This window comes from Astatotilapia calliptera, chromosome 12, assembly GCF_900246225.1.
Source record: "Astatotilapia calliptera chromosome 12, fAstCal1.2, whole genome shotgun sequence".
NCBI classification, from domain to species: Eukaryota; Metazoa; Chordata; class Actinopteri; order Cichliformes; family Cichlidae; genus Astatotilapia; species Astatotilapia calliptera.
The window spans coordinates 9908609-10044035 of NC_039313.1; the positions used below are offsets into that span (position 1 = coordinate 9908609).

At 39.8% G+C, this 135427-nt stretch overlaps 2 protein-coding genes across 5 annotated transcripts in view; one reads left to right on the forward strand and one right to left on the reverse strand.

The window, feature by feature from the left end:
- Window positions 1–11088, reverse strand: part of snx18a (sorting nexin 18a) — a 12266-nt gene extending 1178 nt beyond the window's left edge. Inside the window, exon 1 of the mRNA XM_026188007.1 lies at window positions 9178–11088. Within this exon, the coding sequence (XP_026043792.1) occupies window positions 9178–10687 (1510 nt within the window). The 5' untranslated portion in view covers window positions 10688–11088. The remainder of the gene's footprint in view (window positions 1–9177) is intronic.
- Window positions 11089–16554: 5466 nt separating this feature from the next.
- On the forward strand, window positions 16555–119842 carry LOC113033855 (ADP-ribosylation factor-like protein 15). 4 transcript variants are annotated; one of them, XM_026188009.1, is made up of 7 exons: window positions 16555–16964; window positions 22873–22941; window positions 57278–57422; window positions 58830–58889; window positions 73851–74059; window positions 117996–118095; window positions 119336–119842. In XM_026188009.1, the coding sequence occupies exons 1-7, from the start codon at window positions 16953–16955 to the stop codon at window positions 119368–119370; spliced, it is 630 nt and encodes a 209-aa protein (XP_026043794.1). In that variant the 5' UTR covers window positions 16555–16952; the 3' UTR covers window positions 119371–119842. The 4 variants fall into 4 exon arrangements, with proteins under 4 accessions (XP_026043794.1, XP_026043793.1, XP_026043796.1 ...); XM_026188008.1 differs by having other exon boundaries at window positions 117996–119842; XM_026188011.1 differs by lacking the exon at window positions 22873–22941 and having other exon boundaries at window positions 117996–119842.
- The last annotated feature ends 15585 nt before the right edge of the window (window positions 119843–135427 follow it).

Genomic DNA, 135427 nt, shown 5'->3' on the forward strand with positions numbered 1-135427 from the left:
GTGTCTAAATCACCTCAAAACCCACCGACTTCAACATGAGGAAACCAGAACTGCAAAATGCAAATTTCTGGCCACTATATATCCCACTTTGAATATTTACAGCCTGGAACAAGGAAGTAGTTTCAGTATTTATAGCAAATGTTCACCTTTGTGACATCAGCACTTGGGGTAATATTTTTTAAATAAATGTATTCAAGGTTAGGGGTGTGTCTGTTTTGAGTCACTGTGTGCCACATCTGGGCACATTTAACCACAGGACTGGGAACTCCTGCAGCGCGATCCCTAGAAGTACCCAAGAAGGAAGTCCAGTGGTTCCCCTATGACTGTTACCTCAGTGAAAAATCACAGTTAAAGCACGTGACAGGACCATATGAATGACTTCATGTACAATACAAGTGCAGACCAGAGGTGGAGTTGGGATGATTGTGCTTGGTGACTGTGCCTACAGAGTGTACACTTAAAAAAAAAAAAAAAAAACACTCAAAGGAGTTGGTTATTCAGTTTCTCTGGTAGGCCCGTTTTATTTCAATCCTGTTGTTTGCTACCCATAGTTAGTGTCCCTTTTAATAGTCACAATAGAAAGGATGAATCACTGGGTGATGTCATGGTAGCGTCTATGGGTTTTCCACCAAGTTCCAAGTTGCTGTTGTCACTACCTGATATTGGCCACACCTGTAGCCTGGCTCTCTGTTGCTATATTTGGGCAGTTATTTATTCTTCAGCAATGGAAAAACAATAATTGGTAGTTGATGTAATATGCTGCTCAGTGAGCAAATATGTTGCTAGAAATAAAATGTAGAGAGATCATGTATTTAAAACTTCACAGCACGGAGGTCTGTTAAGTTAACTGGTGATAATGGTGGTCTATGTTAGCCCTGTGACAGGAGGGTTACCTATCCAGGGTCCACCCCATCTGAATCGGATGAGAAGATAGATGGAATAAAAGAAATTCAATTTCAGTGTTAACCTTCATTTTTCCTACCATTCTGAACTAATAAGAGTTCAACCGCTGTACAAATTGTTTATTTACACAAAACTCCAGAAAGTCCCAGATTTTTGTTAGCATACACTGCACATATAAGTTTTCCAGTCAAGTTAAAAAAAAACAAAAAAACCCATGCAGACACAACCAGACAAAACAAAACCACAAGTTTCTTTTTTTTCTAACTCTTTTTTTTTTTTTAGCACAAGCCCCCCTAAAAAAACAAAACAAAACATGACCTATCTTATTTGGTCAAGCTTAACCTTTAACTTATCAAACTGACCAAAAATAGTGGGAACACTTATGAGCAAGACAGGCTCTCTGTATCTATATTTAGGAGCACAACTCTAAAAATATCTATTAAGTCATTTCAAAGCCTCGAACCATTTAAGGGATTTTTCTGGCAGTTTCTCTCAACTACCAGGGCTATTTAGGAGTGCACTCATTTTAATAACTGTTTGACATCAACTGTTGGATGTTTGCAGTGCATTCGTGTAAAGCGTGAAAAACTAAGATTGCACCTTTACTAAACTCCTAACGAAAACCCACTGCAACAAATCCACAGAATCATACTCATACTGAAAGTTGCACAAATGCCTGCTCGAGTTTGTCGCACATGCACAAAGAGCTACTTTCTATCATCGCTGTGGTGGGGTCTTGTGGCATTAGAGCACCAGAAATGATGGTTTACAGCCCTGCATTTCTGCATTTCATGCTTAACTGACACTTCCTTTACAAGAAAGTACTACCTTTTCAGTGCCACAAAACAAGCCTTCAGTCAAAAGAGACAAAACATAAGAAATTAGCCTCCGGCTTTCCAGACAGATGGTTCAATGAGAGCGGAAAGCAGAGTCACAACAACAGGAGCTCGTGGCTGATGACTTATCAAACTGCTGACCAGCTGAAAGGAATGAATGTCGTGAGAAATTGATGTTAAGCTGCACGGCGCGAGAAAGTGGTGGGAAATGATGTTCTCTCTGAACTCCCTACTTAAATATGGTCACATATCACAGCTGGTAGCAAACAGGAAAGCCACAGACCATGGACCCACTGGTGAGGATGCGGACATGAAAGTTATGTGTGCGTACATCATTTTTTGATTCCTGGTTCTTAGAATTTGGCCCCAATGTTTCAGTTAGACTTTTAAACAGCATGAAATCAGCTTTACAGCTGAAGTATGCTGTCAAAAATCCCTGAATGTGGTTCAGGTCTCTGATTGTGAAGACTTGCTCGTTCCCTGTGTTTTCTATGGATTGTTGAGTGGACAAAATATGATGCTGTGTTTGGAATTTTTGTTCGGGCATTTGATGGACCAAACACTTAAGAAAATTATTCACAAAGTAACTTAGCCCTGAATAGTTTGAAGTAATAATGTGCTCTAAACATGTGTTTCACTGGTCCTTGCTGAAACACTGGTTTGCCCCATGCTTTAAAACGTGGGAAACCAGTGTAAGACGTACTATATGTGGAAGTTACTGAGTGTTGACACTGAAGAGATGTAGCAAGAGCGGTGAAATAGCGTGAACAGCATGGCCAATTATAATCCTGGCTTCAGAGCAGAGTCTGGAGGTGTGATTTGTGGCCTTAAGGCATGCAAAACGTCCTGTGTTGTTGTGTCATGGGAATTTTTTTTGTCATTATATGAGCTGAGTCACCAGCACTCAGCAAGAACTCAGAGGCAGCCTACTTGTTTCCTGAAATGTGACACCACAAAGGACACACTGACCTAAGTCACTACCTTTTGTGTTTCCATTAAGTTTCTTTTCTTAGACTCGAGTTGTAAGACCAAAGACCAAACTTGATCACACTGAGAAAAAAAATGCTGAAAATCCTCCCTCAAAAAAGACAACGCGTTGCCCTTCCCCCCACCAAAATCTGCTCAGTTTGCCTTCTGGCTATAGTTCCTTCAGCTGAAGTTTAACCCAGATCTTTGACATTAGTGTGATGTACAGCGGACTGAATATGACAGAAAGAGAGGTGAAAGGGTATGAGAAAAAAGAAAAAAAACAGATCAAGTTAACCACAGATGTTGAAAGTATGAATGCTTGTTTCCACCACTGAAAAAAATGTTTGCAATCTATAGGTCAAAATTCCAGGTCGTGATCTCAATTTTGAAACATTTTAAATAAGTAAACTGAACATTTGACTGATGGACGGCATGATAGCGGAAACATGGTGTTTACCTGCACCTTAAAGGTCTCCGGCTTCCTTTGTTTTAAAGCCCACTAATGGATTAAGACAGAATAACTGTTACCATGGAGACTTTGAAAAAGACAAGAGTTTGATCACAGAGATATGGTGTCAATAGAGTGTAATATGGAAAGCTACATGATTTTCACAGCTGCAAGTAAGTTTTGCAGACCTGTTGCACAAACAGAGCTGCTGATCACAGAGAGAAGCTTTTTTTCAGGTGTGGAAGATGCAACATTGCAAACTTCATAGGTCTTACAATAACGTTGGTACGCTGGGAAAATTTGGGCTTGATAAACTTTGACCCAATCATGCAACAAGTCTATAAATGTGACTGTATGCAGTTCAGGCTAATACTGTGTTAAAAATGATATGAAAATGTTAAGCAGGTCCAACTTAATGGGGATCTATGCTTCAGTGCAAAACCCCTCTGAAACCCTACCCTGTAAACTCTGCCACCTACTTAGAAATGTCAGGTCAGGTTGGGTGGATGCAGCCGGATGTAGGAGGGGGAAAAAAACCTGGAATTTCATTTCCTTCTCTGACTGGCATCCCATATAAAACACTGGGACATGACCATTAGGCAATCTGCATTTAATGTATCAGCACAAGCATAAATGCTGGCGGCGACGTGGGCCACTTCCTTAGGTTACATCGTAGGCTTTACAAAGCTTCCCCGCAGAAATAAAAATCAGGTCTTAGTGTGATTGCTGCACGACTCAGACAGAAAAGTCAGCAGGTTCTCAATCAGACATGAGGCTGGCATGCTGAAATGCCATCAGATTAATGGAAAGCCATGCATGTCTCAAGGAGTCTTGAGCAGTCTTCATGTGACTCATTATTATTGCTCTTAATCTGTCTTTTTATTGCCAGCACTCATACACTGGCTACTTATTTAAGTGCTATAAGTTACACCGGGTAAAATGAGTCAATCATTAAAAACCTGAGAATTTCTTTCAACGCATCAACATTTTTATGAAGCTTATTTGCTTCTTATAGTTGAATCTCAACCTTTCCTCTTTAACTTTTTCTTCAAAGCACTCGACCTGAGCTGTCTCTCTGATATACTCATATCTAATCCTGTCTATTCTGATCACGCCCAATGAAAACTTGGCCACCTCCAGCTCGGCCTCCTGTCCTGTTTATCAGTGCTACCACCTCCAAACTATACACCACAGTAGCTCTCACTACCATTTCCCTCTTGCTGCAACCCTTCTGTCATGCATCACCCCTAATACTCGTCTCCACCCACTCCACCCTGCACGCACACTCTTCTTCATTTGTCTTGTGCTCGGTCTGCTGCTCTGGTTGACCCCAATTTGTGGTTGTACATATAGTGTATTTATTGGAACAAAAATAGTGAGCAGGATGATCTTTCTTTAGTTATTTCTTCAACACTCGATTTAGTTCTAAACTCTAATATTCAAATTGTATGTGATGTCTTAGTTCTCATTAGTTTTTATTACTTCCTTCTCCTTATGGCTTCTTTACCTTCCAGTTTTAAAATCTACTCATTATATTTGAGCTGAAGCTTATTTTATATTTGCTAGATATATAAATACAAATAGATGCACAAACCCAACATCACAGATAGTGATGAACGAGGTTAGTCCTGATATTCGCTTGTGTAGAAGTCCTCCCCGCATGGAGGTGGCACCCAGCCCTCCTGGGCTCATTGCAGGAAGCCGTTTCAGGTCTTATATAATCACCAGTTACACAACACCAAGCTACAGCGAGCCTGTGACCTGCACAACCAGCTGCAATGCCCATCTCATCACTCTGTCACCCACTTGCACATCAGAGGACATTTAAATAGGCTTTAACAATATATCAGAACAGACCCGCAGAGTTTGCACAGGAGTGCACGCTGAAAGGCTGACTCAGCAGGAAAGCCTGACATCCTTGTAAATCTATGCTTTCCTTTGCACGCCTGCCATTGTTTTATAACACCATGTGGTGATAAAAACTGATGAGAGCAGAGAAAATACTGATCTTAAGGATGTGCTGAACTGGTAAAATTAAGGAGGGAATAAAATGCATAAATAAAAAAATGTGAATAAGGATAAGGAGGCAAAAGAAAATGTATTAAGGGTTCAGCTTGACTTCTAGGTTCTCCCTTACTGAATTTGTGCTCTGCAAACAGTCTGTGGGATTTAATATAGATAGATAGCATACACCAGTAAACTTCCTCTTTACATCGAAATACAACGATGTGTTATCTATAGTACTACTCCTCCTTCATAAACATGATCAAAACTTTGTGACTGAGCATTTTTACTGACTTATTACTGACTATATCACTGTGACTACACAGCTCAGAGCATAAAGTTGTGCTCTTTTGTGTTTTCCTTAAAGAAGCACCAATTACAAGATCACTTTTTTTCACACCAAGCTTTATCTGAACAGAAACTTTCAGCAGCAGAAGCATCTTCTGTTTAAATTTGGCTAATGCAGAAGGTCAGCACACAAGAAAAAAAAAAGATGTGCTTTCACTTCTACATACTGGTGGCAGCTGAACCAAATTTAGACTGAAACATATGCAGTCAAAAGTTGGGTTTTTTTCTTTGTTAATATTAATATTCATGTTTCCTCTATTTTGATGTTATTTAAACTGATCAAAAACATTTGAATTGTTCTGTCTTTGCTTAAAAAAACAGCTGCAGATTCTTTGATAATCAACACAAATTGTACTCACTGCTAATCCTGCATGGTAAGACCCTAAACAATAAACTTTCTAACAATAAACTTTCTGACAATAAACATTTTCTTCTCTCAAGAGGTTCAAGTTATTAGAAACAACACAATACTTAGGGTGTCAATATTAGATTATAGTAAAGCTAAACAACTTTGGAAAGCAAAGCCATATATGATGTCAATAGTGTGAGCTAGCATTATAGCTGCCAGGCTGCACTCTAACAGCTAATCTGGTCCCTGCAGAGGTGGAGATCAATAGGGTGGTGGTCAATGTCCCTCTGTGGGAAAGCTCACATTTCACAAGTCACTTGCATCCAAACCTGTCTGGAGTCTCTGGCCACAGTGAGACAGGAACAGGAGGCTAAAAATGGAATGCAGGTATTGATAAAGTCTGACAAGCAGCTGCTTTGGTATGCTTCATTTCGAGATAGAAACCATCATATCAGTGCAAGACTACCTCTGGAGATAAGCTTCCAAAAAGGGAGTCAAGACACTGTGATTTGTCTCTCTGTGTGCGATTTAAAGTTTACATGTCATTATTTCCCTAAGCTGTTATCATGTGGATGCTCATAAATATGTCTAAAATTTCAAATAATGGGGTTAGCGTATGTTCAAATAATCCCTGTGTGGCATAAGCTCAGGCTTCACCGTGTTCTAGACACTCTATTTCAGAGTTCACTTCAGCCTCTTATATGCTATAACTTTGCCTTTCTCCATGGCTGGCTGATGGACCAATAACACTGCAGACTGTTTGCACCATATACTTTGTATACTGCCTCCATCTGACAGCAGAGCTCTCTGCAGGTAGACAGGCCATCCCCACACTGCCAACAGACTGAACATGCTGAACCATAAATTCTGCTTAATACGGATATACCAGGCATAAAACGTCTGCAAGCACAGAGGTGTTTTAACCTTCTGTTTACAAAATCCAGCCAATCAGAAGAGAGCGGGCTTTAAAGGAAGTAGAAAGGAGATCAAATGCGTTGCTTCAGACAGAGGACGAAGAGAAGGGGCTGGACAAAAGAATTATTTTGAACATGTGAAGCTACTCTAGTGGAGTCTACACAGAAAAATGCAAACAGGAAATGAACATGATATAGATCCTCTTTTAACTTTTTGTCTTTCAATCCCAGCCAATTTCACTTGTGCACCACTTCTCCAGAAACGTGCAGTTTGGCTTCAGACAACAAAGGATGTGGTCAGTCCTCTTTTCAGGTGTGGAGAGAGGCTAACGGGAAAGAAGAAGCACACTTCCTCTACATGTGGTGACGATGGTTGTAAACAGAGCAATAGATAGAAATGAAAAATTATTAAAGAGTATTACTAATGAGTATGTATGTGGCTGGTGTACCTTTATGTTCCCAGCCCCACAGCTGTGTCTTCAAACAGTGATATGACAGTGAAACCTAAGCCCCCAGTTTTTATACCATATATATGTGTGTGTATAGATAGATAGATTTTTAATTTTTTAATTTTAGTGCTTTGCTGCAGCAGTAGCAGTTGCCATGTGATGGAAAATTATAAAAGATACTAAAGTGAGTAGACATAAATATACACTGGAGGCTGAATATAATGATACCTGCGTGAATACTTTTGCAGTAGATATTTGCATTTAATGCTCCTCAGGCAGTCTGAGTGACAGGCTTCAATTCAGGTGTCATAAACAAGCACACGTTTGGAAATACTGGCTGTACAGTAAGCACGTCAACTGTTCTTCTATGTAGGATTATAAATGTTTACAGCCTCTAACAGGTATGATAAACTGGAACAGACTTGTAATTTTGTTTGAAATTGATTATTGGCTTAAAGAATGATTACAAGGAAATGAAAGCTCATGTGGAAGAAAAACCCAAAAAAACTGGCTGAACTGGACTCAGAATAAAGGAACAAGATGAGATCAAAGCAATTTTAGATTCAATATGCTCTTCCTTTAATCTCCTGCATATCGCGGGTTTTCCTTCAGCTTTATTTTTCGTCTACCGCTGTGTGTTTGTACTACTCCTTGATCTTTTCTCAACATTGTGCCTGCAGCAAGGTCTTCCAAATATCTTATCTGTGGAATTGGGCTGGGCTTATCACACCAGACTGTGTGAATGGCTGTCGCCTTATTTGGAGCTGTATGTGGCCTACGTGGTGATCTTGATTTGAAGTGACTGGGATGTTTGTAACCCACTGCAGCCACTACAAAGTCTGTCCTGTTTCCTCACTCTCTGTCATCGACTGTGGAGTGAAAGGGCCCAGTGGTTTGGGGGCACAGGCAGTGGCACTGGCAAAATGCCATTTTTAGCATCTTTTGTAAAATTGTATGTCTTATCAATGAAGCACAAGTAAGATGTTTTTAGTGGGATTGTGGAGAAAAATGAGAAGGATTAGCCTGTGAGAGCACACTAGCCCGTGTCCTCTGTCATGTCCCACATTGCACTGTTTGAGGCAGGACTTTCAGTTTGTATCTACAAAGGCGGAAAGCAGTCTGTCAGGTATGACCTACAGACCAAAGGTGTGGTTTGCTTTTTGTTTTTCTCTTGCATTAACTGTACCGCATATATGGCAGCGATTGTGAGAGCAGTTCCACAGTTTCTTTTGTATAACAGTGTATCCTCTCATGAGTGACATTTTGCCACACAATGAACAATTGCTGGGCCAGGGTACTGTAGGAGGATGGCCTAGATTAGTCTAACAATTTACTTAATCTGTGCAAAGACTGACGAGGCTTCACCGTGGAAGGACATTCTCTCCGTCCACTAACACGTGATGCTTCACCAGCAATGGAAACTCAAACATAGGCCGAAGGGTTCCACCCAATCAACAGGTGGGACAAACAGAGGCAGCAGCATGTAAGCCAATTTCCAAATGCAAACAACGGCTATTTGTTTTGCAAAGTGCAATAGCCTGTGTAGTAACCTGACTGCAGTTTAACAACAGCAAATATGCCTCAGACAAAATGACCCTGTTTATCTTGTCACAGCAAGAAAAGATGCTTATTTCTCTACTTTGAAACCTCAGAAAAACTTGTGGTTGAAACTGAAGTCTTAATGATCCCACAGCTGCCATATTGCTTTACTTTAAGTGTATATGTGGGTCACTGGGATTATGAAACATTTTAAGCACATTCTTCTGAATTTGAATTGTGTGTATTTGATAATTTTCTGCCTTTGTAGTTCAGTTTGGTCTTTATGCTTACTGCGTAAAATTCATTTGTAATCATCATAAATTCCCCACTGACGTCTCAAGGATCCAAAGACGTAAAGCAAAATAGCTGAGGCTCCTCAGAGGGCACAAATCTAGTAAATGTGTATGACTGTGGTTACCTTTCTGAACATGGATGATGTCTGGGTAGTTTGCCAGATGTCCTTGGTAAAGAGCTAACAAATCCATGATTGGGTCGAGATCCTTGTTGGGCTGCTCGGCGAAATATTCTCCGATGGTTTCAAATGTGTCCCCAGTGAAGGAGATCGCCTGGTTGAGTCCTGCAGAATACATCTGCTGGTCGATTTCGAAGGCTTGACTGAGGACCTTAAATGACATCCCTACTTTTTGATACTCCTTCTTGAAGCCACTGATCTGCTTTCGGGCAAACTCACTGACGGTGGCATTGAGCTGCAAGGTGCTGTCGTCCATTCTTTTAGTAAAAGTCTTGAATCCATCTATTTTGCTCTCCACCTCCTGGAAGTCTAACGGAACCGGCGGGGGGCTGATGGTGAGGAAAAAGTTGGCTCCGACCATCTCGTCCTTCTCTGCCTTCCTCTTCCCCTGCTTCCAAGCCTTCTCGTCTGCGCTGTTGCACGTGAGGAAGTGCTGGAAAACATCACACCTGGCCAGGACAGGATGACTGGTCATGTGGTTCATCCACCATATGAGGCCTTTCCTCCTCTTGGAGATAAAATCCTCTTCAAACCGCCCCGTGGCCTGCTTCTCTGGAATGTGTGGCACCGAGATTACGGGAAACTTCTCCACTAGCCGAGCATACAGCCAGTCAAAGTGCTTATACCTCCTGTTCACCGGGTTCTGTGTGTGGGTGGGTGTCAGTTTATAGGAAATGTAGCTTTTCATGCCCTTGAACTTGGTCTGTTTAGTGGGGTCATCAATCGCACAGTTGAATGGGTAAGGGTTCTCTTGCCACTCTGGACCATAATTACCCATCACCACGCAGATTTTATCCCCATCCTTCACAAAGCCGGACGCCTCTCCGAGCACAAACGCCTCTCCCCCTGACTTCACAAAGGTCGAAAACCTGTTCAGGTTCCTGCTCACTGTAGCAGAGCTCTTGGCTTGCTGAGCATTACCTCGTGGCACTGATGATGTTGTCACTCTGTAAGTGGACGGTCCATTGCCTTCATAGTCATGGTACCGTCCCCCTACAGTACCTGGCTCATCTGCCACAGTAGAGCTGTCATCCCAGTCATCATCCCAGTCATCATCGCTGCCTTGGCTGGGCTGCTGGTAGCCGTGCTGCTGCTGCTGTAGCGGCTGTGAGAAAGCGGGGAAACCAGGAGGAGACGGTTTAGAAAAGTTCTCAACTTTAGGTTTATAAGAGCCGTCAAAACCTCCGGATGGGATGTTGGCGTATCTAAAGTCCGGGTTAGCGTCCCCAGATGTGTTGCAGCTGTTGTTGTTGACAGTGGTGCAGGCGGCATCGTTCCGCAGGATCTCCACGTACGAAGCGGGGAACAGTCCCCTTTCCCCTTTGCTGTTCACCCCTTCGAACCAGCCCTCGATGTCCTTTTCGCTGTACACAGTCAGGATCTCATTCTCCTTCACCGACACCTCTCCGGGGTTTTCAGAGTTGAAGTCGTACAGCGCTCTGGCTCTGAGCGCCATGATTCACCACAGCTGGAAGGAGAGCAGGACAGCGGGCTCACTTACGGCTGGCTGGCCGGGACAGAGGAAGGCACAGCGGGCAGCCGGGCTAGCTCGGTCAGTCCAACAGTAACTACTCTCAAAACTCCGAGCACAAACTTCTACAACAGCGTCTTCAAGCAGATCCTCTCAGCGCGGTCCTCCGTGTTGGGGAGAAAAAGCACTGGGGTGTTTGTAATCCTGCAGCGTGCAAACCTGGATTAGTGGGTTTTTTTTCTTTCCTCTCTACAACAACACTAATCTGAGCTCCAGCAGTCACCCTCCGATCCCTCTCGTACGCTTCTGTCTTCACAAGCTGCGCAGCAACCGCACGTCAACCAGGCTGAATAATCGAGGGTGGAGCAACAGCACGCCGCGATCCGCCCAGACGACACAAATCAACCTGCCGTGAGCGCTGCGAGTTTCTCTAGACTCGATGACTGATTGATTCCAATCGGAAACAAACCGTTGCGCCTGCGGGGAGCAACGGCAGAGACATAACAGCTGATAAGATGAAGCCTCAGCACATGATTTAAGGCTTAAAGTATTCGCTGAGGTCACAGTCAGGAGTTTTACATATTGTGTTAGTGAATAAGAGGCGTTCCATACGGTTATAACGCTCTAAATGCAGTCTACAAATTCCAGAAAAGTAATGACTATTATAGGCATCAAATCCCAGAGCTTCACTGCATAATTACTTCAAATTAAGATTATACATAATTATTAATGATTTTTTTTAAAGAGGCCTGACTGTTGATGATGTTGACTCTAGTTAATAATTAACAGTGCAGCGCAAGGGCAAGAAGAAGAAAGGGGTCATTCTCCTGCATCAATTTACATTTCATGAGTACTTTGATCCATTTCTGTATATGAAAATACAGCAGGAGTCTTAGTTCTGCATGTTTTTATGGCATACAGCTTAAGCTTAAGCTGTATCTTATTGTCAGTGATTATAAATACAAAGTGTTCCCAGCAAAACTATAAGTTTTACTTATTTCTCAAAATATTAAGGAATTAACTTCACTGTCCTTAATCGTAGCTATAATCGAGAACAAACCAAGGAGTCATTGAATTTTCCAATTCTTAAAATTTTACAGTCTTATCAAAGGAAATGGCAAATATTTGCACACAACAAGACCCGCTAGTCTGAGATAAGACCGCAAATGATGTTCGGATATCAGGAGTCAGGCTCGGATTTCGGTGGTTTCTCAGTCAAAAGTAATGCCAGCAAAATACTGATATCATCCTGACTTTGTTCGCATTCTAAACACTCATACTTTCAGTTAAAGGCTCAATGGGGAAATTACTTCTGTGTATTTTAAGTCAGTTTAATGTCCAACTTATAAGTTAATAAACTACAAAAAATACAATAAGTCTTTGGATAATTTAACCGAGACATAAATGGTAAAATTTCCTCTATTTTCTCCACTGATAACCTTGCATGCCTCAACATAGCCACCTATAAAGGACAAAGACAATAAAGTGTGGGAGAGACGGGATTCCATTATTCTGATGATTAATAACGCGATTATCGAACTTATATTCCTAGTATCAGAAAATTGTTACATGCGGTCGCTCCACTTTCCATCCCAAGTACTGTTTATCGATTCAAAATTGAATAAAAGCTGAAAAGCTTTGTTTAAATGGTGTTACATATAGCAGGTAAGCATTTCCTTGGGAAAGAGGTCCATAAATTCACTTTGCCTGGTAGACACTGCCCCCATGTGGCACATTTTTGTTTTGTCTCTCAGTGAAAGTGTGTGAATTCTTTACATTACCCAAAGTGCTATTGGTACAAATAATATAAATGAAAACGATTAAACATCGGGGGGTTCTTAATAATAAGTAGCAAAGATAAGGGGATGTTTTTTAAAGTGTGCATCTGTGTCACAACTCAATTCACTCAATATGAAATGAAAATAATACTATTTTAGTGAATGGCCTTATAATAAAACAAATGACTTTTTTTTTAGTTCAAAGTACGGTAAGTTAATCATACGTGCGGGTTTATGTGGGACTACACAGCATTTTTATCCCTTGTTCTCCTGTCCCACATTTTGACTCGTCTCATATTTGGACTGACTCTGCAGGACACTTTTCTGAAGTCTGACTTCTACCCAACGCGTGTGAAGAAAGCAGGGACAGCCTTTTTAAATTACATTCAAGTGAAGGATAGCATATCTGATGTTATATCCATCAAAACAGTCACCCAATCCACAAGCTTTGCAGATGCTGATGAATGTAATGGCATTTACCAGAAAGAAAATAAAATGCCAGCATTTACTTTTTCAGCTTTTCACTGAAAACACAACATCCAGATGAAACGAATCAGCGTTTGGTTCATCTGGCACAGAGTTTTCTTCTCTTTTTCTAGAACGTTTTCAAAATTTTGAGAAAAGAGATGGATGGATACGAAAATATGGTGTTAAGTGACAGTACGCGTCTGTCATAAGCAGTGTTGAGTAAGTTACTTTAAAATAGTAACTTAGTTACATTACTAGTTACTTCTCTCAAAAGTAACTCAGTTACTTCAAGTTACTCGTTACTTTCAAAGTAACTAGTTACTAGGGAAAGTAACTTTGGTTTTACTCAGAATTCTCTTGTTAATGTGTTTCTTCCATAACTTTGCCAGTCTTCTAGCTTGCTCACTTGCCACAAGTGCACTGTGCCACCTACCAATAGAAAGGAAAAGATAATGTGCATATTTCCACGAGAGAAATCCCACGCCTGGACCGTTGACCGCTGCCATGATTCTAGCCTACGTCACAGCGTCATGTGCGCCTTTTACATCCAACACAAAAACTGCAGTCGTGATGCTTTTGATTGTACTCAGAACTCGGAAATTCTGCCTTCTGAACAGGAAGATGTAGGTAACACCAGACTGCAGATGAGCTGCTTACAGAGCTGGACTGGGACAAAAAAATCGTCCCGGGCATTTTGACTAGAGACTGGCCGCCATTATAGCAAAAATCATAAAGCCTTTGAATGAAAACAAACACTGCTGTGACAGTGATGTTCACTGTTTTGATGCTATATATGTATCAATCTATCAATCGTTTGTTGTAAGATTCAGATAATTATTTTTTAAAAGCGAGACATTTTAAATGAGAATAAGAAAGAAAAGTATTTCTTTGTGCCCCCCTTTCCCTGTTAGTGCCCTACATGCCCCCCTGGCCACACTTTGCTAGACCCGCCCCTGCACAGTTACCAGCTGTCAGCTACTTAGAAAAGGATCCTGGTGTTATTTATCTCTCAGAAACAATTCATAACTTCAACTCATCCATGTCACCTAAAGGGTAAACCTGTTTCTCCATCACCTGTTCAGCTCTGATGATTCAGTAAGGACATCTCCTGGTTTCATCTTCATGTTTCCCTCTCACCAGATAACCAAACCATATCATGACCAGCAGCTTTACAGCTGTGGCTCCAGCAAACATCAGCTGATACTAGAAATTAATATTAAATAAATTCTAACAACAGCTGATCAAGCTTAAACGTGCTGCTGTTGTTTAGCGCGACATCCGCTGGTTTCCTCTTTCTGCGCAAAGTGAGCGATAAATAAACAAGAGAGCCGATCAGCTGATCATTGATCAGTTTTCATGATTGAAGTAAAAACGGGAGAAGGAGGGGGAGAGAATGAGAGAAGAAGAGGCAGCTGTGCAGCGTAAACACAGAATAACTCCAGCTTTGTGCCTTTTTCATTGTAGCTGAATTACGGGACAAACTGTTCCTTTTCACCTCAATAAGAAACGCGTAATATTTTCTCTGAATACCAGACGGGACGGTTGGCAACTCTAATAACTTATGAACAAAATAAAGTTTAACATCATTAACTTCATAGCACCACCCAGCTGTATAGAAACTCCGTCATGCTAGCTAGCACGCAGTACGGAAAAAGTCAGAATAACGAAAATAAACTAAACTTGGTTCATATCTGACCCAGAGAGACTGCAGGTCATAACTTCTTACCTGAAGTTCAGTTCACACTTGGACCGGCGGCCGCCTCGGGTCTCTTTTCCTTCTGCATCCCCTTTCCTTCATCCACCTGCTGCCCTCCACCACTTGCTAATGTTACTGAATCTGTGGAAGCTCTGCGACAGCCACCACACGAAGTAACGACCCTATCTAAATCCCAGTAACGACTAACGCGTTCCTGATTTTGGCATAATAACTAGTTACCGTGCTCGTTACCACAATAATAACGTAGTTACTGTAACGCGTTATTTAATAACGCGTTAGTCCCAACACTGGTCATAAGTGGCTAAATATCCCTAATATTGACACATAAGCCTCACAAAAGGTATGAAAATCTGATAACCTGCAAAGTTTGTTGTCTTTTTATTTTAAAATGAGAATTCAAAACTCGGACTTGTCCCATATTGTCTTTCACAAGCAGTGCTTGTTCCACATTTAGATTTTTGATCACTCTGAGCTCAGGTAGTAGAGTAAGTCTGTTTGTGATTCTGGGTTTCTCTCCTGGATGTGGATATGGATAGGTGTCCTTGAAAGTCCTGATGGGCTTTACTTCTGGTGCTGTGTTATCTCAACCACTATATACCTACAGGCCACCAGGGGTCTCTCCACTGACATTTGAGTGAGCCAAATTCCAGAAAAAAAGAACATTACTAGACACGTAGCCTATACGTTTACACGTTTGAAATTCTCTGTAGATGAGATCAAAAGCAATGTTATCCTTTGGACTCTTCTTACCACTTTTCCACAATTTACAGACTTGTCCACGGGACATCCATTTCACCTTACTTTACTGACTTCAGGGAGGTTTCCTTAATAGCACATCACATTAAATATTGAAGGAGGATGTGGTCTCCAGAGATATAAATAACTTCAGTATTCAGCTTCCATCACATAAGCAGACTTTTTACATTGATATAACATAACTGCATTGCGTGAGCTCTAATCGTGCTTTGCTCTAATCTAGAGCAAAACACGATTAGAGCTTCATTAGAGCTTCAAATTAGCGGGATAAAAGTAGTAAGAACTATCTAGACTCTAGATAGTTCTTACTACTTTTATCCCGCTAATTTGAAGTTTTGCCCACGGATAGTTTTCTTTGCAGTCTTTTTGGGGAAGGTGATGAGATGAAACCATATTTGCATAGGGTGCCATAGTAGTAGCTAGCAATATTCTGAGGCTTCTTGATCAAAGTTTTTTTTTTTTTGTCACCCTTTGCGTGAAAGCTGTTATGCACCTGCATATGCATTCTTTCTTGTTCTTCTTCGGATTAATAGCCACGTTTAGGAACCAGTCTTTCACTCTCATGTATGCTTATCATGTGATCTCTTCTCGTTCATTATGCATAGTGTGCTATATTATGCCAGAGTTTGTTTTAGTCTGCTCGAAAGCTCGATAACATTGTAGAAAACTGCAGCTGAAGCTGAAAGATGTGTTAGATCTGCGTGAACACCAGTAATCTGGTGGAATGTAAATAAGTACAGGATGTTTTTTTTTCCAGTTGACATGACATTAATATTCCATGCTCGATGCTGCCAGAACTGTCCGCTTCCTTTGAAAAGGACATGTGAGCCAAATGTTTAATGTTACATAATGATTTAATAATCTATATCTCTCTGTATATTCCATAATCCTTACTTTGGCGTGTGGCTGTAACGCAGATTATGTGAGAAAATCTATTCATCTTCAGTGTCAGGGGAGTATTTACTATTAAATCATATGATTCAGAGTGAAAACATAAACAGAAATCATCTCTGAAATCTACTTAAAAGTAAATAATAATAAAGAAACAAAAAGGCAAATTTAGCGACATTCAGCCTCACAGTGAAAATAGACAACCCATGTGTTTGGTCATGTGACCGCGATGCGTGCGCAAAACGACGTGCGTGACGTAGCGTGGAAGGCTTCGTAACAGTTTCCTCAACCAAACACTCAACTGATATTGTGTGATAAAAACTGGAAGTCTGCCGGTGGAAGAAGGAGCTGTTTGTTGAGAAATACACTCACCAACCCGGCGACCCTCGTCTTCTGAAACAACCGGAGACTCTGCTGCACTGAAAGTTGGTTCAGTGGCGAAGAAGGCGGCTGCATTCTGCCTGTAAACCCTCCGAAAAGGGCTGGTTTTTATTTTGCTTTGACTGTCGAAAGGCGGGGGATACGAAGCGACGTACGGTGAAAATCCGTAACATTTTCGACTCACTGAAGAAAACAGAAAACAAAAAACGGAATTGCTACAGAGCCAGTTCGTGCTGCTGTGACTGGTCAGCGATAGTACATGGATTATCTGGTAAGTACGTGAAATGAAATGCCGTGGGGTTCCTTGTGCCAATAAGAGACCGCTTTGAACGTTTGTTTTCCTGGCAGTTGGGCTCCCAGTGAAGCTGTTGGTGTCACGCAGGTGTGTGACCTTTTAACAGCCAGGTGTTTGTTACTATTAACTAATTTTGTGTTTAACTATAGGCGTGGTGACATGTGTTGTTTTATGCTAATGTCAGGTTTCTGTTGTAGCCTCTAGGTTTTGCCTGGTAGCTGTTTCTAGCTGTTCGACACAAGTCTAGGCATCTAGGTACACTCTTCAGGTGTTTCTAATGTGCCACGAAGCTGCCATGCTTCACACAACTCGCTGCTGCTGGGGATAAAGCTGCACTATGTTGGATTTGGAGTCAAACTGTCACTCGAAGTGACAGTTTGTCACTGGGTTGAGAAATTAGTTCCCCTGCATACTTTTAATATCTGTGATTAAAAACAAAAAGAAGAGATTTATTTCAATCCGGACTAGTGCACCAGCTTTAAACCGTGAGATTATGTTTTTTGGGTCTTTGCCCACATTGTAGGAATGGGATGGGTGCTGGTGAAACAGTGCAACAATGGAGAGGAAGCTGTAACTGAAGGCTTTCCCTGGGAATTTATGAAGCCGGAGGAAAAAGTGTACACAAACAATGTGCTGTCATCTCACATGGGGGACATGACAGTGTGAAATGCAAAGGAACTTGCCCACCCAGTGTTATCAGCTTGTTTATAGTGGGCCTCCCAAGATGTGACCGAAGAGGAACTTCGAACTTTGGCTTCGCTGGGACATTTCTTGAGCAAAGATGACAAAGTCTTATCCAGCAGCTGCCACCACAACAGCTGTACTGTTAATGTCTACCTTGCTTGTGGCTTCTGTGACACACTTTTAGTTTACTTGGGTTATACTGTAAACTCTGTTAGATGGTAATGGAAAGTTCTTGGTATCAAAGGGTGAAGGTACAGTTGTCAAAAATAGCAACTGTGTGTCATGAAATTAATGTAATCTGACTTTCCTTAGCCTCCTTTGTTTTTCTGATGTAAGGTTTTTTTTCTGCAAATAAGCATTTTTAAGTGCTGTTTAATGTACTAAAGCTTAAAATACACTTTTTTTTTTAAAATCAAATGTGCAGACTCCTCTGAAGTCAGGTAACACAGACTCCTTGCCTCAGCTATATGAGGACCAGTCATCCTTGTATGTGTAGTAATCCCCTCAAAATGACCATTTTGAGCCAACAAAAACCCAGCAGGTGCTTCACAGACATGACAGCATTTACAACGATTTCAAATCATTTTGTAACAACTGCACAAAAAACAGGCTGCCATATATTCTCCTCATCATAAAGCACAAAGTAAAATTACCCCTATGTACATATTGACAGGAATGTAAACACTTTCCAGCTTACGTGCTTGAAGGATTTAAGATTTGGCGTGACAAATAGTTTTGTGCAGAAAGCACAGCTGTAACTGTGGGCTGTTGGAGCTGAGTGCTTGGCTGTCCTCTGAGGTCAGGCACTCAATAGGCGCAGGGCCTCCTTTCCTGCTGTGCAACACTGGAAACCTGGCTCAAGCCTAGGCCAGAACTGCGTCTCTTTCGCTTTCCTATATTAATTTGAATGTGTTGCTAAACTTTTAATAAGTTATTCTAGTCTTGCTTCCTGTTCAGGCTTTTTGGTAAGGTTTTGCATCAGGTTTCGTGCAGAGCGGTAGCACAAATAGGAATGGAAGCTGACAGTTACTGCACATTGCTGGGAAATAACTGTGGTTTGAGCTTTGACAGTAGTTGAGATGTGGTGTATTCAGTTGGGAGCTGGAGCATGTTGAAGAGGCTGTACTTCTGCGAGGTCAGCATTGTGTTTTTAAAAAAAGGCCATACTGACCTGCTGCATCCATGTAGGAATTTGGTGCTAGTTGTTGCCATGACGCAGTCTTACCATGGTACATTTGTAGTGTTTGGCAATGTCTTTGGTTTGATTGTACAGCATATGTCTTTAATTACTTTAAAATTGAGAATTTCATGGACAAGTTGGAGTTTATTTTGGATTTTCTCTAATCCACACATGTTTAAAAAGTAAACATGCACTCTCAAATAAATACGTATCCCCACTAATATTTGGTTAAATGTCCCTTAGCAAGTTGTACCTTAACCAGAGGCTTTTGGAGCCATTAACAAGCTTGTGGCATAATTGTGGCACAATTCTAGATGTATATTTAATCACTTTTCTTGGCACATTCGATAGAGTTCATTTAAATCTAGGAACCCCCCCCCCCCCCCCCCCCAAAAAAAAAAATAAAAAAAAAATAAAAGTGCATAATAAAAATCCTAACATTACCGTGACATTCATTCCCACGATGAGTGTGTGGAAAGTTTTGACCACAGCTGTCTGTGAAAACACAAACATGGCAGTACTGTTAGTTGGTTCATTTCTATAGCTCACACAAGAACATATAGGGTTATTTATAATGGTATTCTAGCAGACATGACCTTTTTAAATAGAAATTTGCTTATTAGACTGTAAGGCTTTATGTATTATTCATATAAGAAATATTTTATCCCAAAAGTTGGGAAATTGTTGTGTTACATCAGCCAGCACATTAAATACAACTTTTAACAACAAAGCTCAAATAAAGTATATTGGCTCAAAAAAATTAAATGTATAATAAGGCAAAGTAGCTCAAAAAAGGGTTTAATGAAGAAAACTCTTAATATAACGAACTAGGGAATAATGGAGAAAAATCAAAATATGTGGTGTGAGGTAAGAATTATTTTTCTGTTTTTGTCCTTGTGACAGCGGTCTGAGTGCTCATTCGTCTCATTTATGGGTGTGGTGAGATTTACAGCTTACACATTTTCCCTCAGTCTTACACAATATTTGCCTTTTGTGATGACGTATTTACTTCCTGTACACGAATGAATAAACCCTCATGGACTGACCTTCTGGTGAAAACCTTGCTGTGTACTTTACAAAGACAGATCTGTAATGTTGTAATAAATATCGACGTTGTTTAATGTCAAACAACCAGCACTTAAAAAAAAAAAATTTAAGTTATGCAAAGACTCTGTGACAGTGACTGCCAGACATTCATCCAATATTTTATCCTTTCATATATGTAATGTTGTTAATGTTATGTTGTTGAGCTGATATGATTTTGACACAATTGGATTTAAAAAAAAAAAAAAAAAAAAAAAAAAAATCTGTAAATTAATTGTGATGGTTGTTGTTAAACAGTTGTTGCTTACCATCCTTATCAAATGGAAAGCCTTGATGCTTGAGTCATACAGTCCTGATCCAAAGTAACAACGTGCCAAGTAGAGCTTCAATGTGAAACAAGAAGAAATGGGAGTGAGAAAAATATATATATATTTTTTTTAAGCATGCAGTTTATCGAAAGCAATGCTTGAACCGAAACAGGCTGTTTTATAGCCTTCAAACGTTTAAGACCACATGCCTTTAAAAGGCCAAATTTGTGCAAAAATGTGGATTCATTGTCATTTTCTGTCAGGTAGTCACACTGTCATGACTTTCTGATGGCAAAGGCAAAGAAAGTTCCCTTTTTGAACATAGTTGGGCTATTAAACTGCATAAGCGCCTGTGCGCCGTCGCTGCTGAGGTGGGATGCAGTAAGACAGTCATTTTTAATTTTAATTTTTTAATTTTTTAATTTTTATTTTTTTAAATGATCCTGAAGGTTATGGAACAAAAAAAAGTCAAGTGGAAGACACCCAAAAAATTTTACCAGCACAGAGCCAGAGGATGCAATTGGCTATCCGTCAAGACATTGGACGTTCCTCGACCCAAATTAAGGCCGGTACTGGTGCCAATTGCAGCCCCATAACCATCAGACGGCATCTGAGACTGAAGGGCTTCAAAAACAAAAACGTCTTCAAAGGCCTCGTCTCCTCGAACACCACAGAACTGACCGTTTGGCCTTTACAAGAGAGCACCAAACATGCGACATTGAAAGGTGGAAGAAAGTTTTATTCTCTGATGAAAACATTTTTATCTTGATGGTCCTGATGGTTTCCAATGCACGACAAGCAGATCCCACCTGAGATGTTTTCTACGCGCCACATTGGAAGAGGCGCCATAACGGTGGGGTGCTTTTTCTTTCAGTGAAACAATGGAGCTTCAGGAGGTGCAGGGACATCAAACCGAACGGCTGCTGGCTATGTCCAGATATTGCAGAGAGCATCCCTAATGACTGAGGGCCCTCGTCTGTGTGGTAACGACTGAGTCTTTCACCAGGACAAGGCTACAGTACATAATGCCCACAGGACAAGGGACTTCTTCCAGGAGAATAACATCACTCTTTAGGACCATCCTGCATATTCCCCTGATCTAAATCCAATTGAGAACCTTTGGGAGGGAAGGGAAGTTTACAAAAATGGACAACAGTTCCAGACAGTAGATGCCTTTTCTGCGGCAGTTTTCACCACATGGAGAAATGTTTCCACTCACCTCATGGAAATGTTTGCATCAAGCATGCCGCAACAAATTTTTGAAGTGATCAACAATAACAGTGGAGCTACTCATTACTGAGTTCATGTTTGGAACTTCGATTTCTGTTTTGGGGGGGTTTACGGGTTTTTTGGAGGTGTGGTCTTAAACTTTTGATCGGCTGTAAAACAGCCTGTTTCAGTTTAAGCGTTGTTTTCAATAAACCACATGCTCAAAAAATGTTTTGTCTCACTCCTGTTTCTTCTTGTTGCATGTTGAAGCTCTACTTGGAACCTTGTTTTAAAATTTGTTTGTTTGTTTGTTTCTTTTTTTTTTCTTTTCTTTTTTTCCCAAGTGGTCTTACACTTTTGATCGGGACTGTATTTGGTTCTTACCATAATTAGAAGGTAACACAAAGTAAAACTTAAGGCCTTAGTAGTAGTATTTGCAGTTTGTAAAACTAAACTACTTGTGAGATGGGCACAGTGGCATGGGAAAGTTTCTATGAATACATAACCTATAAAAGATGACTTCATGGAATAACCTTTGTCTTTTACGATCTCAAAATAAAAAATGTTAAGGTTTGGTCGCCCTACACTTGAACTGGCAAGTGTCATACAGCTTGAAAAGAGTTTTTGTAAATCAGCTAAGAAGCTCTCTGTTTGGGCAAAAATCCATTAAAAACAATCTTCATGGAAAAGACTTCAAGTTATGTGAAACCTTCCCGCTATCTTAGATGCACTCCTCTTTAGAGGCCTGTCTATATACTTCTGATAATATTTAGGTCAGGGGACTGTGGGGGGCCATGACAAAACTTTAAGCCACTTGTGATGCGTTTAAGATCATTATCCCGCTTTATAAAACATACTGTTGTGATGTTTGCTTCCATAGTTAGCTGGTATTTAACCGAATACATTCTTCCAACTACCAGTAAAACATTGTCTGTACTACTAGCTGCAACACAAGCTTAAACTATAATCGATTGTAAGCTCACTCTTAAAAGTTGAAGTGTTCTTATTTCAGCCACTAAATTCTGTTTTAATTTCATCAGTGCACAGGAATTACTTCCTGTATGCATCAGTCTTGTGTAAATGTTAATTTCCACCCTTTAATGTTTAATTTTGCAGTGAGATGCCTTCTACTTAAGGGGTATACACAACATTATATATAATATAAAGTCATGTATAATATTGTATTTATAAAGCTTTGAAATGTTCATGCATTTGCCTTTCCTTGTGTAAATTCATTTCTTAATGTCTCACAGTTTATTAAGAGTTACCCACAGGGTACTTTTTCCATTCATTTTTCATTCAAAAATTCTGTGAGAATTTTTTTTCTTCTTGCTTTTTACCTTTTGGAGATCACTTCATCTTATGCTTAGAAATTTTGAGCAAACGTTTGCATTTTACTGTTAATACACTAAAGGATTTACTGAAGGACTAAACACCTGTATCCATGTTTTGTTCGCAGTCCGACCCACTGCCATTATCTTTCCCTGACAAGTTACTATTTGACATGCATAGCCACAACTGCAACCTGGTGAGTGAGCCAGTCAGTAGGGAAATGGTGTGTGTGTGCATGTGACATGGACATTAACTTTTATTTTTCTTGTATTAAAGGTCTAGGGAGTAATGGATATGACAGAAACAACCACATTATACTGCTAACACAACTGGCTCTTTGCAAGCATGTGCACAAACAGCATGCTAACGCAAAGCTAGTGAAGAACGCGAGTAATGATAACTGAGTGGATGCCATCCCTAGCCTAGCAGTCAGAATCTAAACTTCCACAGGCTTGTAGCATTGTAGCCTCCGTTTCTAACTGTGTGTGTCAGTTTTGCTTTGTGTCGTTGGCTTTTCAAACAAACGCTAAAATAAAAATCGATTGTACGTCCTTCAAAGGATAGGGACTTCTGTCGGTGTGTCTGACTGAAGCATAAGGTTTATATTCTGAGATGGTCATAAACAAGACAGTAATGTTTAACTGTGTAACTGATTACTTTCTCTGGGGAGTAATGAAGTAAAATGCTGCATTACTTTTAGGAAAGTTAATGTATAATATGTTAATTTTTGGTCTGGAATAAAATATCGATACGATATATATGATATTTCCTGTCACATGTTGGGTAGGTAGAAGGGAGAGCAGGTCATCTGTTAATTGGAAGGTTGGTGGTTTGATCCCTGGCTGCTTCAGTTCAGGCCAAGATACCAACCCTAAGTTGCTTTCCAATGCATCAGTTGGTATATAAATGTGTTTAAATGTTAGATAGAAAGCACTTCTCCAGAGAAAAAGTGCTTGTATGAATGGGTGTGAATGAGGCATGTTATATAAAGTGCTGTATAAGTATCAGCCCATTTAGATGTTTTTGTAAACTTTTCCAGAGTTATAATGACTCCTCCAAGTCACTGAGGTTAACTAACCTGCAGTGAAGAACACGAAACTCACAAATGCAGGCTTAAGGGAAAGCTATACTTCCTGTTCATTGTATTGTGATACCATGGATCACATGAGATGTCTTCTGATGATTGCTATCGTTACACTGAAAGCATTTTGGTACATGATCCCACTAGCTTACAGGAATTAAAAGCTCAAATGATGCCTTGGGTGTTTTGGAGATTTCACCAGGGTACAACAGGCAACATTTTTGAATAAAACATTTAAAATAGCCATGCTTTTGTTGACGCAGTCAGCATTAGGATCACACCTTTATGAAAATATATTGAAGCTTGCATGTGTTTTGGCTCAGAAGAGCTCCTTTCCAAGGGCACACAGCAGGTGCTGGCAGATTGACATCTCACAGCAGAAGCACAGAGGAAAGAGAGCTGATGGGAAGTTGTTGGCAGAATGAATATATCTTGTTGGCATATGGGACACAAGGCTGATGTTTTGTCCCCTGTCTGACCGTGTTACACACCTCACTGGCGCTGGCAAAGATCTGTGCCAAGTTTTTTTCTTTTCTTCTCCAGAGGCAAACAAAAAATGACCTATTGTATCCAGATAAGAAAACTCAAAATGTTTCAGTAGGGTATATGCTTCTTTTATTGTTTGGTCGATATTAGGCTAATCATTTACTTGAGCCAACAAGTTTGAGTCAGGTTTCACTTGGAGGGTTTAAGTTTGATTACGGTGTTCACTGATTGTAAACCTGCATGTTTTTTGTCCTTCCCATCTGCTGTTTAGCTCATTGTGTTATGGAGAGGACCACTGATCAGTATCTTGGAATGGATCAAGATCAGTGTTGCTGTTAAGATAATGGATCATAATCCAATACTGGCACTTTGACTTCCTTTTTTATCTTGACTTCCACTGATATGTTGTCTTGAGTTCCACTTCCTTTACTCTGTCTCAGTCCATAAATGATATCATAGCGTTGGGTACGACGAAACATTTCTTTACTGGGGAAAATACGCTCCTGGATTAAGGAAATGCAAATGAGTTTGTTGTTTGATTTATACTCATTTTACTTGAAAAATAAAAAAATGGCTTGGTCTATCAAACCATTAAATACAGCTTTATTACCAAGATTTCGATTGTACAGTTCATCTTACTGACCTACAATCATTGGATAAAGTGCTTTACAATGGGCCATCATAGACTGTCATATAACTAATCCCAATACAGAAGGTGGTGTCTGCTATAAAAATTGTGACATGAATATGATTTGAATATACTGTATTCAATAGGATTTTGATTTATTTATTTAGCACTTTTTGAAACACTTTACAAAAAATCCGATTTCTGATCTAAAGTTGCACCGTTGCTTTGGTTTTTAAATTAATGAAGAAAAAGGACATTGTAATTTGAGAACAACTAGATGAAAAGTTGTTTTGTTGACTTTGGGATTGTTTGTAGGCTTAAAAAAAATTCCATGACAAAATCAGCCAGCCACTACTTGACCCTCTAAAATTGATTATTTTTGTACAATAACTTCATGTTATGAAGCCATGCAAAATTTTGCCTTGAAAGTAAGATATTTTTTTTTAGTTTGTTTGAATGGCAGGACCTTGAAGTACAGATGTGGGTCATTCTTAAATTTGACAGCATCTTTTATTTTTTCCAGAATTTGTGAACCCTCCTAACCTCGTAGCCGTGTTACATTTTCAGGGCTGAAAAACATTTCTTTCTTTTGAAAGAAATCCAATCTAAGCAGTTTTACTCCAAATACCACAGTCTAATGCCAGAATCTTTCCCTCAGCAGAATTATTTATCTATAATCCCTTTTACACGTCAAAATGAAAGGATATATCATCGTTTTTCTTGAAAAACTGCACCAGTTTATCGTTGTGAAATGGTGAAAAAAACACTGTTGCTCACTCTGCTGTTTCACAATATGAACTTTGCATGATTTGATAGGTATGCTAAAATGATTGTGCTAAGAATCAGATGATTTTTGAGAAGGTCAGGTGGAAACAGTTTTCAGATTTTGTTGACTTTAAATGGAATGACCCAGAAATTCTCAGATTATATAAATCAGTGTTTGTGCCCAAGACGCACTAAAGAGCATGGCAAAAATTTCTATTCATAACTGCAGAAAAAACATTATATGGAATAATTGGAATTACAGTTTTGATTGTCACTTTTAAGTGTAACACTTGCAATTTTATACTTGGCAATAAGTTCCCCAGACATGACTTTTCTTCACTCCTATATCAGATACTTTCACTCAATTCAATAAGTGTTCCTGCCTCCTCCTGGTGAAATTATTCATCATGTAGCGTATTGAATTAATATTGAGCATTTTATATTTTAACTACAAATTTGTGTCAGTTGATAGTGGCAGCAGCTAGAACTAGACTGCCGAGCTGACCAAAGCAAGCAATTTGAAGATGACTCACAGTTAACAGACTTCCAACAAAACGTTCCTCAACAATGATTGAAATCCCCACGACCGCTGCAGACTCAAGTGGTCGATCCTTTTATCCTCCTCCATGCATGGAAAGCAATATATTCTCTTCTCCATAAAGCTGTGCGTACAGTATGGCCATAGTGTGTGGGTGTGTAATGGTGACTAATCCAATTTGCAGTCTTATTCTGGATCCCTAGTTGTCAGAGAGTCCTTAATCTCTGTGGAGAGAGAGATCCTCACAAACTAATCTTAAGCTTGTGTCAGTCTGCTGATCCTTGTGGTAATAGTTTTTTTTCTTTTCTTTCTATGAATGAATGTAGGGAGTAAACACTGGACAACCGTCAGTCTTGCTCATCTGCAGTCTTTCAAAACTCAATCTCAAGTGTTAAAAAAAAGAATTGAACTGTGGCTTTGGGCTGCTGAACGTGACACGGTGAAGAACGGGACTCATGGTGTTGACCTGGCACCGCTCAGCTATCCCTGATCCTCCTCCACCCATTCACTTACTCCAGAGGCTTGGGTTGTTTGTTGCCGCGGGTTACACTTGTTGTTGAACGCAATGTCGGAGCACATGCAGCTGTCCCTTGCCTTGTGCAGGATTGGGCTTTACACGGTAAGAAGATGCAAACATGCTGGTATTTGTTTGCTGGAGAACAGGAGGGATGCGGTCTGTGTGTTTATGTGTTAGATTGAACATACTACTACTAGTTTTAGTATGCTTTTAATCTTTCCTTGCAGTGCTTTACAGTTGGTTGATCACTGAATATAGAGTGCGCTCTAATGTGTATGTTGGCATAATATTAAGCTGGAAAAGGTGGATACAAGCAAAAAGACAGATTATTGTCTCTTTTTCTACCTGAGCTCCTAGCAACTGGCTTCAGGCAGTCTTAAGTGCATCATAGTTTTAAACGAATCCATCCATATTATTCAAATAGTGATAACTGTCAAATTTGTTTTTGAGTTTCTACTGCCATGTGACTTGTAAGAGAGATATTGGTTAACATAAATAGACAAATAGACGTATTTTTAGAAGCACTGCAGTATTTGGTACATGTTTTGAAATAGTTGTATTTTAACAGCAGCTGATGACTCACATTGCATTTTGTCTGCTCCTCTGTTACTCTCTCACCAGCTGGTAAAGCCTTTTCAATGAACATAAACAGAAAGGCTGATTCTGAAATAAGTGTTTAACAGTAAGCGTTTGTTTGATTAAAACGTCGTGCCTCATCGTTGACTCATCGTTTCAGCCATTCTTGAATCAAATGAGTGGGAATAAGTAGATGGGTATTAGGTGTATTGGAATTAAACTAATAGACCTTGTAAATTAAAATGTAGCAACTGTTGCTGATAATACTTTTTTATTGCTGTTTGACTGGCTTTTAATGTTTTCTTCTGTCAGTTTGCTTAATTCTTGAGGCACCATCAACATCCAAACAACAATAACAATGCTGCTGGGCTCTTAGATCTCTAGTTATATTAAGTGGTGCAAATTGTCCGTTGTACTCTTAGTTATTCCTGTAACACAGATTATGAAAAGTTTTTATTATATTATTGACTGAGTGGGTTGGGACTAACAAAGGGAAATCTGTAGCAAAATGAAGTAAACTGCTGTTTTGTTTTGTTTTGTTTTTTTCCCACACAGATTCAGCTACATGTAAATTAAATATTTCAATAAATAATGCCACTTGCAATATATTTTATTTGCGAAGTAATTGGAGGAATGTAATCAGCTGCCTCCTCAATAAAGCTGTTCTCATATAAAGCGTTTATCTCGTCACAAATCACTTTGCAGCTGATTGTTAGATAAGCTGTACTTATCTCAAAATTTGAGCATTTACTGGGTCGCAGCAATCAAAACATTAAATATAACCCATAACAAAATAGCCTAAATATAGTAGCTCAGTAAAAATGATGCAATATGAAATGAAGAAATCGCTCAGTTAGGTTAAAAAAAATGGCCAATAACAAAGAGGAGTTACATAAAAAAACAAAAATTCTGAAATAGTGTAAATTAGTTGAATAAAGTTCTTAATAAATAAAAGACTATCTGGATGGGTGGATGAATAAACCACTAGGAAAATAAATACAGGTATTGTAGTGTGACAAGAAAAGATTTCTTGGATCTAACCAAGATCATGAACCACCCTGCACACGACCCCCACAGCCACCATGCTTCAGTCCTTGTTCTGCTCTGGAGAACTGAGCATAGCAGCTCCAAAGCCAGAATTCAACAGACGTAGCTTTCAGGTCAGAAAAACAAAGCCATTTCGGAAGCGCTTCAAACCTGCATTCTGTGACAAATCCACTAGGTGGCAAAAGCTAAGTCCTGTCAAAGTCTTTGGGGAAATTGTGTCCATTTCTGTCTTTTGGGTCATTCTGAGTCTATTTTGTAAATCTGTCATATTGTGCTTTAAAAAGGATGATTATCAGTGGTATGGTCATTGGCTAATGATTAGTGATTGATAAGCTGTGAGCAGTCAGACCTGCCCTTTCTTGTCATATCTACTTTTTAGAAACCAAGAGGGAGATAATGAAAACGCTGATCTCAAGGCTTCAAAGTGCAACTTAAGAAACCAGTGATTGATGTCTCAATAGCTACGCCCTCGTCTTATACTGTCTGTGAGCGGCACATGAACTCGTCCAAGTAAAATCGAGCTGTGAGAAAGGTTGAACTGAGGTTAAACTATTGTTCTGGGTCGCAGGGTTTATGTGTTGGGTTGTATCTCCTTGGGAAAGTTAGTCCGATGATCCCCTTCCTCTGTCAACACCGCTGTCCTGCTTTGTACCTGAACTTGAACCTGCTGTTGCTGTCAGCAGGGCGATTATGTTGAACCAAAATGTTTTAGTTAGGCCAACAAAAAAGCGAAGAAGCTGACTCCAAATCACAAAATGTGGGAAGATAACAAATTAGAGCAGCTGCACTTTAATAAGAAATGTACTCATTGTATTTCATTAACCAACAGTTGTTTTTTTTTCTTATTGATCTTGATGGAAAATCAGGAGTACGAACACATCTCACACAAAAAAGGAAAAAACACATTTATGTAGTAGGCTTAGCAATTCTACAGACAGTAAGTTGGTTCGTGCCATCATGGATACTTGGAGCATATTGTTTGGCAAAATTTGTTAATATAGCCCCATCTGCCTTGGTCTATGGGGGCTGTGTGGTGGGACAGGAAAAACTGACTCCTTGGACTGTGTATGTGTGTGTGTGTGTCTGTGTGTTGATAAAGGAATAATAAAGCATGTAGAATTATTTTGATTAGGGAAACAGTTGTTCTGTTTTCTCCTTTTTTTTTTTTCTTTTTTTTTTTTTTTTTTTTTTGCATCCACAGCTGATAAGCTGATAAGAGATGGCTGATGTGAAATGCTACTAATAGAGTTGACAGTGCATTATGTTATTGTAATCATAAATGCTCCTCAACAAGTATTACATCTACCCAATGTCCTCATAGCTTCTGCTGTCTCTCACTAAACACGAGAGGTAAAAAGAGAGGGAGAGAAGCCCACAGTCATCATCTGATCTTTTCAGTCTTGTCAAAGAGGTCGTTGGCATGGCAGGCATGAAATACCTCCAAACTGCTGACCCTTTGCTGTTCTCTTCCTCCATGCTTTGCTAGGTCTCCCACTGGCATCTTGTGCACAACTGCTGATGTGTGAGCAGTTAAAAGAGAATAACAGAGAATTTCACAGAATCAGCATGTTGTCACTGATACCGGATTCATCTATTTGAGAACAGGTTTAGACCGATATCACCCAGCTATCAGCTCACGCCTTCCTTATCTCGAGTTACCTGTTTCTTTTGAATTGGACACATTTTCACTGAAACCTCTGTGCTGAGTCACTCTATGTCCATCTGCTTATTCAGTCAAACTTTTCCAATACAAACCATGTATCTATTCTGTTTTTATTACAGCAGTGCAGGTAGATGTTGGTTAGGTTCTCTGTAGCAGCAGGTGCCCTGGGATATTAGTATGTGGCCACGTGCTATGGGTACCATAGCTACTGCTCTTTGGACCCTTAACCATTAAGGGTCTAAGTGATCGCATTAGTCACTTCGTGGCTAACTCATTATGTTTTTAATGGAGTGGAAAAGTGTTTCTCATACATGCTGCTTCTAATTTTCAGACTCAGGTCACACTATTTAGATCAAGATGCTCAAGACTGCTTTGAGCTTAATTTGGAAAGAAAGGCTAGAGAGTGTGCACAAGATAATGGCAGCTTTACACCCAAGGTGGCCCATATAAGAAACCTGAAGCAGCATACTAATTCTTTCACATTAATGCAGGACTCACTGAACCAAAGTCAGAAAATAAGTCTTTTTATTGGATAGTAGTGAAAACTGTTTAAGGTGCTGTGTAAGAGATGTCTTTGTAAGACGCAGTAGATACGTTCAGTTGTTCAGAATCAAAGTAAATAACCTTATAAAGGCAGATAAATATCAGAAAAACATCACTATTTAAAGAGGGGTTTCTCTTAAACTTTACTGATTTGTGCAGCTGTCACCACACTGGTAACACATGCATCGTTTTTGTCCCGGTAAAGATGAAATATTTTTTTGAGTATTTTTTTCCCCATAAACCAAAAGTACTTTTCTTATGGTAATATCATTTAAGTTATCTGCTTTGTGTTTTTATGCACAGCAGCACATTGGCTCAGTAAACAGCACATGCACATCATAGAAAGAAGGTTTTAGGTTTAAACCCTCCTGGGATCTTTTCTGTATTAGGGCTGCCACAAACGATTATTTTGATAGTCGACTAGTCACCGATTATTTTTGCGATTAGTAGACTAATCGGATCGTGCATCCATTGGACGTAAAACGTACAGCTTATTGCACCAGCATGCGTCTGCTCTTATATAACTATCATTAGCTTACAGCTTTAAGTGTGTAAGGTATGTGCTAACTAAAAATAAAGACAAGATGATAGTTTGTTAAATTTTAATGAAATTTGTAGATTGTTTCGGTGAAGTTTAATAAACTCCTTGCTATCTAAAATATAACAGGACACCGGAGTATATTCTCGAGCATCTCATACTTCTGATAATCAGTTGTCTTCTTGATGTTTATTCAGCTGTGTAAAAACTATAACTTTAATCTCAGCCAAACCGATTTACTCAGGAACAAATAAAATACAAAAAAAAAAAAAAAGCCAAACAATAGCATTTTGAAGTTCTCTAAGTGACTTATATATATTTAACCTGAGTAGTGAAAGACTGCAGTGGGTTTGAAAACGATTTGCAGGGAGTCCGGTGTTCTCACGGGCTCCAGTGAGCCTTGCCCCGGGCTAGCTATCGAGCTAGTGGGTAACAGACGTCTCTGAAAATATGTGGTGTCTTGATAAACTGAGCAGATATTTGAGGTTTCCATAGCTACATTCTCGCCTGAAAATATGTTAAACGTTTATTTTGTGACCCAGAAAGAATAATAAGAGTAATATTAAAACTAACTAGCTGCCGCCATTGTTGTAAACTGAGCTGGGCTGTGCTATGAATTCTGGGACACAGCTTCTTCTTCTTCGGGGTTTAACGGCAGCTGGCATCCTTGTACATGCAGTGCTGCCATCTTCTGTTTCAGTCCATTATTACACTCTTAAATCCTACTACTTATTCCTGCGTCTTTTGTGATCTTACAAAGCTTCAAACGACAACGTCGACTATTAAATCAGTCGTCGACGATTTTGATAGTCGATGTAATCGTGACTAGTCGACTAATCGTGGCAGCCCTATTCTGTATGGCGTTTCTATTTTTCTTATATTTGCTTGGGTGCTCTGGTTTGCTTGACACAGTCAAGTCAAGTCAAAAGGCATCCACATTAGGCTGGCATTCCTAAATTGGCTGAAAGTGAGGATGTGAGTTAGATTTATCATCATTAAAAATGATTGAAAATCTTGTTGTGTGTTGTTTTGTTTTGTTTTGTTTTAATTCTTCCTTTTCCTACCTCTGTACTAAGCCAAACAATAACATTTTTAATTTATCTAAGTGACTCATATATATTTAACCTGAGTCGCAAAAGACGGCGGTGGGTTTGAAAACAATTTGCCGGGAGTCCGGTGTTCTCACGGCGCTAGTGAGCCTTGCCCCCGGCTAGCTATCGAGCTAGTGGGTAACAGACGTCTCCGAAAACGTCGGAGCGCTTTTGAAAATATGTGGTGTCCTGATAAACTGAGCAGATATTTGAGGTTTACACAGCTACATTCTCGCCTGAAAATATGTTAAACGTTTATTTTGTGACCCAGAAAGAATAATAAGAGTAATATTAAAACTAACTAGCTACCGCCATTGTTGGAAACTAAGCTGGGCCGCGCTATGAATTCTGGGACACAGCTGCTTCTTCTTCTTCGGGGTTTAACGGCAGCTGGCATCCTTGTACATGCTGTGCTGCCATCTTCTGTTTCAGTCCGTTATTACACTCTTAAATCCTGCTATTATTCCTGCGTCTTTTGCGAGTACTTAGATGTACTTTCTTTTGCATCCTTTGTCTTCTGGCTTTTTGTTGGTTCAGTGCTGACAGGTTGATCTGGCAAGGGTAAACAGCATTATTTCTTTTTTTCCACAAGGCTATATTAATGTAAATGAAGTAAGTGAATTGACACACAATGAATAAACCTAAGCAGAGTTGGCGCTTTTCTATGTAACATTTATTCTCCAAATTTATTTTGAAGAGCAGATTTTAGGGAAAAGTCATCATGTTTTCTGGAAGACATATTTTAAGCTCTCTTATCTTGAGATATCTTACTTTTGGATGCAATCAACTTGTGCAGCAGTTAACATAATTTCATAACATATATTTTCACGTTTTGTTTTTTGAATTTATTTGAATTGTGTCAGAGTGAATGAGAAACTTTTAAAAGTTGCTTTGACCTTTTTAGAATTCATTGCAATAAGTTTCAGGATTAACAAAACAAAACAATTTCTTGAAATGTGTATTGTGTCATATGCCAGACAGATTTATTTTACCATAAATAAACCTTTCTTAACACAGGGTGTTCGCAGTGTAAATTTCCATACTGCTTCCGTCCTTTTAAAAAGGCAGGATGGGAGCAGCTATTGCCCCAGACTGGGCCATGAATACACTTTAAAATAACCACAGTACCTACTGGTCACTCCCCAATGATCAAGTACCATTTCCTAAAAACGGTCTGCCAGTCCTTATTAGTTTGTTTTGTTTTTGTCAAGGACGTTTTGGGCAGGAATTTGGCTGCACATGTTTGAGAAACAACAAAGAAAAACTTCCTGTATGAGATGTATTGGCTGACAGAGCAGGGCGATGCCGCATTCGGCCTTTGTGTACCATGTGCATCAGGAACTAGAAGAATTTTTTTTCAGGCTCACATTCCTTTTGAAGCTGGGGTGGTTCAGGAATGTTTTGAATATTGTTTGTTTTTTAAACATAATTTAAAAAGAGTAAAAAGAAATAGCAGTTCCACAAAAGTAAAATTATAGCCCTCCACCTCACTGGCAACACCCTAAAATGGACAAGTGAAAGAAAATGGGTGGATGTAATATCAGTTCACACAATTGGATAAAAAGTGCTCGTCATAAAGTCTGATAACATGCAGCTAAAGTATGTTTATTTGAATTACTAAATTATTTATTCTCATGTATCTGTTTTTCTTCACCACATAAATCTGTTCTGTTGGCCTATATTTGCAGAAGCCTCCCTTACATCGCCCTTGAATCTGAAAACACTCCCCGTGGGCTTTTTGTTAAGGGACGCCTTAAAGCGTCTTTCTGTTACACAATAGTCTTTGTCCACCTCACATGACAAGGACCCATCTTTAGCCCCAGCTCAGACCCTAAAGCACATATTGTAATATGCTTATCCGCAAGACACGATTGGGTTGCAAATTCCTAATCCAAGCCAGAAGGGCGCTTTCTCTTCTATCATTTTTTTTTTATCTAGTATGCATCATTGTTACTCCAAGTGAATTCAAGAATCTCTACATGCAGACTGTAAATTCAACAGGACATATTTTTCTTAATCCTTCCACAGCTGGAGTAATTTGTGTTTTGTCTAGTGTAGTGGAACTATTTAGTTTAGCTACAGGGTGTTGTTGGTAGTGATGTATTTGTCTAAGTTTTGCATTGCTTTATTTATTTTGTTTTGTTTCCTTCCCCCCCCCCCCCCCCTTTTCCCCCAAGTCAATCATACTGACTGATGATGTTGATGATCATGATGATGAAGGTGTTATGGCATTTTTAGTCACTCAATGCATTACTAGGTCAATACATTGAGTTTTTTACCTTTAATTTGCAACAGGTCTGCATGTGTCATTCATAGTTCAGCTCGTGATTGACAAAGATGTGCCATCTCAAGCTGGATGTAAATCTAGCCCACTCCTTTCCATCAGTTGGATTAAGCGTCCCATAGTTGTATCCCTGCCACCCACTTCTGGTGCTTCCATTTATAGCTGTGTTGTTTTCCAAATGCTTTGTAGATTTTTCAATACAACTGATTTATTTAGAAGACATTAACTTAGACTTTTGCTCAGTCTTTTTTACAGAGACTTCAGGTACATTCACAATGCGAGAAGAAGTTTCACCGTGATTATCAGCATCACAGTCTGTGGAATCTCTGAGGGATTCCTTATAATGAAAATTGCGCTCCATTTACTATTTCTGACGACTCTTTTATTGCAGCAGCAGCTTAAACAGGACATCTCTCCTTGAGCAATGAAATCAGTTACTGCTATACCACAAAAGTGAAATTAGGTCATCGTTTTGCCAACCCCACAGTTGTTGCTGAGGGGCTTCTGTATTGTTCGCTATCAAGTCTGTGAAATGAAGATATTAGACAACACTTGTAACAAACAAATGTTGTGTCCACTGAAGCCTTATCGGCCTCAGATGTAATCCTCTTTTATATGAGTGATGAAAGCGGCACAATCCCATAAAAAGGGGTTTCCTGTTCCAATTTTTTTTTTTCTTTGAGGACAGATATTTCTGTCCTCATGTGGAGGAAGTGTCAAGTGATTTTGGTAGCTGTGTCTTTTTTTCTTTTTCTTTTTTCTTTGTCTATGTGGGCATACACATATGCAAAAACCCACATTTGATCATTTGTAAAGACAGAAAGCTTCCCTCTATAGGTAAAAATCTTAAAAATAAACTCTGGACTGACAGCTGAAATATTCACACAGTGATCCGGAGGGACAGCCTGCTCCTTGGCCACATCTTAGGACATTCATGCTGACTAAGGCCAAAATAAATCTGTAGCACGGTTTTCAAAACTGGTAACAGACCAAATTTGGAGATATTGAGATGTTTTTCTGTTTTGATGTAATTTCAAAAGAATTAATGAAAGGAAAAAACATGCTTTATTTCTTCAAACATTGCAGTACAAAACTGTTTACCCATTTTAAGTGGAAAAAATGGAACTAAATACATGTACAGTGTTTGGGATGGGTCTTTAGGTCATTCAAATGTAATGCTAGTGGAACCCATGTGACCACAACATATGTCAGCTGATCTCAAATCATCCTATGGTTTTGTGCTGGTGAAACAATGCTGTAGATCCAGGATCCATTCTTTGGTCACACGGGTATCTGACTTGTACAAGATCAGTGCACTTTTTCACCAAGCTTTATGCTTTCCACCAGTGATGTGAAAAAGAGGTAAAGGACTCTTGTCTGGACATGCTGTTTGCTTGAGTTGAAGAAAGGGTAATGGCGCCCTCTATTGCTATTGAGCAGACATTGCTGTGGTTGACAAAGACTATCCAGGGATCTGCTTTTGGACAGACCCTCTCTCTCTTAGACATTCTTTAAAACGCACTGCATATGCTCAGGACACTTTACTAAAGTTAAGTTGGGTTATAGCTTGACTTGCACGTCTCTCTGAACTCACAATACAAATAATTTATTGGTCTTTGTTTTTGCACTACCACATGATAAAAGGACAACCTTTGTAGTAACTACTTCGCTGTTACAAAAAGAGTAATCTATTGACCTTTTTACTCAGTGTTGGCACATGTGATAGTTATCACTTTTATGTTGTTTTTGTTGTTGTGTTTTATTGTAAGAAGATGGCAGTTAACAGTTCAGTGGTCAAACCCACATTGTTGCTTTTCCGGAGACTAATGTTCCAAAGCTGTTTCACATAGCGAGGTGGTTTGCAAAGTTAACACTGCATTTTATAGTGAGGTATTGAAACAGAATAGTACAGCTTAATGAAGACTAACTGCAACAACATGAAAACCTCAGAAGATAATGACTTAAAAACAAGTCTATAAAAGTCTGCCTTTGAGTGATTAAAAGGAATGCTCTGCTGTTTTCTGTAGGAAACTCTCAAAGACAGCGGAGACAGAGACATTCTAACTCACTTAATTTTTCAGGTCTCATTGCAAAAGTACTCTGTTTGTGTCGATTCATGCATTTTGTCACTTTTGTTCATGACAGCTAGCATGGTTTATGTTGACTAATGTATTTTAATAGGAAGCCTATTTTGTGTCCTCTTTCCTGTTGGGCGAGTTTCCTGTTGGAGTGTTTAACAGGGATGTATCCCCCTGGCAACCAAGAAATTAGATCCATAAAAGAAGTGGCTACTGTTGTTAACCTAAATCACCAGCCTCTGCAGCCTCCAGCTGTGAATGTTGTTGCCCTTTAAAAGTGAAGCACAAATACCCATTTGTGTATGTGGGCATAAATCATAGTAAGGGTTGAATATTTGTGTCCATGAATATGACAAATTGGGGAACTGGAGATTCTGATGATGTCACTGTACTGCTATGAGATACAGTTTGAAGGTGATTACTAAACACTGAACTATAAGACTGAAAATTAGCTTGAAACTTCATTAACTGTGAACCAGAGCTAACAAAAAAAAGTTTGAAGACTTTTTACCCAATCCTGATAGACTTCCGCAACCTGGTGTATGAAGCATAAAACCGGCATGTTTAACAAGTTGCATTGCTTGAAGAGTCATTTTCAAAGCTTCTTCATGGAAATCATGTCAAATGCTGCTTTGGAGCCATAATGTCTAATTGTGCTTGCAGTCATTTATTAAGTTGGTGTAACATGACTCCCTGCTTGGTCCGTGTAACTGCCTAATAAATGCCATAAATATGAGCCCACTGTGAGGACTCTCGTCATGATATTTTAGTTTTTTAGGTTGAACATTTTTCCTTAAATGTGAGTAGAGGAAATCAGTATTGTTTTTATGAGACTTCCCAAATATCTTTAAGAAGACTGGATCTGCTCTTCACAGAAATCTTCAGGAATATAGTTTTGCACAACACATTTACTGTCCAAATCATTTTCACCTATCAAAAGATGATTTCTTGTGGGAAAATTGTGAAATATCCCAACAGAAGACACAAGTCGACCCATGAATAGCAGCATCTCAGCGTATATTTCAACCTTGTTTTTGGAAGCTGCTGCTGCTTTGTCATCCAGAATAGGATTCAATAGGAATGCATTAATGTATTAATAATAGAAATCACAGGACATGCTTATATTTGAAAAACTACTTATCTTGCTTGACAAACAAATTATTTACTTTAAGCCAACAAACCTACAAATAAAATAAACATACAGTCAGAATTAAAAATATATTTAGAGAATTGTGTTCCTGTTGACCTGAAATACAATTTAAATGTTCTTTGCCTTATATCTGTTGAAATCTGAAAGTAAGTAAAGTTTATTAATATAGTGTCTTTGACAGACACCCAAGAGAGAGTCGGCCATTGCTTTTGAAATTGCACGTTTTGATGGGTTTGTAAAAAAAGAAAAAAAAAATGACACGTTGTTGTTGTTTTTGTTTTTTTAATATATTATTTAAACACAAAAAATCTGTTAAATTCATTTGAGACTCAAGATTCAATTCATAAAAATTTACTGCTGTGTCCTCTGGGTGGAGCCATGCAGTCACTCTTGTATTAGCTCAATTGCAGATTTACTACTATTGAGTTTGTTATGGTAATTTCCCCTGATACTATTATTTCTGAATATGAAATACACTACATCCTACTTTATCATTAAATAGACACATAAGCATGAGCTTCTGAGTAGCTCATTTGCTATTACCTGAATTTATACTAATAATAATAATATGGAAAGCAAAGGACAGGTTATTAAAGTAGTATTTAAAGGGGGACCTGGGGTTATTAAACTTATTCTTTTGATTAATATTTTAAAGAAAACACTTGACTTTGATTTCCTTGAAGAGAAAATTGGTTTTAAGAGGATACATGGAAAACCTCTGGGCTGCGGAGGGCAAACTGACAGGGTCACTTTTTTGAGGTGTTTGTGGCAAGATGTAACAGCATGCGAAACCACACCAAAGACGTGTGCTATTCAAGAAGTTTCATCTATTACACACACTGTCTTTTGTTCTTATTTATTTATTTATTGTGTGCAATCGTTTTCACTCATTTAAAGCAGAAGTGAAAAGTTCCAAAAACACGTTTTCATGACCTGTTGGATGTATTTGCCAAGACTCTACTCAAACCATTACCCATGCTTTGTGTGTGTGGGTGTGCATGGGTGGGTAGACGGTTTTTTTGTCTTGTTAATGTTTTCCTTTCCTGTTAATGTGTTCCTTTCCATCTTAAGCCCCTTTCACACTGGACTTAAAGCCCACTAACACTCAATAACATCTGGCTTTTGTCTTCGAGGAAAGGGTACACTTGTCTTTCATTCTCTGGTTAAATGACTCCGCTGTAGTTGCGTGTATGTATCAGCTGCCGCTCTGATCGGAGGTGATGGAAATTTCCTCTTTCCTAGTGTGATGCTGTGGCGCATTTTAAGTTTCACCTCCATCTGTAGTTTCTCAGACTCCTGTGTCTTTTTCGTGACAATGTCATATGTTCTGTCTGCATTTGAAAAGACTGAAGTGAAAGAAGTGTGTTTACATTTGTTTATGGGGCATTTTTGACAAGCAAGATAAAGAAAAGTATTAAAATCTGCTTCCTTGCACTCGGTTTTCTGAAGACTTTACAAAAGTGAGCACTTGAAGAGTTAGATGACCTGACCTGGAAAATGATTTAATAATCTCTTCAAGATTATTTAGCATCTACAGTCTGAAATCTATTCCCATACTGTTCAAAATTAGAAACACCTTGAATTCCTCCCATCTTTCCTGTGGCAGGTTAACATAAGGTGATTTCTTTCAAGTCGGACCCTTTAGATCTTTGCAGTATTTTCTGACATGCTGATGTTTTCCCTGTCCTTTGTCATACACATTCATCCAAAATTGGTAGGTTGGATGTTCTCTCTTCTGGGGGCCAGTCTCAGGAAGGGCTTAGGCTACCTTTGAATCAGGTTGCACTGTGCACTGTCATACGCAGGCCTGTGATGGATCGTGGCACAGTTGGCCTCTGACTGTTCTTTCCTGCCTTTGACTAAGTAAACGTTTCCCTCTGTGCACAGTCATTTATGAAAGCTTCTTTGCGCAATACTTCCATACGCACAACATCTGTCCATCAGCCTTGGCTCTTAGTGTGTGTGTGTGTGTGTGTGTGTGTGTGTGTGTGTGTGTGTGTGTGTGTGTGTGTGTGTGTGTGTGTGTGTGTGTGTGTGTGTGTGTGTGTGTGTGTGTGTGTGTGTGTCTTTTCCTTCTTCCGGTAAAGTCTGATTTTATTAGTAATGCTGAAACATTCTTGATCAAAGCAAGATGTTGCACAGTCTTTTAACTGGCTTTGCTTTTATGAAATTATTTATTAGCCATTTACCAGGGGCAATTCTTCAATGATTGCTCACAATTTAGTTGCAAGGAAAAAGATTCTCGTTTGTCTGATTAACCCAATTACTAGACTTATCAGTAATAGCAGAGAAAATCTTTGAGCCTAAATATGATGACTGCTTATCCAGGTGACCCCAGACTTGACGTTGCACTCTAAGCGTGCAGAGGACTGGATGAACAGAAAGTAACTCAAGCATATAGAGCGTCCTGATTTTGTTTAATCACTATGTGTACTGTGTGTCAGCAAAGTAACTTTTTTTTTTTTTTTTTTTTTTTTTTTGTAACTTGTGTGGCATTGACAATTTTTAGTCATCCAGTAGGTGTCAGGATAATGCAGAGCAAATATAAGCTGAAAACAAGACTTGGTGAAGAAGTTCACATACAGTTAACCCTCCATTTACCGAGCTACTAATATATTTAACAGTGTCACAAAAGTGTTGATGCGTGAAACTGTTTATTTGTGTGAGCAATAATGTTAGCTTCATGCACCAAGTTTTTACTCTGTACTTGGAGATGATGAGAACGGGCTTGTATGACGTTGTTTTCTGTTTTGTTTTTTGTTTTGTTTTTTGGGAGGGTTTTGGGTTTTTTTTGCCCCCTTTGAAGTAGGACAGACATGTGGAGTCTATTGGCTTAAGTCAAATGCTCCCTGTGTGGGATTTAGTTATACAGTTTGTATAGTGGTAGCCCACACACACACGCGCACACACGTGCGCGCACACATGCATGTGCACGCAGAGGCACATTTCCCTCAGCTCAGCCCTTAGCTTTTTCTATCTTAATGTTTCTTCATGCTGTTACACCTGTAGAAAGTATCAGCGGCACATGTTTAGGGGTGTTGATGATTTTGTACTCTAGCACTTTGGATTTGAAATTAAATGGTGACTGTATAGTAAGTAAAATGTTGACGATCAGCCTTATTTTAAAGCGGATTAAGGTTTGTCCTTGTGCCATATTAGCTGGTTTTGATATAACCCCCTTGTATTAGGGGATCTAAAATCACTGGGCAAATGAAACATAAAGCCATTATATTAAATGTTTTGTTGCCCTGGTCATGAACCTCTAGGCCTGTTGTGCAGCCTTCTTTATTTATTTATTTATTTTTCTTGTTGAAAGAGCTCTTTATTTTCAGTTTCTCCAGCAAGTGAAAAACATAATCGGTTCATCTGAGGTCAGGCACCTAACTGGACTAATCAAACATGCTTCAGTTTGCTCGTTAAAAACGAATAATGGGGGGGTTACTGGGAACAAAACAAGGCTGTAACATAATAGCTTAGTTTCCAGATCACTGTCCTGAAGCACTGTCTTTAAAGTTGGACAAATCCATTATAATTTGCTATTTTATTTTAAATCGATTGTGCTATATTCCACCAAAATGATCACAGCATGAATGCATACCACTCAGTTAGGTGGCAATGAATTGCACAGACCCTTCCTGTCTCCTGGCCCATGCTCGGTCCTTTTGGCTCACCTTTTGGATTCACTGTATGACATCTTTACATTGGACCAAGCACGTGTTTAGCAACAATTTTGGAACTGGCTGTGTAAGCAAGCCACTGGATGAGCCAAATGACAACCAGTAATGCAATCATCATTGCTCAACCTGGCGTTGAAATATCTACCGTGATTCAGGAATAGACTGCTGTGGGGTTATGGGGTTCTTGCAAGATATTCTTTCCTGTAGCCACAAAAATATGACACCTGTATCACATGGTGAAAGAACAGAGACTTGCTCCCAGAGCTTCACTTGGTGGATTTGGACCAGTGTGGCTTACAGTCTGTTTTTGATTTACTATTACATAATCACTCTGAGACTGCTGTTTTTGAGAAGTTTTCTTTGCTAGGGAAAAAAGCAAAGGCAAACAAAATAACAAACAAGAGACTGGTTCCAAAAGGAACTGTGGTGTTTGAACAGTTTTCAGTTCACAACGGAGGCCGTTTCATCTAGCCACCCTTTTAAACCCCCCAAAGACCATATCTCTCCACAATTAGTGGGAGGTGAACGGGTTTAGATGGAGGCTTCAGGGGGAGCTGGTTACAATTGGCGCCCATAACAATCCCCCTACAATGAAGTGGAGCCACTCAAATGGCTGATAAACAATGTACATGAAGCAAACAGCAGGCAGTGATGGATCCATTTGTGAGGGAGATGGACACAAACTAGCAGTGATGGGATGACAAGAAGTAGGTAGATGTGGACTGGAAGTTTTTTAGCCCGGGCCTACAAAGAATCCGCCAGTCACAACTGAGGGGCCCGAAGCGTGTGACTATTAATTACTGATGGCTTCCCACCATTTGAAAATCAGGGGGCCGCAGACATCAGATGTGTGGAAGGGGCCTGTCATTACCATCACAGAAACAATGCTCGAATTTGGCTGTCATGCATTTTTGCCTAATTGACTGTTTTGATGCAGTTTTTTTTTTTCTCCCCCATTTTGTTTCTGAGGGAGCATGGATGCCACCCCCCACTCACTAGCCTTGATGAGGAGAACTTGGTGGGCTTTCAGCTTCACCCAGCAAGAACCTTCCGGAGGTCCTTTGATGGCAAGAAAAGCCACTGGAGACCTCAGGGGCCTCATTGGCCTCCATTTATATATCAGCACATAACACTGCATTTTTGATTCCTGGCAAGAAATGAGTGAGGAGGAAAAGTAACGTGTGAATGGCATACTGTGTGTACGTGAACGTATGTGCTATATGAAGTATGTGTGTCTGCAGGGTGGTGCTTTTATTTTGTGTGTGTGTGTGTGAGGCTGCAATGAAAGGGGGAGCCCAGGGACCCACAAACCACATGAGGGGTCCCCTAATTTGCATAATTAACTGTTGACACTAACTGTGCTTAATGAAGGCCTATTGAAGTCATTGACCCTTTTACACAGCCAGCCCCTGGGAATGAGACAGAAGCTTCTCCGGCAAAGGTTAAAACAATGTGTCTGGTTAACGTCCGACAAACGTGCCGAAACGCCCCGAACTCTTATAGATTCACTCGCTGGATAAGGTTATGGCATAGAATGACCTGTGATTTGAAATACCTCCAGATGGTTGGCTTTGGCGTCTCATCTCGTGTAGTTTTCTTAATTTTATCCTTTTAAAATTTGTTTTCAGTAAATATTTGCACATGTTCAGGAATCACTGCCTTATAGGCCTTTGCCACACTTGACGGATGGCATCAAACGGTCACTGAGCATCATTTCATTTGTTTCTTTCACAAATATTCAGGTCTGATTACCGTTCTTACGTCTTCATCTGCTCATTTGTACTAACAATTATACGGCTGTTTTCTTTTTTTTCCTCTCATTGTCAAGACTCTAAGCAAAGAAATTCTGAGCCTCCAGACATTTAACTAGTTATATTTTCATTTTATTTCCAAGGACATGCCCAAGTGACCTCAACAATTTCATAGTCAGTATATTTATGGGAAACTTGATGTGTTTGGGTTTCTCACGTCTGTTATCACTATCCAGGAGGACGACAAGCTGTGTGAAACTAGTGATAAGCCACTGTTTCTCTCAATCTTTGTATGTTAACCCCGTTTTTTCTAAAATAAGGAAAATGGATTGGATTATTTGTTTAGTGTTTTATGTTTTCACTATAGCTCAGGTTTCTTATTTAGTACTGTTCATGTGTGACTCATAATTAAAATAAAATCAAAATTAGAGAAGATTCATAATAGCAAATGTTCAGGTATTAAATTGCCTGAATTGCATGCTTACAGGCTTTTTAGCATAATGTTGTCATTCCTTTGTATAACCTTGTAAAGTGGATGATTCACAACTTCTCTTCATAAAAACCTATAAAAAAACCCTTTGAAAACAAAGAATAAATAAATAACACCAGCATCTTAAATAGTTAATTTTTTCCTATAAATACCACTTCTTGTGTGAGCTGTGCCAGTTAAACACACCTCAGCGGTGGTGAAGTAAGAGAGAAGAGTTGTATAGAATGAAAGCTTGGCTCTCTCACTTCTAAAACCATAGACAAAATCAATTAGCATGAGCTTTGTTGCTTCTATTAATAGGAAGGATGTAGAAGGGAATCACAGGTGCATTGACATTTTACATCAGAAATGACATTGTACACTACTGCAGTTTTTTCTTATAGTATTTGCAGTATATAAAATGTCCTATTTTTTCCTAATGATGCTTTATCTTGAGGTTATGCAAGGAAAAAGGAACCCAAGAAAGCCAGGCCATTTTTCATTGTGTATAAGACCGAATGGGATTTTGTGGTCAGCTTGTACCTACTTTGAGGTGGTCAGAGATGCATGTAATTGTATAGTATATTGTGTATGCATATGTGTCGTGTCAGAATTTTGGCTGTAATGTGTAGTTCAACAAGATGTCTTAACCAAACCCAGACAGAATCAAAGGGATTGTACTTGCTTTCTGCCTTTCACTATATTGCCATGTGCAAAAGTTTTTGTTGTTGGGCAACACTTACTTGGATAAATGGAAACTGGGAACTTCTCAGTTTGTCACTGCTTTTAAGACCTGTTCTGTTGACATGTGTGAGTTGTAAGCTCTGTCAAGCACACACACTCAATCTGGATGCAAGATATGAAAGAGGTCTTCCAGATCTGTGACAGCATGAAGTATGGTTTTCACAGATGTTAAGTTTCCACATAAATGTAATGATGTTAGTGTCTTCATTTGTTGCAGTACTCATCATTCATGATCCTTATCTCAGTGAAAATATGTCTGTTTTCTCTTTGGCATCACTGCTAGTGCCACACCTAGGGTTGTGATCCGATAGCACTTCCCATTTGGATTCTGTTCCTGTTCAACAGAGTACAGAGAGTTGTGTCTTACAAATCACAAATTTTGTAATAACTTTACTGAAACTCTCTGTCCAAGTCCCCGAATGAACTCTGGCAAAGATTGTTTGCGAGTGAAAGGGCACATCACTGCACGTCCTACAGTGGAGTTTAACAAGAAGGAATTACCACAGCTTAAAGTTCCATTGATCAGCTTCCTATTTTAAACTTCTTAATCATGTCAACATTTCGCATCATCTGCCGATCCACTCAAGTTTGGGCTGTAGGTTGTAAACAAGAATTAAACTAAATAAGAAATGTCAGTATTGATTAATATAGCCAGAAGAGTAGATAGAATCATGAGTTTTAGTTATTTGTAAATTCAGTTTCTTGCAATTTGACTTTAAGAAGATTTGATAACGGGTTTCAGAAAGCTTTGGATTGCATACTGAGTTTAGATTACATCATTAGCCACAACTATATTCATAATAAGTAATGTCTTTTCTGTTTTGTGGGTTACAACACCTCCATTTACCATCTTTGGTAGATCTCCCAAACACTAATCCACACACTTTGTTATCAACAGGGTCAGGCTGTTAATATCATCCCCATGGCTGGGCCTTGTTTGTATCTTATGATGTGAGGACTAGTTCAGTGAAACAATATTATAGATATGTTATGATTATTGTTGTGTTACATACAGTCTATATAAAAATCGTCTTGTTCTGATGGCTTTTAGTTGTTGTTTGTTTTGTGTTTTTTTTGTCAAACTGGAGCCATGAAATGACTAATGAGGAAAAGTCTTTCACATTTAACGACAAACTTGAAACGTTCCCACACGTTTTTCAGGGAGAATGGGGGCCCTAATTTTGCTTTAATCAACAATCGATTGTCATCGATACATAAATGTTGTATGAAAATGAGCTTTAACTGATGAAAGTGAGAGGAGTGCCCTTCCCATCCACCCATCCTTTTTATGTCTGTGAGATGGGGCGCCCCCCACCCCCCTTGGTTCATGCACACTAGTTTCAGGGCCTTCAAAAGGGGGCCCCTTAAGCTTTGATCCTCTATATGGGTGCAGAAAAACATCTTTTTGCCCTACGCTGTGCCCAGGATACCAAAGTTTTTGCCGCCGCAGTATGCTAATGCAGCCAAGCTAATCGCTCTCCCCAATTTAGGAGATTTATTTACCGTAATGGCGCCCAGTGGAACCCCTTCAACCCCCTCATTTCTGTGGCCTCCTTATCTACCCTCTGGATGTCCCATGGAGTAAAGGTGTCCACTGTGAATGCAACTGCCTTGCCACCACCTCACCCTTATGCTTTCTTGAACAAAAAGAGAAGAACATGAAAACAGTCCCGTGGGTGGGCCCCTTAATGCTGTCCCTCTTATTCTCAACCTAATGTAATTTTCCAGTAGATGTCATGAAACACAGAAGCTCCAAGGTAGGCTCCAGACAGATAAATGTGTCGGCTGGGAAGGGGGCTGGGGGTCTAGAGGGACACGCTGTTTGGATTATATTATTCCTACCAAGATCTTACAGATCATCAGATCTTTCAGACAATCTTAACCCGGGTTTTGATACGAATTTAGTGATTCAGATTCCATTATCAATATCACTTGGACTTGACTTTGATTCCTCATCAAGTCTCGTTGGCTCCATTTTGAGAGTCGCCACCATTTCTAAGCAGCAATAAAGAAATTATATTCATGTAAATGAATTGCTTGCTGTGGGTCAAATGTTTGTGCATGTTTGTTGAGGTATTTCCTCTCTTTGTTGTGAGATAGAGATATATAGATATATATATATATATATTTTTTTAATTTATTTATTTTTTAGTCATTACTCAAAGTTATTATTAAATATATTACGCAGAACACCTTTTTAAAAAGTAATGGAGTACATTAAAAGTCATTTGTTATGCTACTCGTTACATTCCTTTCAAGCATGAAGGCATGAAGATTAGGAACTTTGTTAATGAGGGGACACGTCTGTATTCATCAAAAACAAAGTGTAAGTATTAAACTGTAGAGTGTTCACCTCAGGCTACACTGTGACCCACGCCTGGGTCAAAGTGTGGAACCCGTGCAGTGCTGATCAGTCCCAGATTCTCCTCAGGTGAACTCTTGCCCAGTTTGTTGAGAGAGACTCAGAGAGGGAGAGAGAGGAGATGTTTTTGTTTTTCTTTCTTTTCTTTTTTTTTTTTTTAAAGTAGTTCGGTGCCTCAATAGAAAATCTTTGATAAACTAAACAAGAGCTTGTTTTTCAAGCTTCGTTTGTAGAAAATGAACATAAGATTTTAGGCAGGAAACGCAGGCTACAAAAAGCATCTGTAAGAGCTGTGTCACAGTGACTCTTGCAAATGTTATGGATGCTTGAAAAGCATTCAGCACTGCAGAACTATCATGCTTTTGTGTTTCCATCTCTTGGGAGATGGTGTTTTTATGGGGGGGGGGGGTTAAACTTGAGAACATACCTTGTTAATCATAGCGTGTCTATGAGGTAATCTGTATGAATCACTGAGTCACATCTTCCTCAACACAGTTATTAGAGTGTAGACCACTCAGCTACAACATTAAAACCACTGACAGGTGAAGTGACTAAGAGTACTCATTTTGTTGCCATGCAGTGTTCTGCTGGACATTCATTCGGGTTTTATGTGACACATGCCACCCACCTCATGGCAGCACCACTTCCACACAGCGGCTGCTTCCTTGAGTGAATACATCCTGCCAACAAGCAAAACTGTTCAGGACCGTGCAGCCTGCGGCGTATACCCAGCTTTCAGTGCAAACATCCACCACTGTGGAGTTCTCGTGTTCACAACCTTAACGGTTTAGTGTATGTGGTGTAGATTTGCTTTAATCTAACAAAAGTCCTTAGGAGCCCATTGAATAGTTAGCTACCAATTTATCATCCACAGAAGTTCACAGTAACATTTTAATGCAATAATTATACAAGAAAGTTGACCACAGAACTTTGATATTACTTTGATACTGTGTGTAACCTGTTGTTCTAGAGTTTCTGTCAGTACACTACACAAATAAATTGTGGTTATTGTTTGAGATACAAAGATCAGGGCCTTTGCAATGGCTATGGGAATGGTGCACATTGTATACTTTGTGTTTGTTTGCATATGTGAACCACAGCAGCGGGTACTTACTGCCACATCCAGATGGTGCTGGAAACAAACAGGGCTACGCTGTAGGACCCCTCAATAGGACCGTCTAGACTGGTCCCTGACCAGACAGATACAGCCTCCCATCAACTTAGCGTTTGTCAGATTTATGGTAATGGTCCTGCAACAGTCTTCCTGTCAGTGACATCAAGATTTACAGCACTGACACCCACCCCCCACTCCCTGCCACACACATACACATACACATACACATATATGCCATCCTCATTTTGAACACTCCCTTTATCCCACACACTCCTACAAATGCTCCCTCCCTGCCCCAGCCTCTTTTCTCACTGCATCCTTCTTTTCTTAGTCCCTGCTCATTGCTACTGGAAAACTGATAGCCACCAGCAGGCCTCGTCTATACAGCTTGGAGTTGTGGAAGTTCTTGTGTGTGCATGTCATTGATGTTAGTAAGAATGCTGAGACATGAAGTCCTCACGTCTCCTTCTCTAACTGGATCAGGAACCCCAGTGGATAAAAAAGACCCTCTCGGGGTGGCAAACCACCCAAGCCCCCCTCTGTCTCCTCAACAAAAGGGTGTGTCAGGGTTTCCTGTTAATCCTCTGTGATGAAGCTTGAGTGTTTTCGGGGTGTTGAAGCAGGGAGAAGTGGTGGTGTAGAGAAGCCCGGGGGGGTGTATGGGTAAGTTAAATTGGTGTGGTTTGGCGGTGACTCAGAGATACTGAGCTGTGGAGATTTTAGAGGGTAAGGAGCAGAGGGGACGAAGGGATACATTATTGGTGGTGGAGTGCAACTGGAGGACAGACAGAGAGCCCCATGTATGCGGATTAGCGTCTCCCCCTCTTTCATGTCGGTGTTTTTGGGTGGTAACCTGATCCCTGGGCTCTAGCACTAGTGAGCCCAGTGGGAAAGGCTTCCTGACAGATATCCCGTCCATTCTCAGCCCAAGTGTTTTTCCAAGGCTGCTCCTCTGCCTTTGATCTGGCCTTCTCCTCATCCAGGCAGGGTCACAAGCTACCATGTCAGGCCAGATAGGAGAAGGCTAACATTGGAGCTGCTTACTGAAAAGGGGAAGTGAAGTGGGGGGGGAAGCAAGTAGATGCTTCAGTTTGTTTTTCGAAGTTGAGATTTATAGTCTAGACATATCTTGGTTGTTTTAAAACTGGATTCAAGGTTCCAAAGAGTCTGTCACGTTAACTTGTTTAGCCAAATTAATGAAGGGATTTCGCTTCTGTTCGATAGTGGCAGGCAGCACCAATTTGTTTTTCTCTTTCTGTGTTTGCTGCCATGAACGTGATTCTCAGAATTGGTGGAAATTTGATACATGAAGGTTTTTAGAGCCATTTCTTGTTACTTAAGTTACATTAAATGAGTTGGAGCAAAGCTTTGCCCTTTCCTTTGCAGTGTAAAAGATGTGGTATGTTCCAGCAAAAAGCTGGGGGGCGCTCTAACTTCACTCTTTCTGTGTGTGTGTGTGTGTGTGTGTGTGTGTGTGTGTGTGTGTGTGTGTGTGTGTGTGTGTGTGTGTGTGTGTGTTCTAGCTTGTCTCCTTGTCCAGACATCTTAGCGTCAGGGCAATAGTGTTTGAGCTCTGAAACGAGGGCCAGACAGACAGAAGTGGGATGAATGAATTGGGTAGCGGGGGTGATAGGGGAGAGAGACGGAGAAAGTGAGAAAAAGAGTGGTTGTTGCTTTCGAATAAAGGGATGATGTGCCTGCAAAACGGTGACAAGCAAATCAGCCTTTAAAACAAGACCTCCCCGTAAACACAGAGACAAGCAGGCATAATGGGTTGTGGGTTGTTTTGTCGACTTAAGTAAGACACGGTCTACTTCACCAGACGGGATGTTGAGCTGGCGCAGACAGGGTCATCTTCTTATTGCTGTATGTCTGTCATTTCAGTTCAGCAGCCTTCTGCGATATTTTGTTTTAAGCTGTTGAAGTCAACAGTAGACATATTCAGCATGCCCTGCATCAAAAACATTCCACACAACTGGATGTGTATTGTCGAGGCACATGGAACGGGAGCGATGCGTATCCCCCAAATGTTCCAGTGTACTCTTTCAGTGTGTGTGTGTGTGTGTGTGTGTGTGTGTGTGTGTGTGTTTGTTCAGGGATCTATTTCTGATGCGGGATAATGAATGGCACCTGTTTAGTGTCCTTAACTGGCCATCATTTTTGAAGTGCAGTAAATCTTGTATTTCATCACCTGTAGCTACAGTTGAAAGCATATCAGAGTTCTCACTGCCAAATCCACATGGCATTTGTTTTTACTTGTAATTAAGGTATAAGAAAACAGTCGTTCGTGCTTGTGCTCATAGGCATAATACTGGTAGCATCTTGTCTGCACCAGTGGAAGAAAATCCACTGCTATGAGAGGCATGTGTGGTTAGAAAAATGCCAGTAACACTTAAGCATGCCCAATTAATGGTCAGAAATATATGCTATGTTACGAAGCAAAATAAAGGGTGGAGCATGGTTTGGTGTGTGGTGGTGCAGACCCGGGGCCCGTTCTTCGTACGTCGCTTACTACATCCAAGATCAAATGACACATCCAAGATCAAATCATCGCGCTAACCGTGAGCTCGCTAATCCGGTTCCCCGAACACACCTGCTGTTGACGATTACTACAGCTGGACGCAGGAATGTGACATCACTGGGTGTCGTAAAAGGGGCTACGCATCGATAGTAGAAACATTGATCGGCAACCCGCTGATTGGTCGGCGAAAATGTCGAAGGGGCGTGCTCGGTATTTTCCGGCAGCAGAGCAAGAACTCATGAGTGAGGGATTTCAGGAGTTTCAGAGTTTAATTAAAACGCAAGAGAACACTGCAAAGGCTGCAAAAGCAAGGAGAGAGGGCTGGCAGAAAGTTGCTGACAAATCAAACTCGTAGGTAATTTAATAATAATAATAATAATGGATTGGATTTATATAGCGCTTTCCAAGGCACCCAAAGCGCTTTACGATACCACTATTCATTCACTCCCACATTCACACACTGGTGGAGGCAGCTACGGTTGTAGCCAGGCTGCCATATCGCGCCATCGGCCCCTCTGGCCAACACCAGTAGGCGGTAGGGTAGATCTATCATATGACACTATATTGTCCAATATCATATGGAATTATATTATATTATAATATGTTATATTATATCCCCTTTCACATTAGAGCCACAACAGGACCCACAAGAACATGGGAACAAGTAAAAGTGGAATACAGGAGTATTCTACAGAATGGTAATATTTATCTCTTAGATTGCTTTGCGTCTCTTGGCAAGGTAATACTGGCCTGTAATACTCTGTTAGTTTGTTCATAACAGCAACCAAGAAAAGGGCAGAGGAAAAAAAGACAGGTGGTGGTCCTGCACCCCCTCGTCAACAAGTTGGTTAAGTAAATAATACCCTCACGGGAAAATCGATATCTCTCTATGAGCACACTGTCGCGCTGAGCTAAAGGATCCTGTCTGTCCCGCAATATACGCTGGATTCTGAAAACTCTCCTTATCAATCTTGCACCTTCCGCAATGGGTTGGTCGCGTATACGGACAGGACATGGCTGCGACAGGCTTCCCAAATCCACCTTCGCTTTTATAGCCGTGGTCTCTCATCTTGATTACACGAAGTAATTTACAATTACTACTCTGAAATATGAATTACATCTGTAATAATCACATACGTGTAATAGAATGTTAATAGTTCATTTCCCTTTTTTAGGAAATGACCTGTATGTATCTGTGTGACATCAATAAAAGGATCAAGTACTGCATTATCTTTAGTTACATTGATAATATTTATTTATGGTGAAACAGTGGAAAAATATCGCTGTTGCTTTCGTATAAATGAAGCGGACATACCTGCGTGGCCGCGATCTAATCCTGTTTACATAAAGTAAACCTGCTCCCGAGCAGGTTTACGCTTACGGCTCTGTTGCTATGACAGCAAGTCCCGGATGAGCTTCGGGGAACCGACTGATCCAGGATCACGCGAAATCGTCAACAATCTAATCCGGCTAACCTACTTAGCGAGGTACGAAGAACAGGCCCCCGGGCCTGAAGCAATCTGTGATTTTGGAGTAACAACAGTCTGCAGTAACCTAGCATGGGAAGAGTCCATTGAGTAGCCTTGTGTGTCTAGCACGTCTATCTCGCCCCTTAACGAGAATGGCATGCAGTGCGCCCCACACCCCCCCTACCCTCACTGTACTGAACCACACTGTGTCCCACTGTTCACCCCCCATCCAGCTTCAAAGTGGCAAATAACAACAACTGAAGGGGGGAGAAGATGAATGAGGATGAATGAATGCAGCCATCCACCCACCACCACTCCCATTTTGCCTGCACACCCTCTCCACCTCCCTGCTTCGCCCTACACTACCTTCATACCTCACAGCCTGCCTCTCCTCTCCACTGCAGGCCTGTGTTATGACTGTAGTTGGTGTGTTATTACACACATAGCTGTTAGCACTGCTCCTCCATGGGGACACCCATATAAAGGACTGTCATTTCCAAAGGTCAGGAGTGAGCCCTGCACACAAGTGTTGTCCCGACACTTAGTCTGGAGGAAAGAAAAAAGAAAAAAAAACTGCTTGCCCGTACTCTTTGTCTGTCTGTCTGCAGTGGGCATGACTACTGAGGCCAGTGTCTTGGGTGTCCTTTCTGTTTGTTTTTTTTCCCTCCTCCTCCTCTCTTCTATCCTGTCCCTTCTGTTGTACCGGAAGTCAGTATGTGCAGCTTATGTGTTTGCAGCCAAGGGGGAGGCTGCAGTTACTTCTTGGTATGTCTGTGTGTTCTGGAATACCAAAGGCTAAATGTGATACAGCAGTTTTTAAGCGGGCATTATTATACTCATTAGCACCATGACTGTGATGAGTGCAAATAGTTCCGACTTACTCACTGATGAGTAATCTACCTTTCAACATGGTGTTTTACATGCTTAATGGGCAGGACAGGGGCTAAAAAGGGCACTTATGCATCAGCTTGACAGATTTTCTTCATGTATAATTTGCTGCTTTTTCAGACACTTTTTTTTTTTTTTGCAAAATGTATAATGTGGTGAGGGCAGTTGACTCAGTCATCTGGCACTTACTCCCTATAAATCAATCTTATTTCTTATTTTATCACCTTATTTCCAAAGGTTTACAGAATTTTCGTTCTTTTGTCTCCCCAAACTGTTTTTATTATTTTTTTTTTTTTTCCAAAAACACTAAACACTGGATAAACATTTACAGTTACTCAGTTGCTGAAGTTGAAGTTTCATCTCTTACTGTATTTCTGCAGAATAATATTGTATCTGAACTTTTCTGGAAAAACATTTGTCAGTTTTAGTTAAGTTTGGGTAATGTTAGCCAACCATCCTGATAAAAAATATTAAGACTTAAAGATCGTAAGGATCCAGAAAGATTGGTAACCATTACTGGGTAGTATTTATTAGAGGTGGGAATCACCATACATCCCACAATACGATATTATCACAATACTTAACGCACGATACGATATTATTGCAATTTTTAAAAAAATATTTTGCGATATTCAGATTCTGTACATAAAGGTAAACTTTATCAATATTCATTTTATCTAATATCAAAGTCTCGCACTCAGTCTTTCTCTCATTTCAGTCAGTTTTATTGTTGACAAACTGAACAGTTTGTATTACAGTCTAGTCCAACTTAACTGAATGCAACCATCTGGTACAATTATAGCTATTCTGAACTATGCAATTGATGAAAACTATGCAGCCCATTCAGCAACTGAAGAATTTGAAAGTAAATTAAAACAAAAATATAATTTTACATTAAATAAAAAAGTTTTAAACTTAATTAAAATAAAACATGTCTTAAATTAAAATAAGTAAACTGTCATGTTTATTACTGCCCAAAAAAAAAGTTAAACACATTTGGACAGTGAAGGAATGTCAGGATTCTTGCTCAGAAAAAGGAGCTGATCAACATGCTCTGAAGTCAGTTTTGTTACAAAAACTTTTTTTGTAACAAAATATCGATTTCTGCTGTCCCTGTATCGATACATTATTAGCAAACAAAATATCACGATACTACACAGTATCGATTTTTTTCCCCCCCACCCCTAGTATTTATGTAGCTGTCATGAGTATTTCTGTAGCAGAATTAGTTGACGCTGCACACCTGTTGAGATGTTTTAGAAATATGCAGAAACCGTACTTGTTATGTTACCGTTTCCAAAGATCCGGTTGAACAGAATAGGTATGAAATCAGCGTTTCCAAGCTGGCATATTTGATTTCTATGTTCTCTGTGTCTCCTTTGACAACACAAAAGTTAAATTTAATAACTTCAACAAGATCAAAGCTTGTCCATACAAACTGAAAGCTTGTTGGGAGCCTCAATTTGGAACATGCTGTCGTGCCACTGCCTATTTTCCGGTCCTGTGGTGTCTCGACAGTAGCAAGAGAGTACGAGAGTGAAACGTGAACTAGTCTTCTGTGGGTATAGCGGCTTCCCTCTATCCCACATTTATTACCTCTAAAAATACAAAGTCATTTTCTAAAAAGAGCCTGGCTCTTTTTCCATCCAACCACGTCAGGTGAATTTACACCATGATAGTTTATGTGTCACTGACAAAAATGTTTTCATTTATTAGTTGTTTTTCCTTTTTTTTCCTTTTTTTTTCTTTTAAGTCTATCTGAATCCTTTAGTCAGTGGGACCCTTTGCCTTGATCTTTTTCAGTCCCTAAATCCATGTATATATCATGTGTTAACCATATGCAAATGAACAAACTTGAGGTCAGGAGGGTCTGTGGAGACATTGTTGGAGTTCTCGCTATACCATGTGGTGTGGCTTTGAGCATTATGTGAAGTAAAACATTGGGAGGAAAAAGAACTGCAGCAGTTTTCATACATCATTGTCCTTTTAAACTCTTGATATGGGAACCCCCCCATTATTTAGATGAGGCTAAATGCTAATAAGCTCAGTGTCTACTTGAGCTATGCTCTGCTGCCAGGAGGCCTAATTGTGTCACCCATTAAAAGTCTTGGCATCTTTTTAAAATTGGAGGCCTGGGGAGCGTGGTGTTTCTTTTTCCATTTTTTCCTGTCATGCATCTTTCTCTTGAGGAGAAAATGCAGCCTGGCTACATCTTCTGTGATATGATTCTCATTTACATAAAGCCTAGCTAATCAACTTTCACAACAACAGTGAGGTAATGTCTAGGCAGGTCTTTCAGGAAAGCACAACTAGAACATGTCCAATTCTATAAGAGGCAACTAATCAATAGAGTCTATATAAAATGCTTGTCATTCCCAGAGTCTTTTGGCAGGATTGACAAGTGGCCTCATAGGTTTTCTTTTTCATGAGTTTCCGTAGATGTTTTCCTATATCAAAGTACAGGTTACTGTATGGGTCAAATACAACTAAAAACTCAATTTCAGCTGTGTGTATAAATAGCTTGGAGATTTATGGAAATACTCATCATTGGACAATCTCTGTGATTGTGCTCTTGGTCTCAGTGACACATTGAGTATGTGGTTGACGGGGAGGGGCACGTCTCGAAGTAGGCAAAGGCCTACCGATATATTTATTTTTCTCCTGTGAGCCTTTTGAGCAAGCTCTCCTCGTCAATCTTGACCTGTCAAAGAGGGCCAGAGGTGGGAGCTGCCATCTCTCTCTCACAGGGGCCACTGTGTACATGGGGACCCCAGGGTCAGGGCCTGGATGCTCCTTTAGTAACTGTTGTGAAATCACAACTCTCTGGTGGGAGTAGTCCTCTCATTCTGCTCCCGCAATGGGGCAGCACCCTGATTCAATGCCTTTTTAAAAACAATGTTTACTCCTGGTTTAGCAATTATTTCATAGGGCTCGGAACACTCAAGTTATTCAACTCAATATCTATTTGTACCTGGTTGAGTTCTTCCATCTTCACTTACCTCAACCCTTCTTTTTAAACATCAGCTGTCAGTCCTCTTGGCTGACAGCTGGGGTAGTTTTCACCTTGTACAGAAACCTGTACATGTGGCTTCAGAGAAGAGAAGAAAATAACCCAATCAAACCAAGTTTGTACATGTGCTCTTCCATCTGACACGCGTGTGTTTCTGATCTTACAGTTTTTCTGGAAAAGGAGAATGTTTCCTGTTTGAGCAGACTGGTGGGTTCACCAAGGAGTCGGGGGGGCTCGGGTTGCTCAGCCGACGTCTGGTTCTGCTGAAGCAGATTCCCCACATCTCCATCAAACGGCAGTCCTGTTTTGGCATGACTCTGAAAACTGACCCCGGTAGTCATTGATGTCTTGGGCTCTGTAGATGAACTGAGGCTGAAGCACTTTGTTTTGTTCTCCTCCAATTTAAAAGTGGCAATGGATGCATCTTGTAAAATTGCTCTTTTATTGGATGTTCATTTGATTCTTTTAACTTGAGATAAAAAGTATTTTACAACGACTTAAAGCCGGAGTATACAAACATACAGACCTACTTGAAAACTGATGATGAATATTTGTTTATCCTCTCATTAGTTTAACTGCTTCTGCCCACCGAGGTATTCTTTTTCTGATGGCACACCTGGACAGCGTGCACACAGATGTGCAGCAGTTCATGTAGACTTGCGCATGTTTTTACTTCTTGTTAAAGTCTCTGAGCGCAGCAACAGTGTGTTGAGGAGGGTCGTCCTTTGACATGAGCAGTAGGAAATCTTGTGTTGATGTTCTTGTACTTGAAATGTGATATCGTAGATGGGTAGGAGACTGTGTGTGCGTGCGTGCGTGCGTGCGTGTGTGTGCGTGTGTCTGTCCTGCCATGTCCAGACTGGTTCCTGTCTTGCTAATAAAAGAGATCTCTTTTTAGTTTTGGATACTGATCTCCCCACACAAGTTTAAAGTTCTCATTCACGGTTCACACTGCATTTGCCCCTTAATGTCTCACAGCAGGCCCTCAGTCCCAGGCCGTGATTCATGGAGTGACAGGTCTGCCTCTGGCTGCCATAAGGGCCCAATCAGACAAGGTTTACATGCAGACAAAAACGTGTTGGACCAGCACTTGGATGCATGCATCTAACCCCCTGATTGAATATAGTTTGTCAATGACATTTTCTCTATGTGGCATGATTAAATTAGATCGTTCGTACATGTAGAAATCATGGTAGTATCATTCTTTGTCATGGTGCATTCTTTTTTTTTTTTTATTAAGCTTTCTGCTCAATCATTTGTATACTTTTTGCTCCTTGTACATCAGCTGCACGTGTATCCTATACTCAGCCTGTTTTTTCACGAGGTGTGAATTTTTGTTTTGCCGTATGAAGACAGAAATGCCTGTGAGAGTTGTCATGCAGAGTTATGGAGGCAAGAATTTATCCTAAGAATTGTTTTGATTGCAAATGCAGAATTATAGCGGTCCTCCCTCCAATTCCCTATCCCCCCCCCCCCCCCCCCCTCCCCCGTCGCGTAGAATTGTCTTCCAATGCATTCATTGCTTTGTATGCTTTGTTTTAGTGTTTTCGGGCACTGTGCTGTAAAGGACCCCCACCGCCGAGACCAGAGTATGATGTGGTGTGCATTGGCCTGACAGGTGCTGGAAAGACCAGCTTGCTCTCACGCCTCTGTAGTGAGAGCACCGATGGCATAGTTCCTACAACAGGTATGTGGTTATAAGACATGGATCAGTGGAAAAGAAGGCATAAAAAATTAGGTACAACAGCAGAGGGTGCATGCTTATCTCCCTTCGCTCACATGTGTTCTTGCAATCTTTCTCCTTTTTAGTCCTTTGTGATTCGAATCTGAAGGACATCATGTTCTTGAAACAGATAGATAGTACTATCCAGGTATTAGTTTTCCAATAGAGGAAGGACTTTTTCCAGTCCCAGTGTTTGTGCCAGAATAGATGTCAGGATGTCACCTGCCAATACTTGTTTTTTTTTTCTTCTTCAATCAAGTGGCAGGCTGGTGTTATGTCCAGAATAGAAGGAGTTTTCAGGGTTTGCACATCATTCTTGTGGTAGTCAGCACTCTGCTTTCCATATATGCAGTCCCTCAAGAACCCTGACATTCCTGTCTCCTTCGCGGGCTTTGACAGCAGCAGTGTTGAGCTGTTGCAGAAGTCCCACTTTAGATTTACTCTTTTTCCAGGAGAAGCTAAATATAACGTAATTCCCAAATGTGCTGCCTGTAACAGTTAGTTTGCATTTTTCTGTGTCAGGGGGTGTGTTAGGTGAGTGAATAGCTCTCTGCGCCTGCTGATGAGTAAGCCTTAATAGATAAATTAGAAAATTAGTGTTCATCTCTGAAAGCAGATTTAGCTGTCAGCACTGTCCATCTGCCAAATGTACAGAGGGAAGAACAGGAAGGCCAATAAAGGGGGAACTCTCCTGCTAATATTCTTACTTCCTGCTTTATAATTGTGCACTGTTGTAATGTACATAGTGATTAATTTAGATGCTTGTAAAATCATAATCTGCTTTCAAATCTCTCCTCCTATTTGTAAATGTTGTCAGGAAATGAATTCCCACCAAGACAAGTTAGCATAATTTGAGCAACATTAAATTTGCCCTTTAGTGGGTTTCTCCACTATTTCCCGTACGCAGCCGCATAAACAAACCACATAATACACGATAGTACTTAGTTGTATCCTCCGCTAACCCCAACATAGAACAAAACACTTTTCTGTTTAGCTCTTCTTGTTTTTCTGTTTTTCTAAAACTGGACCACACAAAGTGTTTTTCTTTCATGTTTATAACACAAATATGTTGTCAGTCCTGTGTGTGTTCACCAGCTGGTTTGGAAAAGGTACACCAAATATCCCGGGGAAACCTAATGATAAAATTGATTTCTTTTTCTTTCCTTTTTTTTCTTTCTTTCTTTAAAGAAAAAAAAATCCACTTTCTCACTATTGAAAAGTAAATGGAGCCAGCATTCCTAAAAGCTGACTCTCATCACTCCTAGCATGTGCTGGACACACACACACTGACACGGAGGGAAGTACAATTTTTTTTTTTTTTTTTTTTAGGTGATTGCAATGATGGATTTTCATTGTTTTCTTTCCTCTCAGGTTTCAGCATCAAAGCAGTACCGTTTCCAAATGCCATCTTGAATGTAAAAGAACTTGGAGGTAAGAAGTAAATGCAGGAATTCAAGTTTGTAACGTCTGTATTAGATGAAACGGAGTGACCCAGCAATGAAATGCTGTGGGCCATCGTAGACATTAACAGGTTAACTGGCCCCTGTAACAGTAACTGCATCATGTGATTATTGGGATTTTCTGTTTTCTTTGTATTACTGTAGGGTCTTTACCTTACAATATAAAGTAGGCAACGGTTATTGTGCCATAATGAATGTTTTCTTTTTTGAAATCCGTACTTTATGATCTGTTTACCCACCAAACTATGACCAGCTTCTTTTTCCAATGACATCATTGGAATATTTTGTTCCTCGATTACAAAACACTCATATGTTGCACAGGTATACAAAAGTCCATATGTGACCTGTTAGATATATACTTTAATGGTTTGTCTGTCTTTAATCTGTATTCACCCCATCTCTTCAATTGAAATTTACACAAGCGGGCACAAACATCAAGAATGGGGAAAAATGTTTCTTTTTGTGTCCTGTAGCATGACATCTTTCAGACACAGGCGTGTGTGTGTATAGACGTCAGATGTGTTAGTGTGTTTGTTTTTTGGTGTGTTTTAAATTTCCAATGCTGAACAACGTGCACCGTATTATTCCTGGAAATGTACAACCCTCGAGGAAGCTATTAAGTTGAGATGAGGAAACCTGAGGTGGAGGATGGGATAAATAAACGGAGCTAATGCAATCGAAGTCCTTAAAGAGAGCCTTGAGAAATAAAAGGAATAGATTGTTTTGTAATTTCAGTTTCCTGTGCATGACAGGTGCAGTGCATATTTTCAAGGATCACCCAACTTAGGCGTCTGAAAAGATGAAGCACACACACTCACACAAATGCAAAAAGAGGCACTGGGGGGGGACCACCAACGAGGGAGCTACCAAATTTGGACAGAACGCATTAGGGGTTTTGTTTTTTGTTTTTTTCCCCCCCCAAAAGAGGTTTTTCTGGATTGGGTCAAAGCCAGTCTGGTGGTAACAGTGGTAACATGATTGTGGTTGGAAAAACACTGGTCCCACGGATGACACACTTGATTTAGAGACGTTAGTATAGGCTGCCACCACAGAAAAGCGTGATGAAATCTGTTCTCTCTTTCTCTTAGCCCTCCTGCCTGAACACTTACTCCCCTGCTCCTTTCCTTGTAAATACACAGAGCACAGGCAGTTGAGTGATTTATGTTGCCATCCGATATGGATGTATTGGAGACGGTGAAAACAAGCACATGTTTTGATGCCTCTACTAACTACCTTTTCTTTTTTTCTTTCTTCTTCTTCTTCTTTTTTTTTTCTCTTTTTTTTTGAGGATATTGGATATTGTGTGTGAGAAAAGGTGTTGATTTGCAGCCATTATGTTTTCCCTGCACAGGCATCCACCTTTTCTTCCAGTTGTATATGACGCAAATATATAATTGGAAGAGTTTGTGTTCTTGCATAATTTTCCACTGGTCAGTTTTCATGCAGAGACCCTCAGAGTGTCTTCTGATTATGGCAGGCTTGTTCTGCACAGTTTGAAACTTACTCAACACTTCCCACTTCTGTCAGTATTCTTTTATTCCTCCCCTTTCCCTATGGCTTTAAAACAAGCAAACATGCCTGCTTTAGTTTTATGTTATTTTGCACTGCATCAATGATGCAGAAAAATGATACAAGATGTGACGCACAGACATCAGTGTTCCTGACCCCGAAACCCTTGTTTTACACAATGCCTCTGTGGCTTGTTCTCTTTACTCAGCCCTGACTAAGGCAAGAGAAGACGCTCTTGTTGAGAAGTGTCAGGATGTGAAGCACTTCCCGTGTATTTCCTTCCCATGCCACCGGAAAGCCTATTGAAGATCAGTGAGGTACTGACGCTTAACAGTCAGAAAGGTAAAGCTAGTTTTGCGTATTTAGGTGACGTATGTGCCCTAGGTCAGATGACCTGTTTGTCAGTATTTGTTTGTTTGAGTAGAGCACACAAACCATTTAAAAGACACAAAGTCACATAAAACTTCCTCACAAAAGCTCAAGCATTCAAGCATTTTATTTTTTTATGTGCTGTTCTTCATTTCCTTGGTTTTGTAAGTCTCATTATTGCTCAACCTTTTACATCTGGGAGACAAAGGTAGTTTCAGCTGAACTGGAAGCGGGTATATGGGAGTATGTTAAGGTCAACATTTCTGGCACACAGCAAAATCTTTCATAAGTTGAACTCGTGAACATATGAGGAGAATACAAACTTGACATTATCAGAAATTGTCCTTTGTCACGTGTAGCAAGCAGCAGGAGATGTTTTGCATCAGTTTTGTTTTTCTTTATTTCTATAGTGCCAAATCACAACAACGTTCACCTCGTGGTCCTTTTATATTGAAAGGTAAAGACCCTACAATTACACAAAAAACCCCAACAATCAGGTTAAAGATATTCCATGCAGCTGATTCTGACATTTGCACGCACAATCACCTTCATTGGGTAATTTCTAGGAAAATTTCTAGATCTGGCATAAATTCGAGCATGGTACAGCAAAAGGAAACCAACCAGCAACAAGTCAGTTTGTGAAAGCTTTTCCTACATAGATATTCAACAATTAACTATAAGTGTTACTGCAAGATAAAAGCGCTTATGAACCAAATAACTCCGACCATGTAAAGTTAGAGTGCAGTTTCACTGAGTGCTGAGGTGCATTGTGTGAAAAAGTCACCAAGACTCTGCTGAGACCCAGTAACTCCTGAGTTAAAACCTTCTCTGCCATTCACATCAGCACAAAAGCTGTGTACTGGGAACTTCATGACATGGGTTTCTATCGCCAAACAGGTCCTCTAGGAGCATATGTATAGGTGACCCTGTAATTTTGATCATATGGTGTTGTACTTGGAGTTTGCTATAAAAATATAAAAGGACTGGAATGGTTGTGCATTGGTCATGCACAACTAGATCCACCTACATGGTGGATCTGTGTATTGTCACCAGGGGATAGTATCAAAATATGCAGAAAACAAATGAGCTACGCTTATTTGTTTGGGCTGTTGTTTGTGCTTTAGCTTAGCCTCCACTACAGAGAAGGCAGAGGTCATAATGTACGTGTGTTGTTTTGCGTGGTGAACTCTGCTCTTGCGTTCCACCTATGCAAGCTATCTGTGCCTTCAGGCAGCACAGTGTTGTCTTTATTTTTTCTTTGTTTATGGAGTACTGCACATAAGCATGTTGTTATATTGAGCTATACTAAGCCAGTAAATCCGTACTTAAAGCATAATTAGCTTGTATTTTACTTGACACCCGAATAAACTTTTATTTCCCAAGGCTTCGGTGCTTCTGCATATTGGCGAACTTAACTATAGCATTAAACTATAGCATGTGAACTGCATGTGACCTACAGTTCAGTGCTGTGTCTGAACTCTTTCTACACGTAGCATGGGGCTCTGGAGCCGATCTATCCTGGCAATGTGCTGCTCACGCTGTAGATTCTGTGTAGATGCCGCATAAGTCTGGTTATGCATTTTTAAATCGCCGTGCTTTGAGTGCACTGGACCAGATTATCATATCTACAAAATGTCCTATAGACTAAAGACACAAATCAACCTTTGGGAAGGCATGCCCTGATGGATGTTACCAGGCAGGGCGATATGTTTGTCTGAGTCATGCATTTGTTACTGACTTATTTTAATTTGTTCTCCTTTTCATCCTTAACTCTGATTTTTGTCTTTTCCTTCTGCCTACCATACCTTCTGATCTTTAAAATTGTGTCTGTGTTGTGCTGTTAGATGTTTTCAAGAAAAAAAGACCAAAAAACTCCCCAAAACAATGCCTCACTTTGTTTTACTCCTGTCAAGCTTCCCTTATTGATTTAGACACATTGTCTGGCCTTGATAAAACACCCTGCTCGTATCAGACAAGGCTTGTCTGTCGTGCCAGTCAGTGTATTTAGCTTGTAAATAACTTCGTAATTTCCACTTCTCTGCAGGATTGACAAAACTTTGCTGAGAGAAGAGTATGACAGGATGAAAGGACAAAATAAACACATCCAAGCCTGATTTAACTCTAACCTGGAGAAGATGAATCTGAATAATTTGGATTCCACCTCCGAACAAGTTATTTGTAAATTAAGATAAATGTGCATGGAAAAAGAGCAAAAGTGTGATCTCACCGCAGAGTCTGTCTGCTCTCAGAGGCGACAAAATCCAAATAATCTTCTGCTCTGTCTTAGCTTTTTATTTAAATAGTGACACAGTCAATCAGTGTCATCAGTATGCCATGCTGTATTACCCTCTCAGGACTAATTAGAAATTATAATCAGGCGTTAAATAAATAAATACCCAGAGAGAACTGTGCCTTTTTAATTCTAGGATGGAAGCATGAAGAGATTGATACTGTTCATTTATTCAGTGGACAACAACACTGCAGCAAAACTGCATCATTTTTTTGTACTTATCTTCAGTCTGACACACATTAGCTACTGTGCCAGGTATGAGGATTAGGTGGGAAGGGCACCTCCAGTGTGTGTGTGTGTGTGTGTGTGTGTGTGTGTCTACATGTGTGGACAGTGATGTGACGTCAAGTCTAGACGGGCCATTTCACAGTGTGCATTCATGTCACGCAGGGACAGCTGATGAAGTGACCCTAATAGTCACAACACACTGCTGTTGTTCTGTAGCGATGTGGCTGGAGTTAAGAATTTAGACATTTGATTTGAACAACAGCGGTGCATCTTTGTACATGCAGAGGTGTTGTTAATACGGGCTGTAGACTATTTGAAACAAGGCTTTACATTACTTTGTTATTTTTCATTACTATACATACGCTATTGGTGATAGTTAATGAATATTGATTTGGTGTATGATGTTTAAGTTTGACCTTTTTATTTCTAGATTAGCATGTGTGTCTGTGTGATCATGTTAATGACTGTATACAGGTGCTGCATGCATCATTATTATCATATAGTTGAAAAAGAAATCTGAAAAAAGGCCTTAATTCTTAAAGTTCCTCTTTCCAAGGTAAAACATAGTGCAACCATAACATCTTAGTAAGTAATAATAATGGTTGTTTATTTAAAAAATACTACAAAAGTAGTTTATTTAAATAGCATTTGGAGCCTTGCCCAATTTTTTTTATGAGTAGGATTTATCGGCTTAATCATTAGAGGTGGGAATCACCATACAACTCACAATACAATATTATCATAATACTTAACGCACGATACGATATTATTGCAATTTTTAAAAATATTTTGCGATATTCAAATTCTGTACATAAAGGTAAACTTTATCAATATTCATTTTATCTAATATCAAAGGCTCACACTCAATCTTTCTCTCATTTCAGTCAGTTTTATAAACTGAACGGTTTGTATTACAGTCTAGTCCAACTTAACTGAATGCAACCATCTGGTACAATTATAGCTATTCTGAACTATGCAATTGATGAAAACTATGCAGCCCATTCAGCAACTGAAGAATTTGAAAGTAAATTAAAACAAAATATAATTTTACATTACATAAAAAAGTTTTAAACTTGTTCCAGTCCACGAAAAAATTGTTTGTAACAAAATATCGATTTCTGCTGTCCCTGTATCGATACATTATTAGCAAACAAAATATCACGATACTACACAGTATCGATTTCCCCCTCACCCCTATTAATCATGTGTATGAATAAAGTACAGTTACTCATTCAATTTTCGCCATTTGCCAATGCACATTTGGTGCACATAGGTGAAGATTTAGTAGTTAATTAAAATTACACAGTTTCTGTTTATGCCTTTAATTGGTAAGATGAGGAAAACGATCACTGCAAATAAGTAGAATTTAGAAGCACTTGTAAGTGTTTTCTCATTTTAGAAGCAAGTTTGCGTTCGTTTATCCCTCTAAATTCAAATCAAATTCAAATTTTATTTGTCACGTACACAGTCATACACGGTACAATATGCAGTGAAATGCTTAGACAACTGCTCGTGACCTAAAGGGGAAAAAAAAGGAAAAGGCTATGAATAAGAAAGGAAATAAATATGAAAAATTAAAAACTGTAAATTTAACTAGGAAGGAATAAAATATAAATTAAGGTTAAAATGAAATAACTGTACAACACAAATTAGAATGAAGGGTAAATTTAACTGGGAAAGAGTAAGATAAAATATATAAATTAAAGTTGAAAATAACTGTACAACAAAATACACAATACACAGTATAGAACTATATAAGAATGTATGAAGAAATATAAATAAATAAATATATACACAATAACAGCAGCTGTACAAGTATTAACTGGAAATGAAGAATATAATGTCCAGTGTTGTGCAATCCACATTATGTCTTGTGCAGTGCAAATATGCTTAAAGTGATTTAAGTGATGAAGTGAAAACAATGTCCAGAATGTCCAGTGTGTGTGTAAGAACTATATGTGTGGGTCAGTACTGTGTGGGGGTGTGATTGAGAGACCGTATCGCCTGCGGGAAGAAGCTCCTCCTCAGTCTCTCTGTGTTGGTCTTCAGGGAGCGGAATCGCTTTCCTGACCTCAACAGAGAGAACAGTCTGTTGTTGGGATGGCTGAGGTCCTTCACGATCTTCCTGGCCTTGGCCTAGTGTCAGTAGCCCCAAATAATTTAATGTTGCACTCAGTAGCACCCACTTGGAAAAGCTGTGGAATAAACAAAAGTGATTTGCATTGTTCAAAATATTTTGTAGACACATTTCTGCTAAGGACAGACACACTTCAGTTTCAAGTGAATGTCAGGCTACAGCAGTGGGATAGATATGAATCACTGTTAACTTCCTTCACAAACAATAAAGGATTCAGCATATCATATTAGTAATATTCATGTCATAACATTATATACATACGAATATGCACACATGCTGTCATTTCTGGAGTATTTATGTCAGTGTCACTGGTATGTCTCAGTTGAGAGGACTACTGAGATGTAGATGTCATTGATCATTTTTCAACATGAAGCCTTAAAGGGGCACCATTTACCCAAACCTGTGATTTACCCCCAAAACCTGAAGTAGTTTAATCCCCTAAACCTGTCCCAGTAGTTCTTGGCCAACCCACTCTCCACAGAACAATGGACTAACTAGGACACAAGTGAGATGAGATGAGCAAGACAGATTAACATGACAGAAAATTTAACAGCCAAATTTAGCTACCAAGCGCATCTCTGAACAAAAACACCACATAGTAGTTACTACTGACCATATGCGGTTCTCATTCCTATCAAATATCCCCACTGTGTGTGTAAATTTACCCTGAAAGAAGCTTTTGCTTTGTGTGGGGGGGGAAAAATCCAACCACAGTGAAGTAATTTGCATTGCATTTAAAGCGGATGATGGAAGCCACAGACTGTTCTGGTTTTGGAGTTCTGAAGTCTGGAGTGTAACCGATCTGCATTTGAAGCCTTATTCAAGCATATTACCTTCCTTCATGTTCATTGTGGTTAAATGGTGGATCAGAAAGAACTCATTCGCATCCTCAGGGTGCTCTGGGAATGCCAACTTTTGATGTTGAAATTTCTGAAATATTGAACATTTTCAGTATTTCAGAACCCGTAGATCAGAAACAAGCAAGATCATCTAAATATTTTTGTTCATATTAGTGCAGGAAACTGTTTGTGTAAGAGAGGTGGGTAGTGTCATATAAACATCAGTGGCTTGGTGATTGATTATTACACTTTGAACCACTCACATTACTTTTCCATAACCGTAAACAGCTGTGTCAGTTACAGTGGCGCATGATGAAAATGGCTCAGCCATCGAAGACCAGGGTTACACACCCAAAAAGGAAAAGTTCTGCCAAAATATTACATATAATAACACCAGTCAAATGATTGCTTATAGTAACATCTGCCAAATTATTGCATACAGTAACACAGTCATTTAGGATATTTTGTGAAGCTGCATTTCTATAAACAATTACTGTTAATTGTGTGCATAAATGAAAGGGATTAATGTGTAGGCTGACAGATGTACTGACAGTGGAAGTGTTTTTTACTCCTCACTCCAGTTCCAGCCAGGTCATTCCTTAGTGAAGTAAGAAAACTTTATTACAACAGCTTTGCTCAACAGTCCCAGAAGGCTCGCTCGTCACTCTGTTGTAGCAATTTTCCTCAGTCTCCGGCACTAGCATAACTTCAAAGAGGATTGCTTTCTGGGATTTATTTTTCAAAAGTTTAAGACCTAATACTGAGTTTTTGTTTAAGGTGAAAGCTGCCAGAAAACTTAAACCAAGAAGCAAAACTATTTAATAAGTTATTGCTAAACCTGACAGTAAATCTGAGACCAAAACAAAAAGATCAAGCCCTCACAGTAGTCTTATTTATACCAAAGGAAGTATAGGGTGGCAGGGTTTCAACTGTTGAAATGTATTGTTGAAATATAGAGCACGGCATGCTGTTTGAATTTGTGAAAGAATTCATAAACACAGGCTATTGAATGCAACAGAAAGAGTCTGAATTCAAGCTGCTTTTAATTTTTGCTGCGTATTGACTGCTTGACGTTTTTCTGGCATTTGCATCCAAGTTTTGTTCATTAATTAAAAGTCAAACACAAAATCAGAACATGCTGTTACATGTTTGTACAAATGGCAAATGTCTGCTTTTCCCACTTTCTCCTCTAACGGGGATCGTAACTCAGACAGAATCTTAATTTTGCCGTGTTTTCACCTTCAGATGGTGTCCGTAAAGTGTAACCACTGAATGCTTCAAAATAAACTGAAAAAGTGCACTACTTTCTGTCACATTGAGACTAGGGTTTTACAATATTTTGTAACGCAAGGAAAGTTAATTGTTTAAGGAAGATGGAGATTACTACGGAAGGAACAAATGTGTATTTTTACCCTCCACTAATCTACAGATTCTTTTTCTTTCTTGATGATGAACTAACTTTAATTCTATGGTCTTTGAAATATTAAAACTAGTCAAAATGCCCTTTTTAGAATATCTTCAAACCCAAACTGGCAACTTAAAATAGCCTTGTTTTTCACCACAAGCAGAACATTAAGTATCACTAGTGAAAAGTTAGAGAAAAATTTGCAGAAATATGACAGAAAATGGTTTGATTAAAAAAAAAAAGTTATTTATTTATAGATGATTAACTAATTAACTAAGCAGCAGACCTTTTCAGGTGGAAAAGTTCTGACATTTCAATAAATTCAAAAGCCTAGACCTATATCAACGTTCATTGTCAATAACTTTGAGAAAGAATGTGAAAATGTTTTATGCGTGTGGAGAGTTGGCTGCATTAGTAATGCATGATAACTTCATAAGTGTTTCACATAAGTGTCCTGTTGCAGTTGGCTGTGCATGTGCAATGAATCATCAAATGCATGCAAAACACAGCAAGTGTTCATACAATATAAGTAAGATTCAGATTCAAGGTCTTTGGGGCATGAATTTAAGATTCATGGGTCCCAGACCTCAAACCATGCATACTTTCATATGTTTTATTATTTTATGCAGTACATGGAATGTGTTAGTACTTTCCTTCCTTTTTGCTTTAGCCTCACATGCTGCAAAAATGTGCACTCGCCAAACAAAAAAAATATAACGAGTCAGATGTGTTATCCAGCCATTTAATTTCTGAGAAGTGACTCTGATGTCAGACTCATAATAAAGCTGTTTCGCTAGTGTAATTTATTTTATTTATTTGTTGTTGGGTTTTTTTTTAGAAATTCTGAAATCTGAATGCTTGAGGTGTTTAGGGAACATCTGTAATTTTAGCTGCACTCCCCACTACTACCAGAAAATTCCCAACATGTGTGAAATTGCAGCCAAATTTGGGCAGACTAAAAATAAATGAAGCGGTCTCCCCAGCAACTCAATTCCTGTCTGTCAAAGCAAGTGACTAATACAAGGTCAGTTTCCATTTCATTATTTAGAAATGAATGTCTTGGCTAGCATTTGTTTTTGTCCCCGGGCCCACTTCAGGTGTTTTGCATTTATTACACACAACTACATGCACGCCATTCACTAAATGCATCCTTATGACTATTCTCTTTTAAAAACCTAAATGTTATGTGCTTGTTTCTGTCTGTTATGCTTTCATAACAACCAATTGGCTTCATATGAGGTGTTCAGGGAACACTGGTAACTTGGAGTGTCTGCCAGGTGATTAGCATTTATGATTTGTAAATTATACAACAGAAAATTGCAGACATTACACTTTCCCCTGTGCATTGCATATCTATTTGCATGAACATTGGTCACACACGATGTTTGGGCACAACAGCTTGGATCATTAGCAAATGTAATTCTATTGCTATCAGCAAGTGTGCAATCAGCTCTTCCTGAAAGGGAACATTTGAATGAATAAGAGCTGAACCAAAAGATAAGTGTGAGGGCAAGTAGAAAGGATGTTGAACATTCATAGAAATGCAAATTGTAACTTAAATTAGAAGTAAATGGGAGGCATTCAAGGGAACACAAATAAAATTGAAAAAGGAAAAAGTGATAGTATTCAGCTGTGAATTCTTCTTCTGTAGCACCCAACAAAGCATACCATAAGATTTGACAGCGCTATGTGAGATTCTTTCAACTAGCTGATTAAAAGGACTCTGTTCAGATGTATTGTTTATCCATGTAATTTATCATGTTCAGGCAGGGAATCTGTCATATTGGAGGCAGGCATTTTAATGTTACTTTTGTCAGGTTTTACACATGGAATAAGTGAGGCAACAAGCAGTTCAGTTCATGAGTCAAGACTTGACAAGTTCACTAGGAGCCGTGACTGTTACTGACATGCTATTTTTAACTTCTCGTGATACAATTTCCAGCTTGTTATGTCTGCTTGCAGTCTAAAACTATAAAATGTGTTTTTAAATTATTATTCCACGTTCTTTTTGGTGGATATAAATAAAAGCGATACATGAAAGTTGTCAAAAACAGAGAGGAAAAACAAGCAAAGAGATGGTCTGGCGCACCGATGGTGCACTTTTAAAAAATTAATCATATGAGTAACTTCCTCCAAGAATCATGACATCATGTTTGCAAATCCTGCTCACAGACCAATAGGTGGCAGAAGCTGCCAACAAGATCCGACGAGACATGACAGACATTCCACCATTTCCAGGCAAAGTTGAGAGAAGCTTCCTAGTCAATCTCTCAAGTGCCACTTTGTCTGATAGCTTTCCACGCTAGTGAGAGGTGTGACTAGAAAGAGTGGGGGAGGAAGGAAGGAAAGAAGAGAAGGAGAGCATGAGAGAAAGGAGGTAAATGTCACTGAGAGCAATTCGTGATTTTTAAACATTTGCCTGCCTCACAGTTCGTCACTTCTTGGCAATTAACTTACTATGAGCAACTATAACAAAATAACAATTCACAAGATTGCAAAGGAAGGAACCTCACCAGATGGAGAGGGATAATTTTAACCAGAGAAAGTACATCTTCTACAATCAAGTGAACATACTTGTGTGTATAGTGTACATAGAGACAACAACTTTATTGAGCGTGTAAAACAGACATTTAGCACCTGTTAATAGAAAACATGTGGAAAGGGCAGTAATCATTTGAGTGAATACATTTAAAAGTGTGAAACCAGACAACAGCTATTCTTTTTATAATGTGATGTGCAGTAAAGTGTTGGTGGAACTTCAGCTTTTTATAGATTTCATATAAGAAAGAGATTTGTTTAGGAAAAACAACAACCCTTATGTGCACTTTGAATTTGTAAAACTAAACTTTTTGTTTCAAAATTTTGTTGGAAATGTGTACTTTCCTCCTCATACATTCCTCGTGAGGATCAGCAGCTGTTCTCAGTTTGGATTCAATCAGTTAAAATGAATTATTCTTATTTCATAAGACAAGACCCCTAATGCTGAAGGACCAAGAAATGAAAGAATATTGCCAAGATATCACAGTTATTGGTTATTCCTTACTGACTTTAAGAAAAGTGTTGTCAGAGTAAAAAATGATGCACATGGAATGGCATTCATACAGTGCTTTTCTAGTCTTTTGATTCCTAGCCACATGTTACCATACATTCACACAATGCTTTGTTCTGTGCCTTTAGGCACATTATTTGCCTCTCCTCTATGCTCGATTTAGAATCACAGTTTAACCTAAAACGCATGGGTTGTTTTTTGTTTTTTTTTTTGGGTTTTTCTTTGCTGTGAGGCAATAGTGGTAACTACTGCAACACCGTCCCACCCATGGTGAGATTTGCCATAAATAACACCAATTAGACTTGCTGTAATTACAAAGGTACATTCAAGTAGTGTAGATGGGTTTGCAAAAGAGAGGTTCAGAGATTTGACCAGACTTTGTGTTGCAGCTCTTAATACATAACAGGTTGATTCTTGTTTGTGTGGTGGACACTGCTGTTTGAGGTTATTTTTGGCAGGGGTTTGTTCAGTGAAGATTGTAAACCAACCTTTTTCCCTAAAGTAGCCCATCAGAAAAAGTCCCAGGAAATAAACAGACAGAAGTTATTAGCTGAAAATGAATATTTAAATCATTATAAATGATTACATGTCTGAAAAGACACTCCCATAGATACAATCATATAACACCTATACTCAGACTTTCCATTTATACAGTTTGCGTTAAAGATGAAAAAAATTGTATGCTACCCCCTGTTTTTAAAATTCACCAGTTCCTATTGGGAAAAAGTGCAAGTTTGCCTTGAAGAAGTGATGTAGGTAAGATGATCCAAGAATCAGGGAGAACCTGCCACAGTTGTTTGGTGGATTTAGGTGATCTCAATTGCTGCTTCTCTTCTTATAATCTCAGATTGACTCAGTGATGTTGAGAACAGGACTCAGTGGTGGCCATGCCATCTGTTGCAGGACTCGCTTGTCCTTCTTGTTATTGAAGATGATTCTCTAACTGACAAGCATGTTGATGATGATACTTTGTGGCAGTGATTAGGAATTATTTTTCATAGCGGACGTCCAACAGTTGGTGCTGTAATTAAGGACATTAACCATTTATTTAACATGTTCATTTAAAAGTAAGCAAAGATGACAAATGACCTTTAAACTATTTCTAGAGTGGGAAGTTAATTTTCCCAATGGGAAACTGGGGCTGTTACACCAGTAAGCTGAACTCAGTTCTGCTCAGTGTTAATTTATTAATATTGATTTAATTTTACAAACTACTATCACTGTAGATTTTAGAATTAGTCAATGAAAATGTGAAAAAGACAAAAGTACCAGCATTTTATCGCTGTTTAATGAGTATGTGCAGTTTCTACTAAATTTCAGACTTAACTTTATACAAAGTGCTGTTGCTGTTTTGTTTGTAGTTAGTTCGTTTTTCTTATTCAGTTATAGAAATCTAGTCTGTTTTGGACTTGAACAAGTGTATTGAATTCACATTGAGTGTCTAGTAAATTGAAGATCTGCCTTCTATTCTGCATCTGAGAGCTCTGGAAGCTTTACCTACCTTCTCACAAAGCTCTCAAAATTGCGTCCTCGGATCCCATTTCTTTTTAGCAATTTACCCAGGCTGAACCCTCTGTCAGCTGTGTGGTAGTCTATGTCACTATGTTCAGTCTCGTGATCCTCCAGAAGTGGAACAAACTGTCTGTGATTGTCTTGCACTGATGAAGTTGCACTGATACTACGTCAACAACATTCATTTTAGAACTGACTTTCACAACACCTCCTGAGGTGTAATACATTGCAAAAATCTGAATTTCAGTTCTGGGTTCATCTTAAAAGTTGGAACATTTTTCACTGTCAGATTTGGACAGCCATTGCTTGAAACACCTGCCAGTTTGTCCCATTTTGAGCCCCAGAATATCCAGGTGAACAAATCACTTCCTGTTGTTGTCCCGAATCACTAAGCTGGTCTTGATGGACCAAGCCCCATCCAGGGATGAACCAAGCTTTTTCCTTGTTGCTTTTGCAACTTTGCTAGCAAAGGATCAGATGTCAGTTCCTGTTCTGCATCAATAATTTGTTTGGTTTTGGGTTTTGTTTTTGTTTTTTTGTTTTTTTCTGTGTTTAGTCTCCTAATGACATTTTAAACTGTAATATTTAATAACAGCAATCCGCCCTCTACCAAGTAAGCACCCAGCTTTAACTCAGACTTCAGTAAATAAATATTTAGAAGTCCAGGTCTTGTGGAAAAACTCTACGTTCTTCATCAATTTTTCTTCAATGTGAGCTGATGTCTTTCAGAGCTAGTATAACTTGCAGCTGTGAAACATCTGGTCCAATGCATTTACAGTGAAGCTGCAGTCACTTGCACACGAATATATGTAAATTAAAAAAAAAAAATAGCATTGACCTCCAAAATAAAGCAACAAAGCTGTATTGTGATATCCAAAACATAGCAAAATTATTAAGCCATTCACTGATGAGGATTTTATCAAAGTGTTTGGTGGCTGAAATGGGACAAACTGGGTGACGTATACTTATCTATGTTTGCATCCTAGTTTCCTATTGATCTCACATGGGCCGCTCAGGGACAGTCAAAGAGCCGGATGTGACCTGAGGGCCGTACAATGCTCTGCACTATATGGACAAACGTAATGGGCCACACCTCTCTGTCTGTTTTCAATCCCTTTGCCTCAGGTGTAATAAATCTAGCACCTAACCATGCAGTAGGCCTTTAGAGACATCTGTGGAGGAATGGGTCATTCTAAAGAGGTCAATGAATTTGAACATTATACTGTAATAGGATACTATGGTTGAAACACTAAGGTTACATTAAAAGCTTTTGTGTGTGTTTATTTTGTTATTAACTAATTATTAATGTCTTTTCTCAAATTTGTTTTTACAACTGCAACCTTTGCTGTGAGTGAAAATTAGAATGGAAGCAGAGGAAGGTGGCGGTCATGTCTGACTCGTGTTGTCAGCATCTCTTTGGTTGTTTTGGTTTTACACCAAACCGATTCCTTAATCCATAATTTATATATTTGAGTGTTATGTATATTTTCTTTTCATTAAAGTTAATTTACAAACACAACAATTACAAGTGTCATACTTTCTAATATAGAGCTCTAACAGTGGCTAAATTTAATAGCATCACATCCGTCCACAGGAGCTGACAACATCAAGAAGTATTGGAGTCGTTACTACCAAGGATCACAGGGTGTAGTCTTCGTACTGGATAGCGCATCATCAGATGAGGACCTGGAGGCGGCACGTAATGAGCTCCACTCGGCTCTGCAACACCCACAGCTCTGCACACTACCTTTCCTCATCCTTGCAAATCATCAGGACAAGCCTGCTGCAAGAACGCCGAACCAGGTAAGTTAGTTTGTTGTCAGTGCTGCTGCTAATGTTTCCATTTGATGTTTCTCTCAAAGTTCAGTTTGTCTTGCAGATGTAAACACTGCCCCTTACACGTCTGGGTTAGTAAAGACATCATTTTGCAGAATTCATTGCACACACTCATATAAATATACACATACACATGGATGACCCTTTTCTTTTTACACTGAAATAACTTGTTGTATACAATAGGCCCATTAGGGCTGTCACACAGTTTACTGTGGACAACATAATGACTTTTGGAATGTTAACATATTGCCAGATATTGAAAATTGTGAAACCTAAGGATGAAATTTCTGTGTTTTTCATAGTAGTGGAGTTCTGGCTTTTGTGTGTCAATGGACTTTGGGTTTTTTGGGGGGGGGTTTCCGAAGGCAGTCTGGTCCCCAGCAAAGGGATAAACTCAGATTATTAAAGACCTCTTTAGATTAGTTTAGTAGTAGAAAATTCCACCAGACCTGTGTCTTTTCCATTTTTATTTTTTTTTGTCTCTTTCACATTTTTGTTGCTGAATAACTTGGGTGGGGAGAGAGCAGTTAAGGAGATAAGATAAACTTGCATCTCTATAAATGCATATATACATCACACTCTCAGTTCAGCAGTCAGAAATATCCATCTGTTAATTTAATTTCAAAGCATGCCCAAGTCCAAGCATGAAGGTGTTGGGTATATACAGTATGTTGCTGTGAAATGATCCTATAGCAAGGCATTCTGTGTCACCTATCTCATATAACAAAATTTAGCACAACATAACATAATTAGCAGCATTATATAATTTCCCCCAGGTATCAATAAAGTATTCTGATTCTAAAGATCTTAATGTAATCAATCAGAACAACCCGTGTGACACCCTCACCTTGGGACAAAGTTGATGACTGCTTGTGTTTTGGGTATAAAGGACAAAAAGGTCAAAAAATTCAGTTCTAAGAGACTCTAAGAAGTCTCTTAGAGTAGGATGTTATATCTAGCATTTCTTATCCAGTGCTCACTACATACGTTTTAAAATCGTGGACACTCGCTCTCAAAATCACAAACACACACAGAAATATATACACACATACATCATGTTTAGGGTCCTATTTGATGTTTCTAAATGATGACAAAGATGAATAGTTAGAGAGAGCACCATCTGCATTTCCTACCCTGGACCACCAATGTTGCTACTTCAGGGATGTGAAATCCACTGTGGGAAATGAAAAAGGGATAAGCTGTGAGACTGATTCTGTTGTGACATAAAGTAATTGTAACTAAAGCAAAGATGTTACTGCTGGGCTTCAGAAAAATATTGCATTTAGGTGTGCGAGCAGTTAATTTGAGAAGCAAACCATAGTCTTTGGTGCCACAATAATAACTTTTGTGTTGTGCTGCAAGGACCTCTAACTAGGTTTATTAAATATTACTTGCATTCGTATTTTGTCGAGCAACTGGCTTCACTCTTCCAAATATAATCACACTTTGTTCATAGACAATGTTAGAACATGATGACCTGTCTCTAATTAGGTACAATGTTTAAAAGGGATATGAACAAACGTCACAAATACAATCAGTACTCGATATTATGACGCAGGAATCGAACACCAAACGCCAGCGGTTCAATTTTAGCCACACTTGTGAGTCAAAGTGCATGAAACAGGAGTGCAATTTTACAGATCAGCTAGCGGGTGTTGATCGCACTCTGAGCAGCAGAAATGAATAAAAGAATCAGCTGCAGCAACACACAGAGCAAACATTTAGTGTTCTGCAATGGAACGCAGAAAAAAGCTATGCACACATGTCAGGCAACCAATGAAAAGCTTTAGACTCTGTACAGATTTTTTATTTTTTGTGCACTCTGGAACCCAACACCACCAGAATCAGTTTTAACTTAATGTAACTAATTAGTATGGATTGGATGCACTTGAGCATGAGCCACAATAGTCACGGAAACCCACTCATCTTATTGATCATTTAAATGGCAACTGCTCGCTTTGAGCTCGACAACACTGGTCCCCTTGTTGGCCCTCAAATCATAGCAGATTAATTAATCTGCCTGTGGCCTGCCCATATTCTCTGAGCGGTCTTGGCATGATGTGTCCTTATCAGTCAGTCATCAGTTTCTGATTTGGCTGAACTGTGTGCAAACACTGATGACACATGAGACTGACTTATGGGGATGGAGGGGTTGGATAAAAGTTGCCTAAAGGCCTTTTTTGCACCCCGTTGGAAGGCCCTGTTTAGTTCATCATGAAAGACTTGCATAAAACTAGTTGTTCAGGATTGATGCAGTTGTTTTGATACTATGTCTACTATCAGCTGAACGTCACTGGGAATTTGAACGTTTTCCATGTTGCTGTTCTATGTGTGTTTGTCATAGTATTTCTGACTTAGTTATGCATGCACTTGAATTGATTACAGATCATAAGAAACTCCAGCTGCAATTTTATTTTAATTTCTATTTACTTTACCTTCTATGCTCTTGTGTATATATACATCGTGTCTAGCACGTATGACAAATTGGTGATTAACATAAAGCACTGGAATCTGCTGTGAGTGATAACATGTATTATTTAATTGAATTATTCTTATGGTTTATTAATATACTTTGACAGAATTTTTCACAGTGGTTAATCCAGTTTAGATACCAAAGAAATGCTATTTCATGTCCATATTTGTATTCGTTGTAATCTGTTTGTGTGTTTGTATTTCTATGGTCATTATGAGTGTTACCGTCCCTGTGTGCACATATCTGACTCATGCCTTGTCACTGAAGGAGCTTAATGTTCAGTGACTCATAAATAATCTTTGCATAAGACAAAACAAAATTTTAGACCAACTGTTAAAGAACCCTTTGTTTCTTTGTCTCTGTGTTATATATAGAGCTAAATATCTTTGATACTGTAATGGAAAAGAAAAGTGGAAACAGAACGGCTGAGAGGAAAACTTCTCTATACGTTAACTAAACATTTGTTCAGCGTCCACAGGGGTCTCTTCCTGGAGTTTGTTTCCATTTCTGCCAAGGTTCCCATGATATTGGTTCTAGTTGGAGACATAAGATAAATTATGTGTGTTTATTTATTCAGCATTTTTATGCAAGAGGAAAATAAGTATTGAATCTGAAGGATGAACCATGGTCCAGTTCTGATGCGTATGTGTCTGTCACAGGTGCCTCAGGCAGTGGACAGCCCAGATGTACACAGCAAGATGATGCATGTGTGTTCTGACAACTTCCTGTCATAGCCAACACTGAGATTTTCCGAAAATTGGGCTGTCTCACCTCTTATGTCCAATGAAGTCACATGGGCCAGCTGTTGTGCCCCGTGCCAGTCAGTGAGCCTTTGGCGCCCATGACGCCACGCATATTCAGTTTAAAGGGGTAGTGTGTCTAGATATTAATGTGTATAATTAGGATGATTAAAAAAAACACACACCAGCCACTTTATGAAGTACACCATTAGGGCTGCCACAAACGATTATTTTGATAGTCGACTAGTCACCGATTATTTTTGCGATTAGTCGACTAATCAAATCCATTGAACGTAAAACGTACAGCTTATTGCACCAGCAGCATCTGCTCTTATATAACTATCATTAGCTTACAGCTTTAAGTGTTTAAGGTATGTGCTAACTAAAAATAAAGACAAAATGATAGTTTATTCAATTTTAATGAAGTTTGCAGATTGTTTCGGTGAAGTTTAATAAACTCCTTGCTATCTAAACTATAACAGGAAACCGGAGTAAATTCTGGAGCATCTCACACTTCTGATAATCAGCTGTCTGCTTGAGGTTTATTCAGCTGTGTGAAAACTTTAACTTTAATCTCAGCCAAACCGATTCACTCAGGAACAAATAAAATACAAAAAAAAGCGCCAAACAATAAATTTTTTAAGTTATCTAAGTGACTCATATATCATGTTTAACCTGAGTAGCGAAAGACGGCGGTGGGTTTGAAAACGATTTGCCGGGAGTCCGGTGTTCTCACGGCGCTAGTGAGCCTTGCCCCCAGCTCGCTATCGAGCTAGTGGGTAACAGACGTCTCCGAAAACGTCGGAGCGCTTTTGAAAGTATGTGGTGTCTTCATTCATTTCATTTTCATTTATTTGTTCATTTTCAGGCACAACAAATACCTATATTGAACATAAAATGCACAAAACAAAAAACAAAAATTGCCTGAAAAAGGAGTGGGACGAAGAAAACTTATTAAATCCCACCCCTATACTCACTCATCAACAAAAAAAACAAACTTCCCGCAGCTACGCCCATCATTGCATACAGACCCATCAACAGCCCCGGGCACATACAAGCATCTAAACGGCAGCTCGCAAACAACAATTAGAGCCTTCATAACTGAATACAGAATATATAAATTATAAATTGCATTACCACAGGTAACAGGCAGTAATAACTACAAGTAACAAATACATATACATACATATATATCTACACACACATGTACATATATGTACATACATACGCACACTTTTTTTTTTTTTTTTTTTTTTTGGAATCCATACCAGCAATGGTAAGAGAACAGACATTACAGAGCACACTAAAACCCATCATTGAGTATACTGTGACCAGACCAACTGTTTGTAGAGAAATTTAAATCTATGAATATTTTTGCATTGTTTCAATTGTAAACTCAGACTGTTCCAGATTTTCACACCACATACAGACACACAAAAACCTTTACGGGTTGTTCGAGTTCTGGGTAATTTGAATTCTCCAAAGCCTCTCACATTATAAACCTTTTCTCGAATTTCAAATCTAGTTTGTAAATTTGCCGGTAAAAGTTTAGTAAAAGCTTTATACAAAATTATGGATGTATTGTAATTAACCAGATCCTGGAATTTAAGTAACTTTGCCTGAAGAAAGAGTTTGTGAGTATGATCTAGATAACCAGCCTTGTGAATAATACGCAGTGCTCGTTTCTGTACTGTGACTAATGGATTAGTTGTATTTTTATATGTGTTTCCCCACACTTCCACACAATATGTAAGATATGGAAGAACCAGAGTACAGTACAGAGTACGAAGTGCATCTTTATCAAGGTATGGTTTCACTTTGTTCAAAACTGCGAGGCTTCTGGAAATTTTGGTTTTTATGTGTCTGACGTGGGGTTTCCATGAAATTTTGTTATCAATTACGACTCCCAAAAATTTGTTTTCACTCACATTATCAATTGGTACACCTTCAATGATAATTGGTAATTCTACATTATATTTTAAATTACCAAAAAACATTGCTTTAGTTTTATTTATATTTAATGATAATTTATTTATGTCCATCCATTTTTACGGTCATTACAAGATCAGTATAATCATCGCTACTGAAAAATATGTTGGTGTCATCTGCGAACAGTATGAGTTTAAGTACTTGAGAAACATCAAAAATATCATTTATGTATACATTGAAAAGTTTTGGTCCCAACACTGACCCTTGGGGAACACCACATGTAATACCAAGTTTCTCTGAGTGGTAATGCCCTATGCTAACATATTGTTCCCGACCCGTTAGCTAACTTTTTAACCAGTTACCAGCTTTCCCTCGAATACCATATCTTTCCAATTTATCCAATAATATTGAGTGATTGATTGTGTCGAAGGCCTTTTTGAGATCAACAAAAATACCAACTGCATATTTATTTTTATCCAGTGTATCAGTAATTTCTTCTACTGCCTCAATTATCGCCATTGAAGTGGTTCTTTGCGTTCTGAAACCATACTGACCAACATTTATTATTTGATTTTTTTCAAGGAATTTTTCTAATCTTGAATTAAAAAGTTTTTCTAGAATTTTTGAGAATTGAGGCAGTAGAGAAATAGGCCTATAATTGGTAAAACTGTGTTTGTCATTACTTTTATATAGTGGTATTACTTTCGCAATTTTCATTTTTTTTGGAAAACAACCAGACTGAAATGATAAATTACAGATATATGTTAAGGGACTAGCAATATTCAGAATAACCTGTTTAACTACAGACATATTTATGTCATGATAATCCATTGAAGACTTACTTTTACATTTCAATGTGATATTTATTACTTCTTGCTCATTTGTAGCTGAGAGGAACAGTGAAAAGGGATTTGATTTTATATTACTGATATTTTCATTTTTATGACACGGGATGTCTGCTGCTAGTTCAGGGCCAACATTTATGAAGAATTTATTGAACCCATCGACAATATTACTCATGTTGTGATTTTCACCATTTGCATCAGTAAAATAGTCTTGATAAACTGAGCAGATATTTGAGGTTTCCATAGCTACATTCTCGCCTGAAAATATGTTAAACATTTATTTTGTGACCCAGAAAGAATAATAAGAGTAATATTAAAACTAACTAGCTGCCGCCATTGTTCGAAACTGAGCTGGGCTGCGCTATGAATTCTGGGACACAGCTTCTTCTTCTTCGGGGTTTAACGGCAGCTGGCATCCTTGTACATGCAGTGCTGCCATCTTCTGTTTCAGTCCGTTATTACACTCTTAAATCCTACTACTTATTCCTGCGTCTTTTGGGATCTTACAAAGCTTCAAACGACGCGTCGACTATTAAATTAGTCGTCGACGATTTTAATAGTCGACGTAATCGTGACTAGTCGACTAATCGTGGCAGCCCTATACACCATAGTAAAGTGCTTGCTGGACCTCTGTCTGCCTTCAGAAATGCCTTAAGTCTTCATGGCACCAATTTTTGACAAGATCATGGAAACATTCCTCGGAGATTTTTCATCCATATTGCGATGATGGCTTTACACAGTTGTCAGCTGCATAATCATGATGCAGATCCCGTTTCATTTCACCACAGCCAAAAGGAGCACTACTGGTGACTGTGGAGGTCATGTGAACAGAGTGAATTCAAAGTAATGTTCAGGACATTATTTTTAGATGATCAAAGCGTTATGACGTGGTATATAGAGACAGCAGTGATAAAGATGAGTAGACTGTGGTCATAAAGGGATGGACATGGTAAGGTATCTGCTTCAAGGTTTGAACTGTTGTGTATTCAGAGATGCTCTTCTACATAGCTTGGTTGCAACAAGGAATTTTTCTTCTCTCCCTATCAGCTCGAAGCTATCTGAGCATTTCCTTCTGACATCTGACATCAGCAAGGCATTTTCTCCTAAAGAACTTCTGCTCACTGATTATTTTTTCTCCGTAAATGCTAGCAGTTGCGTCAAAATCCCAGTAGATCAGCAGTTTCTGAAATACTCAGACCAGTCTGTCTGACACCAACAACCACACCATATTAAAAGTCACTTATATCACTTTTCTTCTGCATTCTGATGGCCTGGTTCAATGTTAGAAAGTCATCCTCCTGCTTAAAGACATTGAGCTGCTGCCATGTCAGTGTTTGTTAGGTACACCTGTTTAATTGGCAGTCATTAACATCTAATCAAATTGGCCTCTGAGTGAATATTTCATAATTTTACAGCTTTTCTGGAAGCCTGCTGAAAAAGCAGTATCATGATTCTGTCATTGCAGGGCTGTGATCTAGATTGCAATATTAGATTATAGCCACAGATGAATATAATTAAGTAATGCTGCAAATTTTTACTGGAACTTGTAAATGTGCTGTTGCAGACCCCTTACTCCTCCAGCAGGTTTTCATTTGAACTCTACAAACCTTCAAAGACAGCAGCTGCATTGCAGGTTCTTGCTTCTTGTGAATGTTTGACAAGCACCACCCATGAAACAGTCCCAAATTTAGTTGGTCTGAATTCTATTGGCAGCTTTTCTGGCGATGACACTATACACAAATTACGTCTCCTTGTTGACCTTTTTCTCACAGCAACCACACTGTTGACAGAACAAGGATCATTTCCTTAACACACACATGCTTGCATTTGTTAGTGCTGTTTTCTGGGGCACTCTTTGTTTATGGTGTCACATCAGTGACTTAGGGTGTTTCTGACACTGTAAGAGCAAGGGGTGAGAGTAGGTGGCAATGGGGTAATATAGCTTAGCCAGCCTGTTAAGGCCTGACTGAAGCCCTCTGTGCTGGAGCAAGTGTTTTTGGGAGCAGGTTGGGTCTGGAGGAGGTAGAAGGAAACATGGGATAAAATTCCTTGTTGACATCAATCTCCTGCCATTGGGGGGCCCAAGGAAGCTAGGGAGGTGTTGAGGGGAGGTCACCCTGTTGATATAACACCTCAACAAAGCAGGTCTGTTTGGATGGCAGGCCTTAATGGAATGCATCCATGAGGTGCTGTTGTTTTAGAAAATGCTATCAGTGTCGTGGATGTTGGTGTTTTTTTAGTTGTAGTCTGAGGAAAAGACAGAAGTAGAAATAAAACTGATGATACAGCATATGAAGAGTGGGAAAACCAGTGGAGGTCTGGACTGAGTCATGATGCCTGGTGTGGGAACTAACACAAAAAATACGGTAAACAGAGGAAGAAGGAACAGGCTGCAATATCTGACTTTGGGAGCCATTAGAAAGGCTCCCCTGCAGGATTGAAGACAGAGGCGTTGAAACATTGGGGTCAGCTTCCCTGGATGATTGAAAAGCCCACCCCACCCCATGCACATGCCCGCATATGCACACGTACGCACACACTGTACTGTCTTTTATTTTCTTCCCCATTCTTGTTCTTTCTCTTTTTCACACTCTCATTCCCTCATTTACTCACTCCCTCACTTATACTCACACACTCAAGCTCAAGTGAATCCAGACCTGAGGAGTCCATTATGCTTTTCTTCATTTTGAGCATTTTGTAGTCTGGTATGAATTGCAGCACATCTGTTTTCAGTGTACCATGTGAAATCTCATGTTGCCTTTGCAGAGTTGCACTGCACTGACAAGCATCATAACTGGACAAGTGGAGGGCATTTTAAAGAGGAAAAACAATTTTTGTTGGTCTGTTAATTATTAAATTGTTTCTTAAAAATGATTTCTCAGTCTGCCTTTCCTTCTAGAACAGGGGTCAGCAACCTTTAAGACCCAAAGAGCCATTTGGACCCGGTTTCCACACAAAAGAAAACACTGGGAGCTGCAAATACTTTTTGACATCTAAAACGAAGATAACACTGTATATATTGTTTTTTACCTTTATGCTTTGTGTGAACAACTAAGGTGTGTTGCTTATGAAATCCATGAAATGCTACAGAGAAAATTACATTTTATTTATGTAATTAACACATTTTGAACTATTAAAGAAATATAACAAAAGGAAAGAAATCCAGCTGAACTAAACCCTTATATCGCCTTTGGGATTTTGGAGCCTTGACCTGACTTTTAAAAAATAATTGGAAAAAATGCACTATGCTGCTAAAAGATGAAACACACTGCTTAGATATGTATTTTACCAGGTTAATGTGTGTGGTCAGGTGCGGTCTGCAGCACCGCTGCAGGGGAGGCGGACGCACCTGAGCGGCACCCGCAATCATGCCTCGCCGCCTTAACGTCTGTGCTATCTATGCTGTTGTAGGTATGTGTCGGGCTGTGAGCTGAAAAGCTGCAGCCGGCTGGATGCGTACAGCAACCGTGTGTGAAAAGTGGTCAATAAAGAGATGCTGAAAAGCGTGTTCATGGAAATATGGTCGGGTCTGCCTTGATATGTTTACAATGGGACTTCTGCTCCTGAATCTCTGCGCACAGCGTCTGCAAATCGGGGCTGTACTTTCATCTTTCGGCGGGTATACCGGCTTCCGCAAGTGTGACGCTCATTTTGAGCGATGAAAAAATAATAAAATATAATTTTATTTTTATATTTCAATATCACAATAATCTTCCAATTTAGAACTACGAGTTAAAAAAAAATAACTAACATAAATAAAATACACTTCAGCTAAATACTTCTAATTTATTTTCCCAAACCACGCGGAGCCGCACTAAAAGGACTAAAGAGCCGCATGCGGCTCCGGAGCTGCAAGTTGCCGACCCCTGATCTAGAGGATTAAGACACGAAAGAGGACACAGATATTGACAGATTCCTCACCAAACATGCAAACAATCATTGATCATCAATTGGCCATGTTTTGACTAAAACTGGCTGGCAGATGCAAACATACACAGAGACACCAGTGGGCACACAGACGCAGACAATGCATTATATGGGCTGTGGTTTCTGCCTTCAGCTGATCCTAGCAGGAGTACGTTTAACTGAATGAACTTTTTTTTTTTTTTTTTTTTGCATCTACTGTTAACCAGTATGCTCCCCCACAAATTTTCCTTGTCCATACTTAAATGTATCCAAAAAAGTTCACTTTTTTTTAAAATATCTTGGCTTGTGACTCTGTGAATTCTTTATCTGAGTCACAAAATTTTAGAGTGGTTACTGTTTTAGCTTAAGCTAATGGGGGAAAAAGGGGAAATCCCACTTTTACATTTGGCATTTTGGACTTGTTTTTGTTTTTTGCATTCATATACTACGTTGTAACACATACTGCATATGTATAAATGAGAGACACGCTCATTTATAAATAAATAAATAAAAATTACACATCGTGAAATGCCATCTGATGAGTGGTCAAGTGAGACTTTGCATATGCATTGCACAGATTTTCACCTTTATTTATTTATTTTCAAGTCTGTTGAGGGATTCCAGCTATTAAAGAACTTAAAACTGAAAATCAAATTGAATCTCTACCAGTTCATCGCTCACAGTGTAAATCTGACTTTATGATGTGAAGCTTCTTAAAATTTTAGAAACTAAGGCTAATTTCTGTCCTCTTTTCTGAGATCTAGAGCGTCTAAATCTTGACAGTGTCACTGCAAAAGCACTAGGGACAGGAAGTTTAAGACCTCTGGCCCCTCTCTTATTTGATGCTCACTTACTTTACTTTTAATTTCTTGTCTATTCATACGTGGTTATACCAAAAATGTATTTGCAAGTCCTTACAAAACTGTGTGGCGTCCTTTCTTTTACAATCCAAGTATGCTAGAAAAATGTTGAACTTACTCCAGCATGTGAAAAGCTGTAACTGAGTGGGAGGCAAGTTTTCTGTAGGGAACATCTTCAGCAACCCCACAGCTGAGTGGGGTTCTTCGCAGCCAGTTTCTGTTCTCCTGTGGTCCCCAGGAATGTGGCTCACACAATGATAGAAACTCCACAACTAACATTTTTTTTCTTCCCATGTAAAGAGGTTTGTGGAAAGTTCACTTTTAAAAAGCCCAGAATTGCATTTTGCTGTATTGCATTAGTTTATTTAAAATGTTAGCGTCTCAAACACAGTTTGAATTGCTAAATCTTTTTTTCTTCTTCTTCTTCTTTTTTTTTTTTTGGCCCTCATTTGAATTTTTTAGCTCATATTTGAGACTCACACAAAATAGAAATGTTCTAATCACTGATTGGTGGAAAGTTCAGTGACAACTATAGGTGAGGCCACCTCCTGAGATTAAGAGGGTGGCTGGGTCATGGTGTAGGGAAGTAATTGTTAGCCAGCCTTTTTGTCTTTATTATCAGGCTTTCTGAAATAAAGTGGGTGGAGTGGGGGGTATGGGGCCTGTCCCTGGCTCTCTGTTTGATCATTGATCTCCATGACCCCATTCGAAGGGTCTTAATCTCTCTGTTGACCTCCTGAAGGATTTTTTTGAGGAAGGGTTTCAGGGGTGGATCTTGACTGGGAACTATCAAGAGAGTGGAGATGCTGTAGGGAGAATAGGGGGTGGTGCGTTTTCCCTTGAGTGGAAAAGGTTTTACCAGCATAGTCAGTCATATCCAGATTTTTATAAAGGTCACACTTTTAATTATAATTATGTGCCCCAAAATTACTTTTAGTTTTTTTTATGCCCCAAGTTTTCAAGCCACCACTTTCATTGACAGTAATAGAACAATGTTATCTCGGTCTTCAGAGCTGCACTCCTTCATATATATGTGGTATCTTGGTTAAAAACGTCCACGATGGTTCTTATTTTCCCTATTGTCAGGTATTTGCTTGGGTATAAGAGATATTGTTTTATAAAACAATTTAGTAATAATTATCCATTATAATTCTAAAAATGATCTAAAGGCTCTAAATGCAGGGGGGGGTTGTATAGCCATATGCATTATTATAGTTTTCTGACTGTCTTTTATCCGATTTGTCAACAATTCTTTGATTTAAGAGAAAGAGAGGTTTTTTTCAAAGTTGGTTAATGCTTTTACACTAATTTCATGTATTTAATATCCAGATAAAAGCCATGTAAAATGTATGCAAATTCAATTTAAATATACAGAAGTTTTTGTTGGCCAGGTTATATTTATGCTCTCTGATGGCTCACGGATGTCACAAAGAAATCATGGTTATCAGTTTTATTATTAATAATTTATCTCTTTAGTCTGCAAATAAATCAGGTGTGACTATTGATAAAACATGTAGAAACAGGAGGAAAATGAGGCAGGAGTATTCCTAGATGATAGCTGTGGGATTGCTCATTCTTTTTATTGGATTTAATGAAGTCATAAAGCACGATGACACAACATTAACAGACCACAGTTTAAACTGCTTTTGACTGACTGATCAGGATGAAAAACAACACATTCAGGCGCTGACGTGCATACATGTTACTATTTTTACACAATAACTTGTAACGGTTTGTGAAAAATTCATTGATTGATTTATTGTTAAGCTTTTTTAAATCACAGATGCAGAAAATCACAAGTGCGTTTGGTACATTTACTTTAAGAGAATAGATGAACTCATGAATATGTTTACAGACACTGTGGGAGGAATAATGATCAGATATTGTGTGCTTCTTAAAAAGACAGATGTATTTAGACAGTTATATCTGGCTTATAACCACACTAGAATGCACTAATTCTGTGAAAGTAGTGGATATGGTGCTTTATTTTTTAAAAAACAATTTGGCCTCAGTTTGTTCTAGGCACTGAAAATAAAAAGACATTTTGCCTTTTTATTTGCCATGCAGTAAACAACAGTACAGTGGTGCTGTTTCAGCATCTTTGTCAGCTTAAATAAGCTTTAATGCAAAGTAAACCAATTTTACTAGTAAAACGGTAATGGGAGAAATGGGATATGCCTTTTGTATCTTTGTAACTAAATATTCAAATATGGATACACTGAATGCCATTAATCTAAACCTTTTGCCTTTATATTAAGCTAATGTTAGTTATTGGGGGATAGCACGCGACTGTTGCTGTAGTACAGTGCGTTTTACTAAAACAGCCGTTAAGAGCAGGGTTTGTCTATTTCCAACACAGTTTGCTTAGCTTAACATCATCATCAGCCCTTTGTAGAAAAGTTAGATGACTTCTTGTGAACTGATATATTTATTAGTTCATGTAAAGCCCTCTGAACTAGAAGGGAAGACATGAATTAACAGTGTCTCAGGCCAAATAATTTTTGCAAAAACACCCAAGGTGTGAAGCAACTATTTCAGGTGGTCCATTTGATTTGATTACAGTGCATAAATCCCACAAAGTTGTTTTGAAACCAGTTTTGGACATAATGACATAATGAGAAAAGGTTGAAGTTTCAGCTTCCTCTCTTTGATTATTGTTTCGCTGACATAAATCACAGTTTTGCAATACAGTTTATTGAGGTCACTGTTTTTCCTTTCTTCGTAAAGCCTCCTTCCCAGTGCAATTAGCAGCTGATGATAAGGTGTTTTGGGCCGCTCTTTACTTAGAGGCTTTAATGTGGATAGCAAACATCTACTTTTATGGAGAACGAGCAACATGACAGGAAGAGCAGGAGAAGAAGAGATGGGAATGTTTTCATTAGAGTGTCTTTGGTATTCAGGCCAGATAATTAAGTCCTTCTTTTAAGTTGTCTCTTCTTCAAGACCTCCAGATGCGTCTGAGTGTTGTCAGACAAGGTGTGTTGTAACACGCCCATCCTTGGGCAGCTGTGCGGATGTACTCATTTATGCATGCAAGCGTGCACCGGTGGAAATCAAACAGTTTTACATCAACAGTCCTTTTCACTGTAATCTCCTTCCTCATTGTGTTTCCCACACAAACACACGCACGCACCATGGTGTTATGTGGTCAATTCACTGCTCAGCCACTGGAATGCAGCTGCACTCTGAATAAACCGCAAGTAGATACCCACACACGCAGACGCTGTGGTCTCACTCTCCTTTACTGTCCTCAGCTGGAAAGGTTTAAACCTAACTCACACAAAGAAGGAAACCATAAAGAGTGGAATTGATGTGAAGAGGAAAACCACAGTCCTGGGTGAATTGTGATAAAGACAGACGAAACACTTCCTGGCTTCTTGTTTTGAAAGGAGATACTGATCTCAAGCAGTGTTACCTAAGATATTCAGTGTAGCCAAGCACTGAGTTTACACTGACTGGGCTGAGGAAAAGCGAGAGGACTAAGGAAACACAAAGCTGCAAATGAGACTGGTTCTGTGGCAGAACGTCAGTGCCCCAGACCTCTCCTTCTCCTTATCTCTCTGCCCATCGTCTGGGGCTTTTTTCCCCTCCTCCTTCTTCTTCCTTCTTTTTTTTTTTTTAAAATCAGCACACCAATTGTAACCATCCCACAGTTCTTGCTTGTGGTTTTTATATAGCACAAAGTTGTAGGTATGCTGGAACCCTTTTCTATTTATGTATCTAATTTTAACAGAAACATTAACTTTTTGCTTAGGTGACAAAAGAGAAGTAGGATTTCTTTTAGATTTGTAGGGCACCTGCCTTCTTGGCCTTTCTTGGCAGCTGTCTGGTTTGTGATTATTATCCAATTGATCTTTTTTTAATTTAACTTTTTACATTTTCATTTAGTATATCTAACTGGCGTGTGAGTTTATGACCACAAAGTGACTGAGGCAGCTGATCTTTCTCTTTTTTTTTTCTTTTTTTTTCCCACAGCAGCTATACTCCTGTTGAAGTTTTAGTCGCGTTGATATGATTCGCTGCACTTTCCAAGCCTTTATGTTTTGATATCTACATTCCTTTATGGCACAACCACCTCCAGATGTCTTTCTATACTGTACCCATGTACCCATTTGTGTGTGTAAAAGCAGCAAAGCCTTGCATGGGTTGGAATTCCCCCCATAAAGCCACTTTATTTGCAAATGTTTTTCATCTCCACAGAGGACTTGAGATATGGAAGTCCCTCAGCTGAGCATTCTGGATAAAACATTAAGAGAACTAGGCCTCACAAACAAAATCTCTGCCTGTCTTAAAAGGCAAATGACAGCTAAGGATATATGACTGTCCACTTTTATAAAAACCGAGAGTAAAACTTAACAAGTCCATTGCACAACCAATGCCTCCTCAGGACTGTTTTTGTACCTTGCTGTGCAGCAATATGGTGAATGTACTAAAAGCAGTGCTTTTTTTAAACTGAACCTAGATCATGTGCTATAAAGTTGTTTTATTTCTCTGCTACACGTTGAACTAATCTTTCACCCCAAAAGTGCTTGTTCTGTCACTGACCTATGCAGGTACATGGCACAATCTGTTTTGTCTGTGTTTTCCTGTCCTTCCAGCAACCATGACAGCTCTGTGGGCTTGTCAGGTATCATCAGTGCAAAGCTGGTCCCATGTGACACCCTTGGCAGCTTGCCAGAAGCTAATTGTGCTAATTGGCGAGCGCCAATCCTGCAACAAGGCTTTGAGGGGTGACCCACCGACACTGATCAAAGCGCTAAGATTTGTCTTCTGTCAAGGTCTTGCGGGTAATCGGCACGTCCACTGACCTGAAGGCCACAAGGGCAGGACCCACAATGATGTTGTTAGCTTGTGTGTATGTGGAGATAGAAGTGGACACGGACATGAATTGAAGTACCCACGCAACGGGTGTTCTCAGACATCAGGGTAAAGATAATAAAAACATGTTAACACATAAATATGTATCGATTAAACACATAAAAGCTGCAGTGGACCCTTTTTCAGGTTTATTTGGTTGTACTTTCACCAGCTACTGTTTATTCATGGCACGATTTTTGGTAGCATTTACTCAAATACCTAAAATCAACAATCAGCACTTACCAGAAAGCTTTTTTTGCTAAATCAAATTATGTCATTCTTTGAGCTTAGTGCAGCAGAAGTCAGTTCTTTCTTTTGCTCTGTGGAACAGTATGTGTGTGTATGTATATATATATATATATATATATATATATATATATATATATATATATATATATATATATATATATATATATATATATATATATAAAAAAATAAAAGCTAGTCTAAGGATTGATGGATGAGCCCAGAAACCAGACAGAAACTCTCTCAAGGGCTTTAACAGTCACCAGGTCATTTTACTTTTGCAGCTTTAGTGTCTGATAGCCTTAGCTTGAAGTAGTAGAGGGTGGGGGGATATTGGGTGCTGTCTACGATAGAAAATCAGTTATAAAAAAGCTGATTAACATATGCCTCTGTTTGCCCTTGTCTGTTTGTTACTGTCTCAAGCTATTTCAAATCAGTGTTACATCCTATTTACAAAAACCCTTTAGCCAATTTTTATACTGTCTGGGAACCTGTCATGGATTCTCACATTCTGTGGGTGCATTATCTGTCTTTAAGCCCAAAACACGTCTGAGAGAAGGCACCCAGTTGGCCGTTATGAAACATTGACATGATTGGAAAGTTAGGTTTGAAAAAATGTTTTAGATTCAAATTTGTCAAATAGATTAGTTTTTTAAGCTTAAATTGAAATTCAGATAAGTACTAGCATTTTAGCTTCGTTATTGATGTAGACTGCAGGGTAAGAAAGCAGGGTATTCCAGACAGCCTCCTCCCCAACAACACTTTACAGTTCCTCCTGGAGATCGCGAAGCATTCCCAGACCATCTTAGATAAACTTTCTAACAGGTTCTGAGACTATCACAGTGTCTCCTCCCAGTTGGGCCAGAAAACAGCTAAGGGAAGCCTAATCAGAGGCCCGAATCATCTCAATTCATTAGAAGTATACAAGTTATATGTGATCAGCAATGTCTGTTTGTAGTTACACTGGGACTATCCAGTCCTTCCAAAATACAGGATATGTTTACAGTACTACTTAAAAGGTCAGGCTACATTTGCTGCTCACTATGAATCATTTAAGAATATAATGCATCTGAAAGCGGCCGTAAATTTAAAGGTCAGTGACATTATGATTCAGAGCCTGTTTAGTCATGCTTGACATCAGGTGAGACTTTTATGCCTCCACAAAAAGAACAGCTGTAGTTGGAAGCGTGATATTTTTGGGTTTTATTTTTGCCTGTCCTGTTGTCGTGAACATGGCATCTTTTGAACCCTTGAGGAAGAACTGATTCAATTTTTTTTTTTTTTTTTTTTTTTTTTGTTCAGAGGTGAGGGTCACTGCGACGTCATGTCGGTCCCATTCTTGTGAATGCAATACCTCAGGTACATCTGAAGGGTATTTCATTACATCAGCTCCAAACCTGAATTCATTGGACAAATGTCAAGAACAGTGTGACATCACAAAACACGCTTTTGGCCATAACTCAAAAATTCATTTAGTAATTATGACAACATTTTACGCAACTGTCTAGTAAGATAAAGTAATGAAGTGATGACATTTCATATCCAAAAAGGTCATAGGTGAACCTTACTGTGACTTCATAATTTTCTACAAGAATGTATTTTTGGCCATTGTTCAAACACTCAAAGGAGATGGATACTCTGGTGCCTAACAGTTAAACTACTGTATGACAGACATGAATGTACCCTGCATGCATGTAGACGTGCTGGTGGAGGAATACAAGTGCAAGGTGATAATTCTGGTGATAATATACTTGACACTCATTCTTTTTGTAGCAAAGTTAGCTATTAGCTACCTTCCATTTAAGCTCATCTTCCCTTTAAGGCAACATTCTTCTAAGTGGCTTTGCCTAGGTTCTACCACCAGAAGCTTGTATGTGTGGGAACCGCCTCCTCTGCTTGCCATATTAGGGATATCAACTGTATTTGACATCATACAGAAACGCAAGTGGGGGGGAAAAATATTTTTCTGAGGTTCTGAGTCACAGCAAATTCTTGCTGATATACTGACCTTACAACTTGTTAAATATAAGCATCTATGAGTATAACTGTATCAGTATGAAAGAAAACAATGAAAACTGTAATAGACCCCATTTAATATCTGACTTCTTCTGTTTAAGAGTACCTCTGGAATGTTTTCTCCAGTGCATTTATTCAGCTGTAACTACACTTCATTTTAACTTGTGCAGTGCAGGTAGGATTATACTTTTAGTTACTGTAAGTTACTGAAACTAAGCCAGAGTTTTTGCAGTCTTTAAAATGAATTGTGCAGTTTTTATACTTTGCTGTATTCAAATGAAATCATGCTATATTTCAACACCACTTAAAAGAAACCCCAGCTGTCAACTATCTGAAGCTTTTGGCATGTTTTGGAAGTTTTAATTAAATGTTGACTTTAGGTGATTTGAAATGTATATAACTGGTTTCCTTTGTACTGTAATGGAGTGTGAAATGGTATAATACCTAATTATTGTGGAATTTGATACATCTCTGTACCGCAGAGCCACTCAGTCATGTATTATATTCATTTCTCTGCTGCTTTGCATAAAATTGAGATATTTTAATACATTTCAATTACAGAATACAATTATATAATAAAATATAACAAAGGAGAATGTGCATTAATAACTCAGTAGTGTTTGAGTTATTTGTATTCTGAGCCGATAGAAAGATTGAACACGCTTACCTTTTGACTGCGCTTCTGACAGCTCATGTTGGAGGGGTTAAACCGTGTGTGCCAGAAATCAAATGAATGCACAGAATACTTGGCAATTCATTCTTCCACAGTGCAATGTAGCTACATGAACATGTAAACTGTCTGAGTTTAGCAGACATGGCTGCAGGGCAGAGGGAATTACACTGTCACACAGAGGATATGGAGCTGCCGTGATATCCTCTTGGCACATAGTTGAAGACCATCCAGGTGGAAATTGGTATGCTCTGCCAAAAGGGAGGTGGGGAGTGAGGTAACTGCTTGGGAGGTGCTCATCTGCATCAGCAAGCATCATCTTTCATGTAAACAGTATATGGCCATACCTGTCAAAGAGAGAACAGATTTGTGATGCTGGATGTGGAAACAGGCTTTTGTGCATGAGGGTTAAGCTTTGCACACCTGTACATTTTGGGGATTGATAAAGTTCTGTGCACATCTGTCAAAATGTTTTGTATTAGAGCTACACGACCTCTTCAGAGTCACCTAGAACCTGTCTGTTAAATATCACCTCCTAAAGTATAATTTCTGATTTTCTTTTTTTAATCATTTGTTTCTTTTGAAGCTGTTAAACTTAAAATGAGCCATGTATTTTTTTCCCCATACCATTGGACTACCGTTCATGTTATTGCACTAAGATTCTACCAGTGATTATACAAATGAACACAAGTAAGCTTCATAATGTGTAAGTATTGGGTACTAATAGTAGGCAAATGGATGAACAATTAAAAAGGTCTGGGGTCTTTAAGCAGATGCATGGAATTTTAACAAGCTAGTCTTCTTCGTAGTCTTTGTAATCTCAGTCTTGTCTACGTATATATGTTTAAAATACGATCTGAACTCTGAGGTACAATTCAGACCAGACACACTGGGGTTCAGATTACATGTTTACTGCTTTTACATTATCGGTGCTGTCAAAAAGAACAGGCCAGTAAAGTAGCTAATATTTCCTTTGAGCAGTGTTTGAAGAATGAAATGTTTAAAGTGTTCCTAAAAGCTAATAATATGTTGATTTTACTCTTCTTCTTCAGAAAATAAGAGCATAGAAAAAGGTAGTCAGTCATGTCTGGACTTTGCAAAAAACCCATCTGTTTGTAAATTCCTAAACCTAAAAACAAATGACTCTAAGATGAATTGTAATAAAATCTTGTCTTTTGTCAAAAGCAGCATTCTTTTGTTTCAGTGCTGTAGCCAAAGCTGGTAAACAGCCATAGCCACCCTGTCTGCAGACGTACACCGAGGCACCGTTAATGCCTCTAAAAAATGTCTACCAAAAATGGAGATGTGACGGACAGGATTTGGAAGCCAGGTGTTGTGAGCAGCACAAGCCTGCCTGGGTATGATTAAAGCTGCAGCATTATCTCAAACATTCTTCACACAAGATAACCTATCATGCTAAAAGGGTTACTGAACCATACTGGCTGCTTTGTACTTAACCCAATCTGTACGCCATTACACAGTCCTCACATCATTTCCAGTTAGCGAGCAGGCTGGTTGCATCATGTACATCTGATTAGAAATAATTATAAATATTTCTATGGATAGGAACAATATTGTTGTGGTCTTGTTACACGTGTTTTAGTTTTTCATTAGTCGGTATCCACAGACCCTACACAGTTATGGGATTAAATATGACTTGCATGCGGTTGTCAACAACCAAAAACAAAACTTTAGGCATAGTTTCACAACTGTTCAGAATATTTCTTTAAACAAAAAAAGTATTCAAATCGAAATAGTTTCCAGTATTTTACTTCTCAAGGAAAAGCATTGCGTTCTTTATAATTCTTGACGTGAAGCAACTTTAGTTACTTGAACTGTTTGACCAAAGGGTTTTTGAAGCATCTTACTACCTCAAGTCAGCTCAAATCCATCACCTCCACACACAACCTAAAGGTCTTACTTTAGATTGTGGCAGTTCGTAGTGTGTGTTGCATTGGGCAGTGATACTGTTCCAGCTCAGTGTATGTCTTAATCACATCCGATGACAGATGAATCCCCTGGGCTATCTGTGCCACATGAGACGGTCCTCCTCAGCTCGCTGTGATCTAGATTACCCCCCCCAAAGTGCTTGAAAGCAAAAGAAGACAGGAAAATCCTGACAGTTTTATCCTAACGGATAATTTGAGGTTAAATAATCTCTTAACATTTTGAAGCTCTGTTTTGTGAATCAGTCATTTTCACTCAGAAAACATAAACAAAAAGGGCTTTGATTATGCAGTTTAAATGCCTAGAGAAAGTAGCATGTCACGGCGTGTTTCTTCATCTTATTTGTAACTCCTTTATTTTTGTTAAAGCAAATCACATTCTTCGTATACAGTACAAAATCTTTTGCATTTCACTTGGCGGCTTACACTGAGTTTGACCCTTTGTTTTGTTTTCTACATAAGCTTTCTCCTGCGGGAACTGTTCGATGCTGTTTGTTGGAGCTGAAGTGGGTGGTGTCAGCGATGCAACCCTGCCACCCTGTTCCAGTGTCCTCGTATGTCCCTGTCTGGTTTACCCACCCTGCCACTTCCCTCCTGCAGAGTCCTTTCTGATGGCCAGCTTCTCTGAACTCAAACAACAGCTCCATTTGTTCTGCCAGGGCTGGGAATGCACTCAGCCATCTTTAGTTATGTTTCTGCCAGCCACAGTGAATGCCAAACCTGTGGACCTTACTTCTGTGCCAGCTCTTCTCTTTCTCCTTCTTTTCTTTCACTGTGCCTGTCTGAGTACATGACACCGGCAGGGTTTAAGTCACTGGTAAAAGGTCCTGAAAAGGTACTGTCCACGTGGCTGTTGTACTGTATTAGCCTAAGTCAAAATCGAAAGAGTAGACAGATGCAAATTGTAGATAAGCTTTAATCAGTATCGAGTTAATCAATGTCAATATAAAACTCTTAGCTACAATATTAAAACAGACTGCCTGATGTTGTTTAGGTCAGTCTCATGTCGCTAAAACAGTCCTGACCTGTCGGGGCATGGACACAGATTGCTCTGAAGGTGTCCCGTAGTGTCTGGCACCAAGATGTTGGCAGTGGATCCCTTGGGTCCAATGGGTTGTGCCATATCCTGTGGCTGCCCAAGGAGTTGGGTGGCCAAATTGCACTTTAAGCTCTTTTTCATGTTTCTTGAGCAGTTCCCAAGCCCACTGTGGACACTTTAAAATTATGTGGCGTGCTGCATTATCACGCTGGATGAGATTGCTGCCAATACTGTTTGGGTGGGTGGTACGTGTCAAAGTAGAATCTGTATATTTGTAAAATACTCCAGAGCTACCTTCCTCTTGAGGCACGCATGATGAGAATACAACTACTTCCAGACAGTAAGAGAAAATACATGACATTTTTCTTTTTGCCTGGTCAATCTTTAGTGGGTTGTCCTTTATAGCTACTTTTGTAATATGGAGTTTTATTGATTCCATTCTACAAGTTATTGTAGACAAGACATTTGTTTTATTATTTTAATTTCTTTTAGTGTGTCACACCTTACATGGCATAGCCAAGAAACATGACTATATTTTCAGCTATTTGCATTTAAAAAGCCACCGCTCATTGGGGACAAATAGACCGTGGACAAGATCTGAACGCCTCATTGCCCAACACTCCTCAGTCACTGTTGTGTGAGAGATGGATGAGTGAGTGTATGTAAACACTGCATTGGGTCCCAGGTCTTCTCATAGTGCAAAGCCAGTGTGGAACTCTTCAGTTCGCTCTTGAAGGACTTAAGAAAACATAAGTCGCTGATAGCAATCACTCAGTCACAGAAATCCAGTTGTAACCATCACTTCAAACAGTCCCTGTGGCTGAATTGTTGCTTCAAAAGAAACAGTGGGCAGAAGTCATGGAGCAAGAACAAATAAGCAACTGAAATGGTTTCTATCCTGTTTAATTCAAACTAAGTCTGTTTACTTCCCATTTCTGATGCAATTGGTTGAGTTGCATTGACCTATTTGGTCTTTATGAAAAACAAGGTAGGGCTTTCCAGAATTACTACTGGTGTCCCTGTCAGCCTGACTAAGAGGACAACAGAGAAAGTTGGCAAAAGGAAATGGGCAGGGAGAACTTCCTCAGCCAAGCAGAGAGAATGAAGAAAGGCAGTAATCTGCTCTGTCTGGTACATTACCCGTGAATGAGACCAGAACACATCAGTAAACTCAAAGAGGATGCAGTCCTAGAATAAAGAGAACTCAAAGAGAAAATAATTCTGGCCACTGATTCTGTAAATCTTAAATTCAAATGCAGTTTACTGTAGTTATTTTATGCGAAAGTTGAGTATATGGTATATGTCATATCTCTATTTTTGATATGTTGTCCTTCAGTAAAAGGTGAATTGAAAATGGTGACATTTTGTTTTGTTTTTATTTACATCTTATAGTATGTCCCAACACTTGTGAAAGAGGGCTGTATGTTCCCCTTTTCTTTTTTTCCTCTGATCCTAGTGTCAGGGCAAGGTCAAGCATCACCTGCTTTCTTGTCAGTTCTTATCTATGTTAGTGGGAACCCACCTTGTAAACAACTGGCCATCTGATCCACATGGCCCATCTCTCTCCACTTTTAGAAGCAAGTGGCCCCTTAATGGGGATGTCCTGGCTGGCATGGATATGCCCAGACTTGTTGTACATGTCCCCCCTTCTCTCCCTCCCTGTGAATCACGGAGATGTCTTAGAAGGGATATGCTCATCTTTCAAATGATTTAGGCAGTGTTATTTTCTGGGTCTTATTCTTAACAACAGTTACCATGTAGGACATCTGATTATAGCTACATCCTAGGTGTTCACGGCTTATTTTGTGGTCATGATATCATGAACGCAAGAGATATGCATGACCTCAGTGGAGCATGTTTATGTGCCTGGCTTAATCCGGGGCACCAGTGGGGAGACTAGGTCTGCATTCCACAGTATAACAGTGTGATAGACATGTATAACATGTTTATCATTACAGTTGGAAAAAACAAATGTCTCAAACTTCCATGGACCAGAAAAAAACACAGATAACGGCAGTGGTAATTATCAAACACAAGTACAGTAAGAAATAAATGTCCTATAATCACAGAGTTAAAATGTAATCTATAAGATGCTTTGATCTTTTCCGCTTGTAATCTCTAAGGAAATGCAATACCACAATTCAGCGGAATGATTAAACCTTGTTCCCTCATAGTCTAAATAGCTTTTTTTTTTTTTTTGTCCAGCATGGTAATAATTTTCTGCATTAGTCAACCTGTAATAAAGCGGTATTAAAGTCCAGAGCAGTGCTTCATATTGTACTCTTAGCTTTTTTTGGGGGTTTGTTTGTTTGCATGCAGAACTCCTGCCATTTGTTTAGTAATAATTTAACAGTTTTAACAGGGGGGGGTTCAGGTGAATTTGCAGGTGGTGATGAACTTTTGCCATTTATATGAGCAGTTTTGGACTGTTGCAGTGTATTTGATCTGCCTTAAGAAGATGGACCCAGACATTTTAAGATATTTTGTTCGGCAGTGCAATACAACTGCAGCACAGACACTCACTGCAGACAGTATTGTGTGGGACTTGGCAGACACCCCCTGAAGCGTCTTTTGAAAAAGGTTACCTTGTTTGCCCCTAGAGCTATTTTCGCTCTGCCTCTCTGTCTGGACTTGCCAGTCTGTGAAAATACTCCTCACTAACCTTACCTCCTCCTCTCTCCCTCCCATCCCATGTCTGTCATGACATCACAAACATCAGGTATCCAAAGCAGACAGCAGTAAATGGGCGTTAGTTTAATAAGCATTATTAACACACCTGCTTTGCAGTGCATTCCTGATTACATGGTCTAATGGGACTGGCACTCCAAGTAGGATTAGTCAAGCCTCGGGGTCTGCACCTGAACCTCAGTGAAACTCTTAAATGCAAACATCTTCTAACTCAAATACAAAGAACTGTGAAAAAGTAGCCTAGTCGTGACCGTTTTACTTTTCTGCTTGTTTACCCATACACACCAAATCCTGTGATCCACCTTGTTTATCTGATTGTTCTTTTTAAATTCAAAGACTGCAATAACTCAAAAGAATAATTAACTGATAAATCAAGATTTTGTCTGTATGTAGATGGTGCTCTGTAATACACAAGTTGATTAATGTAGTTCCAGATGATTTAAGTTCTCCATCTTTTTTAAAGGATATCCATCAGGTGGATTCCCATCTGTGAACCATTGTAAACCAAAACAAATAAAATGGCAACAGTAACAGTTGTTTCAGTCTGAATTGCCATGACAGGAACATTTGTGTGAAGGTGCAAATCTGGCTTAAATCAGCACAGATCCATATATATTGATCATTTTCATGTTTCAGTCAGAAGGAATAAGTTGGTTTTGGGACTAATGTGGGTCTTCATCCAAAGACAGTTTTAATTCTCCACATTTGTGTGTTGGCTGTGCAGAGGGACAGGCTATGAGGACACAGCCAAGACAGAGGATATGGAGTCATGCTTGTGTACATCCAGCAAGGTGACAATTTGTTCATCATTTTTGTTGTATGTTGATTAGTTGAAGAGTTTGCTTCAGGATGAAAGGGAATGGCCACGGCAAAGTTTACCACAAAATGAAGAAGAAGAAAAAAATGACTTCAAAGATCAAAACATTCAGAAGAGAAGCGCAGACAATGGCTGCAGTTTTTAACTCTTGGTTTTACTCTACCGCCGAAAAGCTAAGGTTAACAAACGTCACCCCACATTAACAGTTTTACCACAGATTTTTGACACTGTTACCAAGTGGGAGTAGACACATGGAACATCCTTGTGCAGGACTATAAAGCTCCATGTTTCACCAACACAGTACCATGCCATGTATACATGGTACTTAACTCGTCCCTTGTGTGTTTTCCAACCATTAAGCATTTCTTTACAAACAAAACCAGGTAGACGACTGGATTTTAGTGATCTTCTAAAAGGGGAAAAAAAGATTCTAATACAGGTGCGTTTGAGAGGCAGAGAGTTTGAGCGTGTGTTTGAACTACGTTTTTAGAGGCTCTTATTGGATCACTGCTAAGGAACATGGACACTGAGACATTTCTGTACATGTCACCCTAAGACAGTCTGCAGTTCTGATGCACAGATGGTAACAACTTTAACCACAAAATGTTTATAGGGTATAAAAATGAAAAACGAAAAATAAGAAAAATAATACATGGTACAGACAAACAGTAGACTAGAATGGCTGTGGTTTGTTTGTTAAAATGGATAATAAAAAAAGTTCTGAAACTTATAGACATCCATCTATTTTCTGCTACTGGTCTTGATCATAGCTGCAGAAGTCTGAGCAGAGATGTCCAGACTTCCCTTTTCCCACCACCTTCCTCTGGGGGAACACCAACATCCAGAGAGCAATAATCTCCACCACATGTTCTAATAAACTAATACACATTTTTGCCAAAAAACAAACAAAATTAATATCAAGTGATAAAAATAAGAATGTTGCACCACATGTGATCAAAGTAAAGATTGGTGAATGTGTTTTATTGATGTATTCAGGAATTGCCTCTGCAGTTTTTCGGCCCAAAGACTGTTTACTTCATTCACTCTGCAACTTTTGCACCCATTTAGGAATATTTCATAAATGAAATTATGAAATATTCTTGAAACCAATTAAACCCTTCTTAGTGCAGCATTGGTGAAATGTTACATTGATCTGTGCTAAACATTTGAGAATAGTTGTTTTACCAGTGTTTCATATGCATTTGTGTCTGAAGTATTAAGTGAGATTTTAAGGTAGCTTTTCACACCTAAGTTGTTATCAAAGTATTGCTGACAAGTGTAGTGTGCATCATAGTCATAGCGTCACGATGCCATGTCTTGTGTTATTAAGTACAAATATAGAAGGAAATCTTTCTCATTTCCCACTCGGAACAGTATTATTTCCAGTCCCAAAGTGGGTGGTGGTAATTGTTTTCAATTTGCCTCCTATACTGTGGGCATAGCACAAATCTGTGTCTGTACCATCAGCATGTACCAGATTTGCAAGCCCACATATTTGTTTTTTGTAGTCATTGTGGATACGTGAGCACAAATTTAAAGCATTAACGTCACTGTGCCATGTTGCATTATACCATGAAGGAATTGTGGGCTGGTAACATGGCTCGTTTTTGGTGTTGGTTGGCAGAGTGGAGGCAGTTTTGGAAGCAAGCACAGAAAACTGTTAACTTTATTAATTTTTAACCACGATTCTTCTCTCTTTTTGTGAATCAAATTACAAAAAACATTTGATCAGTGAATCTGTATGACTACATCCTGTCTGCTTGCATGTGGCAAGAAATGTCAATCATAAAGCCTAGTCACTGCCCCTCAGGTTTAACCAGTAATTGTGAGAGAATAAACAGAATGTCTAAGGATGTGACTAAGCCCCCTAAGACCTAATGGGAGCTAATAGTGAAATGTTAAAGGTCTCCAATGACCATATGACCAGAAGGACTCTACGTGGGCTGCGGCATGACCAGTCCTCAGTGCCAACATCCACTCAGAACACAGTGTTTCTGATGAATAGTTTAGGGCACTAACTGTCTGGAAGTGAATCAAATGATTTTGGGTGTCATAGCCTCCAGATGAAGCCTGTGGTAGCTCTGCTTTCTGAGCATGTGGAAGTACAAACGGGATGTGTGCCATGTGCTGTTAAACTGGTAAAAAGCCAAAAACCTTTTATTTTCTGAAATATGATTTCTGCTTCTTTCTGTTCTTTTTAAATGGCTTCTTTAGCATCTGTTGTGCAGAACGGGCTTTCTGCTAAGCATGTATGATATTGTTCCCCCTTTTCAGTAGTAATCCTAGCCTGTAGACAGATGGAATCTGTTTATCATCTGTGAAAATGAACTTCCAGTCATTGACAATAGAGAGGATGGGATTCCAACTCTCACGATTATTGTTGAAATGTGTATACATCCGGATAATGGCATGCTTAACGGATGCGTCGAAATAATCTTTCGTAATTGATGCGTTTTAAAGTAATCCGCGGGTGTTAAGGGATATTATTGTTTACCTGTCATGCACACCAAACGGTATAGCTGACACCTCAGATGGAGTCAGTCTTTCCCAAGCCTATTTTCTGCAGTGTTTGGGGCAGTTGCAGGTGATACCCCTCTAGTATTTCTGTGCAGACCAACTCACTTGAAGAGACAGTCCCAAAGGGTCTAAGTAAAGAAAGATGAAAGCTTTGGAAAGACAGCCAGACAATGGAAATGAGAAGTACTTTGTGGAAATAAAAAAAGTTACCGGTAAGTTTTGGTGCAGTTCCAAGTGCCACAAGTGTTGCTCACTCAGCAGACTTTGCTTCATCTTCTCTGATTAAGTTTTTACTTCAGTTATCTGAAAAGTACTGTTCATTCCCTCTGGTGATTGTGTCACTTAATCAGTTAAAGTTAAGTTGCTTGTAACTCTTCAGAAAGTAGCTCATTTTCTAGGTTCTCACCTCTAATTGCATATTAGATACTTTAATGTTGCACAATAATATATATACAATTTCTAGTAACTAATAACCTCTGCCCTTGCAGGCATTTCATTATCGTCATTAACGCCCACTTAATCTGACAAAAGTCATTTGATAGCAGTATTTTCTATTTAATTAACTGAGTGAAGGTGTGAAACGCGTGGAAAGTATTCCTTTCTCATCTTTTTGTTTCATGGATGTCACAGAAACCTTTTTTAAGGTGCATCAGTTATTAGTATTTTTTTTCTACAGCACTGATACAACATCCTTGTTTTCTCTTCAGAAAAACACCGAACAGAAATCTCTGTACTGGTGACGGTTGTTTCTTTTTGTTGTTGTTTTTTTGCAGGGAAGCGTTGCAAGCCTCCCTGCAAAGCTCTGACAGTCTGCTGTTTATATTTCTTATGAAAACCTACGTGCAGTCATAATTACCTTTTTTAGATGTTTCATCATACTTTTTGAAATCTGTATTTTTTCTAATGTAGTCGTTCATCGCTGATCATTATGATAGTGATGACTCTCTTCACTGTGCGTATTCTTATTTGTATGTTTTTCTGAGCCAAACTTAGAAAAGCATGCTAAATTAATTCAAGTTAATTACAGTCGGGTGTTGTTTTACCACTGCTGGTCAGAGAATAACTGCCAGACATATTTTCATGTTGTTTATTTCACACAGTAAATGAAACAAAACAGTACCCTTGTGTATTTTTTAAAGTCATGTCTTCATTTTATTATTTCTTTTCAGTTTAGTTCATATTTTATATCTTTGTTCTGGCTTAGTGCAGGACTTTCTCTGAAGTTATCTTTACTTTAAACCAGTGATGTGATGATGCATAAATTTGAAGTAATGTACTGCACTGGTGTTCTTACTAGAAATTCTAAAACCTTTGTTTTTGTTTTTATGGTTTATCTGTTTATTTCTGTGGGATATCTCAAACACAAGTCATCTGTCTGTCTTTACAGGGTTTATCTTTATGTGAGCAGTAAAAGCACAAAGACAAGCACTGTGTGCTTTCACTGAAATATATTGATCATTTCTTTTACCATTAGAAAAATGACTATGACGTTACTATGCAACCTTTTTTGCTATCTATACCTGTTGCACAAGATAGAGGTTGGATTTAATAAATCAGTCACGTGAATGCATCACATTTTGTGCAAAAACTGAGGTTACAATTAAAAGTAGAGAGACACACATGATCAAATGGCAAAAGTATTTATAAATAAATTAATCTGTAAATTTAAAAATATGCCCTTTAGCAATTGTAGTAATGGACAAAGTTTGTAAAATCCACTGACTTGTTGTTTGAAATATGACACATCTCTTCCTAGCCACATAATGCTCTTACTCACCCTCGACAGGTGGTAGACATCCAGATGGCTACTTGAATGTTACATCCAGTTGATCGCTTGTTTTTAGCCATTAATTAGTTCATAAGTTATCTCAGCATGCAGCATGTACGTAGGTGCACTGCGGGGTTAGTAATACATTTTTGCAAGTAGTACCCTGCACAAACTATGTCGCTCTTGCACATGCTGAATCTTGCCTACTCTTTGCTAATTGAATATACAGTGCATTAATGTGATCCAAATGTGGAGAGGTTCCTAATAATTTGTGTTGGCATGCGATCTGGCAGTTATGACCAAAACAGGTAATTTGTTAAAATTGAGGCTTTTAAGATGACTCACCATAAATTCTCACACAAAGCCCAGGAAGTATATATATCCGGATGTGGTTATGATGGAACTGACATTCCTGAAGTTTAAAAACATTTGTTCAGTTAATATAAAACCATCAGAATTCTATTTTAGTTTGCAAATATGACTTAAAGGAAATTCAATGCAGACCAAATTAGGCTTTCTATAGAGGGGGGAAAAAGCAGGGTCCTCAGAATAACATTTCTGCTGCATAAGACCCCTAATTTACTAAACGGAGCCTATAGGTTTTTGACTCTCTTATGTGGCTGGAACAGTATTCTTTTTTTTCTAGTGTCCGTGACAGCAATTTAACATTGCAGAAAGTCCTCTCACAACTTTTGATCAAACTGTGTTGGGAATAGTCCAGACGGAAGTGGCTAGTCAACCACTGTCCTCTGTCACATTTTGCACATGGTGAACTTGCAGGTCTTGGCACACATTGGGTGGTGGCTGTGCTCAGTGACTCATGTGGCGCCCAGTGTCTGAAACTTTCGTCAAACGTCTGGCACATGGTGTGTGTGTCATTGTGGACTGTGACGCTGGTGGCTCAAAATTCCCCAGTGGCTGCTGATTGGTTGTTTAGAAGATGAGGCACAGGTAAGGGCCAATCAATGAACCTTAGAAGGAAACAACACAGCGTGAGCAACGCCTTTACCAAATGGCCATAACTAAGTTGTTAAGATCACCCTTACAATACCTTGCATTTGCGTCATTACTGAGTGCAAATGTCTAATAATTGCCAGCTCATTTAGAATAATCATCGGGATAAAAGTTGTGCACCACATACGTCACATATGAGACTGAAAAGTGACAATTTATTTTATTCAGTCCTCCCCTCTATTAGTCTATTAAACAGGAGTTTACAAAGGCTGCCACTACCAACCTTTTTTCCTCCTTTTTGTCCTCTAGAAAATAATTATTAGCACAAGCAAAAAGGGAGGTAGTAAATCCAGCGTTAAGAGCTTTTTTGCAGGAGTGACCCGAGTAGAGGAGGGAAAAGACACACAGTCACATTGAAACACATGAAATCACGTCTTCAAAAGAGTGAAAAATGAAAAAAAAAATGTGATAGGCTGACCTTAAAAATGTCCTTCAGTAAAATGCTAAATTAGTCATTTGGACAGCAGAGCATTAAAGTCTTGATCGTTTTGCAGAATACAGTCATGTTTAGTTAAAACGCGGTCGTGCAGTTGAAGTGAAGGATCATAATTTGACTTCTTTGAAGGTAACTTCAAAAAGACATGGTTTAGGGCAAAATCTGTGAGATTTGGTCTCACTGATTTAAGTTTTGGAGTGGGGGGGCTACTCTTATTGTCCTCACACACACTCACAAGTCTTAACTCTACACAGACACAAGGCGTTGAAAAGGAAACTTTGATCTAATCACATGTGTTCTGTGCTATTTATTTGTTTATATGATGATGTTAAATGTCTCTCCATTGACTGACTTTAATCTATGAAAGGTCATAATGGATGTCCTTTCTCAGTTTGCCTTTGATGGAAAAGGAAGGGGCGGTGATATCGAAAGGAGTGTTTGCACAACTCAGCTGGTCTGTAAACACTGATGCTCACGACAAAAGTGATGCTATGCTTAACGCTGCACGGCATGTATGTGTTGCGTGGCTTGCCCTTTGTTCTTTCACATACCTCATGGGCAGAAAAAGCTGCGGTCAGTGCTTAATCACCACAAGGGCAGTCTGAGAGCTATGACCTGTCTTAGTCTTTTCATCTAGATTTAATCACGTACGTTGGTAAAGGAGTGCTGCAGCCTCGTCAAATGATTCAGCAGATGTCGGTATTCTTCAGCGGTTTGCTTTCGCCTTAAGAGAGTTAAGTAATGTTGCAAAAGTAAAAGTGAGCCAATTTCATCTTTCTCCTGCTCTCTGCAGAATAATAATTAAGACAAATTCCAAACGGGCTCGTTGCCAGTCTTGTAAAGATGAGATCATTGTGCAATGTCAAATAATTTTTATCAGCTTGACTGCCAAAAATTGGGACTAATGAAAACTGCAGCTCGAGTGCAGTCAGCATTTCTAACAGACATTCTTTTTGAATTCTACTAATTTCCCAATAAAACCTTTCTCCACGATGCCAAATGAAGATGAATGGGCTCCAAACTTAAAAGGTCCAGCTGTTGCATAAAAATTTCTGGTGCAGAGTTAAAAACGGCATCAGCAGGGAGACCACCATAGTGTTCACAGATCTGGGGAATCGACGGGCTATTTCATGCGAAAAAGGAATGTATTCAGATGTTAATCGAAATCATATACAGCTGTTTTTGCCTGGGGTGTATTCCCCTTATCAAACTAAGTAAATAGAGAAATTGTAAAATACATCCCGTATAATGACAGCTTCACTATAGAATTTTTTTTTTTTTTTGCAGTCACTTAGATCAGATTTCCTTTCTGTGTGCTGAGTGAGCAGACAAGACTGATGGCGGTACTGAGCAGGAGGACAGGGGATGAACAGCAGGAAAGCAGACAGGCGGCGGAGGTGGTGGTGGTGGTGGTGGTGTGGGGGGGGGGGGTCAGGTGGTGTGACTTTTTACTCTGCCACTCACTGACCTTGACAATGGAGCCCCAGCCACTGACTGATGGCTCTCTCTGATAGTGTCTCTTGCTCGCTCTCTCTGCCCCTCTATCTGTTTCTCTTTCGCTCTCTTTTCCTCTCTTTCCTTTTTTCTTCCACCCCCCCTCTTCTCTCCCTCTCTCACTCTCTCCCTCTGCTTGTGCCTAGTGAGTTTAGCTCGCTGGCTATGGCAGCCAAAATGCACCACCACCTCTCTGCTGCAGCTCACCCCCCTCTTACCTCACGTCTGCTCTTTTCCAGACAAGCGGGTTTAAAAAGTCAACTGCGTATTGAGCCGTCTAGACTGAAGCCGGTCAGCAACCAGTGCTCCCCACCCCCACCTCCCTCTCTCCAACCCCAGACTTGTGTTGCTGGCTACAGGAGAAAAATGGATGAGGAGCAGGTGCCCTTGCTGAGCTCTGTCCCTTAATTCTTGCCAAGTGCAAATGACTCTGTGGTCACATTATATAAACATATTGACCATAATGTAGCAACATCCAGAAAGCCGAGCTTGAGTTAGCCTCCGGACACGTTGACAGCATTGTAACAGCAGTTATCTGTACAGATGATAAAAAATATATATATATTATTTTCAGGCCATTTACATAAACGATATGTTGGTGATCTGTTGCTTATTAGAGTAAGTTCATCCAGTGTCTTTTCTTGAAGGTGTTTTTTTTAATAAGAGTACACTTTTCTATGGATTTATAAAATGCACTCTTCCACTCTGCTGGCTGTTATTCGTTTGACTTTCAGTTTTGTGAGTAATATTTAACTTCTTCTTGCAGACGCCAGTAGCATCAAATGTATTCACTTCATATTTGCTCGTCATAATCGAGGTCCATGCTGTTGTACAGAGCACACAAATATCATTTGGTTGGGGAAACATACAGTAGGAATGAGATTACAGTCCTGCATTCCTTTGTGTTCCGGTAGCACTGAAGCACTAGAATAGTATGTAACTGTAACTGAATAGCGATGATGAAAGTCTACAACATGCACTTAATGGTGGATTTTTATCTCACACAGATATGCTTGCTAACACTTCACACAATCCGCACACGGTTCGGTGTAGTTTCTGAGTTCAGTTCCCTCCCGTCAGTTGATTAGGTGAACCGCATGGCACTCCGAAGTGTGACATTCCATGTAAAGCAGCGCGTGATATTTTTTTAAGAGGTGTCTCCAGCCAGTGGCCCCACCATGTGCACTTAGATGACTCTATCTTCTCTGGTAAAACACGGCGTTGACAGCTTGATTTTCCAACAGACTCTTGCAATTAAGCTGTCTTTAAATGTCAGTGTCTGCCTTTACGTCTTCTATTACAATTAATCAGTCTGTGCTCTCATTTTTCCAATTCACTCAGGTAGTATTGTAATTTAATGCAGAGATGTTTCAAGGTGTTAGAACTCTACAAGTCCCGTCAGGTTTTTGGTTCTTTTTACACTTTAAATTGATACTTTTGATTTCCCCTCAACTCACACTGCATTTCAATATGATTTTTTTTTCTATCAATATTTCTTGGTGACCGTAATAAGATGGGCTTGAGAAAACACTTTTGTTTCTTAACAACAGGACAGAGGAATTTATCCTTGGTGATAGCACCGGCGTGACCGTCCCCTTTGCATTTTGCATGTGGTACACTGCTCCTGACTCTTGCTTGGTCATATCCTCTTACAGATGGTGGAACAGACATAGCAGGATGTTGTCACTCCTGGTAGTGATAACCAGAAAGTGCTTACAAAAAAAAAGATTCAGAGCAGACTGGGCTGATAAACTCTGTCTTTCTTGGTGGTCCCATGTGAAACTGTACTCCTGAGAAGGGAAAAGTTGACTCCAGATGTTTTAGCTGATAGATATACCCGAGTCTTTGATAAATGATGAGCCACTTTTAGGGGTACTGTAACATACATTTCCATGTTGTTATTAACCTCTGTTTCCATGTGCTGTAGTCTGTGAGTGATTACAAAAAAAAGCACTGCAAATCTCAAGAGAGATCTTACAGACATGTAACCGGGGCTTCATCCAGCCCACCTTGGGATGCAAAAGTTGGAAAATCAGTCAAGCAGCACATATTGATTACCCCCTGGAGAATGTGTGCTAGACCTTGGAAGACCAGTATGTGAAGTTACTTAGAGACTACTTGTTTCTTTGATGTTTTATCTCTCTTACATCTTTGTCTCACCCACTAGCGCAGCCTTCCCGCCCACCTTCATTTCTGCTTTCTTTCTTTTTCCCACCCATACCGCCTTTCTCGTCCTGTCATCCCTGGGCAGGTGGTCTGTCCCTCTGGGAGGTTAAGGGGCACTGTGGGTGAGAGGGCAGTTGGCAGGTTGTGTGGGCACTGTGCACGCATTTTCCCATAGCCCACGTCAAATGCCTCTGAACCCTGACCCTAGTGGGTCCTCACTCTCAGAATCCGTTTGGAGCGCAATTCAGACAGCCAGACCCTATTCAGCACCGTACTTTCCTCTGTAGGAGAAAAGAATCCCGTCTTTCCCAATTGTGGTCAGTGGCCCTCCCTTTGTTTTCGGTCAAGCAGGGTCGGACGACCGGCCGTCACAAGCCAGGACAAGACTTCCGAAAAGCCTATTCAGTATGCGATTTGACCCCAAAGTTCCCTTGCTGACTCACATGGATCAAACGCTGGGAATCTCGGGGGGTTCCCTTCCATTGAGGTTTTTCATCCATTGAAATGTACCCTTTTTCACAAGTTTTCTAAAAGTTTGATGGGTATAGCACTGTTTCACAAATGTGGGGCTCCTGGTAGATTTATATCCAGGCTTCACAGAAGTTTGTTCTTAACTTCTTAAATGCTTTAGTGTTAAAGGCCATTATTGGCTTTATTGATAATTAATTGATGCGATAAGAAGAACAGGATTGGCTTTCATCCTTGCCTGTTGTGGTATGAAAATGATCGTGTGTGGCTATGGCTGCTTTTGTTTGTACTGATCCACAGTTTTGGGTATACACTACTGATTTCTTATTATGGAAGAGATTAAAACCAGACAGAAGCAGTTCTCTAACTAAGGGTATTGAACCATGCATCAAAAACAAACACATTTCTTAAACTACATCAAACCTCATGTTTGATGATGAGCTTCGGAACCATGCATATCCACAGAGACACCACCGATGTGTAAATTTCCCGAAAATTGGTTTCATAGAGTGGCGTGCACTTTAATTAGTGAAATTTGCTTGAAGCAGCTGGAACACATGTTGGGAAATGTGTGTTTTGAACAAACAAGCCTTGGTTTCATCATAGCTTTTGTTTTCTGATTGGTCTTTCGTCCTTTTTGCCTGCCAGTTGGTTGTTTTTAGGGGGGGGGAAAGCTTTGTTGTGGTTAGTTTACACATTACAAGCAAACATGTTCATGTATGCTTTTGATTCCTTTGATTATGTGATTACGATTATAAATATGAGAAGGTATCCAAAGCAACAAAAAAAAGTATGAAAGCCTGCAACCTTGAATGAAAAAAATTTGATAGCCTTTGATTTGCACGTCTGTGTCTGTGAGAGTAAGCGTTGCAAAGAGAAGTTGCTATGTGAGGGTGTGTGTACAGACTCCAACTTGACGCATGGTTTAAATCTTTTGCAGGAGTGGAGCACTTTGATTCTATTGCCGCGTGCTGTGTGCTGAAGCGGGGGCCTGCTGCAGCTTTCAAGCTGGTTAACTGTCAGAACTACTGCAGTGAAAGGGGGGCTTCAGAGTGAAAGGGGTGGACAGTCCCACTAGGGGGGTCCTGGAGAAGGAGGCGGTGGCTTGGGACAGACCTCCTGGGCTTTGAGAACCCTCTGTGTGGGCTGCTACAGCAAGGCAGCCCCCTTCCCAAGAAGAAGAGAGAAAGGGCGGGCTTAAAGGAAGGTGCTGGCACATTGGCCCCTGCAGCAGGGAGCATGGGCAGGACGCCAGCTCACCCGTTTAAGTCCCATAGACCAGATGTTCCTTGTCAGGGAGCCCTTGGCCTTTCATAAATTGAGATACTGTAAATCTTTAATAAGGCAAGCCAAACATGCACACGCACCCCCCCACCCACTGCACACACTTCCCAAATATTCTACCCTCGCAGACGTTTCTTAGTGTCCTGCAGGTCAAACCCTGGTGAAGGGGCCTTGTTCCATGTACTGAACCTGCCAATTATTCTCCAGCCTGCACAAGAGGGCGGATGTTTTCCTTCCCCTTTGCCCCCAGCCCACACTCTATAGAAAATGCCATTCATGCTTCTGGCCTGTAACATCACCTCATCTCTAAGCTTCACTTAACGATATATGCCAGCGACCACAACCAAAGAGGTCTCTTAGATGTTGTGATCTAAATATATATAGCATCAGAAGCTTATGAAATTAAGTGCGCCCTGTTTTTCAGGTATGATTTTAGCATGTTATCTTTTCCTTTCTCAAGTGATCTTCTGGACATCTTTGTACCAATATCAGCATATAAACTAATCAGCCACAGCTTTAAGGCCTCTAATTGCCCATTTCATGACATCAGCTTATTAAATTCAGAGAAGAACTTTTTCATTTTAACTTTGAAGCACTAATGATATCTTCCTTAGTTGTTCCATTCCAAGAGGGGAATAGAAATTAATTTGCAAACGTTTGCCAGTCTGACTCAGAGTGACTGCCATTAATCCAAGTTGGACTGCGATTGTTTGGAAAAAGGTTTTCTTGCAATCAGTTGCTAAAAATAACAAAATCTAGTGCGTTCACCGGGACACCAAAGAGGTTGCCATCCTGGTTTTTTTTCCTCTGGTGTTTTTGAGTCATTACTTATTTTTCTGTTGGTCAGATTGCTTTAGATATTTTTAGCCTGTCCTCTAGACCCTTGTCTCACTATGCCACATACCATGCCATGTTTTTTTTTCTTTTTTTCCCTTTTGTCCTATGTAGATATGTAAGGATGTGTTCTGCAGAAACACTGCATCTGATGTTGTCACTACCAAATTTGAAACATGCATCATTTACCCATGAGGAAGCCAGACATTTTTGGAAGTCATATGACTTGCTGCAAGAAAAATAAAAGCAAATACCTCTGTGCTTGTAAAAACAAAGCAAAAAAAAAAAAGATCTACCTGTTCATTGTCCAAATGGGAATTTTCTCATGCACATCTTCTAGATAAATTTTCAAAATGCTTATATGGAAAGAACATTATCACTGTGTAACCTCTTAAAAGCAATAACATTGTTCCAAGGAGCACAGTGAAGGAGTCTGTAAGAATGTCCCCTGTGCATCCTTGATTTACAGAGCCTCTGAGGATAACTCTGATCTGGCAGTGGTCAGTTGGCTTTGAAGAAAAGTGTACTGCAAGTGAATCACTTTGAACCCGCGCTAAGCTGAGCCCAAGGGAAGCCCTGTGGTCTCACCTGAGTGGAACACGACAGTAAATCTCAAGGCTGCTCAGGTTTTACATTGTGACATTGGGACTTTAGACATTTTTTGCCTGCTCCAACAGTTCTACAACTCTGGTCTGGTTCCAGGGTGGCCTCAGCGCTTTTACATGCTTGCTAGACCTGGATTGTTTCCACAGCAAATGAAAGGATTTAACTCAAAGTCCACATCTTTGTTTGTCCCACTCACTCCTGTCATGCTCAGAATTCAGGTTTAAAGTCTTTGCAATATGTCTTTTTGACACCATTGGTGTGTTCTTAAACCCCCTACATCCATTTTTCTTTATTTGCTTCAAAGTACAGCTGTAGGTTTCTTCATGGATCTTTGCATTCCTGAGTGCGCCCTAAATCTACTGCAGCTTGAAACATCAAGTTCTTCAGCTGTGCACTGCTTCTTATTGATGATTGCTGTGGTCTTTAGTATACAAAAGCTGATTGCTTCCATTTCTGTATCCCTCAAAAATATAATTGCTACCAGACAGCTAATGTGTTTTTGTGTATTTGGCATTTCACCTCTGTCTGTTGGTCAGTGTAGAGCGTAGGGTAAGGCAACAAACGTCCGCTGGCCGGGAGTCAGAGTATCGATTGGTCCACTGGGCCACGTTAGTCAGTTTATGTACACAAAGTTGAACAAAATGCATCTAAAAGCAAAGCTATTATTCTGCTGTACAACAGTGGAGGCATGTAAATCATATCACTGCTCCCTTAAAATGGACCCAAGCTTGGTTGATGACGAGATTCGTAGTCCATAGCGTTTAAGTGGGATTTGACTGGAAACATACAGATGCACAACAAAACCTCAAACCTTTTGTGATGTGGCAGCTTTGACATGTAAAGACTGGTGTCTGCTGTTATTAGATGAGTATATATGATTTGCAGGCAATTTAAAGTTTTGGATCTTTCGGAGAGGTAAAACCCCAAGAATATGACATTTTTCCCTGTGATTTAGCAAAGCATCAACAGTGTTACCCTTTGTAGTGTCTCTTCTGGGCTCAGCAACTCAAACCGTTTTTAAAAGAATCCCAAAAATATAGTTAAATGTTTTAATTAATATCATCAACAACATGCAATGACTACGCGACTAATGGCTGGGAAAGTCTTTGGTTGGGGGAAGCCCTTGTATATATATTGCTGTGCACACACAATAGGAAAGGGTTTGGTATGGAGATCCTGTTGAGCTCTATTATTGTATTCTCGCTGTGCTGTGCCAGCTGCTGGCTGTCTCAACTATATTCAAAGAGGGATTCTGCAGTGCTCACTTCATGCCCTACTTACTGCTAATACATTAACCAAACAAGTGATCAGGTCATGATCCACCTTTACTTGCCCACCTTAGATGCAAAATCTTCAGTCCATTACTGAAAGTGTTATAGCTTTAAATAGGTGCTTACATAGGCTTTGGGGTTTATTTACTGGCCAGTGGGCTGTTTAGATTCACACCTCCCTCAATTTGAGGCACAGTGTTTGTTTATTCACAGGCTTCCCAGGTGTTCCTCTCTTGGGGACCTCCAGGCTTTCTCATGTCTTTAAGGCTCTTTAGGTAAGGCGGAAAAGCAAACAAAGGCATATCTATTATATGGTGAGTGGATCTCACATTACCCTCCCGTTTCAATGCAGTCGCCAGTGTGGGCCATTTTCCAAGTGACTGATATCTTCACAGGGGCCAACATGTCAAGGGATGGTGTAATTGATTGTCTTGGATATTTGAGTCTGCCACTTTCCCTGGTTAAGAGACCCCCTATTGCTTCCCTCTCCAGTTTTGTGCCTGCTCGTGTGGTGAGGTTTTGACATGTGACAGTGACGCTTCATAGATATGTTGTCATGGTAAATATTAGGAGAAGGGCATCGAAGGCCATGTTATTCATTTATTTGCATACACATAATAAAAAGATGTGTTTTGCTCACATCCTGTGAGCAGAAGTGATGCTCTTTTTGTTTAAAAAGGGTTCTGCTGAAGTTTAGCCTAATTAAAAGCTCTAGGCCGAAACTGTTGGTTGACCAATGAGCACTTCTTGTTTCAAAAAACAGTTTTGATGTTGTGTGGAGGAAATCATAACTTGTCTGAGTATTTTTAACAGCTTCTCTTTAGGTTTTGACGTCTTCTCAGATTAACATTCTGTGTTCTTCTGTTTATGGTCTTATTACTTAAACAGTAAGATGTTATTAGTATTATTTGATAAAACTCTATTTAATTGAATTGTTTGTTTGTTTTTCAGGCTTTTATAACCCGAGGAAAGTGTTAACCATACATGAGAAATGGAAAGCTTACAGCACAGACCATTTAACTTTCTTTCGGTTCTAATCTGCTGTAGGAGTGTATCCAACAAATCTAAATCTGTTTCATCTGGCTTTGTTGTAAACCTCTGCAAATATGTTAAAAACGACTTGAGATTTCTTAAATACGCCCACATAGCACCAACCTACTGAACCGTAGTAAGCTTTATCAGAAAGATCCTGAACATGTTAATGTCACCGTGTTAACTTGGACTTCTGCCATCGCACTGTTGAAAAGGTGCTTAACCACAAATTACCCAGCACAAATTCAACAGCAGAAATAACTACAAGGAACACTGCGTACCAATAAAATAATGAAAATGATCCATGAAATTGACTTTTTGGAGGTAATTACTGCTGTGGAAACACTACAACAAAAGTGAGTCACATTAGGTTACATACCATTTAGTTATGTATCAGCTCTCTGTGTACTCTGTCTGTGATGCTGTGTCGGTTTTGTCTCAACAGTGTGATGGTTTAATACATTTCGGAAGGGTTTTTTTTTATGGTAGGAGCTGTGTTTTTTGGGTTTCTTGATAGTTGTGGTGCAAGAATGAACAGGTAATAATCAGTAAATCACAACCGCATCGTCTACTTTCAGTACCTGAATGTCTGGCCAGCCTGACAGAGAAGCTTAGTATCTGTCTGGATTGAGTGGGTGCTGCTTTCTTTCTTCCTCTTCTTCTTTTTTGGTCGTGTGTGTGTGTGTGTGTGTGTGTGTGTGTGTGTGTGTGTGTGTGTGTGTGTGTGTGTGTGTGTGTGTGTGTGTGTGTGTGTGTGTGTGTGTGTTATCCAGGGCATGCTGGGAGAAGCTGAAACTGTACTGGTGTACCTAAATATATGATAAATAAGCATACTGAGAAAAAACTTCTGACAGTTTTTGTTGTTTTTGTTTTTTCTCTGCTTTATAATTTAAAATATAGACATCTGAGCCCACTGCCACCTGCTCTACTTTATGCCTTTTTAGAAGGTGAAGACAACTGCAGAGGAGAGGATATAAATTTGTTAGGGTTTTTTTTTTCTTCACATGTAGTATCAGACAGCAATATCAGGTATCTCCATAGCTGCCCTGCCCCTTTAGGTGGCTCCACGGTTTGTTTAGTTGGTCAAGAGGCCAGAGCAGAGCTCATTAAAGCTCTTTTATTCTGCCAGGAGATCCTCTTGCCATGGCATGATGCCAAGAGTGACCATACATGCAGTAATCTGGCACAGGTCAGGGAGCAGCTGGATGCACGTGCCATATATGCCCATTGGGTATCTTAAATAGCCCAAAGTAGGCTTGCCAGGTTTGGAGCTTAAGCTTAGCTGACTATATTATACAGCCACTCCTTGCGGACACTGGGTCACAAATTATACAACCTAAAAAATAGATCTATAATTCATTTACTTAAGTCGAGGCTCATATTCCAAAAAGAAATCATGCTTTAACATTATTTTATATGTCTGTCTTCTGCCCCTTGGGTATGTTAGATTCCTTACACATTCCCATTCTTTAGACTTTTCATAGTCTCAGAAGTTACTAACTATTCAGGGCTGTTACCAAAGAGTTCACCTTTCCTGGGTTTCATGTCTGTCCTCCTGAGAGCGCAGACTGTTGGCTAGCATGACTAGGCTCGAGCAGCAGGAACTCGGCTGACACAGACACAAGCGATTAAAGAATTTTTGACACCCTCATGCATGTATAAGCTGCTTTCTAACATGCACAAGGCAAGACGCTCCGGTCTGTATGACCTAGAAGAAGCTAGACTGGATGACCCAGTGGTCATCCTTGGAGCCATCTGGCAATCCACGTCTTGTGTGGCTTACCCATACCACTGCCTCACGCAATTCCTTAAGCAAGCATAAGTGTGCTTAGGAGGATTTAATCTCAGAGAAACTGGTTTGGGCCACACTGCTGATTGCATTACATTGCTGATTCTTTCAGTAATGTAATACTGAGGAAGTGTTTTTAGCAGCATATAATGGCTGAATTGTGTGATTAAAGTCTCTGGATTTGATATGCAGTGTCGATGAAATGTAGCTCGCAAGAAGGTGTTCATATCAGTTGGCTATTAAGTAAAAAGGGGATTGTTTGAGATCACAGATTAGTGGTTTTATCATGCGCACATAAGTGTAAAGCTGCACTGAAAACTTTAGAAGTCATCTGCCGTCGTTGGTAAGGCCGCTCATCTGTCGCACCGTGCTAAAGAAGGTATTTGCCACACTATGAGATGCCCCTGGGTGTGTTCTATTGGCCCGTGAGGGGAAGTGAGAGAAGCTTGAGCCTGTCTGCACTTGCACAGAGGTCACTTCTGGACTTTTGACTGTCTGCCAGTGCAGGGGCCAAAGTCTTCCAGAAGAGGGCCTTGGCTACAGGCTGACAAGTAAGCCAGCCAGACAGGCAGCCAGCCACATCGTCTACAGTCTAGGTCTGGGGCTAGAGCCTGGGCTAGGGCAGCTCAAGTTACCCAGACAGATTTGTTAACACTGTTTGGGTCCACTCGGCTTTCTAGCCAGGCCTCTGAGCCAAATGCGGCTGAGGTGACTTAATCTGTCATTAAACTCACATTACACCCGGACAGAGACTCGGCTCAGGGGGGCAGAGACGGCACTCACTCTCCCACTCGCTGGCATGGCTGGCTGGGTTTGAGCAGACACAAAGAGTGCGCACCCCCTCCTCCTCCTCTCCGTCCTCTTCATGCCACACACCATGGCACAGCTAGACAGCCCAGCACGGTCTAGACAAAAGCAATTTCACTTGAAGTTGAAAAGTAATTTGACTGTGTGACGATCCTTGTGGACTTTGTGGTGTTTATTTGCTGCACATGTTTTCTTGTATAATTCAGAACACTGAGGTTGTCTGCAGTCATTAATCTCGGTTTGATATTTGCAGAAATGTGTAGAAATGAGCACTAAAGAAATCAATTAAATTGATAATAGCTAATGTAATGTTTTAAATAGCTTCAGAGCATAGCTTTGTGCTGTCCTCTTTCCAGCCAGTCAATACTCAATGTGAATATTGCATTCGAAAAAACGCAGTAGTTTAGCTTGTAGCTTAATATTCTAATAAAGATGAGTGTGAAATAGAGATGCCTATATTCATATATTTCAACCCAGCGTCTGTTACACATTGTGTACATTTCTGCAAGCCTATACACCATTGTCAAACTGAGCATGAAACTGACTAAATTAGTTAATAAGGTGGGAAATTGTGTTTTTATTGCATCTGTTACATTTGAAGCTTTGCATTTTTCTCCCAGAGCTGCTGACAGTACACATTTGGTTTTGTGCATTCTTCACTGGCTATAAGGCAAACAGGAGGAGATGGCTGAACTGGGTTCACATCGGGCAAAAAAATTGTTTCCATATCTCTCAGCTTGAAAATGTCAGAAACCCTAACAACCTGCAGTACCTTCAGTGGAGGTCTAAGACATTGTTTCCCTCTGCTGAGATTTGTTTTTACGTAACAGCTGGTTCTGGTTCTCCCCTGAACCTCACAGCACCCCCACTGTCAAGAGCAGCCAAAAGCCAGCATATGAACTTTATAATAACTGTTACAAAGAGCAGTGCCAACCCTTTTATTTGTCAGATGAAGAGGCTGTTGTGTTTCATTTAGGTGTGTGGGGGGGGGGGTCGAACAGCAGCAATTACTGGATACCGGTCTAAAAAACGTACTATGTCTTCAGTCTTATGTGTTACTAAAGCACAACGTTATACAGTTACTTTCTGCCACATGTTTGAGGGTGACGTAATGTGTGAACTGACCTAGTGTGGTGAGGATATGAGATGAAAATGTGCCAGCTTACATGCCTTTACAAGCTGTAGTTTGACGATTGTGTTTTTGCTTTATTTGAACTTTTTATACTTTGAATTTGATCAGAGATGTTCTGGGGGGAAATTAAAATGTTGATTCATATTTTTTTTTATTCGTATTGAAAACAGGAGCTGTTGTTAGACGCTAAATATAAGATTTTACTTTTTTCAAATGATTATTTTAGCTGATTGCATCGTGTGTTTGGCCGCAGATCAAGAAGTACTTTGAGCTGGAACCGCTGGCCCGAGGAAAGCGCTGGATCCTGGAGGGCAGCACCACTGACAGCATGGAGGCGGTGAAGGAGAGCTTCGGTCAGTTCATTAGCCTGTTGGAGGACAAAGACACAGAGCCGGCAAGGATATGATGCTAAAGCTGCTAATGCTAGGAGACATTAGCGGTTAAACACCAACACATCCTGCTGGTGCCCATGTACATGTGCACACATGCACTCTCACACACATGCGCGCGCACACACACACACACACACAAGAAAATACAGCAGTTGTTGGTTTCTCTCTGTGAGATGTGTATTGTATGTTATCCTCCCTTCACTGCGGTCTCATTTTTCAAATTGGAAGAGCGTGCACAAGCGACAGTCAACTACCACAGCCTGACAGAGGAGCGCGACTGTTAAACCCACCCAGCGTAAAGCAGTTTGTCAAAAGAAATCACTGAACTTTGCCGACAACAGAAATCTTGTTTACTGCTGTTTGTGCCATTGTGATTAAATCAATGGCATTTGGAAGGTATGGCATTCCTTTGGTCATTATTGAGCACTAAGACAGACAGACACACACACACACACACACACACACACACACACACACACACACACACACACACACACAGTGGAGCCCAGGTTGTCTGTAGATATGTTTAACATCTCCACTAATTACTTTACAGGATGTTTGGGTGGGCATGGTTGAAGTTCTTTCCACTGAGAAGTACTGTATGGCTGTCAAGTGTGCTTCTCCTTTTGACTCGGTAACAGCGAATGCCATCATGTGATTGGAGTGCATAGTCCAAAGCCTTGTGTTATGAACGGTAGTTACATATCGGTGTGTCACACCGTGTCTGAATATCTAATCTGAATAGTGTAGTCTGAGTATCTCATGGAGTATCTTATGTACATGCAGACAAGTATATTGCTGTGTACCCTCCTGTGCAGCCATACACAAGTACTACTAATCATGTGACTAGTGTTAGGTGAGTTTATGGAGACATTATTCTTTCAGAGAAAGTGGAAATGAGTTTGAATGCTTTTGTAAATGTGCAACTTAGGATATATTTTCTAGCTCTGTATCTTAACCTCTTAGAGCTGCATTCAGATTTTTTTATATGTCATACACACACGAGTCACACTTAGGAATTTTTTCAAATCAAAGAAGAAAAAAAGAAACAAAAAACAATGATTGACCAGGCTGGATTTCTCCAGAAGTAGAGAAATGTAATGGACTTGGTTGCTTAACACTAAAATTGTCACTTTTGATGATGTTTTTGTTTTTTTACAGTATGTTTTTTTTCTTTTGAATTTGATATAATCCCTTTCAGCATTGGCTTGTGACTGCAGACTCCCATCTGGGTGAAATACAAACTATCAATCAGCCACAGCAACAGCTGCATCTGACAAGTCGCTGTCCGACACACTAATGCCTTCCAACTGTCTGAAGACCCCTCCCCGTCTGCTGTTTATCACGTACCTCTGCCCCACTTCATCCAAACCAACACTACCCCTCCACTCCTGCTCCGCTCCCTGTCTCCATTACTGCTCGATGGGGCTTCTTTGGCCTAGATGAGCCAGTTCAGTGCGGCTGCCCTCAGGTGGACTCCACACCTCTTAAAATGAGTCATGTTCATTGTGCCACAGGTGTGTGGTTGTCCCGAAGATGTGCTTATGAATAATGTTCACCCCTCCTCCTTCCTGCGTACTCTGTATTGTTTGTTGTTATTTTGATTAGTATTTTTGTCAGGTTTGTAGAGATTTAACCACTTTTTGTACCTGATGTGAGAATGATACATTTGTTTGCTTGAAAGCAAAATAAATCTGTTGACTAGGGATCTGTTGGCCTTTTCATGTCATTTCATTACCCAAACCTTTAAAAATGCAGTATTTACATTGTTGTTGTTATTATCTCATCTTGCATTTGTCTCAAAAAAGGCAATTTACGTTTTAAAAGGAAAATTACCGTCACAGTTCTTGTTGGCATTTTGATCACTTTTGCTTCTTAAACTGTGGACGTAAAACATCTGATACATTTGTCCTCTTACTTCCTCTGAATGCTATCGAGGGGCGTAATGCAGTTATTTGCAGAATAATTGCCGAGCTGTGGAGCTAAAGGGTTTTTGTGCATAAATTTGGTCAAAATGGGTATGAATGGGAAAATATTTGAATAATGGATTATTTGCATTTCATGTTTTAGCACAAAATATTTAAAGAATTGAAAGTTTGCATGTTTTCTTCACAGTACCTCTGGTTTGTGATTTAGCATGACCCGTGGAAACCTGAGCTGAGATAATCAGGAAAATGCAGATGACACAGAGGAGTTTGAGCCAGAGGTTTAAAAAAGAGAGAGAGAGAGTAAGAGAGAGTCAAAGTGGAGCAGCTGAAGAAAGTTCTGAGTGGAAAGTTAACAGAGTGAGACAGGAGTGCCTGATAAATATACTCTTCTCTGTGCTACCTCTGCCTCCCCCTTTCTTCTCCTTTTGCCCTTCTTCCCTCTCTTTCAAATTAACCGTGTGGCTTTAATACAATGTGTGTCATGCAGGTTGCCCTGGCGACTCTTTGATCCTGTTTTCCAGTCTCTGCCTCTGGGGCAGACGTGCTTCTCTTCAGTCTGCTGCACACCAGCTCTGGAAGCTCCTGCAGCCCTGAGACAAACCATGGGCTGCTGCGCTCGTCTCGCTCCCCCTTTTTTCTTCCTGTCGCTCTCACTTTCTATTTTAAGTCCTTTTTTCTCCCTCTTCTTATCTTTTTTCTTTCTTTTTTTTTTCTTTTCTTTGCTCAGATTTTTTCCATCTCTCTGTCTCACTCTTGATCGCTCTGCTTCCCTTTGGTCACACCAAAGTAGCCCTCCCTCAGCGTGGGCATGCCGAGTGCCCAGGGGAAGGGAAGAGGCCAGGACCTCAGAGGAGCAGCCCTCCCGGGAGAAAGAAGAGAGGCGAGGGACCTCTCACGCTTCCACTTCTCCCCACTCTGTCTCCATGTCTGTAAAGGTGATTTAATTCCCCTGAAGAAGACGCAGACGGTCTTCTCCTCGCTAAACCTTCACCTGCTCTGCTCATTTAATGCCTGGTGTCTGGCTCGGGGAGTGTCTCGTCCTTGTTGGCAGCAGACCCTCAGTACGAAGCTTCAAAGTTAAACTATCGTCGTCTGTCAAGACTTTTCTAGTCGATTTTCGTTCACAGTACATTACCTAGCAACAATAACCGAAACTGGATGTTTACTGTGATGGAGACAGTACATTCAAGTCTCTGCAGGCATAATTTATAATTTACTAAAATGAATCTTGATTAATGGTAGACAGGAAGGGAGGAAGATGCAAAGAGATCTACAAATCTATGGCAAGCCTAATTGTTGGCAGCAATATAAAGTGAAGGTGTGATTTGTAACAAAAGGATAAAACAAGGAAAATTGCCCTCTAGAGAACGACTGCGGCTGACGCTGCACAGAAGCACGCTGAACTTACGCAACACAGTTCAAAGCTGCCAACCACGAGCAATTATCCGCCATGCGAGGCTGCAGCCTTCATGATAGTTTATCATTTGTCTTTTTGGTTTTGATTTTCTGACATCAAGAGTGCTGCATTCACGTCATTATCTGGGCTTTTTTTTTCTTCTCACATTTACAACTTAGTTACAGTTTGTTGTGTGTATACACACACACACACACACACACACACACACACACACACACACACACACACACACACACACACACACTTCAGTTAACAGGAAATCTTCCATCAGGTGCTGTTCAAACACGGCCGGTGTTCATTTGAACATTTAAGGTGCTCCAGGATATTTCATATTGTTGGAAGCAGAAGCTATGTGGGTTTATAAAACAATGTCATGTTTGCAGCATTTCATCTTTTTTAGCAAAACTGTGATGTGAAGTGACGACAAAGCTGCCTGGGTGTGTTTTCTCTCACACTTTCTCTCCCACTTTAATTGAAAACAGGTCAAAGAGCTTGTTTGAAAAAACAAAAACATTATGGAATATATGCTGTTTGTATTTCATGTTACTTCTGTTGCATAAAAGCAAAGAGTAGAATAAGCACACTGTGCTCAGAAGTCCTGAAATGGGTGTCAGAAACAATAGATATCAACAAAAGTACACGTGCAGTTGACTCACATGTTAAATGACAGCATTCATTTAACATGTCAGCATTCAACAGCTGCAGCATTTTTGCCAACTGGTTAAATTGGTTATAATTTAAGCACTTTAGGTACTGAATATTCTTACAAAATATAATTTTATAAGAATATTAACTGGATTATGTTCATATTTTGGCAACTACTACTTAATGTATAAAGATAGAAATTCATGTCATACAGCAAAAGTATAAACAAATGCTATCACACACCACAAAATGAACCCTGTGAGCTTTGTGAAATGCAAATGTGTGACCCGACCGGGAACCTAACTTTCGTTTACAGGACAAACAAAAGCTGGCATGTTTTTTTAAACTCTGAAAAGAATGCCTCTTTCTCTCCGGCTTCTCCCGTCCAGCGTGTGTGGCAGCGTTTCTCCTGATAAGATCCAGCTAGGAGGTGGAACAGATGTTGCCCTGACATCCATCTGGGCCCTGTACCCCGACTCTGCCTCCCACAGCCGATGCTCTGTGCGGGCCGCTTACCATTCTCGGCCCCTCGTAGTGAGGGGGAAAGAAAAAAGCTCTCCGCCGAGCGTAGAAATCACTTTCGCTCACGTTTAATCTGAGAAAGATACCAGTCTGTAATCAAGCGGGACCTTTGGGTCTATTCGGGGTGTTCCCTCTTTGTTTCAGCACTCTCTTGCCTTCAACACTCTCACACCCCTTTGAACAACAAACACAAATGACGGAAACGCATCGAAATGATGTAAGCTGGTGACGAAATGTACCCGGGACTAAATAATGGTTTCCAGATCTGTGATATGATTGAGGCGAGTCCAGAAATTTGCAGCACCGTGACATTTCCACTGGTGTCACGGCACCAAAAGCGATAGATTTGTTTACCCTGAAGGTGTCAATCTCATATGTTTAAACTTAACCTGATGATTAATGGAAAAGCGGTTGCAGATGAACCACAGTTATGGTGCAAATTTCAAAATCATGTTGTTTAGAGTTTCCACATACGTCAAAATAGGTGGCTCATTTGATGAATAATACATATTAATTAAGCCTTTCTCTTTGAAATTGCTTTTAGGTTAAAAGACAATACCAAAAAAGAAAAAAAATAGTCTCTTGTTAGAGAATATGGGAGTCTTAACCAGAATTGCTTTTAATGAAAAATTCAGCAGTTTCTTAGTAATTCACTCATTTTTAGTCAGCCAGATTTCTGTGTTTCTAGATTTCTCAGAGCTTCCCTCCACTAGACGCTGAAATGTGACTGTAGAGAAATCCCTCCTATCGTGCACGTTGATCCTGAAGGGTTTGTGGTCGAGCCATAAGACTAATGAACAGCTCAAACCTGATAGAAGCTTAACGAGTTACACCCCTGCCAAGCAGTGAGTGAGTGCACTCACGCTTTGCAGCGACATGCCGGGATCGTTATGCCATATGAGTCATCAGAGTGTTTGCTTTTTTACTTTAAACTTTAATTTGACAGTCTTATATTTAAAAAAAAACACACACACACACACAAGAAAAACATGAACATTAGAGAATATTAAATTAGTCTAAATGTCTACATGTAATTTGATCATGTCAGTTAATCAAGTGGAAATTGAGGCCCTTGGGAACCAAACCAGACAGCTGCCACAGTCATTTCTTTCCAGTTAATCCTATTGGAACAAGGAAGTCTTTATTCACATTAGTTTAGGATGACTGGCAGTCAGACTTCCTCATTATCTCTTTATTTTTTGTTTTTCTGCAATGTGGAAATGCAAAAAAAAATATTTGTCTGCTGCAGGAGCGTGTTAGTGAAGCTTCCCAAGTCTCAAGACCTATAAATCCTAAAAACTAAAGCTCAGGTCAGTGTGAGTGAATTCAGTTTCACACCAGACGATAAATGTGCAAAACTGTAGTCTTTGTTTAAATTTGTTCCTTTATGGTCCTGTGTTAGAGTACTGACAAAATACTGCTTACCGTCTTACTTTTACACTTTTTCAGGAATATTGAGGTAAATTTGGGTGTGTACCTCAATACAAAATGATCTCCACCAAGTATCCAAAGTTTGTTAGGCAGGAGAAAAACCCCTGTTTTGTATTATGCATGCATTGGGCATTTTGAAACCAAATTTGAGGTTTTGTAAAGGAAACAAAGTAGCACAATATTTACCTCAGGAGTGCTGAAGTTTGTGTAAAATCCTTCAAAGTTAAACTTAAGAAAGTGCTTAAGAAAATATTTGTTAGGACTACCTTCATGATGTTATTTTTTATTTTATTTATTTTTTACCATTTGTGAGTTTTAGATGAGATTAATTTGTTTCTTGCAGGGATCAAACTTTAATCCTCAAACTTTGGAGGAAACCATGCTGTGCTGCTCTGGCCCCTTTGTAGCCACCTAAGCGTCCCTTGTTTTCTCTGCGTGTTTGAATGCCTCATCTGTTGGGTGACTTCCGTGGGATTGCGGCCGGCTTGTCACTGAGATTGTTTGTCCTGAGGACGAGATCTGTGTGAGTCCTGTTTCTCTTCCTCTCTCCTCGGCCCGAGTGCTGACGGAGACCCGCATCCCAGGTGGCCCACACATCAAAACGAGGGATTGCGGCTCTTGGTTTTCAGACAAACATCACTCACTTTCTTTGTTGTCTGAGGGACAGGGGGCATGGCGGATCTCCCTTCACCCCTCCCTCACTATCGCCTTCCACCAGCCCACTGCCCCATCCCGCAGGAGCTGCTAAAAGCAAATGTCAGTCAAGGAGAAGGTGTTGCATTCCTTCTAAAGGTCAATTAGTGGTGGCCACTGAAGGATCTGTTTAGTTCTTCAGTGGACTGGAAGTTATAAATTCATTTGCCTTTTTTCCCCCCGTTTTCTTTATGTGATGACACCTTTGTCACATTTCAGTCCACTGCCCTTCCCTTCCTACATACCTGCCACACACACAGCCAGTGTAGGCTGCTGTGAGCGTCATTCATAATGCGTTGCACATGCGAGCTATTGCTCTCTCTGTAATGGGGACCCAGTAGCAGCTTGCAGTTCAGCATCTCCTGACTCATCTGTGCAGGTGATTCCCCCCTCCATCTCTTCCCCTCCAGGCCTGTAAGGAGTGAAGTGTCTAGGGTACTTTTATGAGTATGACCTTAACATGCTCGTCTCAAGTGGTCTAGACTCAGCGCTCCATTTACTAGAGTCCTCGTCCCACTGATGGCTATCAGAGTTTCTGCTTTTTACTAGTGACTCTCCCTTGTCATAACTCTTTGAAGACTGACAGACATGACGCTCCGACTGTCCTTTTTCGTGGACCTTGTAGAGAATTTACTATCAGAGGTGGAGAAGAACAAGGAATAACAAAAAGAAAGGGCTCTGACATGCACTGCCTCTCTCTGCAGGAGACCAGATGAACATGTGCAGAGTACAGCTGTGGTTTGGCTGCACTCTCAGAAGGTAATGTGGCTTTCATGTAGTGCAGATGCCAGCTTTAAATTACTTTCAACACATATCATGAACATCAGGAAGGATGGATCAGGGCGAAGTTGTGTTTTCTGAGACAGGTGAAATTAAATAATAGATTTACCACCCAGTGGAGTTATTTTACCTAACACAACAATGTGACATTTACTCCATTCGCCTTGTTGGATTGTAGTTTTTACGAGCCTTGGCCTAACAAGCCGATGCAGTGAGTGTGCAGGCAACAGGTGATTAATCAGTCGCTAATATGTAGTAAATATTTAACAGTTGCCTATAAATTTGAGCCTTTTAGACATTATGGTGTGTTTGGTGTGCTGCGTGGCCCAGAGCCAAGCGCTGTAGGTGGATTAGCTCATTGAATCCAAACAGTTTACGGGGAAAGCAGCTCCAGTGACGACACTATGTGGGCAGCTTGCAGCTCTCAAAACACAAACCTTTCACGCGAAAGCGAAAAAGGAGAAAAACTGAGTCTTTCACAGGGACAATCTAGTAAACATAGTTGCTGCGTAGAGAGGGAACACCTGTGTTTTGCCAAACTTTTGGCATGGAGCAGTTTGATCACTGCCGGAGCCATATTTGGTTTCGGGCAAATTTCACGTTGCCGTTAATGCAATGACGAAACACACCCTGACTCATGCAGGAAACTGCAAAGTCGGTCACTGATAAAATCCGAGGGAACAATAGAAACTGGAGAAAGTGCTGAGATGATTCAGCTTTGCTAGAGTAACAAGCTGTAGATACAAAGTTACATGGTGGGAATAAGATTAGAGCTGAGGCCTGAAATAGCATTTAAGGTGTTGAGGATTAGGGTTAAATGTCAGTAAGGTCAAGTAAGAGACCAGTGTAGCCTGGCTTAGAGATATTAGCTGGAAGGAGCTCGCTGACTGATTGGTCAGCTGTCAGAGTTCTGTGCATGTGTGCAGTTAACACATATCTGTGTACTTACCTAGCTACAGCCTCTTTTTTTTCACTAAGTTTGTTCCCAAATAAAGACTCATGAAACCTCGAGAAAAGTTCAGTTTCTGCGTTTATTTAACATTTAATGAAAGCACAGGACTAAACAAATCCCAGGCTTAAATTCATATCTTTAGTAATGAACAGTCTTCACTTTGTTGTCAGTTTTTAAATGTTTTTTGGTCAATTTGAGAATTATTAAATGCCTCCAGTCTGTTGCTTTGGTGTCACATTGCAGTATCCCCTCTCTGTTTACTGTTTTTCTGAGAACTGAGCCTAAACATCCTCTAATAGGATAAGCCAATTCGAAGACCTCAGAAGAAGAAAGAAAAACTGCTCTCTTTACCTACCAGATGGCCCTTCAGTGTTTAACATCTGTGTAGTCATAACACGTTTATAGTTCTCCTTCTTTTCAAGCTGTAAAATAACTTATTTTTTCCTCTTTTTTTGATCAGAACAATCACTGTTAGATGATCTGATCCTACGCAGATTAAGTTTTAGTTAAATTGTATTTCCTGGGATTGTTTGAATTAAAAAGGTTGTCTGACAGCTAATTGGGTCAGTTATGGAGATTTTGTTTTCTAATTGCTTTACTGCTAATAAACAAGTGATTTTACTCCCCCGATTAAAAGCACAGATATTTTTGGAAGGTCTGTGAACTCATCTAAACATCTAAAAGGGATCCTTTGTAACAAATCAGTCTCAGAGCTTAAAGTGGGGCTATCACAGTGCTTATTTGTGCATTCAGTCACATTAGACTGGGGACCATACCACTGCCCCAAAATTATTGTGACTGTGTCCGATGAACTTGCAATCTTGTTGTCTTTGAAATGGTTGCTTCGAAGATGGGGACCAGGTGTGTGACTGCCTGCAGAAGTGTTCGCCCAGTAAGTTGCCATCTTAAAAGCAACTTTGGGGCTTCAAGATGGGGAAAAAAATGGCAATAAGGTGGAGCAGGTCTGCTATCAGTCAGCATCAGTTTGGGATTTAATGGGGTCAGGCTGGCAATTTCATGCAATCTGTTTGTGATATTACGGCAATCAACAGTGGTAAATCAGCAGCAACTCACAGGTATGTTGCTGTCTACTAAGACAGATTCCCATGTGCTGTCCAGCCAGAACCTCACAGATTTAAAATTTGTGACGTAGGTGTTACAGGTTGATACATTTTGCAGGCAATTTACCTGCAAAATGATACAAGTGCTGAGCAACATTTTACATAGGATTTAAATCAGAAGGCAACCAGTTCAGTCACTTCCCCTACTGCAAAGAGAGGCATCGAAGACAAGTTGCGCTCATCAGCGTAGAGTGACGCAGACTGATTGCAACGTGTTGCCAATCTGTCTGCATTTATGAGACAGATTATTAGACAGCAGTTATTTGCGAACCTTTACCAACCCGTCTGACAGTGATTACAGTCAGTTTGGAGTCAGGCGTCCTGGTTTTCCTTACGATCAAAAATGGTCGCCCAGAGGTTGATGGCGTTATACACTCAACCTCTGGACGACCAGAAACTACTGGCAATAGTTTGTGATGTGGCAAGTTTACCGATTGTTTTTTCCAAACTGTAACAAAGTTGATGTCCTATTTTTACTCTAATGTGACTAAGCCATTAGACCAACAACAACCCAAATTTGTAATGTTCCAACTAAAGTGCAACAGCAGATAGATGTATGTTTTGGTTGGCATTTTCTGCTTTTATTAAAAAAAAAAAAGTAATTATTTTAGTGAGGCAAACTCACTATAAGTATATAAAATTGTGTTTCTATTTAGAAATTTCTGCAATTAAACAGGAAGCTTACTGTAAAAGACTGTTTCTGTGCCCGATTAGTCGTGTTTAGTGTTTTGTTTTTATTAAACAGAGCTTACAATGTAATAACCAGTCACAATCCCTGCAGCAGATCCAGTCTACCCATCAACCTAACTGAAATACTCAAATTTGACTCTCTCTCTCTTTAATGGCTGCATCATACATTTAAATAATGGTTTTAACAGCCGGTTCATAATTTTTTACAAATTTATCCTGATGCGGGGGAAAGAAATGAATATTGATGAGCATAAAATGATTCACTTTTGTAAAATACTTGTTAAAGTAGGTAAAATAATTACTGTTCACATTAATGTGCATCAGCAGTAGTAATCCAATAATAATAGAACTGTACGGAACTCGGAGGTGGCTTTTTTTTCACTTAACAAGTCATTTTAAAAACACTGTAATAATTTACAGCCTGGCCTTATATATATCTGTTTCAACAGCATGGTATTATTGCATTATTTAATTATTGGACTGCCATCTTTAGTGTACAGAATGTCATATTTAAACACCACAAACCAATTAAATCCATTTGATTTAATTTTATAGAATCTTGAAGGTGATTTGATCAGCTGATTAAAGCTTTATAAAACAGTAATAACATGTCAACAACAAATCTGAATTTTATTTCTGTTGCATTCACTTGCGCAAAATCCAAAAGTAATCTGCTCAAAATTAGGAGAGTGACACTCTTGTTTTCTCTTCTGTTGCTGCCCAGCGGACAGCCCCACCCTCCAACCCCCAGCCCTCTGAATCAGCCTGGTTCACATACACAAGATTAAGTAGCAAAAGTGACATCCAAGACCAATCGGGCCACCCAAGAGAACCACAACCAGCGGAAAGGCTGTCAGAGCCCCCTTTTGCAACATTAATCTTCAAGCCTCTCCTGCACTGCCAACTCACATCTCCTTCAAACAGGACGGGGAGGTAGAAAACTGAACTTTTCCCTCCCTGAAGGTTTTCTCCTCTCCATCAATTAACTCTTTGGGGGACAATTCATCGTCACCCAGCATGTGCCAGACGACTTCAAACAGAGGCAATATGAATTGCTTTTCCAGACATTTTTAAAAGTTGCACTTCATTTGGCAACGAGGAGATTAGTGTGGACGTGGGTTCAATTTATTATTCACCTAAAGGCCTGCGCAAAGACACGTGACACAAAACTTGCACCAAAAACATGCTGTAAAGTGATTTATGCCTGAGAAAGCTGTTGAGGGCTGTAGAGACATTTCTATGGTCTCTTCTACCCATTAATGGGATGTTAAACATTCACCAGTGGAATTTATCTTGAACGTCAGCGCCCCATTAGAACAGACGCAGAGGCATCGGCATGCTAACTGGCCTACTTTAACCACCTCAGCTACCTTTTGTCTTCTTTACCAATCAATAGCATCTTTGATCTCTTTCAAGGAGGATAACTCTATAGTGTGCTTGTATGTGTGTGGTGGTGGTAGTGGTGCGGGGTGTTATCCTGACCTTCTGTGGGGGTGGTGTCACATCCAACCTGATAGTGGTGTGAATAGGAAAACAGAAAAGATGAATACAGCAACTGATAAATAGCGGAACATGAGTGTGTTATGGTGTGGATGCCTTCAGTCCCAGGAGAGGGCCTTCCTAACCCCGGCCTTTCTTCTGCTGGAGACTTGAGAAGTGAAGGAGGAGGGGGCGGGATGTCGCGCCATCTAACAGCGTTGCTTTGAAGACAGCAACACTGAAATCAAGCAGCATGCCTCAAATATTTCCTGCTACCTTTCATTAACACTCAACACATGGCTGTGCATCTAAGGATCCAGGCTGGTGAGCTTTATACTGTTCTCGTTGTCAACGTTTGCCATAAAAAGACCAAAACCACCAATGAATTGATCTGATTATGTAGTGTGTGCGCCACTGTCGCACATATAATGTTCTTCTACACTCAAGTACCCGTGATGTCCAAAAACACATCAGTGAAACACACTATCACTGCCATTTTTTTTGGTTTCGGTGCCACAGAAATCCAGCCTCCAAATCAGGAATTTCAAACTAATTTTACGTTGTGGGCCACATACAAGCTACTGTGTTTCACTTTTAGTGAAACAACACGATAAATGTGTAAATTCTGGTAGTTCATCAGCCAGACTGTCCTGTAAAGAAAAGAAAAGAAAATGTACTTTTTTCTGTGAACTTACCATGAAAAGCATAAATTTACATAGTAGATAGTGGAAAAACAGGAACTTTTTGTCATTTAATTGTTTATCTATTACTTAATTAATTTGGTGTTATATGAACGAAGGGATATTTTTAAGAGAAGGAAAAAAAAGCTCTAAAATTTGTGAAAATAGAGTTAAAAGTTCAAAATCTGTGCACTCCTTCAGATTTTCCAAAGCCGTCCAGGTTACAAGAGTTTTCCGGGCTGATTCTGGCCCCCGGGCTTTATGTTTGATACCTCTGCTCTAAGGAATAAACCCTGTATCAATGCACATCTGAAAATAGTGTCAAACAAATAGGACTGTTTACTCCTGTTAGTGTAAGGTTTGCTGAAGCCATGGAGCTCAGAAGCACTGGGGAACTATACAGCCTTCCTTATCTCAGTCACCTGCTCTTATTTTTTAAAAAGATTTGCCTTCAGTGGAAACCATTGCACTTGAAGCCTAGTAACACAATCAGAACAAAGGCATTGGCTTTAAGATATGCACTAACTAGGATTGGTCGGTGACAATATCAACGTGTCAAAGAAGAAAATTCATTTAAAATTAATTAATGCCTCTCGTCTTATCCTTATCCAGGATTTCAGATCAGCCAGCCTCATTTTAAAATGCAGTCCAGATTTGGATACGATTATCTGGAGAATGCTATCTAATCCACGAGTCTTTGCATTTCCACCTGGTATTAAAATGTTTCTCCTTATCTACTTCCTTCCCACAATTTGTTCTGATATCAAGCTGCAAATTATGTAGGTGTGACTGACTGACCACACATGGTGAGTTTCAGGTAAGTGGAAACAACACAGCTTTTTCTTCCCCCCTTACATCTCTGATAGTTGCTGCTTCTTCCTGTGGTCTCAGTCAGCCTTGTTTTAGTTGGCAAGATGAGGTGGAGTCAGGTGACCTTTCACCTTTTGAGATTGGTTTTCTGTTTTGCTTTTTTCCCGCTCTCTCTTGTTTTTAAATGTGTTTTCACTGTACAGATTACTTTTACACCTGGTTGAAATGAGATCACAGCACCACCTCCACATGTGGCCCGGCTGATAAGTTATCCAGATACAGACTGCCTGTTCATATCAGATGTAAATGAGGTAGGAAATCTCTACTGTCACTCCAGCACAGTAGATGTTAGAGGAGCCTCTGTTTAGAGGGCTAAAACTATCAAATAACTCCTTCAAATTTAAGTTTTTTTGTGAAAATCTTTTTCAGGATAATTCCCAACTGGGCTCAATCAGCTCGCTGCTTCTGGTTAAAATAAATAAATATTGATTTCAATTTTAAGTGTTTCGAATACCTTAAAGAAACTCTATTCAGATTTATTGTACTGGAGCGGCAGACAAAACATACACTCGCTGGACACTTTGTGAGGTACGTTTGCTGGTTCTGGGTTTGGACCCCTTTTGCCTTCAGAATGGCTTCAACTCTTTGTGGCACAGATTCAACAAGCTCCTGGAATCATTACTCAGACATTTTAGTCCATATTGATATGATAACATCACACAGTTGCTGCAGATTTGTCAGCTGAACATCCATGATGCAAATCTCCTGTTCCACCACATCCCAGAGGTGCTCTGTTAGATTGCAATCTGGTGACCGGCGAGGCTATTTGAGGACAGTGAACTCATAGTTATGTTCAAGAAACCAGTCAGAGCTCGTTTAAACTTTGTGACATGGTGCATTAATCCTGTATTATTAGGAGATTTATAAAGGGATGAACATGGTCAGCAACAATACTCGGGTAGTCTCAGTTGGTACTAGGGCACCAACACCGCCAGCCTGAACCATTGATACAAGGTGGGATGGATCCATTCCACTGTGGTCTTCTGCTGCTGTAGCCAATCGCCTCATCTGTGTTTTGAGTTCAGAGATGCTCTTCTGTATACTGTGGTTGCAGTGGGTGGTTATTTGAGTTTCTGCTGCCTTCCAATCCCGTTTGCCCCCTCAAGAAGTCATTTTCATCCAGACTGGATATTTTCTCTTTTTCAGACCATTCTCTGTAAACGGTAGAATGGGTGTGTGTAGATCAACAGTTTCTGAAATACTCAGACCAGCCTGTCTGAAGCCAACAACCACGCCACATTTAAAGTCACTTAAATCCCCCCCTCCATTCAGGAGGTCATCTTAACCATGTTTACATACCTAAATACAGTTGCTGCCATGTGATTGGCTGATTAGATATTTGTGCTAACCTTATAAAATGGGTGGTGGGTGTAGATGGCACACAGGTTTGAGAGGTAAAACTATATCACAGTATCAACATACAGTAAAGTAAGGATGATGAATAATCTGTCAGGACGTTTCCAGCTTTTGCTTTTAAGACCTCGCTCACTCTGTACTTGTTCAGTTTTTCAAGGTTCTTGGCAGGCAGATCACTTCAAGCGTTTTGGAGAGTTTTCAAGTTGTCTTCATGTCTTCTGTCTCTTCATATAATCTCAAGCTGAGCGCATGATTTTTGAGATCAGTGCCGTTGTCGGCGCCAGACCATCTGCCGCAGGACTCACTGTTCTCCTTGTCACTGAAGATAAGTTTTTATGACTCTGTAATTGGGCTTGTTGTCACGAAATACAATTAATTTGGGAACCTCCTTGATAGTTTTGCTTGACTGATGACAACCTAAATATCTAAAACGTTTGGATAGTATTGTATATGATGACATAGTACAGTTTCTGGAAACTCTATTAGGAACTTTTTCTTAGCTGAAATAACCAGACGGGAATGTGCGTTTCTGGCCAATCAAAACAAAATGAAATACCTATGATACGAAATAAATCACAAAAAAACAGAAAGCTATAAATCAGCCCCACTCATTGTTCTTTATTGTTGCCCATAAAGAACTCATACACAGAGATAAGAAGAGATAGTTGGTAAAAGTGCTGTGCTTATGTGCAATTCTGTTGCAGCATCAGTTCTTATAAATTTTAGCCTTTAATGTGTGATTTAGGTGAAATGACACAAAGTCAGAAAGCTCCTTTTATTTTCTTTCATAGGAATCAATCTATGAAAGAAAATAAACGGAGCCTCTTACACAAACCTATTAAAAGACAAGCCTGCCAAGCTGTTTTTATTGTCTTAGCATGTAATAAGATAATTAGTGCACGAGTCTGTAGTGTACGCAATGATGTAAGAATAACAAACAGCACACTTTAGGTTCTGTTTCACTGTTACTTGCTGTGAGCTCTTGTTTGCATAACCAAAAGTCATCATTAATCTGTGCCTTTCAAAACAAGCTCGGGTCCACACAGTGTTTGTGATGAAAACACACAACAAAGACACACACACACGAGGAAGCTGGTCTTTGGCTGCGGACGAGGCGGCTTGCGTGCCTCGCTGCTTTGGTTGGGGAATTCACAGCAGAGGGCGACCACAGACAGGAGTGATCATCAGGTCACTGAGGGCCAGAAAGCAGCGCACGCGCGCGTGTGTGTGTTTGTATCATTTAGAGAAGCTCGGCAAATAACATCTTGGCAAACGTTCAAACTACAACTGTCACGTCCAGCTGCTGAGTAGAAGCAGGATGCTTGGGCTCAATGATTATCTTTATGCTGTCCAACAGGGTGCGGATGGATGGATTTATTTCTCTTAGTTTTATGATAACAGCTTGTAGTCTTCTCAAACAGTAAATAAAACAGTTCAATCAGGATTTCATAGATTGAACACTATTTGTAGAATTATAACTTCTACAGAAGTGTCCAAACTGCTTACATTTCGCTGTCAGTGCAGTTAAATTTGAATGCAGGATTGAAGTGTGTCTCCGACTGCAGCAGCTGCTCGGTGTACGTTCCAGCTGGTGAGGCCAATTATTACTTAACCCATAATACAATAAAACATTATGACACTGTTAGTGACTGAAAACACTACAAAACACTAATACCGGTAATGAGCAGGTGCTTCCCTGGTGCACATCCAGCTCTACGAGCCAGATATGCAGTGTGTGTGCTGTAGTGTAAATACACTAATTTGAGTACAGTGAACTCAACAGTGAGCTGCATACACCAGCAACGGTACCAGGTAGGATGTGAGGATTAAACGATGCTTAGTTGGTACTATATAGTTGGTAAGAGATCCAAGGTGTGCCAAGTAAATATCCCCCATGCAATTACACCAGGAGCAGCAGCCTGAACTGTTTTGCTACAAGGAAAGAATGTTGCAGAAGAGCCTGTGTCAGTTGTAGCTTCAGTTTCTTGTCTCCTGGTGTTGTCTTCTGCTGCTGTAGCCCATCTGATACATTCAGAGATGCTCTTCTGCATACTTTGGCTGTTATTCGTGGTTAAGTTGTTGTTGTCTTCTTATCTGCTCAAAGCAATCTGGCCATTCTCCTCAGACCTCGCTTTGCTAGGAGTTTCTGCAATCTGATTAGATATTTGGGTTAACAAGCGGCTAAGGGGATATGCTCACTCACAATGCTGTATTGAGTGTATATACTGTCGCTGTGAACCTAAAAGCTCAGGCAGCATTAAATCTGTTGTGTCCAAGAGTTTTACAATGGCTTGCTTTGTGGTTGACATCTGTGCTCCAGTTTTGTTGAGTGAAATTCATGCTCTTTATTTGTACAACAAGTGTCACTAAAAGCTGTTTAAGATGTTTGCTATTAGCTGCTTCCCAATCATGCCACCCTCCTGGCCAAATATGGTCCGCTCTGGCTCCAAAAAACCTACGATGGTTCTGACCTTGAGGCTAAAACTGAGGCTTTAAAGGTGACTTCATGGGGAATTAGTCCATCTTTCATACAAAGTCTGTGTCTGATTTTTAATGCTGTGAGCACCACAAACATAATGACTTCCATCTTTATTCACCAGTGTGACAGCAGAGCAAGATTCATGCATAATTAGAAACTAGGAAACAAGGTTACAAGGAGTAACACCATTTTGTGTCTCCTAAGGCCTGAAAGCTCACGTTTACTGATGAGAGTCGTTGCATCGCTGATG

What these genes read in the sequence shown, in the direction of transcription:
- LOC113033855 (XM_026188008.1), top strand. An exon ending in TGGCATAGTTCCTACAACAG is followed by an intron (nt 57,423 to 58,829) that starts GTATGTGGTTAT and finishes CTTTCCTCTCAG; the next exon opens with GTTTCAGCATCAAAGCAGTA. An exon ending in GAATGTAAAAGAACTTGGAG is followed by an intron (nt 58,890 to 73,850) that starts GTAAGAAGTAAA and finishes ATCCGTCCACAG; the next exon opens with GAGCTGACAACATCAAGAAG.